This window comes from Neltuma alba, unplaced genomic scaffold (assembly GCF_004799145.2).
Source record: "Neltuma alba isolate B1F8T4 unplaced genomic scaffold, ASM479914v2 tig00011322_pilon, whole genome shotgun sequence".
In the NCBI taxonomy this organism is placed as follows: domain Eukaryota; kingdom Viridiplantae; phylum Streptophyta; class Magnoliopsida; order Fabales; family Fabaceae; genus Neltuma; species Neltuma alba.
The window spans coordinates 332,807-455,493 of NW_021636029.1; the positions used below are offsets into that span (position 1 = coordinate 332,807).

At 33.2% G+C, this 122,687-nt stretch overlaps 9 protein-coding genes and 2 pseudogenes across 10 annotated transcripts; 2 read left to right on the plus strand and 9 right to left on the minus strand.

Annotated features, from left to right (window-relative positions):
* Nucleotides 1-5,117: 5,117 nt before the first annotated feature.
* Nucleotides 5,118-15,104, minus strand: LOC114711915 (flavonoid 3'-monooxygenase-like). Its single transcript, XM_028896346.1, has 3 exons — nt 14,330-15,104; nt 12,396-12,435; nt 5,118-5,919 (listed from the first exon to the last, which is right to left on the minus strand). Exons 1-3 carry the CDS (start codon nt 15,029-15,031, stop codon nt 5,324-5,326), a joined length of 1,338 nt encoding a protein of 445 aa, XP_028752179.1. The 5' UTR covers nt 15,032-15,104; the 3' UTR covers nt 5,118-5,323.
* Nucleotides 15,105-22,640: 7,536 nt separating this feature from the next.
* On the minus strand, nt 22,641-25,127 carry LOC114711860 (flavonoid 3'-monooxygenase). The gene is made up of 2 exons (XM_028896287.1): nt 24,161-25,127; nt 22,641-23,509 (listed from the first exon to the last, which is right to left on the minus strand). The coding sequence occupies exons 1-2, from the start codon at nt 25,058-25,060 to the stop codon at nt 22,880-22,882; spliced, it is 1,530 nt and encodes a 509-aa protein (XP_028752120.1). The 5' UTR covers nt 25,061-25,127; the 3' UTR covers nt 22,641-22,879.
* Nucleotides 25,128-30,895: 5,768 nt separating this feature from the next.
* On the minus strand, nt 30,896-33,036 carry LOC114711861 (bidirectional sugar transporter SWEET17-like). The gene is made up of 6 exons (XM_028896288.1): nt 32,943-33,036; nt 32,784-32,820; nt 32,439-32,649; nt 32,194-32,355; nt 31,424-31,543; nt 30,896-31,057 (listed from the first exon to the last, which is right to left on the minus strand). The coding sequence occupies exons 1-6, from the start codon at nt 32,974-32,976 to the stop codon at nt 30,923-30,925; spliced, it is 699 nt and encodes a 232-aa protein (XP_028752121.1). The 5' UTR covers nt 32,977-33,036; the 3' UTR covers nt 30,896-30,922.
* Nucleotides 33,037-34,174: 1,138 nt separating this feature from the next.
* On the minus strand, nt 34,175-39,353 carry LOC114711859 (linoleate 13S-lipoxygenase 3-1, chloroplastic-like). The gene is made up of 8 exons (XM_028896286.1): nt 38,827-39,353; nt 38,146-38,426; nt 37,087-37,327; nt 36,677-37,000; nt 36,028-36,221; nt 35,630-35,931; nt 35,262-35,528; nt 34,175-35,163 (listed from the first exon to the last, which is right to left on the minus strand). The coding sequence occupies exons 1-8, from the start codon at nt 39,227-39,229 to the stop codon at nt 34,407-34,409; spliced, it is 2,769 nt and encodes a 922-aa protein (XP_028752119.1). The 5' UTR covers nt 39,230-39,353; the 3' UTR covers nt 34,175-34,406.
* A 1,927-nt stretch (nt 39,354-41,280) lies between these two features.
* On the minus strand, nt 41,281-58,034 carry LOC114711936 (uncharacterized). Its single transcript, XM_028896371.1, has 2 exons — nt 57,448-58,034; nt 41,281-41,292 (listed from the first exon to the last, which is right to left on the minus strand). Exon 1 carries the CDS (start codon nt 57,877-57,879, stop codon nt 57,484-57,486), a length of 396 nt encoding a protein of 131 aa, XP_028752204.1. The 5' UTR covers nt 57,880-58,034; the 3' UTR covers nt 41,281-41,292; nt 57,448-57,483.
* A 3,339-nt stretch (nt 58,035-61,373) lies between these two features.
* LOC114711933 (guanine nucleotide-binding protein subunit gamma 3) lies at nt 61,374-64,011 on the minus strand. Of its 2 annotated transcripts, none has more exons than XM_028896369.1 (5): nt 63,741-64,011; nt 62,189-62,241; nt 61,913-61,940; nt 61,784-61,828; nt 61,374-61,609 (listed from the first exon to the last, which is right to left on the minus strand). In XM_028896369.1, the coding sequence occupies exons 1-5, from the start codon at nt 63,894-63,896 to the stop codon at nt 61,520-61,522; spliced, it is 372 nt and encodes a 123-aa protein (XP_028752202.1). In that variant the 5' UTR covers nt 63,897-64,011; the 3' UTR covers nt 61,374-61,519. The 2 variants fall into 2 exon arrangements, with proteins under 2 accessions (XP_028752202.1, XP_028752201.1); XM_028896368.1 differs by having other exon boundaries at nt 61,913-61,957.
* A 6,190-nt stretch (nt 64,012-70,201) lies between these two features.
* On the minus strand, nt 70,202-71,873 carry LOC114711935 (uncharacterized). Its single transcript, XM_028896370.1, has 2 exons — nt 71,492-71,873; nt 70,202-71,056 (listed from the first exon to the last, which is right to left on the minus strand). The coding sequence occupies exon 2, from the start codon at nt 71,043-71,045 to the stop codon at nt 70,545-70,547; it is 501 nt and encodes a 166-aa protein (XP_028752203.1). The 5' UTR covers nt 71,046-71,056; nt 71,492-71,873; the 3' UTR covers nt 70,202-70,544.
* Nucleotides 71,874-82,036: 10,163 nt separating this feature from the next.
* Nucleotides 82,037-87,254, minus strand: LOC114711878 (uncharacterized; annotated as a pseudogene).
* Nucleotides 87,255-89,003: 1,749 nt separating this feature from the next.
* Nucleotides 89,004-94,527, minus strand: LOC114711842 (proteasome subunit alpha type-6-like). The gene is made up of 9 exons (XM_028896269.1): nt 94,263-94,527; nt 93,942-94,036; nt 93,773-93,854; nt 93,411-93,507; nt 92,239-92,297; nt 91,632-91,714; nt 90,822-90,917; nt 89,728-89,787; nt 89,004-89,396 (listed from the first exon to the last, which is right to left on the minus strand). The coding sequence occupies exons 1-9, from the start codon at nt 94,336-94,338 to the stop codon at nt 89,304-89,306; spliced, it is 741 nt and encodes a 246-aa protein (XP_028752102.1). The 5' UTR covers nt 94,339-94,527; the 3' UTR covers nt 89,004-89,303.
* Nucleotides 94,528-112,174: 17,647 nt separating this feature from the next.
* On the plus strand, nt 112,175-113,619 carry LOC114711880 (uncharacterized; annotated as a pseudogene).
* A 3,878-nt stretch (nt 113,620-117,497) lies between these two features.
* On the plus strand, nt 117,498-120,268 carry LOC114711932 (sm-like protein LSM1B). The gene is made up of 5 exons (XM_028896367.1): nt 117,498-117,844; nt 118,974-119,042; nt 119,123-119,238; nt 119,326-119,388; nt 119,912-120,268. Exons 1-5 carry the CDS (start codon nt 117,784-117,786, stop codon nt 119,987-119,989), a joined length of 387 nt encoding a protein of 128 aa, XP_028752200.1. The 5' UTR covers nt 117,498-117,783; the 3' UTR covers nt 119,990-120,268.
* Nucleotides 120,269-122,687: the final 2,419 nt, after the last annotated feature.

Genomic DNA, 122,687 nt, shown 5'->3' on the forward strand with positions numbered 1-122,687 from the left:
ATTAGTACCTGAAAAAACAAGTGCCGTTACTAAATATTGGGGAACCACGTTTATAATTAACTAACTTACCTAACATATTTAATCTAATCAAATTAGTTAAATAGATTTTATATTAAAGATGGGGGCATTATTCTTTTTTCAACTTGCTCTTTGTTTGGAGGCTGATTCTGGTTGATTTTGTCGGTTTGCCTGTTATATTCTGGTTCTTGCGCGGATCACGTTGAGGATGTGACATCTCAGACTTTTTGTCCTTTTCCTTCTCATTTCTTTTTTTGGTTACATGAGAGGCGGGATCGAACCCGCACATTACCAACACACGCACACACTAGATGCCACTCCGCCTAGAGGCGGTTGGCTTTTCCTTCTCATTTTTAATTCATGAAATTCAGCTGTTGCTGGTCCTTCTAGTAACATTTTCTTTCATTGTTGGTCAAGGGTGGATTTGGTAAAAAGGAAATGGAGGATAAAGAGAAAAAAAGGTAATCATTTCAATTTAAAAAATTAAAAAAAGTGAGATTAAAATTTTTAATTATTTTTTTATCTTATATCTTTTTTTATTAAAATTGTAAAATCTCACTTTTTTTTTTTTTTTTAATTAAGCTTATTAAAATCCCCCCTCGCTCCATTTGTCTTTCTTTACCGCACAAAGGTAATGCCAAAAACATGAAATAAATGGCAACAATCAAATCCCGCAGACCACCCCCACTAAACAATATTTTAATCTAATACTTCTCTCGTTTTATTTACAGGATAAAAAAAAGATATCTTTTTACTCCATTTAGAGGGCACTGAGAAATTTTTTTTTATATGCATGTATAAATTTTACCTTTTACTTATTATTGGATTGATTTAGTTTATATAAGGTGTAATATATGTTAAATAGAGATAAGACTGAAAAATTGTTGAATTTTAAATGAAAGTTAATAAAATTTAAGATTTTTCTTGATTTGTATTAAACATGTTAGAAGTGATTTATAAATAGAACCAGTTAAATAAGTAGTAGTGCTTGCCAATCCCAATGCCAAACATTTTTTGAAAAAAAAAACTTAATTTCGTCGCCCTGTTTTTAGCAAGCTTTGCCATTAGTAAATATTGGGAAAATTCTACAAGAGTCTTCCAAAAACACAAAACACAAAACACAAAACACAATATAATCAAATTAACCCTTCAGTTTAGACTCGCTCACGGGTAGTACTCCAGAATCAATCGGTGACTTGATATTCGAAGAAGGGGGATGATTTTTGTTAAATATCTCCACAGATATAATGATGTAAAGAGAGTTAGAGGATATGTATCAGGAAGATTTTGTAGTTTATTAAGTCCAGATTTTTTTTTTTGTAGTTAAATATCTCCACAGATATTCTCCTGTTGACTATTGGAAACAATCATGTTTGAAACGTTATAGGGTAGTAAACGTTGACACGTTTTTAAGCAAAAATTTGAACCCTAGTACGCAGAGACTGATTCTTTCTACCAAACCCTATCTCTTATCTCTGACCTTTTGGTACGAGATAGATGAGCCAATATATCAGATTACGGTTAGTTATAATTTTAAATGCTTACAAACATGGGCTCGGTCATGTTTCAATATTGAGATGGTTCTTTCTCTGCTCTCCACCCACAACCGTTCATTTTGATGTTTTATCCTTAAAATTACAGAAAATCATTTAATTTATGATTATGACCCCCCCCCAAAAAAAAAGCAGTAACATAGGTTACTTCCGTGGCGTCTTCTGATATTTTGCAAATCATATCCTACCATCGCACAAGTTGTTTTTGAAGACAAAGAAAAGAAGCTACTTTTAGATTTATGTTGTAAGACTTTAAATCTTGTATGTTTATCCACATTTGATCATGCCTTTATATCATAATGTGATATGATGAAATCACTTTTATTTGCAAGCATCATCAAAGCTGATGGAACCTCCTAATTATTATTGAAAACAATAACTAGAATCACTGAAAACCAGTCAATCAAATCTCCTCTTATTGTTGAAAATATTTGGGCCACGTAGGCCGGCCCAGGCCGTGTCAACCCCAGGAAACAGAAATCTTAACTCATGTTTTCATTTTTGGGCGAAGGCCCTGTGTCCCTTTCAAGCTTTTTTACTTTTGTTGTCTAAATGTTTGTGAGTTGGATTATAAGACTCATTAAGGTTAGGATTTGCCTTTAGACTTAAAAGAGTGTTTATAAAGATATTTACATATGACCTACTAACAAGGTTCTCACATCATTAATGAGGTTCAAACTCATAATCCTATATGCTATTAACTGATTCTTTATTAACTGAATCAACTATTGTTAACATATTCCTTTCAAGTTGAATCATCTATTTGAAGTTAATCATTCATTCTCATGGACTTTATTTTTTTTGTGATAATTCTCATGGACTTTATATTTACTTGATGATTGGTGATTGTCATGGGAAAGAATTATTGGCATATGAGAAATCAATGATGTATTTGACATGGCAACAACCTTAAAGGATTAACCTGAAGGAAATTAAATAATACAAGAATGAGTGTATATATGAGTTTTTCCCGAAGAACTGAAGTTGCTTAATGAATTAATGAAGAAAGAAACAAAGTTTGCAAGGAAAGTAACGAGAGATTTTTGGATTTCTTTTCATTGGATTTGGAACATCAAGATTTTTTAATCAATTAATAGGGTTAATATAATTTTTGGTCTTTAAGTTTGTACTCATTATAGTTTTGACCTCTCAAATTTCAACTACAAATTTTGATCATTCAAGGGACAAAATGATCTGTATTTTTATTAAATTTTAGGGATCATTGTTTTAGATGGAAATAAACTTAAAAAACCAAAGCCTGTGGTTTAAAACTTTTGAAGAATTAAAATCAAAATAAACAAACTTAAGGGCCAAATTGTATTGACCCTAATTAATAATATAATGGTATCATTGTACACGTGGTGGTCTAAGAGTAAATAAACTTTTGCACTGACAGCTGTATCTTAATTAATTTGACTTGTCATATGATTATTGATTACAATAATGATGAGTTTATTTCAAATTTGAAATAATGTACGTAGTAAAATATCCCCCGAGGACTTTCATGATAACATTAAGCAAATTGTTAAATAAATTTAGTTAGAACCACTCATTATTGACCTGGCGTAGGAACAAAATTGAAGGGTTTCGCTGGCCAGAAAACAAAAAAAATGATTAAAGGGTTTCATGGGATCGATCAATCTTGACTAACGCTTCCTTGTGTCTGTGTGTGTATCTAAGACAAGTTATATATGTGTGTGGGACAAGGATTTAATGTGCGAGAATTGATTTTCAATTGATCAATTTCTTCTTTGTTACTCTGTTTTTTTTTTTTTGCCATTCTTAATTTAAACTCTGTAGTGCTAAATTTAATTTATGGGTAATCAAATTAATTTGACAGAAAATATGTGCCATGCCAAAAATATCGTTCCTTTCTCCGATATAATATTATTTCTTTTAATTTTTAATATAAGAGCTAGTTTAACATTCAATTTAGTCTTAAATAAAAGACTTCAATCCACTTTGTCTTTTAAATTTATTCTTTTTTAAGATAGTTTTTATAGTAATTGCAAATATTAAAAATTTATCAAATAGTAATTATAATTGATACACATGATTAACAAGGATATTTTAAGAAAGACAACATTTAGTTATTATAAATAATTAATCTAAGTAATTTTCTTAATCTACTCAAATAAGCCAACTAACGTGAGGTAGTAATAACCCCAACAATTCACAGTCATGTGATAATTCATTCAAAGCCTTTATAGGGGGTATTTGGCAACCTCCAAATCATGGTTTCAGAAACATTTTTTCGCAAAACGAAACAAATTCTTCCATGTATTTATTTCGTAAACCGTAAAAACACTTCTGAAACTATAGTTTGGTTTCTATCCAAACACTCCCATAGACTATGTCTTGCGTCTAAATGGAGAGTAACGATACACAAACACACACACATATATGACCTGATGATTAATATAATAAAGTCACGATGACATCATGCATATTGAGGCCAAAGCCATGTAACACAATAATTGGTTCATTAGAATCTTAGTCGACAAAGGAACAGTCTCTGCATGTGCGCTTATGGAGAATTAATTTAATTAAAGGGCGTAATTAAATGTATTACGTACCCTTATCTCACGTATCGACGTGCGCGTGCGCGCACACACATGTATAAAATCAACGAATGCTTAGAGGATATGCATTTATGGAGCTGTTTAAGTGAGATAATGAGCTGGATTAGATATTAACAACTCATCAGAGAGTTCTAATGATGTTGATCCACTTGCAATTATGCGAGGATGGATGACACTTCTTTTTTCCGTTGACTTTTTGGGTGATAGGATGTTCATAATTTTTTTGGGAAAATTTTCCCTTTTGTTGTAAAAATTTTGGATGCCAAATACTGTTAGTTAACTAATTTAATGTTCCTTTCTTTTTTAATATAAAAGCCACTTAACTAATTTGAATAGATTAATAAAGCTAAATAATGAATTACTAATTCTAACAAATATTTCTTTGACCAAAATTCTAAGAAATAATATGACATCATCTCCAACAGGTAATAACTTTGTCCTACATTTAAAATTCGAGGAAGCTGTATAAGACAGCAACGTTGACGTCATTTATTATAATATCTGAAGATATGATATGCTTTTTGGCATGAATCTAACAAATTTTCCAATAAACAGCCAAAGATATCTTATCTTTTCCTTCTCTTTTCACCGCACACTCTCCAACCAATTTCTATTTCCCTAGATTAGCTAAGGCAATTGAGTGTAGATGGCAGTTATAGTGGGTATTGATGGTTTTAGAGTAATCTTAAATCAATTTCTTAAGTTTTAGGATGAGGAATTTCAAGTAATATTAATATTCAATTTAATCCAGTTAGTTAATTAATTATTTTCATAAGTAGATAGTATTCATCGAATTGAGTTGGAAATTCTCAGTATTACCAATCCAACCCTCCTCAGCTTCTATAACAGACCAGTGGATGACTAATTCACAAGAAAATATACTACCAACTAATTATTTTTCATTCGTTTATGCTTTTACAATACACAAATATCAAGAAACTAAACGACAATGCTCCGATCACACTTAAAAATTTTCCATTTGTAATACTAGCAGTCCCTGGCACGCGCACACACGTGCGCCCCAAACACAGTGTATATATATAAAATAAAATGGAAACATTATCCTGCACTAAGTTAATGACGCCAGTTGATAAGGTTCTCATTAATTTGACTTGGTATCTTATTATGAGTCCTTACAGCGTTATTTTCCTTGCTTATTATCTATAATCATTAGAGGTAAAGATCATGAGATGAAAGTCTAGGCTTAATGACAGCTTCAAGTGGTTGTTTTCTGACACTAGTAAGCCTAGGAATTTCCTCCATGTTTAGGTCCTCCTTCTTCATATGATCCGGCAGGCTCCATGAGAAGCCATGCACCAAATTGGCCAAGCTTACATGAACAACCTTAAGTGCAAGAGGATAACCAAGGCAGATCCTTCTTCCGGCCCCAAATGGTAATAACTCAAAGTGGTGTCCTGTTACATCAATATCTTTACCTATGAACCTCTCCGGGTAAAACTCATTAGGGTTGTCCCATGTTGCAGGATCTCTACCAATAGCCCACACATTAACGATAATTTGGGTCCCCTTTGGGATGTCATACCCTAAAACTTTGGAGTCGCCATCTATGGATGACGTCTTCGGAGGCAACACAGGTGCTGGAGGGTGAAATCTCATTGTTTCTTTGAAAATAGCTTCAATGTAAGGCAAGTTCACTATGTCTTTCTCTTCTACCCATCTGTCTCGGCCGATCACTCTCTCCAACTCTTCTGTGGCCTTCCTTAAGATTTCTGGGTTTTTCAATAGCTCAGACATTGCCCATTCCACAATTATGTTGGAGGTATCCATGGCAGCTATCACAAGGTCCTGACAAGCATACAAAGCATATGTCATTAACTTATTTTACGTAGGTATACATTTGTTCTTCTGAATAGTTCAGTACATATGGCTTAATTATTATATGTCTGTATATCCTGTTGAATTTATATATATCTACCGTATGCTTTATTAGCAATGATAAAAGTTTTATTGAATTTATTTGCTCTAACCAAACACGTCAGAGATAATCCCATGATAAAGTTAGAAAACCTTATGCTTCCAACAATTAAATAAAAACGAAAAGAAAGTAAAAAAATCCAAATTGTCTTAATTTTGTCTCAAAAGGTAGTCATGATCCTGGGATAAACAAAGCATATTCAGATATAACGAACAAAAGAAATTATTAAGCTTTGGTTTAAACGATACATAACTTGAAGAGAGAAATTAGAAAAAGAGAGAAAAATATAGTAGAAAGACTCGAAATTGAATATACACAGGTGTATGTACCTGAGTTAATGCTTTGACTACGTGCCTTTGAAGTTTAACCTCAAGAGTGGGGTCTTCAGCAAGCTGCAAAAGCACATCCACCATGTCTTTGGCCGCATAATCTTCAACCCCTTTTCTCCTCTCGTCATGCTCATTCAACACATGCTCCAGAAACCTATCAAACTTCACACTAAAATCCTTCATTCTCTTTGTGTAACCCTGCAAGTCCAAGAAATTGAGCCAAGGGATCAGATCCCCAATATTCCCAAACGAATTCAGCAAGAAAAACTCATCCACCAGTCTTCTGAACTCTTCCCAGCTGATAAATCCACTCTGATCCTTCTCCACGTACTTCTTGCCCAGAACCGTGCGACTTATAATATTTAGGTTTAAAGCATAAAGGTAATCTCTCAGCAGTACGGGCTTGCCCGAAGAAATGAAAAGCTCGTTCAACATACATTTCATCTCTTCCTTTCTGATATACTCGCTGGATTCTATGCTTCTCTGAGAAAATAGTTGTTTGAAGGATATCTTGCGGGCCTGGCGCCTGTGCGGGCCGTAGGGGGCCCAGAGAATATCGGAGTAATTGTAGACTGTGTACTTTCCGGCGGTGGTTTTTGGTCTGGATGAGAAGGTGTTTCCGTGGGTTTGGAGAAAGGCTTTAGCGACATCGGCTGAGGATACGACGACGACGTCTTTGAAGCCTAATTTGAGATGCAGAATGGGTCCATATTTTTGGGAGAGTGCACATAAGGAGGAGTGAGGAACAGGGCCTATGAGGTTGAGGTTCCCGATGATAGGCCATGGTTTTGGTCCCGGAGGCAGGTTATATCGGCGGCGGCGGAGACGGCTGAAGAGGAGGAGGAAGAAGATGAAAGGGATAATGATTGCTGGCCATGATGCGAACTCCATTTCCATCTGTCGGAGGGGGCTGTGATGGTTAGCCTGTCTCAGAAGGAAAGATATTATATAGACAGAAAGTACTAAAAAAATTAGACCCGTACAGTTTTGAAATTGCTGACGAAAACCACGTTTAAAACTTAGCATCTTCCGGCCAGTTTATTAATTTTTACAATTTGAAGAATGACTCAGATGGGATCCGTTTAAAACTTGCAACATCTTCCCAGTTTTATCAAATAATCGAATAAAATAAAATATAAACCTCTAAATGTTGTGGAAATTAATCCTAATGGTCCCCCAAAAATGCTTACATCACATCCGCGGAATACTTCTCTTGGTTGTGATTGGTGGTCCTATGCCTTTTTATTCCATTTAATCAAATAATCAATTGCTCTTTGAAGGTCATGATATAATTCTTCAATATCTTAACCTGATTACATGATACGGTGCCAATTAAAAGGTGTTTGGGTAATCTCAAAATTACTTATTAAAAGTATTTTTTCCTAGATCAAGGCAAATTTCTCTAAATAGTTACTTCATATACTGTAGAAACTCTTTTAAAACCACGGTTGTACTTATACCCAAACACCCCTAAATCTTTATATGTGATTCCTTACGTGCATACTATTCAGTTTTACCCTTTGTCAACAATATGTCCAACGTCAATTGAGTTCTCTCCAAAGATATCAACAACACAGCAAACATCTGTAGAAAAACTTTCAGAGTTAAAGATGCCAATTGTAGATTGGTTGTTGAATCTCTGATAAGGGTCTATGTTGGAAAATATTGATATTTCAGAATTAATCATGAACCTTAGTTGATTAAAACTCTTTCACAATCAGAAATTGCTGAGGCTGTTGTTCAGCTTGCATCTGTTAGTGTGGAGGGTTTCCATGCTAGATTTTTTTTTTCCAAAATAAAAAAATTGGAGTTTGATCAAAGAAGATGTATGTGCTATAGTCCTATAATCCGGGCTTTCCTAGAGAGCACAATGAAAACAACTATATCACTCCCATTCCCAAATGCTCAACTGGTTGATGAAGATATGTTCCTTTCTTTTATCTTCCACTTTCAGTCAGTCTATTGCTTTCAGACTCTAACGTTCTCTAACGTTCTCTTCAAATTTGATGTTATGCCCAAAAGACAAAAGAATTCATTCATTAGTAGCTTTGGTTTTACAACACGAGTGATCCAAAAGAGACGTTTGGATCAATTGGGGAAAAAAAAAGTTTTTTGTGATTTATCAAAACAAAACTCCTTATATATATATATATATATATATATATGTTTGCTTCGTATAACACGAAGTTAATCTTCCATGGTTAATCCAGACACTCAAATATCACAAAGACTGCCCAGCTCAACCAATATTTCAATTTAATTATAAGTAGTCATTGCCATCCCCACCGCCCAAACATAAAAAAACCTTTGACGACCCAGTTTTAACATGCTTCTTGAAAGTGCTGTTAATAACTATTAGAAAAACTCGTTCTATAAAACAATTCTACGAAACTCTTTCAAGAATATACAAACACAAAACGTAATCCAATTAACCATTTGGTGATTGGACTCACTCACCGGACCAGAGGGAACCGATGACTTGATATTCTTAGAAGTCCGATAATTTTGTCAGATATTTCCGAGGATAACATAATGATGTAAAGAGAGCAAGAGTACATACTAGAAAGATTTGGCAGTTGGTCAGTTAGGACATTTTCAACTGTAAAGGCTTACAGTTAGTTATATAGGACAGATGAGCCTATGTAAACATGGGCTCTGTCATTTTTCCATATTCAGATTGTTCATTCTATATTGTCAATGTTGTTCGGATGGGCTGCGAGCAAGAGAAGTTCACATGGTATCAAAAGCCGGTCCGCTAAGTGCCCGTTTGGATTAGCGGTGAACAACTGTGACTTTAGATAATCGTGAGTTTTATAAGTGACACTGGTTAATAGTGATTTCTGTTTGGATATTTTTTTTATAAGTGATTTTAAGAATTGTAATTATGTTTGGTTTTCATTTATTAAAATCACTTTTGGGTGTATAATTACTAAAAAGGATATGAAATTAATAAAGTTGTTTACATTTTCATAATTATTATATTTAATGATAAATTTTATTAAATATAATTTAATAAATGACACGAATATTTAAATATTATTTTTATTTTAAAATTATTATAATTTAAAATCACTTACAAAATTTATGTGTAGTACAAATATTAAATAAAAGACCCCATATAAGAAAAAGGAATCAAGAAACAATCACAAGTATTCAAGGCGGTCATTCACAAGAGGCATCGTGAGGATTCAAAATTGTAAATTTGTGAGAATAAGATGAGTGAATTCTGACTTGCATAAAGAAAGTGAACAAATAAAGAAGAAAACATACCTTTTGATTGCTTGATTGATCCAAGAAGGCGAGATGACGGCCTTTTAAGAGAAAATTTGAAGTGGTTTAGCCGTTTAGGTTGAAAAATTGTAGGTAAAATATATGGAGATAATATTTAAAAAGAGATTTTTGGAAGAGTAAATGCAGAGATATCATTTTAGAAAAAATAACAATAATAAATATAAAAATAAGCTGAAAAATTATTTGTCATCATTATTTTCTTAATTTAACAATGCTCCTCGAGTTAGAATATTACTTGAATATTTGATTGCGTTGTTTCAATCATATGTCATCCGTTATCTGATTTTTTTAAAAAATGTCTTTTAGATAAAATTAAAAGAAAAACAGTTTCATATTGTGTTTTTTTTTAAAATTAAAATAATTACCATTAGATGAGGGGTAGATTGGAGAAAATTTAGTTATCGAAGATTCATCGGGATTTTTCAAACGCGTAAGCTACCTCTTTTTGCTTATTCTAAAAGTGCAGTGGAAGGTTAAAATCACGACTCATTAGGATTCTATAAAAATAATCCAAACACCCTAAACATGCTTCATAAGCACTTATTTGAATTTAAACGGGCTTATTTGAGATCCTACCGCTTAACCAAACAGGCTCTAAGTCTGAACCTTGTTTTTTGTGGGTGAGTTTCGCTTCCGCTTATCCGCACAATTTTGTTCATGTTGAAGATTTATTTTTAAAATGACAGCAAATCATTTAATTTATGATTATGATTTCCCCCATTTGTTAGGAGTTAGATAAAATTCTCATCACAAACTTACTTCATATTTCATAAATCACAATTAAAAAATTGCTTTTAAAAGTTCAAGTCGTCATTCCAAACAAGTTAGACTTTTAGCAAAGATCAAATAAATTACATTTAAATATTTATACTTTAAGAGCTTAAATCTTATAGCTTTATCCATATACTTCATCATGCATTTATCATCTAAGAATTAAATGGGCAAGTGTATCCTTTCTATTTGCATTTTTTTTAATAAATTAAGCCTTGGTTTTTTGGGTCATTTTACAAATTCATGTTCTTTAATATCCCCCGGGGTACTTTTGGGTAGTTTTCCCCACATTTTTTTTTGGGGTCAAACAATCCGCTGCTATGCTAGGTATGACAAGGGGGTCACTATCATTTTGTTTTTCAGCCAAACATGTCGTTAGCTTTGAAGAAGAAAAATATATGTGCTGAATGTGGAAAGGGACCGCGAGAGAGAGAGAGAGAGGGAGAGGGGGAGAGAGAGATTTATTCATATATATATATATATAGCAAAAATAGTACTCCTCCTGTCCTTAATATAGGACCCAATTTTTGAGTTGGTTTTGGTTCTAAATATAAGACCCATTTCTCATATTTATCAATTTTCTCTAGATTACCCCTATAGATATTCTCTCAACCATAATTAAGTAGAAGAGGGAGAGGGGGTATTAAGAAAGATGATTATGGTATTTTAGGAAAAATGTGTCACTTTTTTTATAATTAACTAACTTCTTTAATCTAATCAAATTAGTTAAATGGGCCTTATATTAAGGACCGGAGGAGTATAAGCGGACAACAGCAACGGTGGAGCATCAATCAATCAGAGTCAAGCTTGTCTCCATATAGCTCCAAGCTACGTCCTTTTTTCACAGGTGGAATCTCAGCCATCTACTTTATCATTTTTGGGGTGTTTGGAACACTCTATAATCACTTTTTAAAAGCATTTTTTTGTAAATTGAGACAAACTCTTCTATATATTTACTACGTATACCGTAAAAGCATTTTTGAAATCATAGTTTTATTCTTACCCAAACACTCTCTTAATCTGGACCATTAGTTGATGGCCTAATCTGCAGAGAAGACACACCGACGTCGAGCTGGCAACTTCTTCCTTTGCCTCTCTCCCTCCCTCTCTGCGAAGGCTTCTGTCCATTTCCTCCTTGCCAACCCCACACCCCAAACACACTGTTTATTATTACACACACACACACTCTTTGAAACCTTAGATATTGCCACCTACTTCCTGACCTATTTATAAGAAATAAGTTATAGTTAAATTTTAACAACCACTTGTTCCTTATCAATACGGTAGAGGGTAGTTTTTCCACAAGCGGACACACAAAATCACGGGGAATAGAGATGAGATGAAAGCCTAGGCCTAATAACAGCTTCAAGTGGTTGTTTTCTCATGTTACTAAGCCTGCAATTCTCTTCCATGTTCAGGTCCTCCTTCTTCATATGCTCCGGCAAGCTCCATGAAAAGCCATGCACCAAATTGGCCAAGCTTACATGGACGACTTTAAGAGCAAGAGGATAACCAGGGCAGATCCTTCTTCCAGCCCCAAATGGCAATAACTCAAAGTGGTGTCCTGTCACATCAATATTCTTACCTATGAACCTCTCCGGGTAGAACTCATTAGGGTTGTCCCAAATTGCAGGGTCTCTTCCAATAGCCCACACATTGACGATCACTTGGGTCCCTTTTGGGATGTCATACCCTACAACTTTGGAGTCGCCGTCTATGGCTGACGTCGTCGGAGGCAACAACGATGCTACCGGGTGCAATCTCATTATTTCTTTGGTAATGGCTTCAATGTAAGGCAAGTTCACTATGTCCTTCTCTTCAACCCATCTGTCTCTTCCGATCACTCTGTCTAACTCTTCTGTGGCCTTCCTCATGATTTCTGGGTTTTTCAATAACGCCGACACTGCCCATTCTATAGTTGCTGCTGAGGTATCTATCGCACCTATCAAAAGGTCCTGAGAGATATATAGGCACATATACAAATCATGTTATATATTAACATTTTGTTAGCACGTAAATATTTGTTTTTCCCAATAATGCTCTGCATGTATTACTATCCAATTAAGTCGAAGCCTTTGTCTTTGGCATAAATTTTAGACTACATGCAAACTGACAACTGCAGTCCAGACAGAGACTGGAAAGATAATATCTCTTTCACATCATCACGTGGGACGACAAGAGCAAGATCAATACATGTAATTGATTAAGGAGAAAATAAAATAAAAAAAACCAGTTAACTTTTAAAAAAAAAAGGAAAAATTAATTTGGAGGTGTTTCTAGCTTTCATCAGTTTTGAATCCAGTCCTTATGGGTTTTTTTTCTCTCTCTATTGAGTTCTCAATATCTTCTCCTTCCCTGCTATCTTCCTGATCTCAACTAGTTTTTATATTTAACGAGGAAGGTAGTAATTTTCACAGGTCAGTGATTGGAATTGTGACGATTGCTGTTAAAATTACGTGCCCCGAAAGCATCGCATTCCTGGCTGTACCATCAACCTCCAAGTTTCAAACTTAGAGATTCAGTATGTCAAAAAATTTTAAAATTATTTGCAGCCAAGTGTACGAAGCGTTTTGTGAAGGGTTGAAGTTGAACTCATATTGTTTACTTAAAAAAAGAAAAAGAAAAAAGAAGACAAACCTTTTCATAACAACATGATTTTTTTTGTGGCTTTTTTAATATTGTTTGAAGTGAAAAACGACGTGAGGAATTCATCTACAGGGTAATGTATTTTTCCTGATAAGCCAAAAGTTACTGCTTCTCAAAAGTTTTTTTTATAAATTAAGATAAATTTTTTTATATATTTACTTCGTATACTATAAAAATACTTTTAAAATTATAGTTTTGATTCTATCCAAACACATTATAGTGGAAAGCATTTTTCTCTCTCTATAGATTGAAACTCCAGTCTGTCACCAAAAAAAGCATGAAGCTCCAGTCACTCTTCTTCCATTCCCAAGCTTCCATTTGTGGCAATCGAAGGCGACATGATAAAGCCCCATTTTTTTAACATAAAAAATATATATTATACGAAGAGATGGAGTGGGGAGCTTGGTTTCAAATTAAGCTTGGGATATGATGGAAGAGATAGACCGACATGATTTTTCAAATCAAGAAGATGTTCCAGAGCTGTGCTTCTAACGGAAATTTTAACTGGGTTTGTTTTTATTAAACAGCACGAACTAACAAATCTAACCACAAAAAATTTAAAAACTTAATAAAAAGGAAAAAAAGCCCGGAGACTTAATTCAAAACTGATAAAAACTACAAGGACCTCCAAATTATTTTTTTAAAAAAAACAAATAAGAGATTTTGATAAATTTTAACTTGTAAAAATTATTACAAGAGTAGTGAGTATGATTTTTTTTAATTATTGTTTAATTTAACAGGTATTTTTCCTTTATTTTCTCTTGATTAAATAAAAGTTTGAATTTTTCGTTTCTGAAAATGCATAGCCACACGTCAGAGCTAATCCCAATCTAAACAAAAGGTACGGATTTTGTTATGCAAGGATCAGATAACCTGAACTTTATTTTATACACAGACACACACACATATATAAATATTTATAAATATTTAGTTTGATGACAAGGTTGTGATATCAACCTAAAAATTTCTAACAATTAAATAAATAAAATATATGAACGTGTTAAGATAATAATGAAAAAAAAGTTTCTTTTCTCTGCTTAAAAGAGCAAAAATCTAAATTATCTTAATTAGTTTCATCTAAAAAATAAAAATAAATTTAGATAAACAAAATGTTCAGAAATATAAGAAACAAAACCCAATTATTAAAGTTTGACACAAACGACGATAAAAAATTTGAAGAGGTAAACAAAGGAGAAAAATTACCTGAGTTATTCCTTTGACACTGTTCCTTTCAAGCTTGACCTCAAGAGTGGGATCTTCAGCGAGCTTTAAAAGCAAATCCACCATGTCCTTGGCCACATAATTCTCAACACCTTTCCTTCTTTCTTCGTGCTCATTTAACACATGTTCCAGAAACCTATCAAACTTCACACTGAAATCCTTCGTTCTCTTTATATAACCCTGCAAGTCCAAGAAACTGAGCCAAGGTATCAGATCCCCAATATTCGCAACCCCAGTATTGATCAAGACAAACTCATCCACCAGTTTTCTGAACTCTTCCCAGCTCACAAAGCCACTTTGCCCCTTCTCCACGTACTTCTTCCCCGACACCATGCGACTTATAATATTCAGGTTTAAACTATAAAGGTAATCCTTCAGTAATACGGTCGTGCCCGAAGAAATGAACAGTTCCTTCAGCATAGTTTTCATCTCTTCCTTTCTGATGTACTCGCTGGATTCTATGCTCTTCTGAGATAATAATTGTGTGAAGCATATCTTGCGGGCTTGGCGCCAATGTGGGCCGTAAGGGGCCCAGAGAATATCGGAGTAATTGTAGGCTGCGTACTTTCCGGCGGTGGCTTTTGGTCTGGATGAGAAAGTGTGGCCGTGGGTTTTGAGGAAGGCTTCGGCAACGCCGGCGGAGGATACGACGACAAAGTGTTTTAAGCCTAGCCTGAGATGCATAACGGGTCCATATTTTTGGGAGAGTGCACTTAAGGAGGAGTGAGGAACAGAGCCTATGAGGTTGAGGTTCCCGATTATAGGCCATGGTTTTGGTCCGGGCGGCAGGTTAAATCGGCGGTGGCGAAACTGCCGGAAGAGGAGGAGGAGGAAGGGGATAAAGATAGCTAGCCATGTTGCCAAGTTTTTTGCCATCAGTCGGTGGGGTTTGTGATGTAATGGGAAGTGTGCAAGTTTGAGAATCGGAGAAAGGCATTATATATAGCTCGCCATGCGTGTCTTTGCTCCTCATATTATTCGGAAAAATTTCAACCCAGAGATTTACGAAGAAAACAATTCAACGTTATTAGAAAAAAAATATTTAAAATAAACTGAGCATAAAAATTAGGGTAAAGGTTCAACTAGCATCCTAATTTATTTTCTTAAATTTATTTTCAGGGTGCTGGATGCACCTAAAAAAATAGATTGAAATGCTGGCTGTACTTTTACCCTAAAAATTAATGTACACTACCTCCTGTGTTAAATATAAAACCTCAATCTATTTTTTTATATTTTTCAAAATATTTCTATTAATTATAAAAAGTTTCTACCAAAAGACAATTGTAATCATTCAATGCATATAATTGAAAGAAGATAATTTAAAGAGATCAATGTACAAATAACCAACTTAACTAATTTTTTAATATCGCTAAATTAGTTAGGAAAAATGGTAAATAAAGACTCCCAATATGTAAAATTATGATTTGGGATCCTCAATTTGAAAAATAGCAAATAAAAATCCGGTCTTATATTGTAAATATGAAATCTTAGTGAAATGTTTGAAATCACGACTCAAATATGCCAAATGACAAATTGACTATGAGAAATGACAAGTTCACTTTAATGAATGACAATTTTAATAGATCAAATTACAACTTGGCTGAGGGTATGCCAAATGACAAGTTGACTATGGGAAATGACAAGTTCACTTTAGCAAATGATAACTTTAGTAGACCAAATCACAACTTGGCTGAGGGGCATTTAAGACACTTCACTAAGATCTTATATTTGTAATATGGAATCAGGTCTTTATTTGCTATTTTTCAAATTGAGAGTCTCAAATCATAATTTTATATATTGGTAGGTTTTTATTTGCTATTTTTTCAATTAGTTATCTCATTTCTATGCTAAATTTGACGTATTTCAGTCGGTTAGTAAGTAGAAAATTTTAACGAGATGACCCGGGGGGGGGGGAGCCACAGGTTAAAGAAGATGATGATGGACAGATGGCACCCCATCAAAACATCATCTCTCATCAAACCACGGAACGAGCCACACGTGGCGATGGAAAGAGGAGGACGTAGCTAATTTTCCTGCTGGTGTTGCTCATCTTCCATTTCTGTATCTTTGGCCAAAAAAAATCTTCCATTTCTCTATCTTCAGCAATAATAATCATCATAATTCATTTCATGAATATCACCATTAACACGTGCCCTTCAATTTAATTTCTCTCTCTCTCTCTCTGATCAAAATTCGCCCTCATATCTGTTTCTTTTTCAAATGATGTCGACTCATTCTACACATTCCCAGTACAGCAACTTGCATTCACTATTCTGGACTTTATCTTATTGGTTCGAACTTGTAATTAAGTTAAAATATACACTAATTTAACCATATTCTCACCGAACCCCCACCAAAGCCTAATTAATTCTAATTCATTGTTGGCACCAGAAACAGAGCATCAATAATCATTCAAACAAATCCAAATTCCTCATATGTATGTTGCTCTATATCATCAATCCATTACGTACGGCAACCAAAAACCTCAAATGTAAAACATGCAATGTATTAAAGCTATTCTCATCAGAAATAAAAATTAAAGCATAAAATTCAGAGGCAAATAGAAGAAACAACACATTCAAATAATGCTAAATAATTAAAAAAAGTGTGATCTAGCAGTTAATATGAGTTTGATTGGTTGAGGGGAATGGAGGGAAGAAAAAATTTACTACTGGTCTTTAATATAAAAGTTAATTGATTAATTTAAAATAAATAGGCGTTGTTTTATTTAAAATATCATTACTAATTATATGTATTAATTAGAACTACTATTTGATGAAATATTTAACATATATAACTACTCCTAGGACTAACTTAAAAAAATAGACAAATATGATAAACAACGTGACTTAGAATCTTATATTTAGAATCAAATTGAATGTCAAACTAATTATTACTAATTTAACCCAACTGCATGTCTCTTCCGATGCCTTCCTCATGATTTCTGGGTTTTTCAACATCTCTGACATTGCTCATTATATAGTTACTATTGTGCTATCTATTGTAGCCATAAAAAGGTCCTTGAGGAATATATAGCCATACAAAACCTGTTATTAGCTTTCTACGAAATTTATGTTACCTCTAGTCCTAGTTAAAAAGTAAAAAGTAAGAAATCTGCATCATTATAGTTTTATCTAAAAAAGTTTAGCATGATTTTGAGCCAATATACAACAAACAAATTAAATTACAACAATTCGATTAAAGTCTCATAGATGCAAAACTTGAAGGAAAAGAATAGGGCGAACATATAATAAAGCAAAAGGCAACCAGACTTTGCTCTGTAGAAAAATATCTTTCACAGGACCATTAATCAATGCCATTTGGGACAAAACAGTTTTGTTTGTGTGCGTGCTCATAATGTGCCCGTGAATGCATAGCCTGATAGCCACATGCCAAAGCTAATTAATTACCCGCAAAATAAGCAAAAGGTATTGGAAAAAAGACAGAAAAATGCACCTTTAACTTTAGAAGCCCAAAAACATTCGTTGAATTCAAGAAATCCCATTTTGGTACCATGAGACCAAATTGGGATTATTATGTGAAAGGAAAAGACCAAATTGCCCTTCATTTTAAATATTATTTTTAAAATATCATAGCCCCTACTGGCCGGCAGGTCACCGGACCTCCGGCGACCAGCCGACAATTGGTTACCGGAGCTCCGTCGGTTGGAATTTTTTTTTTTTGAAAATTTTTACAACTTCAATATAATGATTAACAACTTTTGTAATGCGATTAACAACTTCAGTATAGCAATTAACAACAGCTTTTCTGGGAAATTCAACAAACTCCGGCGACCGGAAACAATTTTTTTGAAAATTTTTACAACATCAATATAACCGTTAACAACTTTTGTAACGCCATTAACAACTTCAATATAGCAATTAACAACAGGTTTTCTGGGAAATTCAACAAACTCCGGCGACCGGAAATAATTTTTTTGAAAATTTTTACAACTTCAATATAGCGGTTAACAACTTTTGTAACCCTATTAACAACTTCAGTATAGCGATTAACAAAAACCTTTTGTTAATCGCTATACTGAAGTTGTTAATAGGGTTACAAAAGTTGTTAACCGCTATATTGAAGTTGTAAAAATTTTCAAAAAAATTATTTCCGGTCGCCGGAGTTTGTTGAATTTCCCAGAAAACCTGTTGTTAATTGCTATACTGAAGTTGTTAATGGCGTTACAAAAGTTGTTAACGGTTATATTGATGTTGTAAAAATTTTCAAAAAAATTGTTTCCGGTCGCCGGAGTTTGTTGAATTTCCCAGAAAAGCTGTTGTTAATTGCTATACTGAAGTTGTTAATCGCATTACAAAGTTGTTAATCATTATATTGATGTTGTAAAAATTTTCAAAAAAATTATTTCCGGTCGCCGGAGTTTGTTGAATTTCCCAGAAAAGCTGTTGTTAATTGCTATACTGAAGTTGTTAATCGCATTACAAAAGTTGTTAACCGTTATATTGAAGTTGTAAAAATTAAAAAAAAAAAATTCTGACTGACGGAGCTCCGGTGACCAATTGTCTGCTGGTCGCCGGAGCTCCGGTGACCGCCGCCGCCGGAGGTCCGATGACCGGCCAGCCAGTAGGGGCTGTGATATTTTAAAAATAATATTTAAAATGAAGGGCAATTTGGTCTTTTCCTTTCACATAATAATCCCAATTTGGTCTCATGGTACCAAAATGAGATTTCTTGAATTCAGCGGACGTTTTTGGGCTTCTGAAGTTAAAGGTGCATTTTTCTGTCTTTTTCCCAAAGGTATTTGTTTAAATAAGACTGAAATAATTTGAAAAAATCAAAAATAAAGAGAGGGGAAAAAACGGAGTATTTGTTTTAAAATGGGCATTTGAGTGAAACGAAATCATAATTTTAAAAATAGTTTTATAAGAAAAATTATATCTTAATTTAGGTGAACAATTTTTTTAAAAGCCTTTTTGAATTCTAAGCACCACCCCAAATCTGGCACGCAGGCGCTTGCTAATGCGTTGGTCTTAGAGTGGGATCCACCTATAAGCCGCAAGCCCAAAGCAATTTGGACCTGCCCTTTGCTGTTTCCGTGCAAGCAACAAACCTGAATGAGCGAGGAAGTACGTTTTTCATTGCTTAATCGAGATCCTACCCCAACCATGCGCACCTGAAACACAATGTTCATGCATAATATGCAAACCTCGCCATACATAATTAACTAAGGAAAATAATAGGTAGAACTTGTACTTTAATTTAAAATAATAATAATTAAGGTTTTTCATTGTCATCATTAATATGTAGTACGTGTTGTTCTTGATATAAAAACTAGTTTATTAATTTAGACAGATTAAAAAAGTTATTGAATTGCTTAATCATAATATATATTATATGATCTCTCTAAAATACTTTTTGTGAATTATTAGATTATATATCAATTTATTAGTAAGATAAATTAGTTAAAAGAAAAACAATAAATATAAATAGTTTAAAATAATTTAGTAATTTTCATAATATTTTATTGGATAGTATCATGAGTCCATAAATGTTATTTTCCTCACGTATATATACATATAATCACTAGCCAGAGATAAAGATGAGATGAAAGTCTAGGCTTAATCACAGCTTCAAGTTTAATTTCCTCCAAGTTCAGGTCTGCCTCCTTCATGTGATCCTGCGAGGTCCACAAATTTGCCAAGCTCACCAGAACGACTTTAAGGGCAAGATGATAACTACAAGGCCACATTCTTCTTTCGGTTCCAAATGGCAATAACTCAAGAGTGATCTCCATTCACATCAATATCCTTAATTACCTGTGTATGAACCTCTCTGGGTAAAACTCATTAGAGTCATCCCGTGTTGCAGGGTCTTTGCCAATAGCCCACGCGTTGACTATTAGTTGGGATGTCATACTCTAACCTTCTCTTCAACTCATCTTTCTCTTCTGATCACTCTGTCTAACTCTTCTGTGGCCTTCCTCATGAGTTTTGAGTTTTTCAACAGCTCTCACATTGCCTATTCTATAACTGCTGCTGACTTATCTATCGCAACCATCAAAAGATCCTTGAGAACACTACAAAAAAAAAACAGCTGATTAGTGACGGAATTTGCGACAGAAACAAATTTCGTTGCTAATTTCTAACGGAATTTGCGATAGAAACAAATTCCGTCACTAATTTTTTTGACGGATTAGCGACGGAATTTTTGTCTGTCACTAAATTTTGTCAGAAGACGGAATTTAGCAACGGAAATTTTTTCTGTCAGAAATTTCCGTCGCTAAATTGTTTGTCATAGAAGTTTTTGTCACTAATTCTATTCGGTCGCAATTTCGTTGCTAATCCGTCACTAATTTTAAATTTTTTTATTTTAAATTATAATCTTACAAAAATTATATAATAACAATTAAGAATATAATGCTTTTAAAACATTTTTAATTATAAAATAAATTGATATACTTATGGAGTTGGTGTTAATAATGATATCGTCGTCATTCATGTTATCATTATCTATATATTGAAAATAGAAAGACAATTTCTTAGAAAACTTATTTATATTTTGTTAAAATAAATTCCTCTTGATTATTAATAATAATTAAAAAAATATAATAAGAATATTAATAACTTTCTTATACAAACTGATATAAGAAAAAAATAATTTTATCATATGTAAAATATATTGAAATATATAATGTATGATAGAAATTCAAAATGATTTAATAAATTTATATGAATGCAAATTAATATTGAATTGAATTTTGAATTTCAATCATTAAACAATAAAATTTAATCACGATATATAATTAATACCTATGATATAGATTGATTTTGTTCTTTAATACAAAAACAAATAGTATATACAAAGAATTTTAAGAAAATAAATTACATAGGATGTATATATAAGTAGGAGAATATTGTGTATCATAATCTATTCAAATCATTTAATTTTTTATATAGAATAATTTATTAGATTTTATTATAGTAGTTATTTTTTGAATAACAAGATTTTTTGACTAATTGTAAATGATTTTCTTCAAATATATAAAACAAATATAGATAATATAATATAATGTAATATAATACATATATCATTAAATTGTATATCTTATCAATGTTAATTAAAAATAAATTTAAAAAATATTTATAAAAAATTATTTATGATTTAAAATTCAAAATTAGTGTCGTTAGAAATTCAAATCATATTAAAAATATTTTTTAAAAAAATAAATCATTATAAAAAAATATTTAAAAAATATTTTTTCATTAAAATAGTTATGATTAAAATTATCATATAGTATAATTTTAGTTTTTAATAATATATATGTATATATAATTGTTTGTGTAAAATAATATTTTATATATATATATTTAATTTTACATAATAAGTCAACAGGTTCATTTTACTCCATATTTTTCCTTTCCTAAATATAATAGGACCTAGTAAAATGGTTTCATTTGATTCTAAATATAAGATTTTAATCCATTTTGTTCATAAATTTATACATTTTTCCCCATACTATTGATTGCATATGTTAATGAGAGTTTTTAATAACGTGGATAATGATTGAATTAGGTATTTTAAGAAAATTAATACATATTTATTTTGAATACATAAATAAATAAATTAATTTTTTTAATTTTTATATATTAGTTATTAATCCCCTTACTTTTAGGACAAAAGAGATACTTTACTTGATAATTTCCGCCACTTCTTCTAGAAATCTTGACTCGGCCTGTAATCCAATGCATTCTAAGAAATGGATATTTTTTTAAATAAAATTTAAGAAATCTCTGTCCCAGCTTTTCACATTAAACTAAAGCCTTGAATCCCAGTCAACTGCTTCTTATCTTGTTAATTGTTTGCCTCTTAGAAAGTAATACTACTTGTCCTTAATATAAAAATTAGTTGATTAATTTGAGTATATTAAAAAAATTTATTAAGTAAGTTATTTGTAATAAATAAGTGTTATTTTTTTTAGAATATCCTTACTAATCATATGTATTTGCTAGAATGATCATTTAATGAAACATTTAACATATACAACTATTATAAAGACTAGCTACCTTGTGAAAAATAAATAAATATGAGAAATAAAATGTATTAAAGTTTTATATTTACAATGAAATAAAATGTTAAACTAGTTTTTTATATTAAATACATGAGGTAATATATGCATAACTAGCGCTCGCTTGAAATTTTCATTACTTCAATCTAACCTTGCTGGCAAATTAAAGCTAATATATAAAGTTGCTGGATCATCGTTCGTGAGGGCAATATACAATAACTAAAAGCTTTTTGATCATTTGATCGCATCAAGCATAATTAAGCTGAATTATAAGCAATTTATGATGTATTTAATATTTGAATCTTGCATGGAATGTTGGGTTTAGAAGATCACGGCTTAAAAGTTATAGTCTAAGAGCCATCCAACTGCTTAATCGAAACACAATCTCCATTCATAATAAAATTGCAAACCTTACGATCCATTGAGTGATTATATAATAAGGAAAATAATGGGTATCACTAGTCCTTAGATGTTATTTTCCTTACACACGCATATATTATCACTAGCTAGAGATAAAGATGAGATGAAAGTCTAGGTCTTAAAACGGCTTCAAGTGGTTGTTTTCTGAGACTTGTAAGCCTATAGGTTTCCTCCATGTTTAGGTCCGTTTCCTTCATATGATCCGGCAAGTTCCACGAAAATCCATGCACCAAATTTGCCAAGCTCACAAGAATGACCTTAAGAGCAAGAGGATAACCAGGGCAGATCCTTTTTCCAGCTCCAAATGGCAATAACTCAAAGTGGTTCCCTGTCACATCAGTATCCTTACCTATGAACCTTTCTGGGCAAAACTCATTAGGGTTGTCCCAAATTGTAGGATCTCTGCCAATAGCCCACGCGTTGACGATCAGTTGGGTTCCTTCTGGGATGTCATACCCTACAACTTTAGAGTCACCATTTGTGGCAACCCTTGGAGGCAACAAGGACGCTGCAGGGTGCAATCTCATTGATTCTTTGTTAATGGCTTCAATATAAGGCAAATTGACTAAGTCTCTCTCTTCCACCCATCTGTCTCTTCCAATCACTCTGTCTAACTCCTCTGTGGCTTTCCTTAAGATTTCTGGGTTTTTCAACAGCTCAGACATAACCCATTCTATAGTTATTATTGCGGTATCTGTTGAAGCCATTAAAAGGTCCTGAGAAATATATAAAACCATACAAAACATGTTATTAACTTTCTGTGAAAATTTATATTTGTTTTTCACGATAATTCACTTCATATATATTGTTTAACTTCTGTGTGTCCCTGTTGGGTTTAATCATAAATATGCATATCTCTTCATTTTTCTTCTTAGTTAAGATACTCGAAATGGCTTATTCTAAAATCCTTCATGCTTCTGGTTCTTAATATAAAAGCTAGAGAACTAATTTATGAATATTGAGAAATTAGTAAAATATTTGTAATAAATGAGTACTATTTTTCCTAAAATACTGTGTTGGAATGAAAATTCTATAACATGCAATCACTATCAAAACTATTTTGAGACAAATGAATAAATATAAAAAACAAAATGGATTGATATCTTATATTTATAACTAAATTAAATCTCTAACTAGTTTTTATATTTAATAGGGGAGGGGAGGTAGTATTACGTGCTGCAACTTTTTAAAAGGAAGGATGTTAACAAAAGGGTGAAATTGACCATTTTTAATATATGAAGGATAAAGTTAAACCAGAACTGAATTCCCTAGAAAAATATTTTAGTACGTTGAAATCGACTACACCTAAGAATATATTAGAGAAAAATAAAGCAGAAATAAGCAGAATTGTACATACGCATATATACCTGAGTTAATGCTTTGATACTGTGCCTTTGAAGCTTGACCTCAGGTGAGGGATCTTCAGCAAGCTGCAAAAGAACATCCACCATGTCTCTGGCCACATAATCCTCAACCCCTTTTGCTCTCTCTTCGTGTTCATCCAACACATGCTCCAGAAACCTATCAAATTTCACACCAAAATCCTTCATTCTCTTTATATAACCCTGCAAGTCCAAGAAATTGATCAAAGGGAACACTTCCCCGATATTCGCAAACCCATTATTAAGAAAGAAAAACTCATCCACCAGGTGCCTGAACTCTTCCCAGCTAACAATCCCACCTTGACCCTTCTCCACGTACTTCTTCCCCAACACCAGGCGACTTATAATATTCAGGTTTAAACTATACAAGTAATCTTTCACTAATATGGGTTTACCCGAAGAAATGAAAAGTTCGTTCAACATACTTTTCACCTCTTCCTTTCTTATATACTCGCTGGATGCTATTTTTTTCTGAGATAATAGTGTCGTGAGGCATATCTTACGGGCTTGGCGCCAGTGAGGGCCGTAGGGGGCCCAGAGAATATCAGAGTAATCGTAGGCTGTGTACTTTCCGGCGGTGATTTTGGGCCGGGACGAGAAGGTGTTTCCGTGAGTTTTGAGGAAGGCTTTAGCGACGTCGGCGGAGGATACGACGACGACGTCTTTGAAGCCGAACTTGAGATGCACGATGGGTCCGTATTTTTTGCAGAGTTTATAAAAGGAGCGGTGAGGAACAGGGCCTATGAGGTTGAGGTTTCCGATGATAGGCCATGGTTTTGGTCCAGGCGGCAGGTTATATCGGCAGCAGCGGAAATTGCGGAAGAGGAGGAGGAAGAAGAGGAAGGGAATAAAGATGGCTAGCCATGGTGCCAAGTTCATTGCCATCCGTCTTGGGGTTTGTGATGCGAAGTTTTCATGGTTGAGGAAGGCATTTTATAGACAGCAAGGTAGACTCAGTGGCATTGGATCACCAATTATCCGGGCAATATAATATAAGTAAAAGCTTTTTTATTTTGATCATTTCACCTCGTGTTTTTGCATTACAAGATCAACATCAAAAAGCTCCGCATGGCTCAGATACTTTAAATCAAATCAGTTATTAGTGCTTGGTGCACAGTGTAATCAATAGGATGATTTTAAAAAAAATTATAAGTTTGAAAAATAAAGTGGATTGGTATCTTATAAATTTAAAAAGAAGTAAAGCGGAGCATTTGCTCTTTTTGTGGCCCTTGGCAAAGCTTTGATGCTCGGTTTGGATCTCCACTTTCTCTGAAGTTTGAGGGAATTGGAGGATCTAGGTTTGACTGGTGGCTTGAAAATTGGCTATCTGGTGCTGATAGACCAGATGAACAGCAGATTGCTCTTTTCTCAGGTATTTGCTGGTGGATTTGGAAGTATAGATGCATTGCTATTTTTGAAGGTGCTGATGCTAATGCCTATGAGTGTGATTTTAACCTGCAAGGGGTTTAAATCAATGTGCATTGACGCTGGTTTCAGGAGGAAAGATTTGGATGCTGCAGTGGGAATTGTCTGCAGAGATGGGAAGGGGCATTTCATTGATGAGGTCTTTGTCTCCTTTAATTAATTACTGAATATAATGCTTATCTCATTGGACGGCTCTGGATAATGCAGAGAATAAAGGATGTATGGGAAGAAGCCTCAAAATGGAAATTCTGGGTCTTTCACTACTCACGCTCAGATAGTGGGCAAAGAAATCAGACCATGAACGTTAGGTGTAATCATTACTCAGGACAAAATAATTAATGGAGGATCCATCTTTTCGATTCGGAGGCCCTTACTTATACATGCACAGAGTTTGAAATAAATTTGGAGATGGTTCTGTCGGAATGCTATTACTAACTCCGCTTGATAGATAACTAATTAAAAAGATTAGGCAAATCAATTAAGTTGGTTATTTCTAATAAATATATATTGACTTTCCTAAACTACATTTTTAATCACGTGTATTGGAACTATTTTTTAGCAGAACCCTCACAATTAATAAAAATGTCTTGAAGGAAAAAATATAAATTTACCAGATAAAATAAATTAAAATTTTATATTTACCATCGAATTTAATTTTCAACTAGGTAGAACTGAAAGTAATATATATGCGGAAGGACATTGTAAGAAAATGATATTGAAAAGGGACCAAGACCTAAAGAAAATGACGTACCTCCACTGCCCATGTGTCGGTAACCTTTTAGAAGATTTTTTTATTCTATTTGTAAGTCACATTTTTTTGCCATGTAACTGCATATGTCACCTTACATATTCTAATATCATTAATTAATGTTCTATTATATGTACACGCAACGTTTGTGTGCATTAATAATTTAATTATTATAAAGGTAGTAAGACAGAGTAAAAAGTAATGTGATGTTGGAATCCACTATAATTGATTAATAAGATAATAATGAAAAGTAATTGAAAGTAAATTACACGTTTTGGATCAATTGAAGTAAAAGTCTGGTTCCATATATATGTCCAAAACACGGGAGTTTTGTGTAAATGAAAAGCTTAGATTGATTATTAAATTAATTGATTCCCCATTCTAGTTTCACTGTAGAGAGCTTTCTTTTCCGTCTTCTTGTAAATTTCTATACATTCTCTCATTCAATGATATGAAAATCCAGCCAATTATTGAAAAGATTAAGGCACCGGTTCCCAATTAACGGTTAATCTATCATTAAACTTGTCATAAATAAATTAACATGTTCGCCAAAAAAAAAATTAATATATTTTAAATAATATATACTTAATCTAAAAAGAAATAGCCATACTCATTCGTAACCATATAATAAGAATGAATGTTAAAATCCAAATAAATATAATATATACTAAAAAATGCAACATCCATGATTACCCCATAGCCTTAATTCAAGATTCATATGCTTATTTATGACTTATAATATTATAATATTATAATACAGTATATTGGTATGCATTTTTTTTTTACATATTTGTTTATTCGGCATAGATAAACATCAATTGTAACTTGAAAACATGGATTAAAATATATATTAAAAAAAAGGTGACCGGCTTGACCTGAAACACAAGGTACGCGCATGCAATGCAAACTTTACGACACAGTCAGTAACTACAAGCAAGGAAGATAACAGGAAAAACTTGTGATTTAATTTATGATAATGACAATTAAGGTTCTTAATTGTCATTAATAATATGCATCACGAGTCCCTATTAAATATTAGTTTCCTTATACATTTTATATATTATCACCGGTTAGAGATAAAGATGAGATGAAAGTCTAGGCTTCATAAAAGCTTGAGGTAGTACTCCTCCCATCCTTAATATAAGACCTATTTAACTAATTTGATTAGATTAAGAAAGTTAGGTAAGTTAGCTAACTATCATAAATATGACACGTTTTTCCTAAAATACCTTAATTATTTTCATTATATCCTCCCTCCCTCTCATATTTGATTATAGTTGAGAGAGTATCAATAGGAGTGATTTGGGTAGAATTGATAGATATAAGAAATAGGTCTTATATTTAAGATCAAAATCAACTCTATAATTAGGTCTTATATTAAGGACTGGAGGAGTATATAAGTAATCTTACGGTAAAACGGGTTTGCCTAAAGAAATGAAAAGTTACTTCAACATACTGTTCATCTCTTCCGTTTTTGATATACTTGCTGGATGCTAAGCTTTTCTGAGATAATAGTTGCGTAATGCACATCCTGCGGGTTTGGCGCCAATGAGGGCTGAGGGATTTTGGGCGTATCTAGAATACAGATGATTACTCTTGGTACCCACACGTAATTTGGTCACATAGATGGAATCAGATTTTTGATATACAGCAAATGCAGATAAAGAGAGGAGAGAGCGTTTGTGTTTACTTGATATTTCAGTTAAGAGCAATCCACTCAGATATATCCTCAACCTGTTGTGTCAGTTTTTCTCCACGGAGAAAAACTGTTCCCTCCTTAATAATTTTTCAAATAAACATGAAATAGGGTATTTTACTAATACGACCCTGATCTTTCAGTAAATTATAACTGAACCCTATTTATTTTTATTCCAACAAGGGCCGTGGGGGGCCAAAGAATATCGGAGTAATTGTAGGCTGTGTACTTTCCGAAGATGGATTCTGGTAGGAGAAGGTGTGACCGTGGGTTTTGAGGAAGGCTTTAGCAACGTCCGCGGAGGATACGACGACGGCGTCTTTGAAGCCTAACTTGAGAGATGCACAAGGAAGAGTGAGGAACAGGGCCTTTGAAGGTGAGTTTCCCGATGATAGATAGGCCATGGTTTCGGTCCCGGCGGCAGGTTATATCGGCAGCGACAGTAATGCCGGAAGAGGAGGAGGAGGAAAGGAAGGGGATAATGTGATGAGCATAAGCCCAAAGGGAGAGCCCAATCCCAAAAGACTAGCCTATTGGGAGGGAGAGCCTCTTGAACTTATAAACCCCACAATACTTGTGAAATTCCCCAATGTGGAACTCATAACAGAGCACCCCTCTCGAGAGCCGACATCCCCGGCGACTCCACTCTACGACACTTCACTCGGTCTTCTTACCGGTCAGAACCCTCCGTAAGTAGCCCTTTCCGGTTGGCTGACTCTCAATAAAAGCACCAATGTGATGAGTATAAGCCCAAAGGGAGAGCCCAATCCCAAAAGACTAGCCTATTGGGAGGGAGAACCCCTTAAACTTATAAACCCCATAATACTTGTGAGATTCCCCAATGTGGACTCATAACAGATAAAGATAGCTAGCCATGGTATGGGAAGCTTGCATGGTTGAGAAACAGAGAAAGCAACAGAAAAAACAGACTCATTGGCTGATCTATAGGTTATGCATTAAGTTAGTGGGCATAAGTTGGGCTCCTGCAGAGAAATAAAATTCCAAAAAAAATCAGGAAATTAGGCCCCCGTTTGGTACAAGGCATTACAACGGTACTGGGATTGCTCATTTTATCACGATTGGTAGGAAGACTTTAGCAATCCTGCGACTTTGTAATACCACTCATTCCCCTCGTATTGGAAAATCAATCCTGCCAACGACGTCTTCCACCGACCCACAACATCCTTGCTCCGATCCCTCGTTTTCGACCTCTGAACAGGATTTGGCGACGTCTTCGCTGCAGCTATCGTACCGGACTACAAATAGTATGCTCTCTGTCATTGGTGAGAGAGAACGAGGAGCAGCGAGGAAGCAACACCGACGAATAAAATAAAATAGACAAACACAAAACCAGAGACAAAATCCTTTAACAATGGCAATATTGTCTGGGGACTGGGCTTGAGAAAGCGGAGGGCGAAGGTGGGTGAAGCTCATCAAAGAAGGCCACTGGTAACCATCGAGGAAAAGCACTGATCCCAAATTTTCTGAAGTTTTCCAATCGTATCGGCGAAAATTGCCTTTTATTTTCAAATTCTGCGTATCTTGGGCTGATTACAATCACAAATGGCAACGAAGCTGCGGGTGTTTACTGGAGTACCATTGGCATCAACAACTACGTTGTGCATTTTGATTTCATCATCGCACCTGGGTTTGCAGTATTGGGGTTGAATGAAGATGGATGAAATAGTATTTTTTCAATTAATAACTATTTATAAAATAAAATTAATAAGAGCAGTCCTTTCATATATTACCTCACACCAAACATAATTTTAAAATCACATTCCTACTTCCAGTCCCAACCGCATTCCCACTCCCTTATAAAATTCAATGCTTCGAATAGAACCGAAAAAATGAGCCAAACCCGTCAGGCCGGCCCATTTATGCCTAAAAATTATGAGAGTTGAGTTTGAAAATTTTTCCTTCAAATAGAAAACAGGCCCTACAGGGCTAGAGCAGAGGGTCGGCCCGTTCAGACCTTTTTATAATTTTTTTTTACAAAAATTTGTGTAATTATAATATTATTAATTTTTTACATTATTAATAATATTTCAAATATTTAGTTATTATTATTTTAAAATTAAATTTCATAAAATGGTTTGATTTATTTAGTTTTAGACAATAATTTGTCCAATTAACTTTTAAAAAATGGGTTAATTTGGACTTTAATAATGATTTGATTTGTATTATATGCATTGATATTTTTAAACTATACATATTTGATAAGAGGGTATTTTTATACTTATATAGCTTGTGATTCTATAATTTGAATTAGAAATTTATAAGTTAAACAGGCCGAAAGCTCATGGGCCAGTCTTAAGCTCGTTAGCTTAAGGACTAGGCTTAACAAATTAGGATATTTTTGAAATTTTAGTCTTGTAGAACTAACCCTTTTAAACCTGCCAGCCATGCAGGACCGGCCCTGATTCCCACCACTAGCTTCAAACGACTTCAATGGGCGGGGCAGCCATACTACTAAGCTTGAAATTATAAATTGCAATTAGGTTGGATATAGGTTTTTTTTTGTATGACCACAAATCATAGAAAATAATTAAAATATATAAAAATAATTTTATATGATTTTGAAAAGAGTAATATTTAAATACATAACGTATCATCCACAAATAAATCAAATATTGATGTATAAACCATATATAATTCAACAGAGTTAATTACTAAATCACAAATATGATGAATGACTGTTCTTTTAAATGCAAAATGACATTGTTTATACTTAGCAAAGGGGGGGGGGAATGAAAAATCCAACTTGGTCGACTCATTCAAATTACCTCTTTACCGACCAATCAGATGACTATTTTACTGGTTCACTAGCCTGAGCAATCAACTCAGACCAAAAACGAAGTGGCAGTGATTTGAAGATTCATGAAGATGAGATGAGAGGATGGTGTTGTTCCTCATCGGGTTGGTTGAATTTGGTGGGAGATTTAGGACCTCTGTACATTGCATAAACCCCCAACTGCACCGCTCCCAGTAGGAACCCGCTTCCGTTTGGCACCTTCATTTTTGGTTGCAATCCACACACACATATGTATCCATCACTAATTAACTATATATATTTATAAATTAAATATTACCCCTATCCTTAATATAAGAGTTAGTTGACTAATTTAAGTATTTAAAAAAAATTAGTTAAAATGAGTAATTACTATAGGAACTACTTTTAAAAAAAAAGAAGATGAATATGAAACACAAAATAAATTAAGGTCTTAAGACTAAATTAAAGGTTAAACTAACTCTTATATTAAGAAACGAAAGTAATATGTACCAACTCCATCAACTTAATTTTTTTTTTTTGATAAGCATAGGTATCTTACTATTTGAGACAATCCATCAACTTAATTAACATACTACTATTACTTACCCCCAAGATCCAATCGCTTTCAAGGATGGCATAAAACAACCAAACGCCACCGTTTAAAAACATGCACAGTGAAAGTAAGAATGGCATATATTCCACGCTTTTCGTCGTCACCACTAATCTCTGCGCATTAATTCATAATTATTTCAGCTGTAAATATCAATAATTACAAAATAATGGGAAAAACAGGTAAATAAGTCATATAATGAGAAAAGCCCCACACAATATAGGAATTATGAAAAAGTAGGGGCGAAAATGTATATGACATGAAGAAGTGGACAAAAGGTTTTCAAGCACGTGGTGGAATTAATTGTGCATAACAACGAAGCAAAAACGACCCACTATATCTCCTCCACTTATATATGGATATCGTCATTAACCCTTCAATTATGCATATTACGATTCCTTCTTGGCCACAAATCTTATGTATCCCAGTGCCAATTTGTGCAAACAAATTAAAGTGGACCTCTTAGCCATTGTGAATGTGTGATATCCATATGCTTGCTTAGCTTGCACCTTGCCACATCAAAAATATCTCACGCAATCAATCATTTTCTTAGCATTTACTTTGCAACCACCATGATGTTTTCTCTGTGATCATGATCAGGCGATTGTATAGCATTATGCAAAAATCATTAATAAGACTTAATAAAGGTAATTAATCTTATATGCACGTATCTTGATGAAGTTGAAAGTTAGAAGAGAAACGTGTGGTGTTTGGAAGAAGGAAGGAAGATTGAAGATAAGAGATCATATGGTTATTGTAGACATACCAGGGCAGCTAGGGGAGAGCCGTACATGAGAATATTTAAAGCAGCACCCATAATTCCGACGACATCAATCCGAACTTCTCCGTGCAACGCTATCTGAGTAAATACTATGGCCACTCCTAAGAATCCCACATCTAAGAGTCCAAACAGAATCCCAGTTTTGGCCTGTGCTAATCTCATTAATTAATTCTTTACCCCCTAATTTGATATAAATATATGATCAATAATGGTAGATTTCAATGGCTTACTCTCATCTTGGTCGGAGCATATATAAGAAATACAATAATGTAGGCGGTTTCCACCACAACCCCGAAGCCGTTGACGGTGGCCACAAGGTATTCTCCGGTCTTCATCACTCCATAGTAAGTCCACAAGGACGAGTTCAGCAATGTGCAGATGTAAGGCAGACTTTCAAACTCTTCCGTAGATCCATGCTTTATTATTCTCCAGAATGTCGGCCTGCAATTTACAATTAAATCATTTGGCAATGCATTTCATTAATTTTGCTAAACTTAATTATTGGATTCCAACTACACTGGATATGAACATATCATTATTAGATTGTATGCAGAAGCAGGAAGTAGAAGCCTTACACCGGAGAAAGAAACATGAGAACTGAGATGATATTTCCTGCAACCAAAACAGGACATGAGTAAGTAAATATGGTCATAAAAATTAGGCACATATTGTGTGTGTGTGTGTGTGTGTGTAGGAAAGTGCTTGATAGGAGAAAGAAAATGCTATTTTGAAACCTATAACCCCAACAAAGAAACTCGGTTGCGCCATGTTTGGGAACAAAGAGAGTGAGAAGGAAGAGAGGGCTTCTTTTTAAATAACAAAAGCAAGTTACCATTCAAGGAAATGGTGATCAATTGAAGCATGGCCATAATTGGCAGATACAGTAATAAACAGTGGCCATTTTATATTATTTTGTCCGATGTGAACGTGATTATTAGGCACTAGCAGGTCGTGGGCCTCTCTGCATATGCGTGGTTATGGAGAAAGCCCCAACACATTGGTTAAGCAGATGGTTTGAAAGAGACACACACACACACACGAGATTTTTTCAAACGAATGGTCATATTTGAATTAATGTGTAAGATATTAAATGAATGAAAAGTTGAATAAACTGACACATATTTTTGTAGAAATTTGATCGAGAAACAAAACTAAAGGGAGGAAGAAAAAAGAAATATAGGAGTATCTGTTTCAAAAACCGAGGTAGTCCCACCAGGGAAGCCAAAAGCTGACACGCATGTGCCTGCTAATATAGTGGCCTTGGAGTGGGATCCATTCATAAGCCCAAAGCAACTTCAACTTGTATGCTCCATTAATTCTGCACTTTTTACATGATATATCCCCACGCTCTCCGGCTTCATTATATTCTTTATTTGTTTCAATACAAGTTATCTCTCCTTTGTGTTTAATCAATGTGGCCCGTGAAGAAGACAATGGAAAAGGAACCTAGGAACAAACTAAAAAACACATAAATAAATTGGGGTTGTAGAGACTCGTATATAAGATTCACACCAAGCATGTTTTAAGCATATATGTAATTCTCAGAATTTCACGGCTGAGGGTTGGAAGAATTAATGAAGAATGGGTCGTGGAGGAGAGGAGATCACCGATCAAAACGTAAGCTGAGTTTGAGTAACATGGGCTCTTTCGGCCCTTCATAGTCATCACTAAACGATCAGCCCAAGCTCCATTCAGGCCGATCGAAAATCCAAAAGTGATTGACCTAACACGAAATACAATATTGACAAATGAGGCCCAACCCAGTTCCACTCTTAGTATTCCCATCGAGAAGATGATTCCGTAGCAGAGAATCCATAAAACTTCAAAAAGGAAGGTCTATTGGTCCCGCCCCTAAATCCTTAATCTTCCCTAAATTCACTTGACAGTGCCCAGGACAGTTTTGGGAGAATACATCGCATTCAGTGAACAACAATCGAAAACAAAAATGGTTGACGATTGTACACAGTTACACATCCAATACCGTTGACCTCTATAAACATATACAACTTATACAACCCTATCTAGATATCTACCTCTTCTTAGGTACAAAATGAACAGCGTCATGTGTACCACAATCATCATTGGTATACATATAGCAGTAATTAATGAACCATCCATGAAAATGTCTCTCAAAACTACACTCCTATTTTCAGAACAATATTTAAATTGTGGTTCTTATTTGATTGTTTTTTTGGTTCTCATGTGGACACACTATTTGGAACACCTCTACATGTAACGCCAGGTTCTGAGTTAGGAGCGAGCAGCTCATAAGGCAACACTCCGGCACCACATCGGTTCCTCATTGTCCTGTCACAGTTCCTCTTGTCAATCTCCTTATCTATCTGCATCATCTTGGCTGAGAAACCGTAGAAAGCCTCCACCATCTCGGCATCACCGGTCCAGATTGACGGTTGCTGCCGCTCACCGAGGTACTCCTCGTCCGGTGAGTGGGTGGACAGAGTATCAACCACAGCCATAAATTTGGAAGCTTGCAACAGGCTAGATATGGCATTAAGGAAGTATTTCTGAGGGTCTGCTAGGAAACTGGCATATTCTGGGTCACTCTCTTCCGGGATTAGTCTTCTCATCATCGGAGGCCGATTGGGCACGTACCCTCCATAAGGGTACTGCCCAAAGTTAAGAGCAGCGTGCTGTGCAGAAGCGTTCCAAATCAAGGTTGTGAGGATAGAGACGAGGTCGTCACCTGTGTTCAATGGTGGCCACCAAGGTTCGTCCTTGAGGTCAGCATGACCCACGTTGATGGACTCAAAGTACCAAGCTTGAAGCTCCTTGTCCTGAGCCACAAGGCTAGGGTCAGGGTAATAATGGTTCACATAGGTGCGAACCCAGTTTTGTATGGCTGACCAGATCATCAGCCCATCAGCAGCATAAGGGTAGTCTTCTATGAGCAGCCTCAGACCATGTGGTTGAGTTGGATCAGGAACTGCCATTCCCCTGCAATCAGGCAACAACACCAGAGTGCTTTTAATTACTACTCAGAATATACAAAATATGTTTTATGTCTGATACAAGAAGTATATATTATGATTTACCTGCGGATGAGATCAGCAGGGAGGCTCTCCATGTCAAAGCGCCATAGGTTTTTGTAAGCAGCAGAACTGATTTCCATGCAGTAGCGTCCAGGCGTGAAGCAAGACTCGATAATTCCATCTGCGTTGATCAAACTTTGACGAGCCAAAGCATTGATCTCTAGTGTGTATCTCATGTGAGGATCCAATAGCTTGAATATAGGATGCATCGCGCTTAATTGCCTGTGTGCTGCCAATATAAACGGCTCCATGACCGCATGTGTCCGTAGCCTATACAAAATTTACCATCCCCAGGTTAATTCTCAAGGTCAAAATTATCAGCATGTGAAGGAGTTGTTGTAGAAAGAACAGAGCTTTCAGGCTTTGCTTACCAATGGTTAACAAGTTGATGCACGCCGGCGTCATTGGAACAGACGTGGGCCTTAGCAAGCTGCCACATCCAGGTGGTGGTGGCGTCAACCGGCGGTGTGACTACGCGTTTTGACCGGGAACTGGGTCCGGCCGGCGGGAGACTGAGCTCAATAGCAATGGGCTTGAGAGTGCCCATGGGAGTCAAGAAGAAGATGGTTCGGGTAGCGTAGGATTTTCTACCATCAAGGGCATTGATCCCATCAAGAAACGGAAGGTAGATATCGTGATAGTCTATGATGAACAACTTATCTTCATCTATTGCCTGCAAAGTTCCCACTCAGGAAATTTCAGTAATTGTCACATAATTGGATCTATGAAGAAGAAGGAAACAGAGTTTTGAAGTGAAAGACGAGGATACCTGTTGAACAGTCATGCCATTGAGATGACCCAAAATGTGTTCCTCTCTGAGGGCAGACTCTTGAGGGCCATAAACTTGAGGGTCAAGCTTGCTGACGGGTGGGAAAACCTTGAGCTTCTCAATGTTCACAGGGTTGATTCCTGCAATTGCTTGACGGGCAAATTCGTCATCTCGCAGCCACGCAAACTTGTCCTCTGCACGTTTAGCATACGGAGAAAAAACATTACTTTAATCCGCTAAGAAAGTGGGTCACTTTTGGCTCATTAGTCATTATTATATCCACACCACAAAACACTCTTTTCACTCAACATTCACATGTGAAACATTTTTTTTTCCCCTTGATAGATGTGAAACAATAAAAGTTAGCTATTTTGTACATTGGCTGCGCTTGATGATATATTATTAATAATAAAAGTTACATGTTCACTCGTGATGCATCCATCAGTCATCTTTTTCAGGCCACGTCAAGTGCGTTAAAGATCCAATCTTTTATTGACCCCACAGTCCCCACTAACAAATGGGCACGTTAACCAAAACAAAAAGAGTTCTAATTATAAAGCAAGCTTTACTATTTGCTAGATTTGGACAGAAATTGAAAAATATTCCATGATGGGGGAGGAATAACAGAGAGGAAGGTGGTGGTACTCACTGGAAATAATCTTGGGAGTGTCGTACTTAAGAAGTCCCTGACTGGATTCATGGATCTTTCTGACCAAAGGGATTTTCTTGAGAACTTCATCTTGCAAACCCAGTTTGATGAGAAGACCCTCACTGTACAATCCATCAACGTCTGAGAATTCATTGAAGTCTTTGTTATTTGCAGAGAGGCTGGCCTTGAGCCCAGGAATCAAGTTATGAAGCACTGCCTTCAACCTCTTGATTGTGAATGTGTTCTGCTTTGACTCCTCAAATCGCTCATCTCTTGGAACGTACATTGGAAGCGGCTTCTCCACACGGCTCTCTGCATTCAGATCTGCACCAGACGAAGCCGAGTTTACTTAAACTTGAACATTCTAACAATTTTAAAGATTGATTAATCAAAACACGATGATTACGTACTTGTCTCTGTAGGGAGGCGGCCAGTACGACATCGTCTTGGGTAAGGATATTTTTCTGAGCCTCCAAGAATTGGTCTAGCGAGGTCCGAGCCTTTGTCTGGATTGCCCAGATCATTGTAGGGGGCAAAGTCATATATTCTGTCTGATAATTTCCTAACACCTGAGCCGTCACCTCTTAGATTCCGCAGTTCCTTCTCTCTCAGTACTCTTAGCCCAGCTGGTGTCTCATGAGGTAGATATGGCTGCTCAAGTGAATCAGAACCAGAATCTATTTATCAGATTATATTTCTCCAGTAATTACTAATTAATAATGACTAAAAGCTATCAGCTCCAGAAGAATAACATTATACTATTGTTGCGAATTTATTCCAGCAAACAAAAACAAGATATCTCTCGTCTTTTTTTCTGTCTGAAATATTGAGGTGAGCAAAGGCAATTCTGTCGGTGGCTGATATTACGTCAATATTGAATTAAGCTCTTTGGCCTCCGCATGACACAACATGAATTTCCAAAGGGAAAGATGTTTTTTTTTTTTTTCCTCATGTGATCATTTTTAATGAAAATAATATTTCACAATAATTTAGCCGCTATTTTAAAAATTACAACAAGCACAAGGATTGTCTCTGAGTTCAATGACAACTTGCAAATTCTAAGGATTTATTAAATAAGTAGTATAAAGTAAATTAAAATCAAAGTTTTGAAGACTTTTCCGTATAGGTGGCATGCAGAGTTGCCCACCATCCCACTGGCTGAATAATTGGAAAACAGACAAGAATAAATATTTTCCTTTTCAACTCAGTATTTATTTGTCCTCTCGGAATTTTCAAGAGGAAGATAAAAATTGCTTTGGAAAGTTTGACCTTTTCAACCCGAAAGAAAGAATTAAAACAGATAAGCAACTTAATTAGGTGCATCCCTTTTCTGGGGCCCTGTGCAGATTCAATTCTTCAAAGTATGATAACGAAACACCCCCCCCCAAACAAAATAAAACGCCAGAACAAAGAAAAAAACAATAAAATAAAAAAGTTTAACAGGACATCACTAGAGAGATTTAGATTACCTTGTTGGAAAAAAATATCCTTTTTCCAGGATGATCTTTCTTGGCTTGAACCCAGGAGTTACAGGGGAAATGAACAGGACCACAAGCAAATCCTTCTATGGTTATGCTTTCCATGAAGAACTCTTGCTGGTGTTTGTTCGTCACTGTAATAGCTCCTGGTTCTCCAAAATCGGAGTCCACCATGAACTCGGCTGTGTAATTAACTCTCTCTGCTTTCACATTCAGTTTCTTTGACCAGTCTTTCAGCACAGCTTCATTGCTCTTCTTTGGGGCTTTCGTTTCTGCACAATCAAACACAACAGTCATATTTGTTTGGTGTCCAGAAAGTTATTCTTGTGACCATATTTGACACACCTAGAAGAAGAAAATAATTCCTGACACCCCCAGAAAAATCGTTTGGGAAAGTTGGGTGTGATCAGGATTCAACCTACGATCGGAATTCGGAAACCCAGAATATGATTATCGTTGAAACTTTCTTTGCTACGGTTTTCTGACAAACCCAGAAGAAGGAAGGCAAACAAAATAGGAAAATCTCTCAGAAGGTCGCAATTTTCAAGGAATTGCTACCGTTTCTGACATGACAAGAGAGCGAGAATTTCAAATCACAAAAACGATCATTATATCCGTACAAGCGTTTCTGAAAAAACCAGAAACCAAAAAGATGACAAGAAGAAAACTTACTTGCGTCAATCTCAGTGCTGACAAGTTCCAAAACAACATTCCTGCCTATTCGGTCAGTGATGGCATCCAAATGCTTGACAACGGTCTCCTTAAAGTCCTCTTTGATCTTGTTCCTAACAGTCACTACAGCTCTAACCTTGAATGTCACTGCTTTCTCAGCAGGAACAGAAGAAGATGATGATGATGATGATGAAGAAGACGAGGACTTGACCAAATCCTCACTGATGGCTGCCACGGTATTTTTCTTCACAGCTTTTCTCAACCTCACTGCTCGTCTATTCTTCTCCAAAGGAACCGCAAAAGGGCTCTGCTGAAAACTATGGCCAAGGAGCAATTTTGACGAAGAATCAAATGAAGATCTCTCGATCAAAGAAGCACCCATGATTTCTTTTGCCAGGGCCATCTTTCGTTCTTCCCCTCAGCCTTATTTGCTCTTGTGGGTTCTGACAACAGAGTTTGGAGAGAAAGATGGAGAGAGAGAGAGAGAGAGAGGCGCAGAGATGATGGTGGCTCCAGTGGGTGTCCGTGAGATGGTGGGAATTGTGAGAGTGGCTTTTTTATTGCGTTTATATATATACAGGGAAAGTGAGGAAGAGAGAATAGCATGAAACTCACCGTCCAGGCGTCCACACGTTTTTCAATAAAAAAAAGTCCCTGAAAATTTTCCCCTGTGAATCTCTCACTCTGCCTTGCTTCATATTGATTTGTGATAGGGAAACATATTTCATTATTAATTACTTATGACTTTGTTTCCCTTGTTTTATTTGTTGCCATATCATAGAGACTTCAAAAATCAAAACATATGGGCTGCCGAGTCAAAACTCAAAACCGAGCGTCAAAGTATGAAACGCGGTTGATGGAAAAGTGGGAACCCCAAGCGAAAGTGCGTTGCTGCCTTAAAATGACAATTGTACCCCCACCTCTTCTCTTCACTTCTCTCACTCATCTCCTCCTATTTACAGGGCAAAGAGAAGATATTTTTTATTCTATTTATAAGAAGTTAAAAGAAATTTTTTGTATAAAAATATAATTTTATCCTTTATTTATTATTGTGTTGACTTTGTTTACATGAGGTATAATGTATATTAAATAGGGATAAAGTTGAAAAATTATTGAATTTTAAATTAGAGTTAATAAAGTTTAAGATTTTTTTATCTGTGTAAAATATGTTAAAAGTAACCTATAAATAAGACCATAAGAGTATAGTACTAGAAACTTGACTCGTTGATATAAATATGTCACGATGTGTAGTAATTTTTTTCAAAAATATCATAATTAATTTTGAGATTTTACCAAACATTTAATGACACTCGTAAAGGCAAGTTACATTTAATGAAGGGCATGAGAAAAATTTTTAATAAATAAATAAAGCAGACATGGCCACATGAATAGTATTTTTTTATATTTAAAATGAAGAAAAGACTTCCTAAGTTTCCTTGTATATGGGAAGTAATAAGGAATGGAGGGATATATTCTAGCACGTTAAATTATTTTTCTTCAATTCACCTTTGAGGAGAAATGGGTAGCTTCTAAAATATGTAAAACATCTTTGAATTTAATTTAACAGTGTTCTGCAATGTAGTATATAACTTTTTTTAACGGATTTATTGAGTTACCGCTCTTGTCCAGTCATCCTATTTATGAGGTCAGCGAAGAAGAAATAATTTTTCTATCCTAATTATAAGTCATGTCATTAATTTTTTATCAAGGTGAAAAAAATGTCATTATTTTTTTTATCATTAGTTTTCCTTTTACTCCTCATTAAATGATAATATGCTATTCTAAAATTTGGCTTTGTAAAGCGATTGCGTTTTGGATATGTCAGTATCGTGGAATATCTGTGAGACATTTTTTTTGGGATGTGATTTTGTTGTCCCATTTCTTTCTTTAAATGCAGCTGTGTGTTCATGGAGATGGTCGTATTTTGTATTAAGGACCAAAGAAAACTTTTAGAAAGCATTTTATATTGAGAATCGAAAAGAGTATAATGCAAAATTTATACCAAAGTCCAAATATGTAAATCATGATAAAATTAAGTTACCATTTTTTTTTCTTCAATGTAATATAATGTGTGAGATTTCAGTTGAGTTCGTTGCCTAATTCATTTTCTCTAGTAAAATTATATATTGCCTTGGCATTTATGCACGCAGAGGATGGGTTAGGTGATGTAGAATATTTCCTCCCATCATTTGTGTAGATAGGAGTTGTCTGTACTAACGGGAATTAAATCTAGTAGAAGGAGCTAGTTTCTCACAATATAGCAAACTAATATTTGAATCCTTGTTGGGAGAGATGCTTATATTTAGTACTCGATAGTATCTTAAATAAGATTACCTACAATAAAAGGATACCTATACTTTAAGGGAAAAAGATATGAGTAATATCTTGATTCTTATGATCTTAAATATAAATTACATTGTAAGAACTGTTGGAGCATTGATTACTTTATTTTAAATACATATATTTCTAATTTTCAATGAGAAGACAGTGAAAGTATATATTTGTGGAATTTAGGGTATTTACTAGGAATATATATACTACCTCATATCCTTAATAGCTAAATGACTAATTTTAAAAGATTAAAAAAATTAGTTAAATTTGTTATTTATAATAAATGTGTATTGACTTCTTTTAATTATCGTTATTCAATTATGCATATTGGAATTATACTTTGATGGAAATATCTTACAATCAATAACAATATTTTTAAAGACATATTATAAATTTGAAAGATAAAATAGATTGATGTTTTATATTTAGGACCCTTAACTAACTCTTATATTTTAGACCAAAAGAAGTATTTTTTTTGGGTCAAAAGATATATATATTCATTAATTCAAAAAATAGGGTTATCTTTTCGCAGTTTAAACCTTGCACAGGCCAGAGAAAAAGGGAAAAAAAAAAAAAAAAAACGGGGATCATGATGGGTTTTCCTAAAAAGACCCGACCCAACTCAAATTTGAATTAACTGAACGTAATTAATAAATTGTCAAAAAAAGTAACGTTATAATTTGAACCGATACCATTTGTATATGTCTTGTACAATTAGTAAACCATTTAATCAAAGCATTAAGTAACTGCTCCGTCCATCCCATTTTTGATTAGTGTTAATTCCTGCGCCATGAACACAACAAAAGGTTGACTAAATTAGAATTGGAGATTTTAACAAAATATTTATTAATATATATCCACCAAACCACTATAACCTAAAAAGATGCACACAATTAGTTAAAGAAATAAGTATTTGTCATTATATTATTGATTCCTTCCCAGAAGCAAAAGGATTGATTAAGGAAAGATAGACAATACGTAACTAACATTAGAATGAACTAAAAATCTACAATAATGGATTCAAATATAAACACTCCCGAACCAAAAAGAGAAAAATAACAATCCCTTTTGTTCACTGCCACTTTTTTTTTTTTTACACACAAAGATCAAAGCAGAAAAAATGTAACAAAAAATGGCTTATAATATATATAAACATGTGTGTGTGTGTGTGTAACAACCAACCGGTGCTAGTGGGGGCACATAGTACAATCACATCATAGACAGGATTTGAAGATTTTGAGTGCTGGAGACAGTAAGCTTTCAACAACATTAACCTTTGTTTGGTTCAAATTCTGAGTAACCCCACTTTGTGCAATATACAATTATACATACTTTAATAATTTGTTTTAATTTTCAGATTAAAGTCCAAGCTCACTCATTTAGATTTAGTGGACTCTTTCTTCGTTATTCTATAACCAAAAACCTACTTAATTAAAGCATATTTAAGGCGTGGGGGAATCTTTTTTATTTCTTCCCTACCTTAATTAACAAAATAGTTTTCATTTACTCCACATATCTTAGCTTGTCCCTGCCCTCCTCTATGATTGGCTTTTCTCCACTGCTATGTGGTGTTATTGTTTCGTCAGCAAACTTAATGGATGATGCAGAAAATTTTATCTTTTAAATAATACTCTCCTAATCTTAAATATAAAGCTCATTTTATAATATATTTAAGAGCAGGAGAGTATATAAACATGATAGCCGCCAGTTTGGCAGCCAAACAGGTTGACCTGTATATGTAAATATATGTTTCGTTTAGCGTGAACTGGGAAGGTACGAGATTGCTTCGTTGGTTTTTGGAATCACATCGTTCTCTTTCTGCTACGTGAAGTCAGGGACTTAAAAAGGAGGGATTATTTGGATAAGACCATAAGAATTATAACTATTGAGCAGTCAAACGCAGCCCCCTTGTTATATATGTATGTCACGCTTACTAGTACAAATCTCCAAGGTACCAAGTCTTAGATTTGGAAGAAAGTTGCTGGTCAGGAAAAAAGATTTGGAAGAAAGTTAGGCTGCTTTGTAGAAATTCATCATATCAATATACTCCTCCGGTCCTTAATATAAGACCCATTTAACTAATTTGATTAGATTAATGAAGTTAGGTAAGTTAGTTAATTGTAATAAATATGACACATTTTTCCTAAAACATCATAATCATCTTTCTCAATATCCCCTCTCCTTCTTCTACTTGATTATGGTTGAGGGAGTATCCATAGGGGTAATTTAGGTATTATTGATAAATATGAGAAATAGGTCTTATATTTAGGATTAAAACCAACTCAATAATTGGGTCCTATATTAAGGACCGGAGGAGTAAAACAAAAAATACATAACACATGAAATAATATGACTGCCAACTTTAGAGGTTAACGTAAGTGGTAGAGACTGTCATCCCTTTAAAAACTGATTAGGAGTTTGAATATTAATTTTTATTCGTAGTACAGTCCTAATTAAGTAGGAGGAAATTAAGGATACTTTTGGTTTGTCCTAAGAAAAAGAAATAACATGACTCATTTCTTACCACATAGTGCAATTATGACAAGATATTCATAAAATAAATATTATTTTGAAAACTGAAACATTTTATTAAGATTTAATTTCTTCAATTTATCATAAATATGTATATCGAAAAGTGCTTCTGTATTCTTACAAACAACTTTTATGATTCTCTTGCTTCTTTTTTTTTTTTTTTTAAACTTGCAAAGTTGGAAAATTTTTATTGAATGTCTGAAGCCTTAATTTATGAGGGTGTATCATGGGAGGCGGCGACTACGATGGGAAGAAATTAATATACTTATGCTGTGTAAAAAGCATTTTATAAAACTCACAACGTTAAGCAGTAGCTTTGATAAATACTAGGATTATATTATAGCCGTGCCTATTAAAAAAAAGGGATAATTAATCCACAGCTCCTTATAGTTTCAACTAATTTTGAATCAGGTTCTTATAGTTTTTTTTCTTTTTATCAGGTCCTTATACTTTCACCTGTTTTTAATTAGGTCCTTGTATTTATTTTTCTTTTTATCAAGTCCTTATAAGTTCACCTTATTTTTAATTAAGTCGCTGAATTTTTTATTCTTTATTTTATAAATTCTAATAGTACTATTATATAAACATAAAATAGTATATATTATTTAATATTAGTTTATAAACAATAATATTTTAAAGATATTGAATTATTATAATGATTTTAATTTTTTCAGCAAAAAAATTAATTGTTCTAAAAAAATTTCCTGAATTAATTAATTCTATTAATTTTTTATTACATAATTATTAATTTAATTTAATTATTAATATTTTATATTTCAGTATTAATCTATTTAATTAAGCTTATATTTAATTAATAAATAAAAATTAAAACTACATGGACCTGATTAAAAATTTAGTGAAATTATAAGGACTTAATTAAAAGAAAAATAAATATAAGGACCTAATTAAAAAAAGATAAAAGTATAAGGACCTGATAAAAAGAAAAAAAACTATAGGAACCTAATTCAAAATTCGTTGAAACTATAAGGACTTGCGGATTAATTAACCCTAAAAAAATTACGGTGCGTAATTATTAAATTTTCAGAACAAAACATCCGAAATTTTGGCAGAAGAGTAACATGAAATATCAAAACATATATTGGAATTTTTTTAAAAAAAATACTGAATATACATGCAGATGTAGACATTGGCACATTAAGTTGGACTGCCAGATTCGTGGTCATATTAATTACACGACATAATGGATCGGTGCCCCTGGCCCCTTTTTAAAGATGTGCGTGCAATAATGCACTACAAGATATTTTTTTATTGGGAAAATCCAAAAAACTACCTATGAAATTTTAAAATTTTAAATAAAAAATCACCACAAAATATATTGGTATTTGCTTTTTAAATGTAGTTTATTACTATTAAAGTGTAGTAAATAAAACTAATTTAAAATTTTAAAATTCAAGAGGTATTTTTTTTAGAACTTTCTTCTGTTTTTTCATCGCCAAAATAATATCTATAAATATCTATACTTGTTAAGTGCCCGTGCTGGTGCTGCTAACAAATCTTGCTGAAGAGATAAAGCGCAGTTACATAATTTTTATATTTTGAAAGGGATTAGTCATTTGCTGCTTGATGAGGAATATTCTCAGTACATAAAAATATATATATTAGGTGATCATTGGGGGGAAGATTAATTGATGATGAGGAATTAATTTTAATATATTTAATTAAAGTAAAGTATACAATTTACAACTAACAACTTCATCAAAAATCATTAAGCTAGGAGTCTATGATCGATTTTCATTTGAGACTATCTCAAAATAAACGATAAGGCCCTGGCACGGTAATGAGAAATCATGCTTCTCTCTTTCTATAAATGTTTACATTATTTTTTATGTATTTTAAAATAAATCCAAATTTTTTTAACAAGATTAAATGCGTCTATAAAATTGGGTTCCTAGTTAATTAGTAGTTACTGTACAAATACTGTTTCCACTGAAACTTAATTAGTGCATTTTTAAAAGCACTGCGTATTAGTTGCATAGTATCTATTCTAAAATATATATGTATAATAAAAATCATATTAAATTTCCATGGTTTTATGGTGGTGTTGTATTTTAAAAATAATATATATTGCAAAAATGCTACTTAAAATATATATTTTTAAATATATTGAAAATAATTTGATTCATTAACCATTTTATATAGGGTTAAGGTGTATACAGTAGCCCAAAGTATTTTCTCAAAAGCATCTAATACCCTAAAGTATTCTGTGGTACAATCAATACCTTGAAATATTTTTTTAAGTACATCTGGCACTTTGAAGTATTTTTTTGATACATTCAACATCCTAAAGTCCCGTTTGGAACAAAACATTAAAATAAAGGATAAGGACAATGATTGCAATTGAAAAAAATCATTAAAAAAATATTTAGTATGAGTAATTAACTGTTACATAGAATTACACAAACCTATCTATGTGGGATTAGGGAGTACTTACATATGATTAGACAAACCCATCCATATACCATAAAATATTTTGAGATATTAGATGTACTTAAAAAAAATAGTTCGAAGTGCTTAATGTAGCTTAACCCTTATACATATTACCAAAACTCTTTTGATGCTGGACCAAATGCATAGGCTTTGGAGTCCAATTCAAGTCGAAATTGGAATTGGCCGTACGATTATTTTCATAAAATCTACAGTGAACAAGCACATACAGTATTAATGGTGGAAATAGATGACAATATTAATCCCTTAAGGAAAAGAAAGGGGATGATGAGAAGACCATAGTCCATAGTATTGCCGAAAGAATATGAAACCATGTTCTACAGAAATAAATTATCAATATTAAACTAAGGTCATGGATATTGTGAATGTTAAAAAAATTTAGATCTTTTATCGTCATACTCTAATAAATTAAAATATAACAAATGAGGAAACATCCTGCATATACTTGTATTATTCTTTTTCCTACATGTGATTGACTTTGCTATACATAAGGCATTGAATTTGAAATTTTGAAATATGAAGGGAAATAATTAAGGCAAGTTGGGGAATTAGAAGACGAAAATTGTGAAATAAGAATACGCATCTTTTTTTGTTTGGTGAATAAGAATTCATATCTTTTGGTAGATGAAGACTTCCATTTCGAGCGTTCCCCATTGGTCAACATTTTTTTGGGCCATCAAAAATTGGTCAACCCGTGAGAGGAGCGTGCGCACTTTAAACTACGCCAACGAAAAGAATCCTCACAGTCACCGCAATTTTCGACTGAATTATAATAATACTTATCTGGTCGTTAATATAAGATTTATTTAACTAATTTAATTAAATTAAAAAATTAGATAAGTTAGTTAATTATAAGAAATATGATATGTTTTTCTTAAAATACTATGAGCATCTTTTTTAATATCCTCCCTCCATATTCTACTTAATTATGGTTGAAGGAGTATTAATAGGAGTAATTTAAAAAAAATGATAAATATGATAAATAGATCTTATATTTAAAATAAAAATCAACTCAATAATTAGGTCCCATATTAAGAACCGGAAGAGTACTACATACGTGTCACTCCTGACACATGCATATATTGTAAAAATTATTATTCATTTTCAATAAGACAAAAATTTAGATCAAATTATTTATATCCATCACATATGCTTTTTATATCATACTTTTTCATGTTAGATTTTTATTTTATCAATGTGCATTTTTATTTTAACAAAAGTTCAATTTGATTGGAGAAGTTGATGTTAATAAAAATCAACATTATTTGACAAAAAAAATTTTTGGTGACATATTTAACAAAAATGTTGTTTGCCTTCATTTGCAACTCAATATTTCATAAATTAGAAATTCACATTTAATATATAAAAAAAAAAGCAAATGAAGACTCTTAATATGTGAAATTATAATTTGGGACACTCAATTTGAAAAATGACAAATAAATACCCGGTCTCATATTACAAATATGAAATTTTAGTGAAATATCTGAAATACTCTTCAACCAAGTCATGATTTGGTCTGCTGAAATTGTCATTCACTAAAGTGAATTTGTTATTTTTTACAGTTAACTTATCATTTGGCATACCCTCAACCAAGTTGTGATTTGGTTTATTAAAGTTATTATTCGCTAAAGTGAACTTCTCATTTTCTATAGTCAACTTGTCACTTGGTTAAAGAGTATTTTAAATATTTTACTAAGATTTCATATTTGTAATATCAGATCGGGTTTTTATTTGTTGTTTCTTAAACTAAGAGTTTCAAATTATAATTTCATATAGTAAGAGTCTTTATTTACTGTTTTCGTTGATATAAATGCTATGTTTGATATTATTATTTACAAAAACCAGACCTATAAGTTCATGATCATGATAAAGTTAAAGTCGCATCAATCAGAATATGCACCAGGCATACGTAGGTCTGAGTCCTTCGCAGGTCACATCCGTTATCTTCATTACTGACTCTATCACCTATGAAATGATTTTTATACTGTAAAAATTTGCGTGCTACTTTTTAAACATTCCGTTTCGTAGAGTGGAGAAAATGGGTAGAACCCGTTAGGCCGGCCTGTTTACATCATGAAATTATAAAGGTCGGGTTTGATATTTTTCTTTTTAAATAAAAAATAAACTCTAGAGAGCTGGCCCTGGAAGGCCAAGGGTTTAAAAAGGCCAACCCTGGAGGGCCGCGGGCCGGCCTTTTTAAGTCCTTTTATAATTTTTTTTGTTTTTTAAATTTTTTATATAATTTTAATATTATTAATTTTTTATATTATTAACAATATTTCAAATATTTAGTTATTATTATCATTTTAAAATTAAATTTAGTGTTAGACAATAATTTATTCAATTAAATTTTTAAAAAAAGGGTTAATTTGGACTTTAATAATGATTTGATTTATATTATATGCGTTGATATTTTTAAACTATATATATATTTGATAATAGAGTATTTTTATACTTATATAACTTGTGATTCTATAATTTGAATTATAAATTCATGAGTTTCAACAATAATGTTTCTCATATTAAAGTAAAATAATAGCTAGATTGTACAATTTAAAAGTAAAATTCTTATAAAGAAGAAAAACTTAATATTTTTGTTACGAAAGAAAAGCATACTTATAAAGAAGAGTAATTAATTATAGTGATGATGAAATTTCAAAAGATTAATGATAGTGTTTATTTATTGCACAATTGCACTATAAATAAAACTTTTGGATATTGTTATCTTGTTAATAAATGTTTTAGATATTCTTGAATGTTTATGGATATTTATATATGATGATATTTTATATTTGTGACTTAGTTTTATTTATATTTATGTCTTTTATTTAATAATTTCATTGGTTTATTTTTATTTTTTTATAAAAGTTATGATAAATATAAAAAATAGTTTTTTTTTTCAAACGGGCCAAAAACCCGCGGGTCGGCCCTGAGCCCTGTAGTTTAAGGGCCGGGCCTAGCAAATTGGGATATTTTTAAAACTTCAATCCTGGAGAGTTGGTCCTTTTAAGCCCGTCAGCCCTGGAGGGCCGGGCCGGCCCTGATTTCCATCTCTACCGTTTCCTAACCAAAAAAAAGAAAAAAAAACTCCTTTTGGTTCAACTTATAAGATTTTAGTATAAATTACAAATAAAAGTTTATAATTAAAATCAGAAGAGGTAGTAGTTACTTGATAATGATAATCATCAACACATACCGCGTTAATGACAAATTATAAATATTCTAACTCATTTTTTTTTAATATATTCTTTTGATTCTAGTTCAATGACACATATTAATATATTATATTCTTTTGATTCTAGTTACAATTTTTTGATAACATGTTTCACTGAAGCTAAAAAAATATTTAATTTTATTAGTTTTATTTTTATTTAATATATTTTGATATATACATTTCAATAAAATATTAGTATACAAACAATAATAAATATAGGGTAAAATAATATATTAAAAATTTAATGACGCGGCTCTCTATTTTATGAAGAAGATGAAAAGAGTATCAAGTGCAGTTACATGCGCGTGCGTGTGTGTGGGTATGGGTATATGCAGTTACACTTAGAAAGTGTTTGGTAGCACTCAAAAATATTTTTTAAAAATATTTTTCGTAAAACAAAACAAATTTCTTTACATATTTATTTTATATGCTGTAAAAATATTTTTAAAACTATAGTTTTGATTTCATCCAAACACTCTTTTGCTCTCACACAATTTATTCAAGCTGATTTGAATATGAACGAAAGAAAAGGACGACACCTGGCTCAACACTAACAGTTTACCCACGCAAAAACGACACCGTGAGAACGAAAGAGTCAAAGTCTTGACCGCGGGAGGAGACCGTTTCAACCTTGAAGTTTCACACCAGGCAAAGTCAAATTCAGTTTCAGCAAGCAACTCAGGCACCGGCCTCCAAAACGACAGCCCACTTGGAAACCCCTTCTCGCTCTTCCTTCCACACCTGCACCGACCAATAAAATCATTTCAATTAAATTTATAATTTTTGTAATAATTTAATTAGATGACCGAAACGACAATGGAGTTGGAAACGACATTTTCCTGCCAGACCTGAAATGGACTAGAAGCACTAACACCGCCCAAGATTTTTGATCGGGACTCCCCTGCATTATGAATCACAATGTTATTTACATCTTTTATAAAGTGAATTATTAATATTCTGATCTTATACTAAAATAAAATGATTGATATAATACACTCTAGTTGGTAATTTTAAAAAGTCGTTGTCTTAACGAACTGAAATATCAATAATTGTCTCATAAGGGATTCTTATCTCATTCTTTTCAATTTTTAATCGGGTTTATTTTATTAAATGAAATTCACATCGGAAAAAAAAAATATTAAATGAAATAAGAAAAACATTAAAAAAATTACTATTAAAACTGTGCAAAACTCTCAATCTCTATATATAATATGTGTAAATAATTTTCTCACCATTCAAAGCTTTATATTTAACTTGGAGGGCATTTGGACCAAAACAAACAAACTTGGGGACAAAAAATACGACTCTCCTAATTAAATTTACAGTACATACAAAAGTTGGGAATTAAATTTCTAATCACTTGCTCAACAATAAGATCCGTTATCACTTCATCAATTTGAATTTGTACATAATGCTTAAGCTTCATTCTTATTGATAAAAAAACTTTAAACTTCATTATTTTTTCTCGATAATGCCTTTAGATTTTTAAGTAAAAAGGTATATTTTGATATGAACTAAAGTTCCAACATATATAAAGAAAAACTATAAACTACTATCTCCAGTCCTAATTATAAGAATCAGTTGATTAATTTGAGGAGATTAAGAAAGTAAATTGAGTTAGTTATTTGTCCTAAATAGGTGTTGTCTTTCCTAAAATATCCTTGCTAATCAAATGTATTGACTAGAACTATCATTGTTAGAAGGGTTACTTTGAAAAAAAATGTATAAATATAAGAGATAAAGTGGATTGGGGTCTTATATTTAGGATCAAAATAAAAGTCAAATAGGGTCTTATATTAAGGACCGGGGCTAGTATAAACTATAAACTATAAACTTGCAAGGCTTATAGTTTTTCTTACGTTGGAACCTCAGTTGATATCAAAATATACCTTTTTATACTAATAAATAAATAAAAAGTGAAGTAAGTAATTGCATGGAGTGATATAGGCAAAATTCAAAGGTAAGGAAAATGGAATATAGAAGTGAGAGATTATTTGCAAAATAGAGAGCATAAAATTCACATGGATGAATGAATTCAACTATGATTGGAGTGCTGGGGGCAGATATGATGATGGGGAATATGCTAAAAGCAATGTGCGGAGGGGGAGAAATGCGCAAATTCCAAATTGGACGATATATGTGGGAGAAAGGGCCATTCCCACTTTCTAATGCTGCATCATTATTGGCTCAATTCATGTGCTCAATTTCTGGTTGGCTCTTCCTTCTCCTTTCTTGGGGACCGATCTTCATCTTCTAGAATTTGACAACTTTTAAATAAAATGTCACTAAAATGATTGCCTTAGGCCTTGGTTTTTCTAACTCCAGCTACATTATCAAGAGCGTATTGTCATAATTCCTATATCAGAAGGGTTGCCGTGAATGTGAGATCTTATAAAAGCTTCAGTTTTCTAACTTCAACAGCTAGTTTCGAGGTGTGATTTATTAACACGTGGTTCATTTGCAAAAGAAATCCTGAAATCCCCTTCTTCTCCTTAGTATCTTCTCCAATTTCTTGTTTTTTTTTTCCAAAAATGAATGGGGAAGAAATTGATAGTTTGAAGTTATAAACGAGATTAGATCAATGATGGTCTTTCAAAACTAGTTAGGGACGTTGCTATGGCTCTTACTGGGACACCAAAGTGTTGATATTTAGGTGTCATGTTGATTGATCCTCCCACATGTCACAGGTTCGAGACGTTTATGTGTGAAGCAGATTAAGTGGAGTAGGATTACAAAGTTGACAAGCTCTTCAAACCATACATACGTACCACTTGCCAGCCTTGTTTGCACCAGAAAAACGTGGGAGCCAATTAGGCTTCCAACATTTCAAGCCAATTTCCTGCATTCCCTACCGACCACAACAATGGTAACACTACTAACTTTTGGCCTTCAATTATGACATGGTGCCCCAAATCAAGCTCACTCCCACCTTTTCATTATGACGCCTGTGCATGTGTGACTGAAGAGTGAGAAGTCATAACTGGCATAATGGACACGCCCAGAAACACACACAAAAAGAAATAAAAAATCTGCTTCTAAATATAAGAACTTAATTCACATTATCTCTTGTACTTATTATTTTTTTTCAAATTAATTGACTTGATAAATAATCTAGTATTATACACAAGTATTTTAAGAATCATACTGCATTTGTTATAATTAATTAATTTCATTTTTTAATATATTCAAATTAATTAAATAGTTTCTAAACACATGTTGAAGGTGGTCAATCAATACCTAACAATAGAATTGTAGACCACATAAATAGCGGGAAAAAATCTAATTGAAAAGGGGAAGAGAGTAACAGAATTAGAGAAGAAGATGTAGAAATAATGGGTGACAGTGAAAGGAGGGTTGGAAGAAATCACGTGAAGGTCATGCGGTTTTGTAAAACCAAGCGGCCCAAAGCCCACATCGTTCCATCCTTTTTTTGACCCAAAAAAATATTTTGTCATTCCTATTTATTGTTTGATATTTATCGTTTACAGACGGGATTTTATAATTAAGACATGAGGTAATATAATATAAATTTCATAGTACCCCGTATATTGCTCAGATTCCATAAAAAATATTTTATGACTCCTTTGGTTCAATACTAAATACATATATTTATTACGATCTTATTATTATTATTATTATTTGACAAACATGGACATTACGAGATGGGAACCAAAGAAAATGGCCTCATTTTTGTTTCTGCACAATACACATCCATTGTTTTAAAGGGCTAAGACAATATTAATTATTTTTATTTTTATTATACTCTTAATTTTACGAACTTTAATTATGACGTAACAGAGATGATTACGTAGAGAATAGATTAAATAAACTAAAAACATATTAAGAAAATTTAAAAAGATTTTAACATATACTTATTTTTTTCAATCAAAACTTCAAAGCACGCATTAAAAAATTACAAAGGATAATTAAAATGCTTAGTCGTGGTCATCAAGAAACACGTTAGCTGGTGTTCGTGATTATAATATTGGTATCTAATTAAACCCATGAGATAATTATTGTTTATTAGTGGTGATATCAGTGCCACCTACCTCTGGTGCTTTGCCGGTGGACATATTGACCACGTAATTCTTCAATATATCTCCATCTCAAATAAAAAAAGAACGAATTTTCCAAAATAATTTTAATAATTTTTTGAAAAAATAAGAAAATTGATTTCATTTTATACCCGTGAACCTCTGATTTTAAATATAAAATTTATTTTGTAGTGTAACTTAACCTTTAACAGCAACTCTAAAAAATCACCGGTAAAAATTAAATTTTCAGCAGTCACTTTTTAAAGATATTACTGAAGGCCAGCGATTCTAGAAAGTCATCACCAAAATTATCTATCGCGGTTAGAGATGAGACTTTTGAAAATCATTGCTGAAAGTCTTATTTTCTTGTAATAATCACCATGCTCACACCACTATACAAATGACGAATAAATGTATACATTATTAAAATATATCAGATTATAACTCATTTAACACATTGGATTGACGTCGACTCTGGATCAAATAAAAGAAGGCCAATACCATTAAATAAGATTAATAACTCAAACTTTATAAATAGGGAAAAAAAACGGATAGAAATGTGCCTAACGCAAAAAAAAGAAAGAAAGAAAACGCATAGAAATCTGTTAATTTAATTTAGACCCGCTAACGCACACATATCAAATGATGATATTACACACTAGATAATTCTTAAAAACAATAAAGGATGATCGCAAAAAATCTATAAACTTAGGGGGTGTTTGGGATTGTATAAAAGTATTTTTCAAAAAAACTTTTCCATAAAATGAAACAAACTCCTCCACATATTTATTTCGTATACCGTAAAAGTACTTTTAAAACCATAGTTTGGTTTCTATTCAAACAACCTTTTAAATTCCACCAGTATAATTTAATCCTTAATATATGGCACGGACATCTTCGATCTTTTAAGCACCACAGCCGCCAACAAAAAATTGTTCAAGTTAATAGCCCATTAAGTTTTTGTTTTTATCAAGTAGCCCATTAAGGTTATTGGCCATAACTCAGGCTGTATATAATATATAATATAGCTATTATATCTACCATTATAAAAGTTTGCGGCTATATATACAGTAAACAGCTGGCAAAAAAATATATATACGGTAAAGCATTATTAAAACATTGATTTTCAACCGAATTTATTAACATTAATTCCATTTTTAGGCTGGTTAATTATGTTATACGCTTGAGTTGTTCAAACTAATTAATTAATTAATTGACTACAGACAACACTAGAATATATATAATGCTTTATGATCTCCAACCTTGTTTGTTCATCCACATTCTTCCATATACTCTAACATGTTAGATCGTGATCATGTGCACGTCACAGACGCAGAGGGTGACGCCCATTGATTTATTTTCTTGCCATTTTTTAATTTATTGACTCACTTTTTTAATAGTATGTTCAGCAATCCGTATCACGAATTTCTAATATGAAATTTTGGTCAGGGAAAATATTTATATTCGATCCCTGATATATGATTAAGACGTGATAAAAAACCTGTCTATTTTATTGATCATGAGCTATTTTTTAGTGACCTATATATCCTATGGATTGCAGATAGCTGAGTATGATGATTTAATATGAAATTTTTGGTAGGGATGATAATATTATTTGCATTATGAACCATCTTTATTTTGATGTGATTACAATAATAACGTAACAAATCAAAGGGACAAAAGATAAGATCCATAGCGCACTTGAAGACAAACCATAGAGTTATTAGGGAGGTCATATTTGGAATATATGCCTGAATGTGTATTTTATATATATGATTCCCCATTTAATTAATTTCCCTCTGATGATTAATCCATTTGCTTTGTATAGTTTGTCTGTCTTTGGCCATATAACAGTTGTCATGTTACTGTTTATAGTTCTGGATTTGGATTATTATTTCTTTATCTATTTTTCAATTTCATCTCTTATTTTCCTAACAAAAAATGTATACTTATTCCTAGATAAATTTAAATTGGCTAAATTGACAAAAATAATCTATTTATACATTTTTTAGGCTTGATACTTAAGCATGTTCAAATATGCTTCTCTCTAAAATTAGACATTATTTCTATTGCATTGAATATGAACATTAAGTCATTATTATTCATAATTTATAAATAGTGCAGCTGGTTATAAATTTTATATTATAATTTGATGATTAATGAAATCATGTACTCATTTTGTCCTAAATATAAGAACTGATAGAGAGTTTTAATTTTAAATGTAAAGATATCAATCTATTTGTCTTCCAAATTTATAGTTTTTTAAATATAAATTCTCCTTGTTGATTACACATATTAAAATGAGTTTTCCAAAAGCAAGTAATATATACATGTAAATGATTAATAAGAGTATTTTAGGGAAATCAATACGTAATATTTTAAAAATGACCAACTTAACTAATAATTTTCTTAATTTCTATAAATTAGCAATCTAGTTCCTATATTTAAAATCTAGAGAAGATTAATTAACAAGACCCAAATATAATGAAGTTTGCCTTCGCTTTTCTTCTTGTCATTCACTAATTAAACTAATGTAGTGTGGCATGGAGTTTGATAAACGGTCACAATATTTGCTAGAATTTTCATACACACACAGATAACAAGTCGCAAGATCAGTTGATTCTTCAATTGGAGCACTAACTTTGACTATGATACACTACTTTTGGTCATTAATAGAAGAGATATTTTAATTTTTAATTTAGCCTTATATATGATATCTTAATTTATTTTGTCTCTTATATTTATCTATTTTTTAAAAATAATTCTCGCAGTAGTTGCACATGTTAAATATTTCATCAAATGGTAATTCTAACTAATACATTTGATTAGCGAGAATATTTTAAGAAAAATAACACCTATTTATTACAAATAACTAATTTAATTAATTGACTTAATCAATTCAAATTAGTCAGTTACCTCTTATATTAAGAATTTGAGATAGTTTTTGTATTTAAAAAAAAAAAGGCTCTTTCAGAGGCCAGTATACCACTATACGACTATACCTATATCTTAAACGATTTTATGTTAATCAAGAAATGAATTTAAAAACCGGAATTACAATGGAATGTTATATAAGGTGCGCCACGGCCCACAAGCAAAAAGCAGGCTTTAACTTTGATGTTCTCAAGATCCCCTATTTTCCAGGATTGGTAAAACGAGAAGAATATTGACAAAGAAAACAATAAGAGTAATTAACTTGAATATGGCCTAGTTAATTACTAGATTAAAGAAATGTGTTCTTTAATTAATTATTATTTTTGTCCAAAACTTGGGTCAGTACTTGAAGAAAATACATTCTCCTATGGATACGCCAAATCAACATACATGTGAAGGTCCTCTGTGATCACGCGTAGATCGGCTCCAAAAATGATAGTTATTGTGCAGCAAAAGAAAATAAAATTGAATTCGTATTCTGTTTTACTTTGTTTATTTCAGCTACCAGCCCCATCATGCCAATCAGCGCACTTCGATAATATATTAAACTGTATTTTCATTCCCAAGGCCAAGGAAGCCAAACAAGAATGAAAAACACATGAAGAGATCAAATTAAAACGGTGATTAGTTAATTAGAACAATTGCTACCACTTTTAATTTGATTCTTCTTCTAATTCTTCTCATTACAGTTTCACTGGAATAAGGACGCATGCAAGGAGACCGGAGATTACAGCAAGGCCAACAATATTCTCCAACATCATATTTATAAACACAACTCGATCGAGCTCTATTCTCATATGCTTAGGTTGTCGGATAGAAAAATATACAAATAAGATTAAACTAAAGGCAAGTTTCTAAGAACCTCAAGCTTAGCTTTCTCCCTGCAGTTTCCTTCATTATACACCAGATATCAGTTGTCTAGTCTCAGATTTCAGGAATATACAATAGCCGTCCCTCAAATTTTCTTTTACTCCATGAGCAGATATATATACTCGTTTCAGAAAGGATCAATAATGGGTGACAAAAGCCAAACATGCACGTTCAAAGATTAATGAAAGCTGAGACATATCCGTATTCTGAGAGAACACACACACACACACACACACACACACAGCCTCGTTATGCAGAACATGAAAGAGAGATGGATCACAAGATGAAGATGGTTCGAGGGCGATCTGATCCGAAGCTGTGAGGGTAGACGGAGAAGGTGACGCCAGCAGGAACAGCAAAAGTAGACTCCAAGAAGAGTCTCTGCTGAAAAGCCTCAATGGTGGCGCCGGCTTCCACCATGTCCTTCACCAGATTTCTGTAGTATTCTTTCAGATTTCTGAGCATCCGTCGGTACTGCAACTTCAACCACCTGAGCCTTATCTTCTTCAACATTCTCAGCACAAAAAGCACTCGACGTCGCCCTGGCTTTTTCCCGCCCAGCCTCACCATCTGCACCTTCCGCCGTCGCAACAGGGGAACACCGCGGCGGGGATACCATCGCCAAGCATCGCCGGTGTTCAGATGAGAATCTTTGTGATGATCAAGAGCCATAGGCGAGCATGTGGAGAGGAAAGAGTTTGTGGGTGGGATTTTAAGGAGTGAGGGGGAAAGAGAGAGAAGGTTGACTTATTAATTAGCTAGGAAGAAGAGAAAGGCATCTTTTTAGAACAAAGGGAGCCTATGTATGCAGAGGGGTTTGGGACCTACCAAGCTTTCTTGGTATGGAGAGGCTTAGAAGCCTACAAACTTAAGAGATCTTAAGATGGCTGATAAGGAACACTTTCAGCTACACAATAATATAAACTAAAGGATGACAACAAAATGAGATAAACTTTTTCTTGGGGGTAGAAATGAGATAAACTTTCTGTAAACATTTAATATATTGTTTATCAAAACACCCCTTGTAAGTATCTACAATTGTCCATTTGATCTCTTTCCTTATGCATAGAGGTCTTACGATGGCTTGACAAGGGGGGAGAAAATACACACACATATATATTAAAGTTAATTAGTATAATCTAATATGCTAAGCGAAACATGTTTTTAATTCTTTTTCCATGGTAAGAATAATATATACGTGCTCCAATATGCAAAATTCCCTCGTTTACAAATTTTTGAGTCAGTCTTATTTTTATTCTAATTTAATTTCTATAACACTTTTAATCAAATTATGTAATTCTTTTGATTCTTTATATAAGTCATCGAAAGGAAAGAGAGGTTGATATTGTCCCAAAAAAGAAAAATTCTGCCTTCACCCTTATATAGTTTTTAAAAGCACTTTTTGTTTTTTCACACACCATATTACACCACTCAGAAAATTACCATAAGATACAATTGGAAGAAAATAACTAATGCAGAGACATATTATAAACATGAAAGAAAATTCTAAAAAAGTGTCTTGTAACTAAAATCCAAAATATTCCCAAAAAGAAAGCAACAATAACTATCATTTAACTTGTGGCAGCGACCTTCAAGACATGACCAGAGAGGGAGGAGATATATCTTATATAAGCAAGATCCAAGGCAGCAGATTTTGTAACAACAAATTTGACAATAACCTAATGGATTGTTGCGGGGCAGTTAACGTTGTTAAAGAAATGTAGTAAAAAAAAACAAAAACAAAAACAAAAGGCCGAGGAAGGGACCAAGCAATAAGGACTAATTGGAGTAGGGCCATTCATAGGGTTTTGGATTATATATATAATTGGGAATCAGAGGGAGGGCTCACTTCTCACTCTTTCACATGCCGATCGATCCTTTTGTATATTTTGCGTGTTCCACCTTTCATAATTTACTGATCCTCCCCAGACTTGTCACATGCAACCACACACTCCTCAGTCCTCACACATCCCTCCCTCTATATGTATTATTATTTCACTTCCAATAATAATAATAATAATATGTTATGAATTCTTGTCTCTCATACATTTATATATATATTACTCCTCCGGTCCTTAATCCCAATTTTTGAGTTGATTTTGGTCCTAAATATAAGACCCATTCCTTATATTTATCAATTTTATCTAAATTACCCCTATGAATACTCCCTCAACTATAATCAAGTAGAAGAGGGAGAGGAGGTATTAAGAAAGATGATTATGGTGTTTTAGGAAAAATGTGTCACTTTTCTTATAATTAACTAACTTACCTAACTTCCTTAATCTAATCAAATTAGTTAAATGGGTCTTATATTAAAGATCGGGAGTAATATATAAGACAATTATATAATTTTGTAGTGACTTGGAAGCGAATCTTGGTTCGGTTTGCAGACGCGGGAGAAGGATGCAGTTTCAGAAGAAGTGGTTCAGTCGCCAACTTGTTCTTCACTCATCTCTCCTACTTTCCGTCAGTGATTCAGTCATTCAACTTCAACTGCTCTTTCTTATTACTACTTCCTCACGTTAACAAAACTGCCAGTTTCGTTTCTTCATGCATGAGTTCTTGTTTTTTTTTTTTTTTTTCTTTTATTTTTGTGTGAGCTTGGAGAAGCTTGGTTTGGTTGGCAGGCCTTGTTACAATGAGTCAGATCATATAATGGTATTTTCAATTTTCATTCAAAATTAAACGCGGGACTACAATTTTAGATGGATGTTGACTGAGATATATTATTGATGACTCTATACTATTTTAATTTATCACTTGGGTCTTGATGATTTCTGTTTTTATAATATTCTAATAACCATTACTTTAATACCACAAATTTGACTGCGCGGATCAGTTTTAAGCGGATGAATTAATAAAGATGTTGGTGTCGTTTTCCGAGGAGCAAGATAGGTTTGGCCAGCCCTTCTGATTTCAGCTGTTTGACTCATCAAGCTACCTTGGGAAGCACGATTACAGTTACAGAAGCAAAAGCCAATGGCCAAGAAAAAACATCAGGCACTTCCCAAAAAAGACAGGATTCTATCCTTAGATGGCTACTTGGATGTGAGTTTGCGATTTTGAATTGCTAGTTACTTAAAACATTATGTTGCTCCCATGTGAACAAGAATTAACAAAAGCAACAAAAAAAAAATATTATAAATATTTTTATACCGATCACTTGTACCTTTTAAATCACTCCCTGGTCCTATATATATAAATTTTAAATAATCGAATCACGTTTAACAAACTAACAGTTAAAATTAATTAAAAATAATAAATAAGTCATAAATGTATTTTTTTTCACAAATTTACTCTTAGTTATTAAGACAGTAGATGAGAGACAATAAATAAAAAATAATATATAAGAATACTATTAATGAGAGAAGGTATTAAATTTAGTCAACTAAAGGTTAAATAGGAAAAAAATGCTCAGACAGATTAAAAAAATGAAGTTTATATTTTGAACCAGACTTGTTTCTAAAAGTGCAGCTTATATATAGGATTGGAGGGAGAATAATTTTTTTTAATAATTCAAACATTTATCAAAAAATTACCTCCTCTATTTTCACAAGAGGAATTTACATATTTTAAGATTACCTCATCTTTTCAGTTTTCACGAAAATACTCCCCCCCCCCCTCTCTCACCCACACATTCTTTTTCTGAACTAATTAAACGCATCCTTATTCAAGCGCGCTCGAGTTAAAAATAGGAGGGAATAATAAAATTTAGAAAAAAATGTACATTTCATCGTTTTAACTTTATATAAAGTTTTCGTCTGGTTCCTTAATAAAAAATATATTTTTAGACTTTTAACTCTAAAAATATTTTTTTGAAGTAGAACAAGACTTGGAGAGGTTCTTTTCCCAAAATACTGACAGTAACAAATCCATCCCTTTTCCGGCCAAAAAAAAAAAAACAAGCAATTCCTTAGCGGCAATTTGCACAAAAATCCAGAGAAAGAAGGGTCCTCAGATTATTGGCCCCTCTATATTTATATATAATATATATAGTACATTCTCTAATTTCATCATTTAGCAAGATATTGATGTCGTGAAAGCTTTCAGTGGTAAAGAGAGTGCTTTTACTCATTAGGGAGGAAAACTAAACCAAAAACAAAAAAACAAAAATGGAAGTGGAGGAAGATGGAGAAGGTGCAGCATTTCAAGTTTAGGCTTAAAGTTTATCTTGTATTATTGAAGACAGCATCTATGGCAACGGTTGTGTCCATAACAATCACAGGAAAAGCACACAAGACAGTTACCACAAGGTTTCACAACATTGCAACAACACCGCACAGTTTTGGTCTTCCAGCAACGTCCGCCACTTCTACAACAACCTTTTAACGTTCTCCGAGGAGCTAGGCAACATCTGCTGCAGCAAACCCATGGAAGACTCACAAGACCCAACAGCCTTAACCTGCTGGTGATCACTGATTACTATATGTATGATTGCACATTTGTACTCAACATCTTAGTCATCGCTTAAATCTTACCGAAGGAGTACTGCCTAATCTTTCTCTTTTAGCAGTAAAACAAGTTTTATAGTGGACTAATGATGAGATGAAAGAGAGGAGGTAAGAATTATAAGAACCTGGTATGCTTCCAAAAACCATGGGATTTGGAGATTGTCTGATTTCTGTTTGAGAAGCAATGATTATCATGTTCAGTGACTTATAACCAATAATAAAGTACATCAAAAGAAGTGTTTGGCGATTCGTACGTGGATGTGAAGGGATCTGAACCAGACCCTACAAAAGTATCAAGCCTGTCAAGAAATATATACATGTCAACCATCAAATTAAATAACCATTCAACATATAACAGTGATATAAACATGTTACTAGAGAAGCTGATGAGGAACTCTCGATCTATCAGAACTGTCCATTTCGAATAGGCATTTAAGTACATCAGATTGAGTTCAGCTCCAAATGTAGTACTAATGATCTACCTCAGGGTTTTGTATCTCTATATGAAGCAGTAAGGAAGAAAGACTCACTCTTTGCAGCATCTAGAAGCAGGGTGAAGACCTTCAAGTGATTTTAACTCCTCCTGCAGGCCATACACATGAAAGTATGAAAATGAGCTCCGTTTGGTTAATTGAAACTAGTTTCACGGAGATAAAGTTAATTAGCACAAAGGAGGAGCCGAATAGATTATTTATTTATGCTATGTCAGAGACTCTGCAGATATAGCAAACATGCGACAAACTGTACTGTTTTGCATTATCAGCAAAGTTCAGCAGCACATCTAGTAGCACCGAATAATAATTAACAGTTGTATTTTGCTATGTTGTCTACATAAGGTAATGAGGGATGTTACAATCTCTTACTAAATTGTGTAATACTCCTTCAATCCTTAATATAAGACCCATTTAACTAATTTGATTAGATTAAGAAAATTAGGTAAGTTAGTTAATTATAAGAAAAGTGACACATTTTTTCCTAAAACACCATAATCAGCTTTCTTAATAACCCATCTCCCTCTTCTACTTGATTATGTTTGAAGGAGTATCTATAAAGGTAATTTAGAGAAAATTAATAAATATGAGAAATGGGTTTTATATTTAGGACCAAAACTAACTCAAAAATTAAGTCCTATATTATACACCTCCGGTCCTTAATATAAGACCCATTTAACTAATTGATTAGATTAAAGAAGTTAGATAAGTTAGTTAATTATAAAAAAAGTGACACATTTTTCCTAAAACACCATAATCATCTTTTTTAATAACTCATCTCCCTCCTCTACTTGATTACGGTTGAGGAAGTATCCATAGGGGTAATTTAGAAAAAATTGATAAATATGATAAATGGATCATATATTTAGGACCAAAACCAACTCAAGAATTAGGTCCTAAATTAAGGGCCGGAGTAGTACATTCATTTCGTGATGTTCATTTTTATATCACATAAATAGGACGTCTTATCTCATAAATGACCTTTTGAGTCAACTTGATTGTGTGCAATTCAACTAATCCACCTCTCTATTTAGTCAAAAGAATGCGAATCGCCAACAGAAGCAGAAAATACACAAGAAACTGGCTTCGTTAAGATTCAAATTACTTGTGCTAATGCATATTAACACACATTGCATACTTGCCTTCACTACTGGGTCAACCGTGCCTTTGTGTTGAGATTTTGACAAGACATTTAACTGCATTCTCCATGTACCACACATACAAATGAATTTGATGCACACTATAGTTACTAGTTAGAACTTCATTAGAGCACTAGACCTAAAGATGTTGACTAAAGCCATATTTGGTCTTTAGGACTGTCTTTATATCAAAAACTGTCCTGTAACACACCAGAAAATCGTTTGTTGCAATAAGCTCTCTCATCTTGAATTCCTGACTCATAATTGACACAAGGTTTCCTGAATGTAACACACTAAGCCAATTTTGACTTAATAACAGAGAATGTGGTAGTGTTTATGAAGCAGCAGGATAAGAAAAAAAAACAGAACCGGGCTTTCCCATTGCTTCATTCTGTACCAAGAAATGAAAAAGGGAAAAGTTTTCACAAGAAAGAGAAGTGATTAATATTGACCTGAAGCAAAGCGATCTCTCTCTCTAAGACCTGAATCTTAACCATCTGCTTGCGCTTCCCATAGAAATCCAGAAGCCCCGGCGGCGGCGGCGACCTGGGACTCAACGGCTGCTCCGTCGAACTAGTCAATGAAGTCGCCATTGATGTGAAAGACATTGGTTCAAACTGTCGTATTTCTACGTGCTAACTTCATACCCAAGCTCAATCAAGAAATGCAAATACAGAGAGTCAGAGAATGTGAGACGCGAAGTGGGAGGTAGGTAGTCAAAAGGTGGAAACTTGGTAAGACGCTTCAGTATGCATTTGCGTAAATGAAGTTGAACTGTTCATGTTTTGGGTTTCATGGTGATGGTGGGGTAACGTGGAGCTTTTGCAGAGAAAATGGAGATGGCAGGCTGGTACAGACGCACGTGACTGAGGGAGGAGAGTTGAAAGCGGAGGAGGGAAGGGAGGGTTCTGCGGGGAGAACAGGGAAATGAAGGAGTAATTGCACGTGAAGGAGAGTTGGGAATTGCGACGATGCTGGATTATTAAAAGGTGAAAGAGAAAAATGGTTTTGCATGCAGCATCGAGGTTTGCTAAAAGACACATTACTATCTTGAGTTGCGAGCTGTGACCAGACAAGAGGGTCGTCGTCCCAAGATGTCATCCGGGATTTGCTTTGACTTCCTGCCCTTATGTTTTCTTAGGTTTTGTATATTTGTTGTCAACGAGGTTTCATTTTTTGCCATGACCAGTCAATTTTATGCATACTGAAAAGATAATAGCGGAAGCCAAAGAAATACGCTCAAGGAAACCTATACATTCTACCCATCACACGCCTCCCCTTAAGAACTAATTCTTCCGATTCTAAATATAAAAATTAGTTGACTAATTTGAGGAGATTAAGAAAATAAGTTAAGCTAGTTATTTAAAATAAATAAGTATTGTTTTTCCTAAAATATCTTTATTAATCAAGTATATTGGTTAGAATTATCATTATTAGAAGGACTATCTTAAGAAAAAATACATAAATATGAGAGACAAAGTAGATTGGGGGTCTTATATTTAGGACAAAATAAAAATCAAACAAGATCTTATATTAATTACCAGAGGTAGTATATAACAACTAGTATTGCAGACTAGCTGGCCTTCCTTCATCAGGGGCTTTGCCTTCCCAAATTCCCTGACTTGTCTTCCAAAAACAGATGCTCCATAGTTTGTCTCTTATAACACAACTGGTAACACTAACGCAAAGCTCAAAGAATGAGCTACAAAGGCCATTGGTTTAGGTTTACTCCTCCCCCCGCCCTTTTTTCTGGTCCATAATTGTGAAAGGTCCCGGCTTGACCGAAGCTCATATAATAATAGGCCTCAGTCTAGTCAACTAAAAATGACAAGATCTTAGCCCAAAATATAAAAAGTTAAAAATGTTTAATACCACTTTATCATCATTTTTTCTGGTATAATTCAAAGTATCTTCTCACTCTAAATTTGGCATTAATCCCTGTCGATTCAAAAGTGTAAAGTTAAAGTCTTTCTAACAAGTATGCTTCCTGATATTTGAACTTGTGTTCTTCTTCTTATGACAATAAGATTTTATCATCATTTGTTTTTTGTAGGTACCTCTTATTAGAGACAATCTTATTCGAGATACTGTCAAACATTAAATGTAGGTATCTCTCTCAATAAAAATTTGAATATTCATTTATCATATTGGGAGGAATTAGTCTTTTCTGCTAGACCTAATAACTATTAATGACTTTATCATCATTTTAACTTCAATATTTATTGAAGTTATCGGACTGCTATAAGACCAGCTATGATGTATGGTAGTGAATGTTGGGCAATAAAGGGAAAACAAGAGCACAAAGTCGGAGTAGCAGAAATGAGGATGTTGAGATGGATGTGTGGTCATACAAGAAAAGATAGGATTCGAAATGAAAAGATCAGGACAAGAGTTGGTGTGGCACCTATCCAAGAGAAAATGGTTGAAAATCGCTTAAAATGGTTTGGACATGTGCAGAGAAGGCCTTTGGAGGCCCTGGTGAGGAGAGTGGATCAAACAAGATGGAGTCCCATAAAAAGAGGCAGGGGAAGACCGAGAAGAACGTTGAATGAGGTCATTGAAAGAGACCTCCTAGTCAATAACATATCTAAGGATTTGGTTGTTGACAGAGCACGATGGCGTCGTGTGATTCATGTAGCCGACCCCACCTAGTGGGATAAGGCTTGTTGTTGTTATAACTTCAATACTTATTGTTGGACATAGTGGCCTAAGCCCAAAAATTATAAGCCCAAAGACCAACGCGACAATCTCGTTAAGATTTATCAGAATGAAAGCGTATTCTCTTGTATTTGTTCAAGATATATATATATATATATATATATATATTCATGGAAATTAAAATTACGGTAATAGTAAGGAGAAATGTCATATCTTATTACATTTCTCAATAATGTTTTACATGCATGTTTTATATCCATCGTGAATTTAAATATATGCAGTATGCTCACTAAATAACTGTTTCTAAACGCCTTATATAACCATTAATTAAGATAATTTTTAATAATAAATTTATATCAAATACGAATTTATCGGCCTCCGTTGATTTTCCGATGCAACCTGACAGAGTGCAATCCAATTTTTAAATTGACTTAATATTATTCAAATATTTGCGGACTAATCTTTCTTTGACTTTGTGGCACTAGGAAGAAACTAATCCTCAGACTGCGAATGTATCTTTCTCCTCAATATTTAATTTCAAGGAGATTCATCCTTGGACATTTATTTTGGCATAAATGAAATTCCAACCCAAGCAAAAAGAAAAAAGTTCGTTTATCAATATCTATAAAAATTATTGATATATTAGCTAGGAATAATTCTTTTCCTTTCCCCACAAATATATCATACTATAATAATGAATTAGAACAGGTTGTGTGGACCTTGTTATAAGTTATCATACCAAAAAAAGCAATAACATAATCGTGAAGCTAAAGTGTAGTGAGGAAGAATATGGTTGTTAAGAAACCTCCAATCACGGCAACATAATAGAATAATAGAACACAGCCTCAATAATTGTCCCAATTGGGTTTAGACAAAGCAAAAATAAGCCAATTCGAACAAGACAAATTCATGACCATATCATACTACCTTTGCTTCTTGATATAAAAATTCGTATGATTTTTATTATCTATTTTGTCTCTCATACTTATCTACTTTTACTTAAAGTAGTTATTATAATAATGATAATTCTAGCTAATATACTTGATTAGTAAGGATATTTTAGAAAAACAACACTTATTTATTATAAATAATTAAGTTAACTAGTTTTTTTAATTTACTCAAATTAATAAACCAGTTCTTGTATTAAGGACTGGAGTTAGTACTATTTTTAATCCATCACTTTTGATTAATTAATTAAACTACATCACACTAGTCATGATTATTGGTCCCTCAAGAACAAAACGGCGAAAGTTGGCGTTATTATAATGTAGAAAATTAGGTAAAACCACTTTGCACGTAAGGAAGGGAAGAAGAGAGGCTAGGATTGGTGGGAGAGTATGGCTTGTTTGGCTGGTTAATTTAAATTTGAAAGAAAAAGACAGTTCAATTTTCTGATACTATATTGCCTATCATCCTACATGGATGGTGAAATCCACTCCTATCTTGTTCCTTTGGTAAAACTTTTGATTCACAAGTTGACAAATCCAAGTAGGGAAAGCCAGATATTTTTCTTCATGAGGTGACATATGTAACTTGCTTTTGTAATTCCTTTCTCCTACATATTCGGGTATATTCCATAACAATCAATATTGTGTAGAAGTTTGTAGATTATTTATTAAGGAAACCTTTACCTTCGCCCATCAAATATGATTTTTGGCGTCAATTGTTTTAGAGCCGCAAAAATGAGACTAGTATATATGTCCAGCAATTGACCCACTTAACTCGTCAATTTGGTGATTTGAGTTGAATAATATTTTGAAGATATCTTTTAGTAGAATCCAATTAACCCTAATCCCTTAACTCGTGAGTTAAACGAGCCAGCCTACTAGTTAAGTGAATATAGCCTGTTTAATTCGTTATAACATTAACACAAAAGATATACAGATTCACCGACTTTATGGTCAACTATTGGACGGAGGTGAAAAGAAAATTAAGATTTTAATTGTTTAAATGATGCAAAATATTCACTGAAGAACAAATGAATTTTAAAGAAATAGTCTAATAAAGATGGGACTTTAAGATATTCCAACTAGCTGGTTGAATATGTATGTATGTATATGTGTTTGTGTGTATGTATTGTAATACTATTTCTGATCCTAATTATAAGAACTAGTTGACTAATTTGAGAAGATTAAAGAAAGAAGTTAAGTTAGTTATTTCTAATATATAGGTACTCCTCCGGTCTTATATTTAGGACCGGAGGAGTATTGTCTTTCCCAAAATACCCTTACTAATCAAGTGTATTGGCTAGAACTATTATTGTTAAAAGAACTATTTTGAGAAAAAATACATAAATATGAGAGACAAAGTGGATTGAGGTCTTATATTTAGAATTCAAATAAAATTAAGCAAGATCTTATATTAAAGACCAGAGGGAATAGTATAGAATACAAAATGGTGTACTATTTTATATAAATAGTGAACAATTGAAGAAACTTTATTGCGAAGAACACAAGCCCTTGTTATAGAACATTTATCTTCTAAGCCACACTAAAGCTTGATAAGATAGCATCGTTGGACGTCAAAAGAAAGAAAAAACAGAGAATCATGAATTGGAGAATCTCATTCTGCATTATAAGCTCAAGGAATCGATAGTTGTGAAACACACATGTTAAGGCGACAACCATATATAGCTATAGCATATAATTATATATATGAGGATCGAATTTTATCACTTACTCCAAGAACAAGACAAGGCTAGCTTCTTACATGACCTCAGAAAATGATTCCTATTATATTTTGACCCACCTATAAAAGAAAATTGATTCACAATAATGCACTGTAAATTATGCCACGGATTTAACCAGATTTTCTGATTAAACTGTCAAAAACATGGTATATTCCATTCAACGGCGTACTTGTTTGGTTTCACTACAGGTAATCACTCTTGTACTTTATGAGACAAAATTCTTCTCATATGGTTTACTTAAAACAAATTGATCCCTATAAACTTTGAGTCATATGGCAATGGAGCTCCATGGGACCACACCCTTCTATCTCACACTTAAATATAATTAAACTGTGCATTTAAGTAGCTTTTGAGAATCATCACATAAAGGTCCTCAACTTGGAGAACAGCAAACGGAAGTCATACAGTAAGAAAAAGAGGAACATATAAAAGAGCAAGAATGGTTTTACATCAATAATTGAAAGATGGGGATGCCACATATCCAAGTTGTCATGACCCTCGTGTACTATGAGAGGGGTGGGAGAGGGAGAGAGATCTGAAAGAAAGCTTCAATGGAAATCACAGGTCAGGATGAGATGGGAATGAGACTGTGCAACCACTTACTATTTGTGAGGGAACAATCATGTTTGGTGGCCCCTTCTTTGTACCATTTTTAGTGTCCATTATTATTTTGTTTCTAGGTCATGTCTCTATGTACATACCCATCCAAGAATGTGCCTCTCTCTTTTTCTACATTTATTTATTATAATATCAATAATGATCACAACCAGAGATGCACATCTGCAAGATCTACCTGCATAATTGCACAAGACAACCTAGCTAGCCTAGCTTCATTTTTTGTCATACATGACAACGCCCCTTGATTTAAGCTCCCTTCTCTGTATTTGTAAGATTATATCACATGTCTGATTCACTGTTTCAGGGTTTCTCCACATTTCAAGATCTCTATGATTGTTCTAACCACCTACTAATTAATTCTTTTTCCCCTTTGTCTTTTACTTGGCATAACAACAACTTGAGGGGATGCGTTGCAGAGAGGAAGAGCATTAATGATTAATCTGAATCCTTTCTGAAAACAGAAAAAACAACTTGTCTTTATCTCTACGTTCTATCTCTTTCATTGTTAGAGAAGATCTAAGCTCTTACAATAACACAGTTACCTTGAATTGCAGCGTTCAATCCAAGTTGAATGAAGATTCAGAATCTGCTTAGTTCATCAATCCAACAAGTGAATACTGATCTATGCTGTGACTCATATAATTCAACATCCTTATCTTCAATCCAATATAAGCAAAGATTAGTTTATTCCTTGTTGAGTTCTTGCATTATGACAGACAAAAGGGTCTTTTTAGACGAGTTAATAGTGTTATAGTGTACATCTATGATAGCTTTGATTAAACACAAGATTAGGTAACTTTTAGGATTCTGTGAAGATTGTGCAGAATGCCGCAAGTGGTAATGGTATTGTCTTGGTCCAATCATATCTCATCTGCTGCACGTTTTATCAAGAGGTAGACTTTTCTCACAGTTTGAAAGAAGTAAAGTGAAAGGGAAACAGAGCAAGTGTTAGGAGTGAAGCAAAATTTTCTTACGATATTTATATGAAACTTCTGATGACAACTGACGGAAAGACAAGTTACTGGACTAAATAACTAAAATTGAACATCTACTTTGAAGCCTTAACTTATAATGAGTTTATTCTTGTTTCCCTCATCCATTTTAAGCCAATCAAGTACAAGTTCAAGTTCAATTTCCCCTTCTTATCGCTTCCTGTTCTTGTTTTCCCCCATCCCATATACAGATATGGATCCTCTCAGTTTCTTGGAAAGTGAGAGTGTCTTTTTCAGAAAGATAAAGACAACACTTGAGCGATGAACAGCACAGAAAATTCATGTTTCAGCATAAGCCCTCATGAAGCAGACAGGCTAGGGATGCAACTTTCAGACCTGGTAAGCCCAGTAGTACTATGAATTTCTGTGTCAGAAATCTTAGTTGGACTACTTGGTGTGGATCTTAACCTTAACCCCCTCGGAGAATCCAAACTCCTCCGAAGAATCTGTCTCATGGCTGAGATCAGATGCACTGTTGGATTAGGAGGAGGCCCTGAAGTCTTAAACATTTTGCAGAAGTTTATGTGCTTTGCCATGGCTTCTTCTGTACTGATAAGCCTTTCAGACCTCAAGATCTCATCTTTTACAGCTTCTGCACATAACCCACAAACCCATTTCCCATAGTATCGCTCTCTGATTCGTTCTATGTAAGCAGGAGTGCATTCTTCCGTCAGTCCACAGCAATCACAGATTGCAGATTCAACTTCGGTTTGTGCAGAAACTATAATGTTACTAGGAGCCACTGGTTGGGTTTCTGGATTCGACATAACCACTGGATCGCTGATTATAGTTGCAGACATCGCACAACTTCCTGTGATGAGAAAAGAAACGATGAGAGTTAGAATATTTATGGTAAAGACACTAATAATAACAAGTCTTTTGTTTGGTTGCCAAGAAAACCAAAAGGAAGAAAACCCAATATAAATATGACTTTCACATCATCAATAACAGCTTTCAAGAAAACTCAGCATCTTTCTGCTCATGGCTCTGTAATATTAATATTGAACAACAAGCCTTTCTGTTTGGTTACCAAGAAAACGCGTTGACAAGAGGAAAAAAGGGAAGAAACTTCGAAATTCACATCATAAAACTTCAACAACATTTTTCTGTTCTGATCCACAAAGAAAGAGCAGCAGTTTCCGGATCCATAAAAGGGGCTGTTTCTGAACGCTAGAAAACGAGAAAAGCATGGAACTTTATATGAAATGATCAAGAAACGGAGATTTGATGCTTTTATGATTATTACCAGCAGAAACAGATCAAAATAGATCGAATCCGGCGTCTATCTTCCTGTTTCCCAACTTCTGGATGGTGGGTTTCTGCTCTTCTTATCTTTCTTTCTCCCACTCTCCTTCTTCGGTATTTTCTTCTTCGACAAACAGACTCTCGAACTTGAAGAACATTTCATAGAGACTTCAAATGGCAAAAAGAAGAAAATACTCTCTCGCTCTCTTTCACTATCTCCTACAAAGAACTAAACCAACTTTTCTTATATGCTTTCAAAAGGGCATCGATAGCTTTAAAAGGAACCAAAATCTAATGCCGGTAAACAAATAGATTGCTTTTGGCTTCTCCTCCACAGAATCTTCTCTAAACTATATAGCCACACAGAGAAAGAAAACAGCTTCTAGAGAGAGAAAGGACCTGTAGCAGGAGAAAGAAGCCCAATCATTGTAGCTTTAAGGAGGTGGGCAATGGCATCATCCATGTCAGCAATCCTTTTTTTTTTAATTAATGAATTTTAGGCTGTTGATTAGGATTGCCAGCTAAACACTTTGCCATTATGAATTGGAAAAATGACACAAAACTGCTCGAAATTATTAAATCTTTGGTTTGGTAATAATATTTTATTTAGTGTTTATAACACTAAATTTATAATTGACAACAAATTTTTGTTAACACTTTTCATTTGATATTTAGTAATTTTTAGTTTTTTTTTAATCATTTTTCTTATCAATCTGTGAAAGGAATTTTTTTTACCTTTTCTCAGGTAATTTAAGTTTCGGGCCTGATATTTAAGCTGTTGACTTTTTTTTTTGTCAAATATAATGGTGTGCAAATTTTTACAACTAAATACTACTATCTTCGTTCTTTAATATAAGACATTGTTTGACTTTTATTTTGATCATAAATATAATACCCCAATCCATTAATTTGTCTCTCATATTTATCTTTTTTTCCTTAAGGTAATCCTTCTAATAATGGTAATTCTAACAAATATACTTAATTAGCAAGGATATTTTAGAAAAAACAATATCTATTTATTACAAATAACTAACTTACTTATTTTTTAATCTTCTCAAATTAGTTAACTAACTCTTATAATTAGAATCAGAGATAGTATAGTATATGGTAATGTCTTGGAAAAAAAAAAGTAATTTGGATTTTATGTTTGGGCATATAAATTTCTCTTGTGAAGGAAGCAACATGGATGAGGCGTGTTTGTAAACGCCACAATATGGAGAAGGAACAACTTGCAGGACTTGTTGCTGATAAAAGCAGCTTCCTTGTTTGATTTACCAATATTTGTCCTAAAACGACTCATTAGTACAATATATTACTGATTAATGTCACTGTGGTGTTTAGAATGATCATTTTCTTTTCTTTTTTCTTTTTGATTTTAAAAGAGAGATTTCATATTATTGTGGTTGTTTGAACAACTCGACATTTTGGCATGGCTGGTAGTTCAGGAAAACTGGAAAAGGAAGGCTTTTACACAGGACACCTTTTCAATCAATGCTCATGTGCTTAATATGGTATGTTTCTACCTTTTTTTATTTTCCTTTGGGGTTATTAAAAGGATTTGATGAACGTTATTATCATAAGTAAATAGTAATAATATCTGGCAAAGAAAAAAGTAAATAGCAACACTAATGTTGAGTTACATCAACTTTTAATAATTTGTCTGGAAGCATCCTCCTTCCCCCCACCCTTCCGAAAAAAACCAAAAAAAAAAAAATTGACAGTTTTCTCTTTCCTGATGCCATTTAATGAGATAGCAACCAAACAACTTAAAAGACAAGTACTAGCTGGTACGATTATAAGCTACAATTTTTTACGTGGCATTTTAATTTTTATTGAGAGATTTCAGATATGATTGTCTGTAACAGAAAAATATCTGTGTTTATAAAAAAAATTACAATTTATTATAGATATATAAAACTATATCTTGCATAAATAATATATATTCTTTTAATAAATTTTATAAGTAACAGATAAGTATTATAAGTTCGAATCACTGTTTTCTTTGAGGCCGGTATTTTGTGCAATTTTTGCACTTCATCAATAAAAAATTAAAGAGTTTATATATACATTGGGCATAATTTATTATAAGCATAAAATTTAGATATATTTTATATGAATATGTGTCATGTTATTTATGGGTTTTTTTTAATACGATTTGTACATTTTCTATTAATTAACTGGAAAAGTAACATTCTTTCGAACCTAAATACTATGCACACCTCAACCGTGATATAATTAAAAAATAATAATACACATTGACTCAATGTATCTAAAAACAATAAGACAGATTACTGGTTTGTTTAAAATTCAGGAAAAAGTATGTTGGCAAAAAAAATTAAGGAAAAAGTAATTCCGGTTAATTAAATATAAGAGAGTTGTTGGAATAAAGATAAGGAACATGTTAAAATTAATTTACTTGTAGCTTATTTCAATAAACTAAAGGATTAGATTATCAAAATGAGTTAGAAGTGGATTAATTTCAAAACATTCCCTATCTTTATCTTATTATTTGTATTATACTTAAATTATTAAAATAATTTTTCTCTAATCTTAAACAAACGGTCCTAATAAGTTGACTTAATTGGCCCCAATAATGATGGCTGGTGGTGGGTTAGGTTGAATCAGGTTCCTCATTCCACAATCTGGAATCAAAATATATGAAAGCTTGTATTGTGACCTACAAATCGATACTTCTACGTACTTTGGCATAATAATAATAATAATAATAATAATAATAATAATAATAATGATGATGATAGTAGTAGTGTTGAGGATGATGTGTTTTTTGGATATAAAACAAAAATATCAAAGTATTTCTGATATTACAATCGGAACCAATTTCAATGTCCATCACCTTGAATATCCTAAACTCATTAGATTTGGGTCATCTATATCTAATTTGAACCGTTCAAATTTAAAATATTTAATTAATTATTTTTAAATGGAAAAATATTTTTAAAAAAATGATAGTTAATATATTATCTTAGATTCTATATATATTAAAATAATTATTTTAAACAAATAAAAAAATCGAATCTGAACCACCTAAATGAGATATGGACAATCCAGATGTGATGAGTTTAGGGTGTTCAACAAAATGATTAACACTAAAACTGGTTCCGAAGACAACTACCCCTGTAAAAAGTCCAACCACACATATATTTATTTGGATTTAATTAATGGACTTTGATGTTGTCTCTATTATTCCTTTTACTTTTCTTCATACGATTAATATCTCATGATGCTAATTAATCACGCCGTAAGCATGGAATTTCAATTTATTAAAGATGAAGATTCAGAGTAAATTATATGATCCCTTTTTTAAAATGGAATATATGTGGGTGCGTTGGAGGGAATATGTAGAGTGATTATAGATATGGAAGAACAAAGAGAATATTACACCGATGGCAATGAAAGGAATCCCTGCCTCCATTTGATCTGCCATCACAAAAAGAAAGGAACCCAAGAATCCGCCAGCCATATACGTATATATGTGTGTGTTTTTGCGCATGAATTGTGTGCAGTTTTCTATCCTCATTCCATTATTGTTTTAACTAGATATTGTTTTGATAATATCAGATTCAACTTTTATGAGCCTCAAATGTCCTTCACTAAAAAAAAAAATTACGTACAAATGAGATTATTTATGAGAAAATTTTTATATTATTAAACTATAAGTTCCTTGACCCAAAAAACTATAAAATCATTGACAATAAAAAATAATTATTTCACAAGTTTTTTTTTTCATGTTCACACAAGTTTAAAAATAAAAAAACTTCGTGTTTCAATAATCATACTACCTTCCCTGTAAAAATCAACGCCTGCTGATTGCATTAACTTTTTGTTCTTTTTAAGAGGAGTATTATTAGGTCTTAAAAAAATAATTTAATTACTCAAGAGTTCATTAATATTTGAGGAGTATACAATAACAAATTTTAGTATAAGAAATAATAATAATAAGTTTATGCTGTTTATTTCTCATTAAATCTCTTCCTTAAAACTGATAATTCTTCTTTTTTTTTTGGTACCTGTCTTGAAGTAAACTCCTACTTTTACTTAGTTTGCTGAAAAAATATAACTTTTTTAAGCGGTTGCATTTTTCACTTTGCTAATTATTGGGAAAGCAAGCACCACAAATTCCCTATTTCTACCGATCATTATAATAATTAGTACTCTATATTATTATAATCAGTGTATAAAATTTTTCCTGCATCAGTTAATTTTTAATCTGTCTAGAAAAATAGTACCCATACAGTTTATACCAATTTTTTAAAATCCAAAATGAAAATTTTTCCTTTTTTTTTTTTTGAATGTATCCTGACCCTATCTGTTAATTCATTTTCTAATAATCACTTAAGTTGTAAGTGAAATTAAAAGATAAGATCTGATATCACACTTAATCACGTGTTTTCCACAGCCAAATGGCAAATACTAGACAGACCTACACAGCAGCCACGTGTGCTGTATTAAAAAATACGGCGAATATTGTTACTCCGAAATTTATTCCTTAAGAAATTAAATTAATTATCGATATACGATAGGTAATCAAAATTAAAATTTTTCTATGAAATGAATATATACATTCATGTTAAAGATATCACTCAAAATATATTTGTTTATATCTTATTGTTTTTAATGCAAACATATTGGAAAAATCTTTCTTCCTATATAATGCTACTACCTCCGGTCCTTAATATAAGACCTTGTTTGACTTTTATTTTGGTCCTAAATATAAAACCTAAATCTACTTTGTCTCTAATATTTATACATTTTTTTAAAATAGTCCTTCTAACAATGATAATTCTAGCCAATAAACTTGATTAACAAAGATATGTTAGGAAAAATAAAACTTATTTATTAAATAACTAACTTAACTTCTTTTTTTAATTTCTTCAAATTAGTCAACTAGCTCTTATAATTAGAATGGGAGGTAGTATATTGTTCTACGATTTGAGGGTTATTAGATTTATAGCATCCGGGAAGAAAAACGTACGTGCTTGTTTGAGAAAAATAAAGTAAAATAAAAATTTTATTAACCAATTAACTTCAAAGTAGGAAATTCGAGTTTAGAGGGAAAGTTGCATAAATTCTTTTTTGTTTTCTTCCTAATATACTCCTCTGTTCCTATTTACATGATAGACAGAGAAAATATTTTTGATTCCATTTATGACATATTGAAAGAAATTTTTTGTATGGATGTACAATTTTACCCTTCATTTTTATTGTATTAACTTTATTTATATGAGATATAATATATATTAAATAAGAATAAAGTTAAAAAATTATTAAATTTTAAATGAGAGTTAACAATGTTTAAAGTTTTTTTTGGTCTCTGTAAAACACGTTGGAAGTTACTTATAAACAGGAGTAAAATGTATAATGCTTGGCTAAGGTCAAGCTGTGCCAATTCAATTGTTTCCAGCATGTTCTAAGGCTGTAGCTAAATATATTAATTAATAGATAATTAATACACTAGTGGGATCATGATAACTTACGTGTCAAACATGATCATGTTAATGATTAATTAGTTGGTAAATTCATAATATACGACCACGTTTCTAGGTATATGCTTTCAATGTCAATAATTGTTTGCGTGGATTTTCTAATCCAATAATATTAAGCATCTTTTTAAATTTTTTAAGTATAAAATCGCGAGTTCGATTGTTGTATAAATACAATGGGTGTATAAATTTCTTGTGATGAAGAAGGGTAAGAAAAATGTCAATAATTATTTGTGCTCTTTCTATCAACTTACAAAGAAAAAATAAAATGATATCATTATAATAAAATGGAATATGTCATTAATATAGTAGAGTTTTTAGAATTTCTATATAAGAATATCAGATATATGCCATTGACATATACACAAATATATATTATATTATACAGACCTTTGAGTTTTTTATTTTCCTAAAACATTCAGCATTTTAAATCCCAGGGTGACCCTGATTATCTTAAAATATCTTAGAATAACAATTTTTAACATGATGAAATCATAAATAATGATTTTTCCATATATTTAAAATGCTCAATGACATTTTAAAAGTAATTTTAAGGTTTAAAATAATTCAATAATGGGGATGAAATTATAATATTCCCAATTATTAAAGCTTCCCTTTGAAAAGTAAACTATCCTCTTCCATGAATCCATGGTCCTTGTCAATCCTTTGCGCTCGTTTAAAACGAGGCAAAATATTGTCCAATAATGTGTGGTGAGAGATAAATTAAAAATAAATAATTAAGTATGAGAAGTTGTTTTCCTTAATCAATATACCAAACTACCCTTGCTTCAATCAAGCAAAATTAATATATGGATAAATAAGTGAAAAAATAACCAATAAAAAGATAATCTTTCAACATCGAATTTATAATCTAGTAATATTAAATTCCGGATACTTGTGTCCAAATTATATAATTAAATAAATTTTGTTATATTAGACAGAGCTTGAGAAAGAAGCAGCAGAATATGATCCCTGACAACTTATATACAAATAGTTGTGACATTGTAGGTTTCTATCATTGGGGACATTGTAATCTTTTTTATCTTAATATCATTTTGTTCTTTTACCCAAAAAAAAAAAATAGTGTCAAGTGATACTAATACTCATAAGTAACGATATAATCTTCCCCTCAAACTCCATGAATACACACAGTAAAACAAGTATCTAATCATATAACTAGTGCCATGAATTTTGAGTTGAAATGATGTTAAAGTACAAATTTACTCTTAAAATATTTTAACATTGACATTTACTACTACTCCTCCGGTCCTAAATGTAAGACCCTTATACTAGAGTGTATAAGGGTCTTACATTTAGGACGGAGGAGTATATATTTTGCGAAAAAATAGACAAAAAGTTTTTAAAATGGTTCAAAAATGTTCTTACTGTTAAGTCAATTAACATTGACTATCTAGCAAGTATCAAGAAAATGATATAAAAATATACATAAAGTTTTCAAAATGATATAAAAATATTACCCTTCCAGTCCTTGATATAAGACCGAATTGTTGAGTTGGTTTTAGTCCTAAATATAAGACCCATTTCTCATATTTATCAATTTTATCTAAATTACCTCTATAGATACTCCCTCAACTATAATCAAGTAGAAGAGGAAGATGGAGTATTAAGAAAGATGATTATGGTATTTTCAAAAAAACGTGTCACATTTCTTATAATTAACTAACTTACCTAACTTCTTTAAATTAATCAAATTAATTAAATGAGTCTTAATGGACTGGAGGAGTATAACTGTTTGTATTTGTGTGCTATTTTTTTCGTTGGCATGTTTATTAAACTATCAATGTTACTTGATTAAACCACCATAACATTTTCGCACCACTTCAAAATTTTCATACATACTTTTGCTATAAAATTTTTTTTTTTTTACAGCGTTTAGTATCTCTAGAGAAACTTCACGATAGATTTACGATTTGACCGTGTACGAGGAGCAAGTTCTGTAGGATCCGGATTTGCATAATTGGAAGCCGACTCCGATCAGTGAAGCCAAAAAAAGTTGTTGAGATAGCGTTTTCAAACTGTGAAATCAATCTTAAATTCTTGATTAATGAGTTGCAAATCAGGCGGATGATATTTAATTTCCATAGCAGCCCAAGTTTGTTATGCTATATCAGTAACACTTGGTGATAGGTTTATTTTCTGGATTCCTATGAAGATCATTCACATGGAAATAGCGCTTATGATCTGCTCAAAGACTTTGACCTCTCATAAACAGCTCTACTAACTACTCCAATTTTGTCCAAATCATAGATTTGCATACACACACATACATACTATTACTTCTAGTCCTCAATATAAGAGCTCGTTTCACATTCAATTTGGTTTTAAATATAAGATTCTAATATATTTTGCTTCTCATATTTATTTATTTTTTTCAAAATAATCCTGATAATAGTTACACGTATTAAAAGTTTCATTAAATAGTAGTTCTAACTAATAGATATGATTAGTAAGGATATTTTAGGATAGATAACACTTATTCATTATAAATAATTATTTTAGCTAATTTTTTTAATTTACTCAAATTAACTAACTAATTCTTATATAAAAGTAGTAATATATAATATCTACTATGAGTGGATGATTATTCATAAAGACACATTGAACCTGTAAATAAAAGGTCAAATTAATTATTGTTGGTACCCACTTTCATTTGTCTGTATTTAATAAGTAGTTGGACATCCAAGACCCACATATGCTGTGCATGATGCAGTGTAGCTTTCAAACCAACATTATCATCCTTCCTCATTGATTCTACACTCTCCTGCGTGTTTTTTCAAAGAACCACAAAAAAAAAAAAAGGTTCGTTTTTCCTTTTTATTTCCATGTTTTTGCAACACGTGACTGTATGAGTGTCTAGTAACTTTATTCCTGTTTCTTAGCGCACACAAAAATATTTAGATGAAGGTGTAAATAGATATTCTGAGACTTTCTTTTTAATGCTGGGCTTTGTTTTTCCATGCCTCCATGTACATTCTCGGCCTGGTAAATCATTTGTGCCCTCTTTGGTTGGCACAAGAAAATATCTTATACTCCCTTCGTTCTTATATATAAGCTTCATTTTAAAAAAATCAGTCGATTCTAAAATATAAGTTTTATTTCTGAGTTTGTCTAAATATTTATTACTTTTTCTCCTATTTTGCCCTTAGTTAATTATATTTAATACTCTCTAAATATTATTTACATATATTCTTTTTCATCATTTGCTCATTTATTGATTCTCATTTACTCTCTTACAGTGCGTTTGGTATGATTTGGAGTGGAGTGGAGGGGAGGGAGGGAGAAAGATTTTGATCATTTTCTTTTGTTTGGCAACATAAAAATTTTAAGAGAGGAGGGAAAACATAAACCTTTCCTCCAAAATTAGGAGGATTTGGGAGGAAATGGTAATATTTTTGTTTTATATTGACTAATATGCCCATATTATTTTTTAATATTTCCATCTTACCGTTCTGTCCTTACCACAAAGAAATCATAAACACTGTGTTTGTTTTCAGCCGCAACCTCCATCTCTGTTCTTTGGAACTCAGCTCATCCGACAGCTTCTCCATCCTTCTTGGGTTCGGCTCTCTTCAGTAATTTCGTTCGCCCACAGCAGAGTGGGACGAGAGATTTTCCATCAATCGTGTCTCTGCCTACTGAAACCATACCATTTCTAATATACGCATATTATAAAGTTGGGGACCAAGTTGCTCTAGAATTTGAAAGAACATGGATGCCGCTATTTAAGAATCTACTTCAAGATCAGGTTAAAAAATATTTATAATTACTCATAGCTTTCAGTATAATTTTAGATATAAAAACAATTATAATTATTAATTATGTATTATGATTTTATTTATTTAATTTTGCTAATTATAAAGAGTTGATCTCATATATTAAATGTCATTTATAATTATATTTTATTAATTACTCTATGAAGTTTGTAAAAATCACTTTAAATAATATAAGGACAAAGTCATCTATACAAAAATATTTTACCTCCCTTCCCTTCCTAAACCAAATAAGGTAACATTAAAATTCCTTCCATCCCCTCCTCCCGAATTAATCCAAACAAGGTAATATTAAAATCTCCCCTCCCTTTCATCGCCTTTTTCTCCATTAAAATCCCTCCCATTCCATCCCATCCCTTCTATTGAGCCAAACACACCCTTAATAAATAAGAGAAAATCAAAATAAAAAAGATACATTTTTAACCTATTTATTATTTTTAACCTATTTTAATTGCTAATTCGCTAAACGTCATTCGGATATTTGAAACTTATATAATTCAAACATACATAATTCTTTTTTAGTTAGATTATCTAGTATTCAGGACTAGATTACACAATTAAATTCAAGCATTGTCAATCAATTGTTGGTATTTTTTATCAACAACATCGAGACATTTCACTTTATCTGAACAAAATCAAATCCTCTCTAGTCTACTTAACCCAACAACTTATATTATTACTAGCCGGACCTCCAGTCCTTAATATAAAATACACTATAGAATATAAATTACATTATAAAATAAATTTTACATATAAAATCGTGGATAGTATGAGTTATTATTGACATTGGTCTAATAGACAGACTTAAAAAGTTCTGCATCCCAGCTAAGAGAAGTATTAGGCTTATAAACAATAGAGGTATTGTATGTTTCTCTTGTCCTTAGTATCAGGACACACAACAACTTTATAAGGACTCATACAACTTTATATAAATTATTATTGTGAAATGTTAATGGTTTTTTTATTTATTTTGCAGGAGTATCTCGAATGAAGGATTAAACTGTCGTTGACTCATAATCGGACACACAATCCCCCCTGAATTCCGTCATCCGCCAAGAAAATTTCAACTTTAGGATGTGGATGATCATTCGCTAGTAAACCAGAGCCACTATTATGGACTTTGATTAACTAGATGTTATATTTATCACAGAAGCTTACGACGCAAAAGATCAGTCAGTCTCCTTTCAAGGCAGCTGAACCTGAATATATATATAGTCTTAAAATGACATGCAAAAAGCAGATGCCACCTTTTAGTTGTTCACAAGGATCTATCTTAGATCTCTTGACATTAAAGCTCTGATCCTGTAAAAAAGGTAAAATTCACAACCCCATTCTCACTGCCTGCATGCACGAAGTAAATGCAAGCAAACAGATCAGTTTCATGCTAAAGAGACATTCATTCAGATTAGAATGAATCAATTTAACCTCTTCTCCGCTCAGTTTACTACGTTACCACCCACTATGTACAACTTGAGACTCGGAGAATCATTTACAATTACTCTTCCCCGACAGGCCTGACATCAGTTTCAAAAGCAGCCGGTGTCCAATTACTTAACCTCTCGACTGATCATTGATAATTTCAGAGGCTCTCATCATGGTGGTTCGGAACAGAACCAGCACACAAAACTGCTCTTCCTTAATCCGCTGTGGCAAGCAAAAACACACCCAATGCCATCCATACGAGGATGGAGCAAACAAACAAGTCTAACCATAGTGTTCTTGCCTATTAAACTAACTCTCGAGTAGTTTGATCCTCTTTATTAGATTCTTCCTCCTGAAGTTCTTCTATTAGCCTTTCAATCTGCCTTCTATAAACCGGCATGAAGTGATCACTAATCATGGTCTGTGAAAGTCTCAGTTTACTGTACAAAGATCTCGAAGTTAGGAAAATCCCAATCTTAGTCTCATCTGGCTGGCTATCATCTGAACTCATAGAGGATGAAGTTGAACTACCATCATTTTCCCTCCTTGCATCATCAGGGTGGAGGGTAACAATATGCATAATCTTTCCCGCAGGGAAGAACCTGTGAACTTCTTTCATTTCCAGAGCAGAGCTCTGGGTTTGGCCATCAGTTGTTTCTGCCATGGCTGCTTCTTCTTCCCTCATCTCCTTTATCACATCAGCCTCCTCGCTTTCATTTCTGTCATACAGCTCATGCTCTAGGTGTTGCCACAGCTCCACTTCGGTCATTTTATCCTCATGTGTTTCCAGCTCCATAATGCCATCACTGTCATTCAGATCAACATTTCCCTCAGCATCTGGACTCATTCTATCAGCACAAGAGCATTCAATTTCAGATGACCACCCTCCTACACTTGAAGATACAGGAAGGTCCATGTTCTGAACAGCAATCACATTCATGCCTTTCTTGGGAGACAGAAGTGGATCAGAACCCTCCGCATTGCCAGATGATGGAGATCTAGGAGAGCTTCCTGATTCTTTGGAATTCAAATGGGCAACTGAGGATCTACGACGGGGTCCCATGCATGACCAAGAGGACAAGTCAAGAGGCGGACGAGTCCAGGCCGCATGAGCCATGCTCCTCGCTCTCCTCATCACAACCTGAAATTGTTCAAAATTCAGATCAAACAGATTTTTTATTTAAAAAAAAATGACACATTTCACAATTTTAGACCGGAAAATCAACCTCCAACGTTAGAACAGAATTAGAGGGATAAAAACTTAATTCTCGCAAGTTACGTTTACGACAAAGTGGATAGTGTAGGTAGGACTTCCCATTCGAGGAGTGATCTCAGAGACAAACGGGCAAAAAGATCTTAACTGTTTTAACAAAGGCAGTTTATGGTATCCAGATTATGAGAACGTAAAGTACAGTTGCATGATAATTGGTGGTATAAAGTGAAGAGGAACCAATTTGTGCATGAAGAGTACCTGGGTACCATTTGACACGGGCGTAAAATGGCCCCAGCCCCAGCGACCTTTGCCTTAGCAGTAGCAATGGAGGGAGGCGGCGAGAACCCATGCGAAGCAGAGCGATAGACAGTACTGGATTGTTTTTGCTCAATTTGATTTCTCAAGTCATTTATCCATGCAGAAGCTGTTACCTGCCAATCAAGATAATAACTTCAATACACAATGAAGCAGACTAGCTAAAACCGTAAGATACAAAACACAAACATCATGATTCAGAAGCAACTTATTAGAATACTTTACATGAAAAAGAAAGCCAAAAATATTAGTCCACACACTGTAGAGTTCCTGGTCACACGTCTCTAGTAAAAAGACCAAAAACCAAATTAAGGATAACATTCACCACCTCGCCCGTAAGTCATCCCCAGAAGCAGCCGAGAATGTTGGCACCAAATCAGCTCCATTTATAACCGAGTGATAAAACTATTCCCTGAGTCAGCCAACTCCATGTCATACAAGCAGCCTGCACAAGTAACAAGCAGCCGGTTTCAAGCTGTAACAATGAAGCAGACTAGCTAAAACCGTAAGATACAAAACACAAACATCATGATTCAGAAGCAACTTATTAGAATACTTTAAATGAAAAGAAAGCCAAAAATATTAGTCCACACAACTGTAGAGTCCTGGTCACACGTCTCTAGTAAAAAGACCAAAAACCAATTAAGGATAACATTCACCACCTCAGCCCGTAAGTCATCCACAGAAGCAGCTGAGAATGTTGGCACCAAAATCAGCTCCATTTATAAACCGAAGTGATAAAACTATTCCCTGAGTCAGCCAACTCCCATGTCATACAAGCAGCTGCACAAGTAACAAGCAGCTGGTTTCAAGCTGTACCTTTTATTACATCCCTGAAAGTTGGGATTTACGATCAACCTGAATCATGCTAAGCTGACAAACCTGGAGCAAATGTAACACATGTAGTCTCAAAAAGTTCCTTTCGCTCTCTTATATATATGTGAGAAGTGCAGCAGTGCCTCCACCCAATGAGTGCCCACAATCTACACATAAAGAACATTGAAAAAGAAATCTTAAATTTAGACTGATAAAAGCCAGGTCAAGTGTAATTAAACTTTATACTCGGGATTTTGACGGGCCTAGTAGGCCTATCAAGTTTGTTTAAAGAAAAGGAAGGCCCAGAATTTTTCCCTCTATGAAGTTAAGCCAAGAGGAAGAGCATAATGGGAATACACGGGCCCAATGGCCAAGGACCAAGTTCTGAGCAATTGGAAGGTGTGCGGGTCTTGTAAGTCATAAGTCGCAACAGCATTTTAGCATTGTGTGCTGTGGGAGGAAGTTAAAGAATTAGTATGGCTTTGGTGATAAAAGTCCCTGAGCCCCTGAAAGTCAGGAGTGTCGCGTGTATGAACTTTCGTTTCCATTTTTCAGTTCTGTAATAACTTCAGTGTATAGTCCAGGCATGGTGGTTGGTGATTTTGTCTCTATCTTACTCTTCTCCTATAAAATGCCTGCACCGGCCATTTGCTGGCTGACTAAAATGTGAACATCAAGTTCTTATCAGATTTCAAATTGAAAAACAAGATTTAGCTGTCAAACTAAAATTCTATAATATTCTCATCAACATTGGCCATGCAAAACTAAGTGCACAACGCTGATCAATAGAAACCAATTTTTGAAAAAGGAATCGATGTAATATTCTATCAAATGTGTTCATGTCTGAAAGTTTGATCGGTCAAAAGAATCCTCAGTTTAATGGAATGATGTCAACACGTGACAAGGCAGAAAATACATCTGCAAAATCAGCAAATGCATTGAATTGTTAGAGGGAAAGCATAGTATTAAAGAAAAAAAATATTTACCTTTACTTTATAGCCAGGGTACCGGTCAAGTGCTTCAATAAGACAAGGAATTGCTAGCTTTGCAATCCAACGAGCAGCTGCAACCATCCCACAGTGGGCATAACCTAAAACCACATCACTAACACCCCCCTCATGCACTACCGTATGATGAAAGGGTACGACAGCTCCTGTAGCAGCAGTTAAAGTATCCTTGATACTGTGTGTCCCACGAATCAACAAAAGAAAACATCTTGTCTCATGATCAACTATTATCGTAAAAGCTGGCTTCAAAATCTGCATAACAAATTAACAAAAATTGTATACAAATCATATTGACTTTGAACACTACATAGCTAATCACGTGACAATAAGTACATTTTCATTCAACCATTGCCTAATTTTGGCCATTGGGCAACTAGCTTACTATGCAGTTATCCCCCGCCCTTTCTCCCCAAAACAAGATAAAAAAAGAAAACCCCTCATAAACCAACTATCTCCCTTGGGATCCCATTTCCCCTCTCCCTCTATAAACATAGCCCCAGTCAATTAAATTTTCACCCTCCTTAAAAGGAAGTATGAATAATAACTTTGATAATGCAATGAATATTTCGGTACATAGCAGCGGCATCAAGTTATTAGCAGTTTCCACCAAAAACTTGGACAAAACTTACTCCTGCTTTTGGTTCTTGAAGGAGAACATTCTCTTCACTGTAGCCAGTTTCTTCCAGAAACAAAGGAAATGGCTTCTTTGAAAAATGCCAACAGAGTGTCAGCAGCAATATTACAGATCAGCTTATTCATCTATACGTAAGTTGACACGAAGAACTTACAAATGGAAGAGTCAAAGCTGATATTTTCAGGACCATCATCCCAGAGGATGATATGGAATCAATCTTAACTTCAATGATCATTAAATCACTCAAATCAAGACGAATAATAACATGAAAAATACAAGCAATATGAAAGCGTTTGTATCTCAATAAGGGATTCTCTTTCTACAACGGAAAAAAAAAAAAACAATTTTAATCTAATTTGAATTTATTTGGCCATGGGGGTGTTTGAATACAGGAAAGCAATAAAGCTGAAATCTCACAATTAAAAACCAAAATAAACTAAACCTGATTGATGCAGAAGGAAGAGAAAAAACAAGCCCTATTGAAATAGCAAGTCTTAGACTGGCCCGCCAAACGTTCAGTTATAGTTTTTCCTGAAGATATATGCACCCAGCCAATCTTTAGTATTTTCACATCCTAATAGAATGGCCCATCAAACATTCAGCTCTATTTTTTCCGGGAGATATATGCACCTACCCAGTCTTCAGTAGGGGGAAAACTCTTCACTATTTAGTAGATGAAAACAAGGGGGGAAAAACATTCCTCATTTTTCTCATGAATTCAAGTTGATGACACGGGGACACCAACAAATAAGCATTATTCCTCACCTGCCTCTTCAGAAGAAAACTTATACCAAATGCCAAATCCCCAATCGGCCACTTGCCAAGAGTCTCGGAATAGGTAAATCTAAGAGTCTCTGACAATGTCGATATGGTCTCTAACCATGTAGCAGGGGCTTGTATTAATCTGTGTGAAACACGGTCTATTCCCACAGGTACCATAGTGGATGAATAACTAACATTTTCTTCTTCATCTCCGTTCTCTGTATCTGACTGTAATTTCCGGTTTAGCGTATAGTATAAAAGGGCAGCTGCACCGGCTGCAGTAGCCATGGTTGCAGTAGCCATGACTTTATGATTCCTGCAAGGAAGATGACAAATTAGTGAATTAATAACCAAGTGATTACAGAAAACACAAATGAGGGTGCCACTACATTCCAACTCCAACTCCACTTTTAACTTCCCTAAAAATTTAAGGAACTAGAATGGCTCATCATAAGCAGGGGCTTGAATCATGACAAAATAGAACACCCAAAAAAAAAGTAGAAACTTCGTATCTGACATTTGAATTTAACATTTTCAGTTATCAGCTGTGTTGAAAGCACGGAAGAAAAAACTACGAAGGAAGTGATATGTAACGTACCGGTTAATCAACAAAGCTGAGATGAAAAAAATAAACATAATCAACAGAAAGACAAGAATAAAGAGAATAATGAAATAAAAAGGCTAAAGATACAAACTTTTGAAAACTATCACCCAACAAAATTTGCGTGAACCAGAAGAACGTGAAGCAATTCTGAAACCCAAAACCCTAAACATTCAAAATCACAAAACGGGGAGAAGAAAGACAGAGAGAATTGGGCAAACCTGAAGAAACTGATTTTGGCGGAAACAGGAATAGAGAGGCTGGTCACGAAGTCATCAGAGATTATAGTAAAGCACCTAATATGAATGAGACCTTCTCAAAGTTTCGTTCTGTACTTTTTTTTATTTTTTTGGGTTTTTCAGTTTTTGTGATGAGAAAAGGGGACCCTTTGCGCGGTTTCGTTGATTCTGGATTAAGCAAAAACAGAGGAACAGTTCATTTTGCAATGTTTTCTATTTTGTAAATGGGTAGGGACACGTGTCGCGTAGGGGATAGGGGATGGAGCAGTTGAAGGCTGAAACCGACCTAAAATCTCGTGGAGTACTAAAAACCATACGTTGACGCGAAGAGAAAATGGCACTTTCGGATTTACAGGGGTAACAACCTCAAATTTTGAAAATGAAAATTTAGGAGTAAAGGCCTTTATAAATTATAAGAAAAATATTATCGATCTCTTTTTATCAAAATGCCCTTACTTGAGTTCAATGTTGAATAGTGGGAAACTCCATTTTCAAAGCACTTGTAAGTCCCGTTTTCAAAGTTGTTATAAATTTCTGACAAATTCGTTATGAAGCTTAGAAATGCTAATTTTTAAAAATAATTAAAACGTTAGCTATTCTTATTAGGCCAAAATGTTGTTTCTATCCTTGAAACACGTTGAATATTTAATATTAGTTTGGTGAGTATTCTCTTTTGAAAATCCAAAACTATGAAAAGTTTCAAATGAATTTAAGAAACAAAGTGCTGCTTTCCAAGGAGCAGAATGGTGGCGAGACTAAAAATGTTGCATACATATACATACGTACGTATGTATACAATTCATTTGATCCTTGAATTCTCTTATTGGCTTATTGCTGCTTTGTTATTTTCCATCGAACTACCTGTAGCTCAATCCAGACCCATATTTAGAGGCATCAGTATCAGAAAGACTCTGGTTGGAGGAAGCAGAAGTCTAGACCCGGGCAACAAGATAAATAGATCCATTTCTTACAAACCAACCCCTTGATTTGTTGAAACAACACCTTTTTCAATTAATTAGAGTATTAAATTAGATGACAGATGACTTGGTCCTTTTTTTTTTTTTAAATAAGGGACTGGGTCTTTTTTCCCTTTGAATTCGTGGGTTGTGACTTTTGATGCACACGAGTGAATTTCTCACGAAAATGTCAAACATACTTATCAATTCTTTCTGAATTCCAGCTGCTCATAAGATTTGTTCTTTTCTTTCCATGTTCTCAAATATCACGTTGTGTTTATCTCTTGTTAAAATAGACAAACATAATGTTGACGAACACATGCTGAAATTTCTGACCGAAATACCTGTAGAATTAGTATAGAATATTAAATATATTTGAAGGATCAAAGTAGAACACAGAAAAATCCATGGCATCTTCACTTCGTCCTCTTCGTAGTAACAGATGAAACTTGTAGTGACATCAAGCTGCTTGGGCAACATGGAACCTTGATAGCTAAAATTTAAGCAAATACAAGATAACAGATGAAAATTGTTCCACATCAAGATTGCTTGGAAATCAATCACGCTCACTAATAGCAGTCAGATGTTCATCGATCTCCTCGGTGGATAAAACCCTAAATTTTGGATTTTCCTTTTGCACTACTCCCACCTGCAAAATGCATATTCAACACGTTACTGCCACACCATACGGTCAATCAAATATCAAAGGCAACTCTCACCAGAAAAGCAACCCAAAAAAAAAAAAAAACCTATGGAAATGACACGTATACACAATAACTACAGGCAAGAGATATTCACTTCGTCTAATCTGTATCTTGGCATTGTTAAAACCATAACCATTCACCTAATCCCCACTTTCTCTTTATTCAGTCATCCACCAGATAAAACATTAGAAGCAATAACGCACGAGAGGAACATAAATGTACATACGAAAAGCCACCTGCTATAATGCAAGTGACGAAGAAAAGAATATTAAGTACCTCAATCTCAGTGGCCTTAAAATCCTCCTGAAGAACAGATTGCAGTGCAGATATAGCAGTCTGTTAACGCAACAAAAGCATCATAAAAAACGGATCCCAGCAGAAACAGCAACATAATTCTCTTATAGCCCCAAAAAAAAAAAAAAAGAATTTATTCTCATTACTTTTTAGACATGGTAATGACAAATCTCATTAAGATCATGGCATCTTAAATTATTATAAAGCATGCTTCAAAATCTTGAGAAGAAATTCCTGTTTGTACATTGACTCATCAAATAACAGCTAAAATCCCATATCCACATTGTTGAGGATTGAATTTAATGTTCATAAAACGAAATGGTTATGAGTCTTTATCAAATAAATATGATGAGAACCTAAACCTTGTAACTTCACCATCTCAGTCATACGGTTAGACTGTTGCTAGACCTTTCATATCATCATTCAGACAGATGGAAACAAAACTTCACTCGGTACAGGCTTCATAAGGAAAACATTTAAAACTCATAATTCATCTAAAAATCCACCTATATATTTTCCACTCTTTCAACAGAATCAAGCATATTCAAGTTTGGGAGCACCTCCCAAGCTTCATAAAGCTAGAGGCTATTACAGGGAAGCAAATCTGTGATCAAATAAGAAAAAAAAATTGGAAAAAAAAAAAAGTAGAGAAAAAGGCAAATTGAAACATGGAATTACCAAATTCACACAATGTCAAGTCCCAAGCCTCAATGGACCGCAGAGAGTATATGCAACAACTAATACATCTCAAGAAAATAGACACAAGTTCCCAGTCAAAGCATGGAAGAGATCAACCCAACAGAAGGTAGTTCATTGATAGATCACACTACCTCCAGTTCTAAATATAAGATCTAATTTATAGTGCAATTTAGATCTTCTATTTAGAACCGGAGGTAGTATTAATTAAAGTGTAAAGCAAGCAGTAATTCCAGAGGAGATCAAAGAACTTAAAGTCTATTATGCATAACGGGACCACAAAAACAGGAATTAGAAGGAATCTAATGGTCCATTTGTCAAACAATTCCACATGCCCATTTCAAAACTCAAACCCAAATCATCATAAAATGCAATAATACCTGCACTGTCTCTTCATAGGTAAATGAAGGATCATTCTTCATCTTTTTCTCCAGGAAATTAATTGCCTCTTGCTCCTTTAATCCAGCACTCGTGGCCTAAATACATCATATATCCATCCCAAAAGAAAAATTAAGCTCCCTCCAAGCACATACATGCAAAGAATAAAATCCAAGCCAAAGCATCTATCAATGCGTAATGTAATTTATTTTTAAGTTTGAGATTGTGAGCATAATCATACTAGTGATAATTCTAACAAACCTGTCACTAATGTCTATTGTCTCCACAGTCTAACCCAGGTTTAGAAATTCTCTTTCCTTTATAATAAATAAATAAATTGTTTTCTCTTTCATTAACCATTCCCTTATCATCACTATAATTTAATTCCAGTACATCAACTGCACAGATACAAAATGAACAAACAACTTTGCCAAAGTATAAGCAGAAAATGTAAATCAACTGATGCTACTTTTGCCTCATCTAGCTATATCCATCCTATATATAATAAGGTTTGGTCCTATTCATGGGGATTCTCTAATGACCATTCCGAAAAGAGAAAATTCAAAACAATTGGGATATTTTTGGAAATTGGATGCAGTTACTAATTCATGATTTGGCATGTCCAGAATGAAAACTTCATTCTCGATTCTATGAGAATTTTTATGAAAGCCTTTCATTATAAACTGAGTGCAGGACAATATTATCAATAAGAAATTCCATCATTAGCTCTACAGTACTGAATATATCCTTAGCATATCTTTGTATCTTCTTGTACCACAGTCCACAATATATCCAAATGATCTTGAATGTACCTTGTGACCGAAGTAATGACCAGCTGGATCACATTTATAAAGTCGGGGTCCATATTCTTCATCAATACCCACGACCATAGCAACTTCAAAACGCAACAGAATGGAAATGAAAAAGAAGAAAGCAACATTAATAATGAGAAATTGAAGTAAAATGCAGAGCAAATCACTCTATTCCCTCCAAGAGATGGCTTAATTACACAACTCTCCCCTCTATTATGAAAATACACATAGAACTTCCCTGATACCAAATAAAAACTAAAACATCTTCGACCATAAGATTGTAAGATTATTATTTTTACTATTAAAATAAATAATTAGAAAATGTATTTCTTTGCTTACAATAATTATTTATTTTTTGTCTAAAAAGTTCCAAACTTTGATATTTGGTCAACATGGGTTCAATTGCATCTTATTTTTTGGTTTTACAGGAATCCTATATATTTTTTCATAAGAGAAGAGGGGTGCTCAAGCCATTTTTAAGGGAAGGGCAGAGTATTGGAACTTCAGAAAAGTTAACAATAATAGGCTGATCAAGCTTGTTTGATGATAAAATATTTCACAAAAGAGATTTTTTCCCTCTTTCCAATGAAAAGGATGAAAAACACACCTACTCCAAGCGGTCTCATGTAAGCATGCTGAGTGTAGATCTGTGACTTGTCAGCAATCCTATGAAACAATAGTTTTCCAACAATGGTCAGGTGCACAACATGTACTGGCCATGTGTGAAAATCTAACTCCAATGTTACAATTCAAATAAATTATCCGTGAAAATTATCATAATCAATGTCAAGATCCCGAGTATGAAAAAAGCAATAACTGATTTATTGCATTTTGCAACCACCCATATTCTCCTATGAGAAATCAACCGGGCAGCCAACATAAGGACTAAATTATGTTTTCGGTAAATACTCCAATCACATTAAGGAAATAAGGATAATGTATGACGTCATTGCCAAACTGAGAGCAGCAAAACAATTTGATGTTCCATTATGAAGAAGAGAATCCCGATCATCACACTGCCAATATATGGCACAGTGGATCCACCCCCAGTGTATAAAGAAAAAGGTGACGCCTAACAACTTATAGCTATCCAACAGTAAAACTGCAGTAAAAAATGCTCTCTTTATCTCAAAAAAACGCTGCAATAAAAAAAATCATCCTTTTACTGAAGGTTCTTGAGCAAATAAGAGCAGCCCCGGAAAGCACAAATATTATATTACAAGTGTCCGTGGCATTTTGTGATTTTCATACATCTTATAAACAAATACATCAACTAACATAAACAATCACAACCGCTCCAACCAAAAAATAAATAAATAGATAAAACGCAGCAATTCCTAGTGACAAGGGTGAAAATCAGAACTTGACTATCATTCAATCAGAAGCTCCACAGTTTCAACTTTTTATTGGCACATGGCAACTATTTTGGGGTTTGTCAATCTACCAAGTATGAAGGGAAGCAACAAGAGTTTATGCAAAATCCCAGCACAAAAGATGCCAGTGATTGCAGCAGAAGTTGTGCAGACAACATTTTGCATGTTGTGGAAACCAAAGTACAGAATGGAATCAAACCCCTGATTTAGACACTACATCTTTGAAGGAAACTGGAAATATTCTTACGTACTTCTCTATTGTATAATATGTGAATAACACAAATAAGGGTGCGGGAAACATTTGTTAGCACAACAATAAAATGGCCATATGAATTGCAGAAATTAAACGAATTAATAACTGCAAAGCAGTAGTTACTGATATCTCCTTTATAAGCAAACAATTTACCATTTGGACAACACATCAACAGGCATCTCATATCCATATGTAAAGCGAAACTCAGCAGCTTCATTCCTTGCTTGTTGAACCAACGTCCTAGCATCAGCTGGGAAGTAGCATTATGAAGCAAATGTGAGCTCTGAATGCCAAAATTTCTTTTCTTTCAAGGTATATAATAAAAAAAGACTGAAAATGTTATTTCACACATTAAAGTTCTATTATACAACAAAGAATCATGTCAACATCTCTGAAGCAATTATAAGACGAGTCTGCTCCAAAAGCGACGTTTCCAGTGACATTTTCCAGAACACCCACAACAAACATATTCTGTTGAGAGTGAATTTCAAACACCCCAATTAAATCAGCCTGACCTGTTATCCCAGTTGCCAATAAACCGAGGTACTCTGTGATGGGAAATAGATGTGTAACACTCGTCTGGTCCAAGAGCTTGTCCTGCAGCAAATTATTAATTTCAAGCAACTTTAAGCTCACAGCTTGCATAAATACCGAAAGCAAGCACAAATGACAGGATGCACTCACCGGAACCTTTTTCTGGGTAACAACACATACGGAATCCTTCCCTCGGACGCCAATTGAGGTGATCCCCACAGATTTAACAGCCTTAAAAGCATACTCTATTTTGGCATTTAGAAAACCCACAGTCAATAATTAAGAACCCTTCAGACTAAAATGGATTAAAAAAAAAAAATCAATAACAGAAGTTTAAAGAGAAAAAAATTGAGCTGATATGAAGAGATTCTAACTCGTAAAAGCTTTTGCTTAGCATTGAAAATCTGAAATATGAAGCCCCAGAGCAGAATAAAACTGTAACATGAGTCGGAGACAGGAGAAGTTGCATACCCACTTGAAAGAGACGACCTTCGGGTGAGAAGATAGTAATATGACGATCGTATCCCCCTCCACTTCCTCGACTCATGGTTTAGGGACTTAGGGCAGTGACTTGGCCTAGGTGTTTCTGAACGAATACCACGACTTGAAGTCGAAGTTGGAAAAGAGCGCAGAAATATTTACGCTAAGTTCCGACCTGGATCGCTATTGATAGTAAGCCTAGGCGTCTGGCAGTGGCATGAGCTCCTTCAACAAGAAAAACGGCACCGTTTTGCAGAACTGATAGGCGGCGAGTGGCTCCGGAGAGGAGCCGAAAACAAGCTTGTGGGCTTGTGGTTTTGGAGAGAGGAAAAAAAAGAAAACAGAGAGAGAGAGGGCGAGGGATATGGTGATAAAGTAATAATAGAGCTATTAGTTTTTCTTCTCCAATTAATCACCTATCATTATGTATTTTTTTCTGAACAATGGGATAACTAATACTCTTCTAGTCCTTAATATAGGACCTAATTATTAAGTTGGTCTTGGTTCTAATATAAGACCTATTTATCATATTTATTAATTTTCTCTAAATTACCTATATGGATACTCCCTCAACCACAATCAAATAGAAGATGAAGGGGGTATTAAGTAAGATGATCATGATATTTTAAGAAAAACAAATCCCAGTTCTTATAATTAAGTAACCTATCTAATTTTTTTAATTTAATCAAATTAGTTAAATGAGTCTTATATTAAGGATCTGAGGAATTGTAGGATTTGATCAATATACTCCTCTGATCCTAAATATAAAACCCTTATATAAATATAAGGGTTTTATATTTAGTACTAGAAAAGTAATTTATTTTGAATAGTATGTTTGTTTATATTGACTTTTTGAAGAAAAATTAATATGCAAGTCAGTTTCACCTAATTTTTAATCAGGTTAATGTCTTTTTTTTAAAAAAATATTTATAATGTTTTCACTTTTTTATTCATGCCGTTGGGCCTCAGTCACGTCTGATATAATCATCTGGATTCTCAAGAAAAACAGCCTTTTGAGTTAAAGGCTTCAGTCCATACATTGCCCCAGTTCACTTAGGTTCAGAAACGGCTTCCCTTCAGTCCATACATTGCCCCAGTTCACTTAGGCTCAGGAGGGGCTTCCTTTCAGTCCATACATTGCCCCAATTCACTTAGGCTCAGGAGGGGCTTCCTCCTGGCTTCGATGTTTACGTGAACCAATATTTTAAAAGCCGGACTGGACGTCGAATCGGAAAAACTAGCAGGTCACGGTTCAAACGGTCAAATCGGTTAGACCGTTCGGTTGAACCGGTGATGTAATAATTAAATAAAATATAATATTATAAGAAATATTATATATATAAGATAAAAAATATATGTGTAAGAAATAAAATATCAAATTATTAAAACAATTTTTAAAAATTAAATAGTCTAAATATATATATTTAACTTTATATTAATGATTTTATATTTTGGGAAAAAATCATTTTATATTAAAACATCTAAATAAATTTTATATAACAATAAAATTAAAAATAAAAACATGAATAATAAATGAAAAACAAACAAATGTATAAATAATATTATAAACGCGTATGGTGCAATACTGTTTTCAACCTTCAAAATGGGATAATTTATCAATTTTTTAATACAAAAAAATAAATATAAATTATTAAAAATTAAGAAAGGTAAAAATTAGATAGGGCACAGCTACAATAACTTGTCGATTAATATAAAACATATAGGTTGTCAGGCATAATGGGGTGTGGGAAAACGAGAAAAGGCAGAGACCATAATTTTTTAAAAAAAAAAAAATATCAATGCCAACTTGCATTGGAGCAGTCTGGCTCATTTACTGAGAAAACACGTTATCTCACTTCTTCCTTCTCATCTCAGAAAGCTCCAACCTCCGGCTGAAAGCGTCCAATTCGTTTGAGGTCAAGGCCGCGATTGCAAACAGCAAAGAACTATAGATGAAGGCCTGAAGTATTTTATTTCTTTTTCTCATGTATGATTTTCGTTATAAATTAGATCTGTCTGTGGATAAATATGTATTTGCTTTGATATTCCTTTCTTTCTCCCTCTTCTTCTCCTTCTTCTTCACACTCCGTTTGTTCCTTTTGGCTCATGCTCAACCCGGATGGTTTTTCATTACCCGCTCCGGTTCCCGGTCCAAATCCCAGCTCTAACTAGTTGAATCCGGTCTGACCATGAGAACGAGCTAATGGTGTGAGACGGCCCACTCTCTCCTCTGGGCGACGGTTTGACCGATCGGACCATCCGGTCTGGTCCGGGCCTGAAAACATTGATGTGAGCGCACTGTGACAAAATCAATGCATTGTAGCTAACAAGCTGGTGTGTATCAAGAAAACAAGAGTTGGTTTAGGATCAGTTTGGATTAGCAGTAAAAAAAAATAACTTATTTTTAATCTGAGTTTTTGAAAGATAAGATTAGGTAATGTGATTTGTGTTTGAATTGAATTTTATAAAAGTTAGTTTGTAAAGTAGAAAAATTGTTTGGATTATGAGGGCGTACTCATCTCATCTTATTTATAAGACACTTTTAATATATTTCACACATATTAAGAAAAATCTTAAACTATCTTAATTTTTTTAAAAAATGTAACAATTTTTAACTTTATCTCTATTTAATATATATACTTCAAAAATAATCATTTACACTATAATAAATGAAAGATAAAATAGCACATTTATATTAAAAATTTAAAGAGGTGACTTGTAAATAAGGTTAAGAAAAACCTTCTCTTTTTGACTTATAAATAAAATTAGAGGATTATTTGAAATCAAAAGTGTATTTGTAACCTATTTATTACTCTCAATTAATTTTAACTAATTTTTTATTATTCATAAATTAATTATGTCAGGTTTATAAGAAGAATTAGAAGGAGTACAGTTTCCTTAAAGGTGGAACCCAACTTGTTTTTAACTTCTCTCCGCCTTTTAACGCTCCTCACTTTTCTCTCTTCATAGTTGAAAAGTATAAGTAACAAATTTTTACTTTTGACTTATCCTGGCTTTTAATCGAAAACCACAATCTCCTTAAAGCTAATACGAACAACCAGATTTCATCAATGGCACAGCTTGTCGTTTATATCGCACAATTACCTCCTAAAATACCCTGACGAACAGGTCTTTAATTGGCAAAGAATTGGCTCATAACTCAAAAGGTCATGAGTTGAAATCCTACTATCTATATGAGAACCTTGTCAGTGGGTGTTTTGTATGCACTTTCTAGACTTGAAGGCCTATCTTAACCTCTTGGGCTTTCAGAATCCAACTCATCTAAATTTTTTCAATTAAAAAAAAAACAATCAATGAAGCTGGCAACATGAAACGCAAGCCAAAAACATACCGGTGATGAATAATATAATTCATTATTAAAATGATTGGAATATGAAATAATATTTAATTATAATTTTAAAATATTTTGAATATTTAATACTATCAAATAATATTTGGTTTTATTTTTTATTATTTATTATCATTTGTATTTAATTTTATAATTTATAATTTTAGAATATTCTCTCCTTAATTACTAAAGTTAAAATGAGGTTATAAATAGCTTTCAACACATGTCGTATTAAAGACGCCTTATAAGTTAAATAAATTGAGCTTTTAAGTTCTCTCTCTGAGGCTTTCTTATTTGTCTCATTTCCCCTCCTTTTTGCATTCTCACTCTTCTCTCTAATCTCTATTTCTCTTCTCCATTATGTCTTCTCTTCTTTTTCCGTCTCACATCACAAACTAATTGAGGATGTTTTTAGTTAAGATAAACGATTAAACATCCATTCCGGTGGCAAAACAAAAGCAGAGTGAAAAACCATTGCCTGTTTAGCAACAAACAAGGCCTTAATCATGTGGTATATATTGCAGAAGTTACTCGGCATAAAAAATTTAAAACGGAGATATACTATAACTGATTCATTAAAATTCACGTGGCTCCCCATTTCTTGAGCTCAAAAGTTGCAACTAAGCATCTTGGTATATATAAACCTCATTCTTTCTAGGACGTGCCCATCCATCTCCATCGACGACCCTTTTTATTTTAGTTTATTCCTTAACCATCTTCCTGACCAACTCCCTCACATCATTCCTCATTCCTATTTTTCACTTTTAATCATTCTCTTACTTTATTTCTTACTCTTCCTTTTGCTAATTTTAAGGATAAATACACACACACAGGGCCAGCGTCTAACACATACACAAGAGAGGTATTTAATCCACACACACACACACACAAAACTCTCCGATTTGCAGTGGGGATGTTGAGATTTAGATTCAGCAAGTGAGGGTAATAGTTCATTTGTATTATATGTTCATAATTAAATAGATATTGCGAATGATATATGAGGAGCTAAAACATATTATGATTTTAGTAATTTCATTAAATTGCTAATTCATTATTAAAATGAACTCTTAATATCTCTTGCCAACTTTTTGATCTTTCGCATCTTAATGAACACAAATCCCAATTTGTGTGAGTAGTCCAAAAGAGATGTGTCTGCTATTGGGAAGTTTAAGGGATTAATGTTGCACAATCGCTCTTACGTGTAGCTTTTATTATTTACACGATTTCCTTCGAGGCACAATATACAAGAGCGAATATAGTGCTTTTTTTTCCCATGATTAGCTGATTAAATCAAATCTAAGTATTGTTAGGTTTACTTGGAGATAAACGTTTTCTATATTTACACAAACTCAAATTCAAATTTCATATTTAAGAGGCCAAAATCTCTTATACTATGAGTAATATTTGTTGGTTAAATTGTACTTGTTTCGCCATTTGACCCAATTATGAATGGTTAAGTTTTGACATTTTATAAAATATTTTTTAAACTATAGATATGAATTATTTACATTAAGTTTTGACAAATGAAATTTATGTATTTATTTTCATTTTTTACATTTTAATAATAATTTTGTAAAATGTTAAATCCTAGTCATTCATTCAAAATTTGATTTTAAGGGTTGAGAGCATAAATAACATGTAGGAAGAAAGTGGAGCAGGGGGAAGAGAAGTCAAATCCCCCTTTTCAACATAAGAAATCTATCTCTTTCCAATCATTGTTATGTTTTTTATTTAATCAAAAGTAATTACTTTTGATGTTTAAAACATAAAGTTTTTACTTCTGTATTTTTTAAGATTCGAATTTATATTTTTTTATTTATGAAAGTGAAGCTACTTACCACTTTAACTAACAATTTTAAATTATTGTTATTATTATTGGACTCAATACTTAAGCTAATGAATGTTGGTTTAATTTATTTGTGAGCGCGATATTTAAATTTTTTTTCACTTATTGATAAACTTCAAGGCGGATGTATTTTCAAAGAAAATGATATATGCTTCATAGTTGAAAAAAACCTTAAAAGGCCTTCTTTGGGGGACATATTGTATCATTTACTATTCATTAATTTGATGTTTATTTAATCCCTTCTACGGAAAAGAACTAGGCAGATGCAAATAAGGAGCTAACATGCAAAATTGGGAGTATGATTTCATATTTCCAGCAGCTTGTCGGGCCATTTAATTGGTTGGAAGAACTGAAAAGCAAGAAATATAAACGTAACACCGACTGAAAACAGGACTACTTTTTTTAATACAAAATAACTTGTGCATTTTATATTACGTGCTTAAGTCATTATTCTCATCCCAACCTTGTTTCTTTTCCCTTTCTATGTGCATAATTCCATGATTGTAGAGTCTTGCCACGATTAGATCATTCTAACAATTAGAATGCATACGTACGTATATGGAACTATAATAAATTTGTCCCATGCATTAGAGAGAAAGACATATTTATTTCAAAATTCTTTAGTAATGAAGCTCACTAACTTTTGAGCCGTACAAAATAAAATACGTAGTCAAATACAATTTAAATACTACCTCCAGTCCTTAATACGAAACCTCATTTGATTTTTATTTTGGTTCTAAATATAAGATCCCCAATCTATTTTGTCTCTAATATTTATGTATTTTTCTTCCAAGATAGTCCTTTTAACAATAGTAGTTCTAGCCAATACATTTGATTAGTAAGGATATCTTAGGAAAGACAACACCTATTTATGACAAATAACTAATTTAATTTTTTTTTTAATCTTTTCAAATTAGTCAACTAGCTCTTATAATTAGGACCGGAGGTAGTATATCATATCAGCTAAATACATTATATCATCTTCCTATACATTTTATATATCTTATAAGATATAGATTGTAAAGGCATCTACCAAATTTTACCAAGCGAAGTCATCGGAATGGGAGCATTGAGTGTGCGCGTGTGTAAACTAACAGTGAATATAAAATATCAAAACAAGTGGTAACAGGTCATAATCTTTCCTGCGTCTTATCATTGGCAAACACCGAGGTGCATATATTTTCAAAGAAAGTTTTAGGAGGCTTCTTTATGGGACATATTGTATCATTTATTATTATTCGTTTGATGTTTATCTAATATTCCATATATTATATTATTCAGAGAAAAATGTAACACCAGCGGAAAATTCAGGCCAAAAAGAAAACATCAGCTGAAAATTACAGGACTATACATATAGTTTACATTAAAAAAAATCTCTTTTCTTTTTATCATTTTTTTAGTTGCAGCCTTGCGGGTAGCTTAGCCTAGAGTCATCATTTTCATCCCCACCTTGTTTCTTTTATGTTACAATATTCATGAGCCAGTTATGCATGGTTGTAGTCTAGCCATGTACGATTCCTTAATCACACTGCAGGTAACCCTAAAAGCTCCTTTAACGTTTCTTCCTTTCCTCAATCACATTGGAAATTCCTCTCAAAGAAGAAACGATCAAGTATTCGTAGGAGTCAAAGAATTATGTCAGAAAACAATGAAATACACAATATAATATAATACTAGCAAAATGTCTCAAATCATATATATTATACCATTTACGGGATAACATGATTAAATATCTCAAAAATATTTAGGAGTGAGCATTTAGTATCTTGAATTTTTTTTTTTTTTGCTCTTATATCTCTTGAAAGTTTATTTTTACAGTAAAAATACGTTACTGTTATCCGCTGTTAAGTTTGTCAGTTGAATTATGTGGTTTAATCAGTGTCTTTAATGATCAAACTTAATAACTATTAACGGTTTAGGAAAAAAATGCTACGAAATAAAGCTTTTAAGGTATATAAGAGCAAAAAAAAAAAATTAGGTGCTTGACATTCTTTCATGAATAGTTTCAAGATATTATTTAAACAACTTATCTCTTCTATTTACCACCCAAATTCATCACATAAGCTTTCTACGGATTTTATATATATGGTATGTAAAAGTATCGATTATATATATTCTTTTAGATTATGGTGTGAATCACTATACTACATTACTACTCGTATGTTGTATCATCTCTCTAGCTTTGGTATTCCAACGCCTATCAACCTTTGTTTAATTTGTTGAAGATCTCATATTTTACGTGTTGAAAGAACAGTAATTGCAGGGAATTTTTTTTTAAAGGAAACGATTTGGATAACCGATGATATGTATTGAGGCTAACTAGCTAGGCGCCTTGCATATTAGGCCACCCTTTCAAGTTCGGACCCAAATTATGAGCTCTATCTATCTAAACATAAACCTACAATATAATATCAATAATATAAGTATCAAATATATATATATAGCACAAGTTGTATCGTTTATAAATTATAATCTCGAACGAAGGGGGCTATAAATGATATGGACCATTAATGAAGAGAAAAGGCAGAATGGACGTCACTTAGTACGCATGGCGACTGGATGTTTGAGTAGTACTATAATCCACACAGATGAATGCTATATTGATGATGTTCTTGTTCTTGAATGATCTGGAACAGTACCATGTTACAACCTAGCAATCCTGGGGCTATATGGAGCCCATGAACACAAAAGCAATAGTTTTCTTTTTTTAAAGTGCAGTGGCAAAAGTTGGAGCAGGTAAAATCCACGACAATGTGTCCGGCGAGTGAACGACATCACCACGCGGCTCTTCGCTCTCAACGTTGTCGCACATTCTCGTTCTTATGTATGACGAAACCAGACACGAACTGCCCTATCCCATCATGTGCTTTTAATTCTCCATGCTCAGTTTTCACTTTCGTATTACACTTTTCCTCTTCCTTTTGTTTACACTTAGCTGGATCACACATGATGATTTGCGTGCCTCGGATTTCTGTTTCCTTCTAAGATTCTGGTCAGCCAAACTTTCACATATTCTCTTTGTTTTGTTCTCTCTAACTACATATTCTGCGGCAATTAAAATCTATTGCTACAGCTAAAAGCTAGAGCTCCCTCTCTCTTTCTCTATCAATCTAAAGTATTACCTCCAGTCCTAAATATAAGAATTAGTTTGATTTTTATTTTGGTCTTAAATATAAGAACTCAATCTATTTTGTTCTCATATTTATCTATTTTCTTCAAATATAGTCCTTGTAATAATGATAATTCTAACTAATACACTTGATTATCAAGGACATTTTAGGAAAGACAATACCTGTTTATTACAAATAATTAACTTAACTAGATTCCTTAAACTACTCAAATTAGTCAACTAGCTCTTATATTAAGAAGCAGAAGAGATAGTACTTTTTAGTGTCTGTAGCTTCCAAGTTACCAGGCACAATCTCTGTTCATCTCCCCGTTAGCTTTTGACTTGCCTTCCTCCTGCAGATTCATCCTTCAACACAAGAACATATAATAATGGAGTAAAAAATATATAACTCTTACGGTGATAGTGATAGAGTAGTGCTCTACGTGTAAAGTATCTTCTATCTTTCATGGATAGTCAATTTGCAATTCATTTGTGTGCGCGCGTGACTATGTAATAAAAGATAAGATTTGTAAAATTTCCTGCCTCAAATTTCATGTAAAAACAATTCTACCTGCAAAATTTAGCATGTTTATAAAGGTTATATACATAGTAGTTACGGCATATATACATTGCATGGACCATTTCTAGTCATAAATATATATGTATTGATATGAATTCAGATGGTAATTCTGTCACTTTACATGATATTGGTCAAGCTGAGGTAAGCTGAAGGAAAGATATTCAAATTTAAGAGGTTTCTATGTGTATTTAGAGCTCAAATTAACATAGGCTAAAGTATACAGTTAGTTCTTTAACTTTGTATAAAGTTTAAATTTAGTCCTTTAATTTTAAAAAGTATACTTTTAGTTCTTTAATCCTAAATTTTTTTTAAAAAAATGATGACATTAGGATCTTAAATGTTGATAAAATATTCTCAAATGTTAATATATTAAATTTAAGGGTTAAGGTTCTTAATTGCCCCGGAAGTTTTTTCCGAGAAGCACTCAGCACCCGGAAGTTTTTGTTTGTTCTTAAATATCTCGGAAGTAATTTATCGTAGCAATTATGTCCCGAGTTAACGTTCAGGCAAACGGACATCTGTAAATGACACGGTGTGAGAAGATGGACGACACGTTGGTGAATGAGATGGTGACGTGGCACTGTTGTGTCGACAAAATAAAAGTTGATACCGAAGGTCAATGTTGTCATCGAAGGTCGCTTTTGTCGTCAACATTGAGAGCTAGGGCAAAACAAAGCGAGGTGGGGCGCATGTGAAGTCTGAGAAGAGGACAGAGCCGAGAAGACCAAAGATCAGTTTTCAAATATGTATTCAAGAAGACCAGTTCTCAAATACGTATTCGAGAAGACCATTTCTCTAATATATATTCAAGAATATAGTTGAAAATAAGCTTTGAGTTAGAATGGTGTTACCAAAGGATGCGTGTGATGTGCAACAGTAAAAGACACAAAGGATACGTGGGATGTGTGACAGTAGAAGACACAAAGCTATTTATATTGATTAATATTGATTAGTCGATAAGGGTATTTATCGATTAACAAATCGATAAATGAGGACTTGAATTGTTTCTTTTATTTATTGAAGTCCTTATCGATAAATACCATTTATCGATAACCTTATCGGACAAAAGTTTATGAAATTGGCTCAATTATATCGAGTAGCTTATCAATAAGTTCATTTATCAAATAGCTTATCGATAAATGACCACCATTTATCAACTTTGCTACATCAGTGTTATTTGGCTCTCCAACATTTACAGAACATACATCCAAAAAAACAATAGACTGGTACAGCTAGAACCAAAAGAGAACAAGGCCAAGTACAAATACACCTTCCTAAATCCTAAGAAGTGCCATCTAAATACGCCAAATAGACTAAACAGTGCTATCTAAATCCCATAAATAGCATACTGGTACAAATAATATAGCTATTCCCTTCCTCTCCTTGCATCGAACTTCAATTCCTTCGGCTAGAAGAGGCAATTACTGTGTGGTCCCTGTGAGCTAGGAGTTGTGAGGTGGTTGAGGCTGGTTGTCCTGACCACATTAGTCCTGGAGGAGTGAATGGTAGGTTAGAAGGAGTGGAAGTAATTGCTCCATCACCTCGATACTGGATTCTACGGGAGCCACTACCATTGGAATCAGACATGCTCCGAGAGATCCTTATTGAAAGCTCATTTGGGATGGGAAACCTTGTTTCTATGTCTGCATGGTGCTCCATGTATTCTTCTCCCTCATCAAGGACAACTTGTGAATTCAAGCCACGCTGCATAATGACATTAACAATATAGTTAGATTCTGAAAACATGGAATGAAAAAGGATTATGAAAACAGATTAAACGATCACATACATTGTAGACAGTTCGTCCAATTTCCTCATCAATCTGGACTCCCATTCCACTATCAACACGGCTCTTGTAGAAAGCCCTTCCACCACGTGATCTTCTGTTCGTGTCAGACTGTTGAGTGCTGGTTTGTGACTGTTCACTCTCAGTCTACCTCTCCAATATGCCTCATCACGTACTTCAGCATCACCATCATCATCATTGTTTGACTCAGGATCAGGATCAGGATCATCATTATCATTTCCACTAGTAATGCTCTTCTCATCTACCCTGTCTCTATCATCATTCACAGAACCCCCCAAACATTTCTTCGTTTCATCAATTGTCTTCAAAGCCCTCTCAAATTCACCCACGATACTGTACGGATCCCTCGATTCTTCGCTACCCCTTGGTAGTGAACTACTGGGACCACCACCGGGACCACTACCACCCCTCCTTGTCATCTCACCTCAACCCTAAACTAATTTAAAAAAAGAAAATGACTTCGCCACACCGGATTTGAAAATAAGAACCTAATGACGAGGATCTAATATTCCATACCTTTTCAATCCGGTCGAATCTCTACTCTGTCCTCTTCTCAGACTTCACATGCGCCCCACCTCACTTTGCTTTACCCTAGCTCTCAGTGTCGATGACAAGAGTGACCTTCGATGACAACATTGACCTTCGGCATCAACTTTTATTTTGTCGACACAACAGTGCCACGTCACCATCTCATTCACTAACGTGTCGTCCATCTTCTCGACACCGTGTCATTTACAGAAGTCCGTTTGCCTGAACGTTAACTCGGGGCATAATTGCTACGATAAATTACTTCCGGGATATTTAAGAACAAACAAAAACTTCCGGGTGCTGAGTGCTCCTCGGGGAAAACTTCCGGGGCAATTAAGAACCTTAATCCTAAATTTAATTTTCAAAATATTCATGATTGTTACAAAAAAATCATCATTAAAGCCTAATGATTTTAGGATTAAAGGATCAAATATATCTTTTTAAGGTTAAAGTACCAAATTAAAACATTTTACAAAGTTAAAGGACTAAATGCATACTTTAACTATTAACATATTATAAAAGTCGTGTTTGATAATTATAAGGATATTTTAGATAGTAAATTACTCCTCCGGTCCTTAATATAGGACCCACTTATTGAGTTGGTTTTGGTCCTAAATATAAAACCGTCTTCTTATATTTATTAGTTTCTCTAAACTACCCCTATAAATACTCCCTCAACCACAATCAAGTAGAGGAGGGAGAGGGGTATTAAGAAAGATGATTATGATGTTTTAGGAAAAACATGTTACATTTTTTATAATTAACTAACTTACCTAACTTCCTTAATCTAATCAAATTAGTTAAATAGGTCTTATATTAAGGACCGAAGGAGTATAAATTTAGAAGCAAAAATAAAAACAAGACCAAAAAATTATGGAGATACTTTAGAGAATAAATTATAAATTTGAAACGTGAAATGCATTGAAATCTTATATTTAAAACAAAATATAATATCCAACTACCTGTTATATTAAATACTAAATGTAGTATTATGTATGACTCATTTCAAGTTACGTGTAAAATATATGTATTCACAATCTTTTTAAAAGCTGCAAAGACCTAGTACATTGCTATTTATTGCAAGTTGCCAATGATATCGTTTTTCTCCCTTTACGTCGTGTGTCGTATTCATTTAGAATTTTCCATCAAATAATTGCCTGGCCCTGTTCTAGCCATCAAATAAATTTTGAGAAAGAAATTCAGACATGGTGATCAAACTAATTAATCATACGAACCATATTACATACACGTAATTTTGGTGCGCTTGCGTGTGTATGCAACTTATAAATCACGCTACAAAACAATACTACCGCCAATTTTAAATCCAAGAGTTAGATGATAGATTTTAAATATAAGATATTAATTTATTTTGTATTTTGAATATGCAGTTTTTTCTAAAACATTTTTATTAGTTACACATGACAAAGGAATTTCACTTTTCCTTAAACAGTAGTTACAATGTACGTGATAAGAAAGTGTATTTTGAAAAAACTAATGTACATTTGTCTATAAATAACTTAGTTAATATTTTTTATATAAAAAATTTAGTTATGCAGTTTTTATATTAAAGATCAGAGGGAGTAATAAAAACCGATTACAATTCATCGTACATTTAAAGAGAAAATGACACAAAATTGTGTGATAAATGTTAATTACTTCCTTTTCAAACGTAAAATCGTTTCTTTTCCCAAATATATTTTGTGTGAATAACTATTTTTGTGATTATAAAAGATCCCTATAACTATGACTTAAGGACAAGGTCCTAATCACGATCCATCAATCCAGATCGATCAAGACACACTGATAAGCAAATGGAACCTAGAACATGTACATTTAAGCGCTTAGTTTAAAGTGGCATCTCTCTTCAACTTTTTGTCTTGGCCATATTTCTCTTGAACTTTAGTAAGGACATCAACTTCATCGTATGTATGTGCATTGGTGGATAGGACACATGTTTTATCATCTGTCAATGTCGGCCAAAACTGACTGTTATTACGATATCCTCATCAAGAACAAACCTTGTAATAATCGAGTCTCCTATGGTGATCATCAGTGAACGAACGTCGTCGTCGTTATTGTTCTCATCACTTTTTCCACTGATGACTTGAATTTTGGAGAACATGCTAGGGCTGCCACCATGTTCCTGAAGGAGCCAATGAGCCATATTATTATAAGGCATGTATTTAGTTTTATATTCAAAATTACTTAAATTAAAACATATATGTACGTATGATTTGGTGATGGAAATTAATCAACTGCTTTAATAAAAGTAAAGTTTTAATGGTTTTTAACGTAACATTAAACACACTCTGCGTATCATATGTAGCGTTGTAACTAGGTCAAACAACCAATAGTCAATATTTAAGTATCTTTTCAAATACTACTTCCAGTCCTTAATATAAGAGTTTTGATTTTTATTTTGGTTCTAAATATAAGATCTCATCCTCTTTGTCTCTCATATTTATCTATTTTTTTCAAGGTAATTCCTGTAATAATGATAGTTCTAACCAATACACTTAATTAACAAGGATATTTTGAGAAAGACAATATCTGTTTATTACAGATAACTAATGTAACTAATTTTCTTAATCTACTCAAATTAGTCAACTAGCTTTTATATTAAGGACTGGAGGTAGTATTACAAATTAAATATACATTACATGTTGGCAAGTATTTGTGTACCTTAGATTTTAGTTTTGTTACAAATTTTTGCCGTGCTGCTGGAGGATAGGAACACTAGGTGACATGCAACTGCTGATTAAACCGACAATGCGTGAAACTAGGGGCGCATTATTTGAAGCTTCGTGGTATAAACTATAAGTGGTGAATTATTGTACTTTGAGGAATTTAATTGGAGGAAACCTAGTGGGAGTTCTTTAATTTTAAGAAATTCAATGCTTTAATATATAAAGCATCTTACAAATCTTAAGAACAATTGGTACTTTTATATCTAAAATGCTTTTATGAGTATATTGAAATTACTTTCTTATGCTTCATTGGTATGGCTTATATCCCCGTGCATTAATCAAGGGTAAAATAAAAAAAAATCAAATATTAAGTGTTACTACCTCTGGTCCTGAATATTAAAAGCTTATTTGATTTTTATTTTAGTCCTAAATATAAGACTCCAATCTACTTTATCTTTCATATTTATTCATTTTTTAGGTAGTCCTTATAATAATGATAGTTCTAATCTATACACTTGATTAACAAGGATATTTTAAGAAAGATAATACATATTTATTACAAACAATTAACTTAACTAATTTTTTTAATCTACTTAAATCGGCTAACTAATTCTTATATTAAGGACTAAATGTAGCATCTAACTAATTTTTTTGCTGCTGATTAGAAGTTAACGGAGACAGTGTGTGTGTGCGTGTAATAATTAGTTCTATTTACTTCTTAGATTCCTAGTATTATAGCCACTCATTCATGTCTTGAGAAATCCATCAAAATATATTGCAAGTTAAGATGAGGCCTGGTACAGTTGGCATTTAGCTGGATTTTTTAAAAACATTTAATTAGAAATTTGACACTTGACAGTGTGCATAAAGGAACTCCAATAATCGATACTAAAACTTTTCGGGAATTCTAAGATGTGGATTGTTATAACTTTTTTAACATTTACATTAAACTTGCTTAAAATAGTTATTCTTCCGGTTCTTAATATAAGATCCATTTAACTAATTTGATTAGATTAAAAAAATTAGGTAAATTAGTTAATTATAAGAAATGTGACATATTTTTCCTAAAATATCATAATCATCTTTCTTTCTCTCCCTCTTCTATTTGATTATGGTTGAAGGAGTATCATAGCGGTAATTTAGAGAAAATTAATAAATATGAGAAATATTTATGAAGGAGTTGTGGATATTTTTTTTAAAAAATACTCAATATTGGCTTGAAATGTTAAAAAGAGCAATGTCACTCTTTTCAATTATAAAGCTAACGTTAGCTGTTAAAAACTAACTTACTATAATAAACATTTTTAACGAATTAGGGTGATACTACTTATATTTTAACACTTTGAGAGCAAATTAAAAAAATTGCAGATACTCATAATTCCTCCCAGAATACTTCCAAGATAAAAATAATTCTTAACTCCTTCTCTTTTGACATGAAGAGTTCTCTTTTTACTCAATAAAAAAGGAAAAAGAATGTCATTGATATGATAAATATAGATAATATTACACGTACGTAGTAGGACGAGAGATATGTAAGGAAGAAGGAAGGTGGTTGTTTCGTTGCGTTAGATACAAAGAGACACGGATTGGAAGTAAAAAAATAGGAAAAAGGTAGATGGAGAAAGAAGGCCGTGTTTGGGGGACTCGTAATTCTTGAAATATCTCCCGATTTTTAAATCCCGAAGTTCATTTTCCTCTTTGGCTTTTAATAAGATCTGTGCTTCTTCCTTTTCACTGAATATATTATAAAGTGCTGACTCTTCCCCTACACACTCACCTCTCACTTCACTTTCAGATTAGATTGCTATGCCTCTTCACACACTGTGCTCTCTCTCTCTCTCTCTCGCCATCTCACAATCACTGTCGAGCAACCACCAAATACGCCACAACACAACCACCTTTTCTATTCCCTCACGATATTAAATATAATCACTGCGTTTTGTTCTTCTCATCAGAAATCAGAAGCCATCACCAGCCTCCCGCACAAGCTTCTCTGATCTCTCTCTCTCTCTCTCTCGTTCATTCTTCACTGATCACAATAATGAAGGCAAGTTAAGCTCTTGAATTTCTTTCAGACCCAGATTACTATGAATGAATTGATGTTTCTGATATATATCAGTATATATACGCACACTGATTGATGAAGCTTAGCTTATTGTTAACGTACGTGCCTTCACTTGGCCTCTGTGAATTTTCAGTTCTTCAGCTGGGTGCAGAACATCAAACTCGGAGCTGCAGCGAGGCAAGATAACAGATCAAATCCAAACACCTATTCATCAACTACTTGTAAGCCCCTTAGTTCATTCATGTCTATTTTCTTTCTTTCTTTTCTAATTAATGAGCATGCGTGTGAGGGTGGTTTACACACACAACACACACAAGGCATTTGATTGTTGAGTTGCGACAGAAATGGAAATGATATGCTTGAAGTATGTACAATAGGGGGGAGAGAGAATCTGAGATGTTCAAGTTTTCAGTCTAGATGTGTTCAAGTTTGCTTTTCCAAAAACAGAATAATTGAAAAATGAAGCCCTCTAGCTAGGTCCGATCTATATATGCTTTCACGACTTTACTTATAATTTATAATACTAAATTTCTTGATATAATATAATACTGAATTAAATTTAACGACTATATTTTTTTTTCCACTTAGAAGCTGTATGGATTTTTCTAAATTTTATCTAATATGAGAGTGCTAGTTATTGTTTACTCATAATTAAAAGATATTTTACAATGGAGCGCTATTATAACAATGGTTGAGTCTAATATAAGATACAATCATTCAGTAAGTTTTTAATTTCTTGGTTTCTTGTTTGCTCAAAAAAAAATTTGTTGGTTTCTTGTACGTTCAATTTCAATCTCATTGCTCAGTCCAAAAAAATTTCAATCTCATTGCAGCTAATTCAAACGTATTGGATAGCTTGTCGATATCATTCAAGTAAGATCCAAACAAGGACGAGCTAGTTCTATTAATTGTGAATCATAAACTAGTATAATTAATTAGCTTTAATTTAGGTTTCTTTTTCTATAAGTAGATCTGAAAAACATTTCCCTTCTTTTTCTTTGTGGGAAGGAGTGAGTGAAGGACTATAGGAGAGAGTCTTCTTTAAGATAAAATTCTCCACTTTAGTTATGCCTTGAAAAAAATCATGGTGATAATGATTATGCACTCTCACACAAATACTCAATTTAATGTGATGAAAATTATCAAAATACAGGAGTATCTTAATTCAAAGATATAGTGAATAAATTATATAAAGTAGAAAAAAACAACTTGGCAATATTTTTATGGTTGTATATATATTAAAAAAATTGTTCCCTCTGCCAATAAATAAATAAACTAATATTATTATTGGTGTAAAATAGCAATATAATTGAGTTCTAAAAAAATCAGTAAATAACATGGTATTTTTGAGAGAAATAGACATGGTAAAATCACTTATTTCCACATAATCACTTAACTATAATTGATTGGATTATTACAAGACATTTTTCCGATCCTATCATATTTATGTTAAGGACCAAAATAAAATGTTTGTGTATTCATTTTTAATATTTAAATATTGCTATAAAACTACAATTGAAAAAACTTAGGGGGCTGAATAAAAATAAAAATCATTTAGGTCACAGGAAATGTTTGTGTTTTTAATCAATGGAAGTTGATGAGAGAGGTTAAAAGTTCTTTTCTTCTTGTTTTCTGACTTAAACTTGTGTTTGTAACTTCTGTTTGTAATACTACCTCCAGTTTTTAATATAAGACTTAATTAACTAATTAAGAAAAATTAAAAAAATTAGTTAAGTTAGTTATTGTTATAAATAGGTGTTGTCTTTCCTAAAATACCCTTACTAATCACATATTAGCTAGAATTACCATTTGATGAAGTATTTAACATCTACAACTACTATAAGTATTACTTTAAAAAATAAATAATATGAAAGATAAAATGAATTAAATTTATATTTAAACTAAAATTAAAGCCAGACAACTCTTATAATAATGAGAGGAGGTAGTAGTATACTGTATCCATTCAAAAGAAAAAAATCATTCATGTGGATTCTACCTCCCCTCGAGAATGATGTAGTTCTGGCTCGTTTATGTGGACAGATCGTGCAAAACAAGAGCCCGAGAAGAATTCAGCGATTGGCCGCATGGTTTGCGGGCTTGCAATAGGAACTTTTGGGAACAAGAATGAAGTCAAAGCAAATCCGGAGACCCAAAACGCTCATGGCGAAGATGAAGTAGTGGATTTCACTCCTGAAGAAATTGGGAACCTCCAGAGGGAGCTCAATAAGCTCTTGAGACAGAAACCCAATGTGGAGAAGGAGATCGCCGAACTACCTCTCGACAGGTTTCTCAACTGCCCGTCCTCCTTGGAGGTCGATCGAAGGATCAGTAATGCTCTGTCCAGTGATTCAGATGATAAAGAACAAGATATTGAGAAGACCCTTGGTGTCATCCTTGTAAATGCAAGGACATTTGTGCAGATAATACCAAGAAGGCCATTGGGAAGAAGCCAATTTCTTTTCTTCTTAAGAAATTGTTCGCTTGTAGAAGCGGGTTTGCGCTGCCACCAAATCCTAAAGATATCCTGCAAGAATCAAAAATGGAAAAGGTACACCACCAGCTCGATTATGTTACTCTGAATCTTTTTGCTTCTTTAAATTCGTGACTTTGCAAGGTGAGAAGAACCAATATCTAAGGGTGATTAACTGCGCGGCAGGTCATCGGTATTAGGCAGAGATTTTGACCCGATATTTTGACATGATGTGAACACTGTGATTGGATTAAATGATATGTTGTTTTAGCATATTTTAAAGAATTGTATTGCCTGTCATGTAAGTACTGTATAAGACAAATCAAGAGCCTGTTTTTAAAATTGCTCTGCCTTATAGCAGCCACATAAACCTCAGGACCTGATTTGTATATAATTTTTGGATCTCCAAGTTTATAATATGCTTTTGAAGTACGGGGTTCTTCGAAGGTTCCAACCACTTCATAAATCCATTTTGAAATGAGTTGACCAAGACAAGGCACTATTCGTTTATCTTATATGTATTTTCATTTTGTGTTATTTGCGTATCACGCCGAAGTAGTATTATTTAGTGCTCTACTACATGTTTCCTTAAAATCTTTCTCATTTTTTCCCCCATATGCAGCTTTTAAGGACAATTCTTCACAAGAAAATATACTCCCAAACTTCTCGATCACCGTCAATGAGAAGGTGCTTAGAGGACAAGAAGATTGCAAAGAGGAATGATGAGGAAGAAACAGAGGAGAGAACTGACGATGGCTGTAAATGGGTTAAGACTGATTCCGAATGTAAGTTGACATGAATCTTTCGATGCTGTTTTATGAGCCATGGAAATTCCAAAATGGGGGGCATGGGTGGCACAGACTAATGTGATCCTTTTATTATTGCAGACATCGTCCTAGAGATATAATCTACCTCTACTAGTTACTGCCTTCTTATTTACATGCTCAGGTAAGTTATCAAAGAAACTTCCCAATTCTATAACTGCATATAATTGAATTTATTGAAGATTGATTTCATACATTAAGTAGTTGCGTGAAACAGTTATAAGTAAAGCAAGAGATCTTGAAGCAGAAAAGACTTGTCCCTTAAAAGGGTAGCCCTTCATCAAACAGTATCAGAAAATAAAAAACTTCATGGGCATTTTTGAACTGAACCATGTGCAACTTTATCTGCACGTTTTACATTAGGACTAAATTAGATTGTTGATATAGCAGACAATCCTAAGCTCCGTCTATGCATTGACTTTTGTGTGTGTCCAACTATATCAGAAAAGAAAATTTCTCTGCACTTCTCGCATTCGACTCTAGTAAACAGTTAGTACAGCAACTAATCTTGCATGTTTTGCATCTTAGCATACCGGCATCTAACCTCACACACAATAATTTGCAGATTTACAACCTTTGTTGTGCGGGCCTCAGGTTAAGCCAACAAGTTAAAGATATACATAAAACAAGATGGGGTTGGGTGTGGAGTGAAGCTCACTTTTTTAAAGGAGAGTTTATCTGTAACACTGCACCAAAATGACAGGTGCAGATGCGGAAGATCTGTTTGGTTGACACTTAGCAGTGCCAGCTTCCTCCTTTTTTCATGGTTGTATCTGCGGATGCAGGGCAGCTCATGTTACAGAAAGTCATAGCTTTGCAGCCATCTGCACTCACAATGCTACGCTTTCTGAACACACACTATTATTACCTGTATACCACTTTGTTTCCCCTCTCCTAGTTTGTGAGCTTCTCTGTTTCTAAGAAGATTTGGCAATGAGTAATCTACAGAATGTAGATCAGTATGGTTGTTTCATTCTTGTGTCTGAAAAAGCTTTATCTATGACCTCCTACAGGTAAACCCAACTTTTCCATAATGAGAGTCATGTACCATACATAATCTGTGACCAAGTGTATAAATATATTAAAGAGAGATGTTTGTGACTTGCCATAATTTTTTAGTGATTATTGTTTATATAATCAGTGAGGCCTATTTAATTGACAACAAAACTTATTTATTGAATTATAAAATTCTAATTCAGTCAACAATAATATAAGAAAGTCAGATATCAACGTAGTTTTAAGACTAATATACATAACTCAAGTAATAAATAAAAATGTTATCTTTATCCATAAATGGCGTACAGAATTGATAAGAAGTTTTAGGTGGGAAAGGCTTGGTATCTTGAGTTGGAAAAGATTCCACGCTAATTAAATCAAATTCTGCTCATTAGTAGTCTTTTCTGAACACACACTATTATTACCTGTCATACCACTTTGTTTTCCCCTCTCCTAGTTTGTGAGCTTCTCTGTTTCTAAGAAGATTTGGCAATGAGTAATCTACAGAATTATGTAGTTCAGTATGGTTGTTTCATTCTTGTGTCTGAAAAAGCTTTATCTATGACCTCCTCCAGGTAAACCCAACTTTTCCATAGTGAAAGTCATGTACCATAGATAATCTGTGACCAAGTGTATAAATATATTAAGAGAGATTTTTATGACTGTGGCCATAATTTTTTCGTTATTATTGTTTATATAATCAGTGAGGCCTATTTAATTGACAACAAAACTTATTTATTGAATTATAAAATTCTAATTCAGTCAACAATAATATAAGAAAGTCAGATATCAACGTAGTTTTAAGACTAATATACATAACTCAAGTAATAAATAAAAATGTTATCTTTATCCATAAATGGCGTACAGAATTGATAAGTTTTAGGTGGGAAAGGCTTGGTATCTTGAGTTGGAAAAGATTCCACGCTAATTAAATCAAATTCTGCTCATTAGTAGTCTTTTACTTTTTGTCAAACTTTTCTCGTTGCCTCAGAAATTAGTAATTATTTGGAATCATATTGAGAGATGACTCCAAAACATTACTGTGAATATTGGCCTTTGAACTTGTCCAGGTAAGTTACAATAATTTTGAATTTTTTTACAGTCAAGATGACTCTAGAATCCTGAAGTATTTTATCAGCTAAATCTAATTTCGTAAAATATTTGTAATATATTCAACAATCTAAAAAATATTTTTTATCAGATTCATTCAGTATCCTAAAATATCTTATAATTTATTCAGTGTCTTGAAATTTTTTTTAAGTGCGTCAAACTTCGTAAAAGATATTGGAATTTTTTTTATGGTTTGAGGAGTTAATGATGCAGTTAAAATTGATCATGAAGTAATACTTTAAAGGGCGAATCTCAGGAGAAAAAGTTTAAAATTATCAAATCCTAAATAAAATTTTTGTACAAAAATATGTTATTATTTGCAAATCTGTTATAGTCAAAACCTATTAAAGTGTTATTAGCAAAACTTGATTTGGGATTTAGCAATTTCAAACTTCTTTATGTAAAATTCTCCCTACTTTAAAGGGACAATTGCTTCTAAACAAATTAATATTTTAAGAATAAAATTACACTAAAAAATATTTTAAGTTCAAATTGAATGCAACTGAAAAGATATCTCAGGAGTACTACAAAATAATTGACAAAATACTTTAGTAATTTAACCCATTTTTATATGCCAATATATGATTGTATATCTGTATCTCATAAGAAATTTGAAGCAACCGTTGACGAATTATGGGCAAATGAAGCATTGGTTAAGTAGTGGAAAATGTGAAGTTAAATTATAGAACAAAATACATTGACTACTATTCTATTTTACTTAAATTACAGAAACCTCCTCTCTATTTTGAAAACAATATAAACTTCATTTCAAATTAAAATGTATGTTACACAAACCTTTCTTATATTTTTAAAATTCAATTTCCATCCATCCAACTATTAGTTGACCATTAAGTTTGACTCTTAAATTTTTATTTTGGCTAAAATATCTCTCTTTAACATAAATATTATTTAAAAATTATATCTTTAAAAAATAATTTTGATACAACAAAAAAATAATTATAATACATGTATTTTCAAAATTTTTAATTTCAATTATATTATAAAATTATATAATTTTAGTTCCTCATAAAATATTGAAAAGTAAGATTTTTTTTAAATGGTTAGAAAATATTTAGAATGCTTATTTTCTCATCACATAATATAAATTATGCGAGTTTGGAAACTTATATAAACCATTTAAATTTATGTTTGCATGAACTAAATTACTTAATTTTTGGCCTAATACAATCAAAACATTAAAAAACAACAATTTTCAAAATAAAATAAATAAAATTAAGATAAAGGTGAAAATTTTAAATTCTTTGATATAGTTTTAATCAAGATTTTGGGATTTAGTATTATGAAAGGTAATTTAGCAAATAGAAAGTATTTCAATATAAATTTGAATTTAAGAAAATCTCTTTAAAATATTTTAACAAAGTTAATAGTTTGGATTTAAGTGTATGTTTTTAAAATAAAAGAGAGGTCTGTATAATTAAAACAAAATACGAGGGAAGTTATAGTATTTTACTCTAAATTATATCTTGAACGTAGTTTATTCGAATGAGAAAATACCATTTCATTTCCACTCCAACACGCAATCATCGATCGGCAATCAATTGAACATGCAAGCCGAAAAATTATTACATACTCCCTCCAGTAATCACAATGCCCGAACCCTAGAAATTAAGCAAGCTAACCCCATTTATCCCATCAAAATTTTCCGGCATTTTCTGGCGCTTCCCTCTAAAAAGTCTTTCTTTCTACGAAAATTCATCCTCCAAAGTCCAAACTCTTGCGGTGCCTTGACCGAAAACAAATAACTAATAAACAAAAACTCTTGCGTTGCGATTGGATCTGAGGGCTTTTCTATTTTATTGCCCAAACGACACACTTCCATCGGGAAGAGAAACCCTTTTTCTTTTTCATTTTTTTTTAGCCTCCCTAATCATCATTCGTTCTGTGTGATTCGATCGGAAACTCGAAGCAGTTTCTTTCTGTTAGCTTGCCGAAAGTTGGGTTTTTTTTTACTTTCTTTTATTATTGTTCTGGTGGTCGCTCTAGAATTGGGGTTTTCATTTTGTTGAAGTGTTGAGGGGCTTCAGAGTTAAGAGTCGAGTTGGTGCTGCCAATGCCATTGGTGTCGTTTCTGGGGAAATTTTCGGTGGTTTTTGAGATACCGAAAAACTTTGAGCTCAACAATGTCCTGGGCAGGCCCTGAAGATGTCTACCTTTCCACTTCACTCGCTAGTTATCTGGACAGTAAGTACTTTTTCTTTATATATTCTTTCATGTTGATATACATTGGAAAGATTATTTGAAAAATCGTTTGTCTGCAAAGTATAGCAGAGCCATGCCGGGTCTGACAGTCAAATCAGATTCGGTGCGATATTTCGTATTACATTCAAATACTTATTTTGGATTATAGTGCTAGAACTTTTCATTTCTTGATTGGGCTATCAAGATTGGAAGTTTTGCTTTGCGGTTACTGCTCACAAATTGATGTGATCTAAGACTTTCAATCATTGTCGAAGCCATATTTTTATCAATAATTCTCGGCTTTAATATTGGACGTCCTTTACTGTTTTCTTAATCATAATCATTTGTTGGGGAAGAGGGCACTCTGTCAATTGTAGATGATTGGGGCGCATTTTATGCATGTTAGTTTTGGGCTGTGGTTAAGAACATGGTTTTGACGCTTCCTACTGGTAGTTTTAGAACTTATTGATTGTCAATTCCTTGGATTCAGGCGAATTGTGATAATTCTCTGCCGCTAATTCTGAAAAGTAAAGGTATGAGAGACATCATTTGCATTGGAAGGGCCTTATGTTCATGCATGATTGTGTGTGATAAAATAGCAACCATTATACAAGGACATACTAGGAGACAGCATTTATGACTTGCAGGGTAACATGATGACTTAGGTCTAAAGTCCAATACTTGGCCTCTTTCTTTTTTGTTGCATTTTGGAGATATTTGTTTTTCATTATCATCTATTGGTGTTCTTCCTTCGGGTTACCATAATTTCCATTGCTACTGCCAAAGCAGGATAAACATGAGCCTCTTATAATCTTATTCTGTTGTTGTGTGACCTCATACTGCCGAAGTCTTGCAGCTCATGGATAAATGAAAAGATTAAAATGGTTTTAATTTGAAATCTTGATTCCTTCTGAGCTTTCGATGAATAGACTAGATGTAATAGTGCCTCTTCCTTATGCAGCTTACAAATCCTCATGCAAGGAATTTTTATCTATAGATTGTTTTGAAAGCAATAAATTCCAGCAATGATTGTAAATTTTGATTCCCCCCCCCCCCCAACATGGGCGAATCTGAATTTTTATTTTGTTTGTGTGCCAGTTTTGAATGGTCTGACACTATTTTGCTATTGTAGAGAAACTTCTTGTATTGCTGAGAGATGGTAGAAAGCTACTGGGAACACTTCGCTCTTTTGATCAATTTGGTAACCTTCTTTCCTCCTATTATGTAAGTTTGGACATAGTACATGATGATCATCCAAATATTCATATTAATGATATGCAGCTAATGCTGTTCTTGAGGGTGCCTGTGAGAGGGTTATTGTTGGTGATCTGTATTGCGATATCCCTTTGGGTCTCTATGTAATCCGTGGGGAGAATGTTGTTTTGATTGGTGAGCTGGTATGGTTGCTGATTAGATTCCTTTGCCTCTGAATCTTTTATACATCCCAACCTCAATCTCAGAAAGAAATTTTTCCCCTCTTTTAGGACCTGGAAAAAGAGGAACTTCCCCCACATATGACACGTGTTTCAGCTGCAGAAATTCGAAGGGTAATTGTTCCTATGTTGACACTCTTTTCTTTTATAGGCATTCTTTGTGTCTATTTTTTGTTTACAAATTATTTCCTACAGTGACCTCCATGGCCATTGCTGAGCGGATTTGTGCTATCTAATTTGATGTAAGGGTGGGTATTCATAGGCTTAGTTTGGTCTGGTTTTGGATTGATTTTGATTTGAATATTTGCTTGATTGTTAAAAATGAAGCTCGTGTCTATACCATCAAATGTTTATTCTTTATGTAAAAGGTAGTAATTTAACCAATCTAGCACAAAGTGAAAATCAAACCAATTAGGTTTTTTTTTTTTTTTTCATGCAACAAATCAATTTGGACCTCCTTTCTTTCAGTTTTGGTTTGTCTTAATCAGTTCAGTTTGATTTGGCTTTGAATACCTGTGACGAGACACTGGACTAACTGATTTTTGATTGGCATAACATAAAATTATTTTCCACGCCAGCCCAGAATTTATGCAGTTTATTTTCTTTGGTTTTTGAACGTGAATGTGAATTTTTGCAGGCACAGAAAGCAGAAAGGGAGGCTACAGATCTGAAGGGAACAATGAGGAAGAGGATGGAGTTCCTGGACTTGGACTAGTAAACCCTACATTCACACATCCTTGCCTTTTCTGTCCGCAAATATTATAGCGGCTGCTTTTCACGCTCTCTCATTCTCTCTTATATTTTTCTTGTGTTGGTAACTGTTTAGATGTAATTGTAGGAATTAGGAGGATTGAACGTTGCTAAATATTCTTCTTTGTGATATTAGCCTGAATGAATACAGGTTGATTCCTTTTCTTGAGAAAATGCTTTTGTTGCCATGATTTCAAGGCCTCAACACCTATCTGTTTGGAAGTACAGGGGAATTAATTTATCATCCTATGCGCAGCTTTCCCAATTTAGATTCCCTCCCTCCCTCGTCACTTGAGGGAATCTTAGTTGGAGGGACTAAAGTCTTGTCTGTTAGCTAACCTAGAGGTTGCATTTTTCGTAGCATGCCATGGACAGTGTGGCTTGCTCTTTTGGCTTCATACACTCTCGGCTTTCTGGCCTTTGTGGTTCAGTGTTTATCCTGAATCTGCAATGGCATGGACTTTGATTTTGAAATCAGGCTTACCAAAACTCATGGGAACAAGGTTGTGACTTAAGCCTTGGTTGTTTAAGGCCGACACAGTTAGGCCTTTCAGGATCCAGCTCATGATGTTCGTTCACTTTTAAGTTTTAACGGGTCTCAAAAAAGATCTGAAGGTCTGAGAAAGCATACTGATTAACAATGACGATAATTGATTTTTTTCCCCATTATATAATGCTTGTTTGGCATTACTTATATATGTAAATCTAGGAAAAAAAAATTTTCACATACTTATATTATATTTTGTAAATCACAATTGAAGTGCTGTTTATAAGTTATTCTAAATAAGTTTTTGATAATAACCGACAACAATTTTAAAACTGTAAGTTCTTAGAAAGCATTATTGTTTTATAAAATTCAAAATTGCACGCCAACTAAGGTTCAAGGGTTCTAAATTTGATATTAGGAGGTGTTTGGGACACTTTAAAAGTGTTTTTTTTTTTTAAAGTTTTGTAAGTTGAGACATTTTTTTACATATTTATTTGGTATATAGTAAAATCACTTTTAAAATTATGGTTTGATTTTTATTCAAACAATCCTTAGGTAGTAAAGAAAATGGATTAAGAAAGTGTCTGGATAAATACCAAATCAAGGTTTTAAAAATAATTTTACGATATATAAAGTAAATATATGAAAAAGTTTGTCTCAGAAGATGTTTGACATTTTTGAAAAGTATTTTTCTGAAAATCAGGCAAACTCTTTTATATATTTATTTAATATGCTGTCAACATACTTTTAAAATTATGATTTGAATTCTATCTAAACACCCTCTCAATTTGTTAAAAAAAAAACTTTTTAAAAGCACCTTTTTAGTTATTTAAACACTCGTTGAGAAGTTTTGCCAGAGTTGGGTTTCACTCCTAGTACGGTGACTACGGCGGTGACGGGTTCTTTATGCTCTAAAGCTTTGGATCAAAGTTGCAAGAATATCTACCTTGATATAATAACGACTCAGTGAAGGCTCCAAGTCTTTGAACCCTCTATCTAAGGAACACCATGCTCACCCCCCACCGCTACTTGTAAGTGATATCCCCGATCAAATAAGAACTACCGTCAAGTTAGTTTTTCAAGAGCGTGACTTCTTCAAGAGGTATTCCTAATTTGTATTTTTTTTTTGTGGGTTCGCTAATTAAGGAGATTATTTTATGAAGCTTTTTATTCACTGTAGGAAAGATTCAAACTTAAGGCTCTAAGTCTTTGGATTTTACAAATGACAGATTGGATCATTGATTCGTTCTGTCATTGACACAATTCCAGGACCTAATCTGGAATTTCGTATATTTCAAGGGTTTTTTTTGGATTTTTCCTTAAATTATCTTGAAAAAAAGACAAAAACAAATACATTTAAATATACAAGATCCCATATTAGTATTAGTGAAAAGTAAAAAAATCATATCAGAACAAAAATACTGATTTGGTATTTTTAAATGTTGGTAAAAAAACAAGCATATCCTTAATATATTGACAAAAGGAAAAACAATGCGAAAAGCTAATATAGTCTATTTATATAAAGTATTGTCAATCGATATGAAAGAGTTGTCAATACTCTTAACAAAAGGCAACATGTGATTTGCCCAGGTTTTCTAATTGATTTGTTTTATAATGAATTCTGTTGATTATTTATTCTCAATATATAAAAAATTGTTGCCAATCTATTCATAAGAGTCGTTAATATGACCCTAACTGATTGGCAACATGTGATTGGTCCAAGTTTGTCTACTAGTTTGCCCTGTAATAAATTTTTCTAATTACTTATTGTTGCCGATACATATAAAAATGTGTTGTTAATATATTTGAAAAATTGTCAACATGCCTAACAAAGTTGTAATGGATTTTTCTAATTACTTGTTGTCATGTTGACAATTTATTTTAAAAGAATTGTCAATGATTTTAATAAAAATGGAATGAATTTTCCTAACTACTTATCAATACATATAAAATTATTGTTAACTTATTTGGAGGAACTGTCAGACATGCCTAGTAAAGTTATTAATGTATTTATGTGATGATAATTGGTGTGGTCTGTTATAACTTATAAGTTTCCCACATTGTACCAACACTTTTTCCAAATTTCAAAATTGTTAAAAATAAATCAACATAGTCCTCTCTCTCTTGGATGGAAGAAAGTCGGATAGGTTGTCCACTCCATGATTGTGATACTTTT

What these genes read in the sequence shown, in the direction of transcription:
- LOC114711915 (XM_028896346.1), bottom strand. Translation starts at nt 15,031, where the DNA reads ATGCATCTCAGGCTAGGCTTAAAACACTTTGTCGTCGTATCCTCCGCC. An exon ending in GTGTCAAAGGAATAACTCAG is followed by an intron (nt 12,436 to 14,329) that starts GTAATTTTTCTC and finishes TATATCTCTCAG; the next exon opens with GACCTTTTGATAGGTGCGAT. An exon ending in AGATACCTCAGCAGCAACTA is followed by an intron (nt 5,920 to 12,395) that starts TAGAATGGGCAG and finishes CCAACATAATTG; the next exon opens with TGGAATGGGCAATGTCTGAG.
- LOC114711860 (XM_028896287.1), bottom strand. Translation starts at nt 25,060, where the DNA reads ATGGCAATGAACTTGGCACCATGGCTAGCCATCTTTATTCCCTTCCTC. An exon ending in GTATCAAAGCATTAACTCAG is followed by an intron (nt 23,510 to 24,160) that starts GTATATATGCGT and finishes TATATTTCTCAG; the next exon opens with GACCTTTTAATGGCTTCAAC.
- LOC114711861 (XM_028896288.1), bottom strand. Translation starts at nt 32,976, where the DNA reads ATGGCGCAACCGAGTTTCTTTGTTGGGGTTATAG. An exon ending in TTTCTTTGTTGGGGTTATAG is followed by an intron (nt 32,821 to 32,942) that starts GTTTCAAAATAG and finishes TTTTGGTTGCAG; the next exon opens with GAAATATCATCTCAGTTCTC. An exon ending in AAAGCGATTGGATCTTGGGG is followed by an intron (nt 31,058 to 31,423) that starts GTAAGTAATAGT and finishes CCAAAAATGAAG; the next exon opens with GTGCCAAACGGAAGCGGGTT.
- LOC114711859 (XM_028896286.1), bottom strand. Translation starts at nt 39,229, where the DNA reads ATGGCCCTGGCAAAAGAAATCATGGGTGCTTCTTTGATCGAGAGATCT. An exon ending in CCGCCTCCCTACAGAGACAA is followed by an intron (nt 37,001 to 37,086) that starts GTACGTAATCAT and finishes CGTCTGGTGCAG; the next exon opens with ATCTGAATGCAGAGAGCCGT. An exon ending in CATCAACTTGTTAACCATTG is followed by an intron (nt 35,529 to 35,629) that starts GTAAGCAAAGCC and finishes AATTTTGTATAG; the next exon opens with GCTACGGACACATGCGGTCA.
- LOC114711936 (XM_028896371.1), bottom strand. Translation starts at nt 57,879, where the DNA reads ATGGCTCTTGATCATCACAAAGATTCTCATCTGAACACCGGCGATGCT.
- LOC114711933 (XM_028896368.1), bottom strand. Translation starts at nt 63,896, where the DNA reads ATGTCTTTCACATCAATGGCGACTTCATTGACTAGTTCGACGGAGCAG. An exon ending in GAGAGATCGCTTTGCTTCAG is followed by an intron (nt 62,242 to 63,740) that starts GTCAATATTAAT and finishes TATGGCCTGCAG; the next exon opens with GAGGAGTTAAAATCACTTGA. An exon ending in TCAGATCCCTTCACATCCAC is followed by an intron (nt 61,829 to 61,912) that starts GTACGAATCGCC and finishes CTTCTCAAACAG; the next exon opens with AAATCAGACAATCTCCAAAT.
- LOC114711935 (XM_028896370.1), bottom strand. Translation starts at nt 71,045, where the DNA reads ATGTCTGCAACTATAATCAGCGATCCAGTGGTTATGTCGAATCCAGAA.
- LOC114711842 (XM_028896269.1), bottom strand. Translation starts at nt 94,338, where the DNA reads ATGAGTCGAGGAAGTGGAGGGGGATACGATCGTCATATTACTATCTTC. An exon ending in TTACCCAGAAAAAGGTTCCG is followed by an intron (nt 93,855 to 93,941) that starts GTGAGTGCATCC and finishes AATTTGCTGCAG; the next exon opens with GACAAGCTCTTGGACCAGAC. An exon ending in GTTGATGTGTTGTCCAAATG is followed by an intron (nt 92,298 to 93,410) that starts GTAAATTGTTTG and finishes ATTGTTTCATAG; the next exon opens with GATTGCTGACAAGTCACAGA.
- LOC114711932 (XM_028896367.1), top strand. Translation starts at nt 117,784, where the DNA reads ATGTCCTGGGCAGGCCCTGAAGATGTCTACCTTTCCACTTCACTCGCT. An exon ending in ACTCGCTAGTTATCTGGACA is followed by an intron (nt 117,845 to 118,973) that starts GTAAGTACTTTT and finishes TTGCTATTGTAG; the next exon opens with AGAAACTTCTTGTATTGCTG. An exon ending in TCGCTCTTTTGATCAATTTG is followed by an intron (nt 119,043 to 119,122) that starts GTAACCTTCTTT and finishes AATGATATGCAG; the next exon opens with CTAATGCTGTTCTTGAGGGT.